This window comes from Rattus rattus, chromosome 9 (assembly GCF_011064425.1).
Source record: "Rattus rattus isolate New Zealand chromosome 9, Rrattus_CSIRO_v1, whole genome shotgun sequence".
NCBI classification, from domain to species: Eukaryota; Metazoa; Chordata; class Mammalia; order Rodentia; family Muridae; genus Rattus; species Rattus rattus.
In genome coordinates, this window is record NC_046162.1 from 72,921,366 (window position 1) to 73,060,283 (window position 138,918).

The window sequence follows — 138,918 nt, forward strand, 5'->3', positions numbered from 1 at the left end:
TGCTGGGATTAAAGGTGTGCACCACTAGAACTCACTTTCTAGGCCAGGCTGGCCTGAACTCCTGAGTGCTGGGGTCACATACGTCTCGTCCATCACACCCAGCTCACTTTACCTACACCGTCATTAATGAGCTCCTTCCTGTGTTAGTCAGGTCTCCATCACTGTGACAAACAGCTGGGATAAGCTTTAGATAGAAAAAGATGGTTCAGGGTGGCAGTTTCAGTTCTTGGACTGCCCTTTGGCTTAGGGGAGGTAGCCTATGGTAGAGCAAAGTTGCTTACCTCACAGTGGCCAAGGAGCTGACAGATAGGAGAGGCAGGGGTACTAATATCTCAAAGCCCCACCATCAAAGACCTCATTCCTTCTTTGGTTTCCATCATCTACCCATAGTGCCACTGGCTATATGTGTTTATCATGGGACTTTGGTGACATTTCAGATCCAAACCATTATAGTCCTCCTGGGGTAAGACATCTTCCTATGTATGAATCAGAGGACCAGGAGAGTAGAACGTTGCTTACTGTCACGTTGGAAAGACCATGCTTTCTAAATCTTCTTGCCTGAATCACTGGCAATGCCAAAACTAGCCCTGAAGTATAAACAAAGACAGTGTCAACAAAACCAATTGCTAGCACCGGAGGGATGGCTCAGTGGTAAAGGTTCTCGTTAAGCTTGATGACCTGAGTTTGAGCCTCAGAACACATGCGACTCCTACAAGCATGCACACATGTACACAGTAGGTGGATAAATAAATGTATTGAAAAAACATTGCTAAGCTTTTTCCTTTGGGTAAGTCACTGATCTCTTGAGTCTATTGTGTTTATTTCTTTATAATGTGAGAGTAAATATTTTTCCTATCTACCTCACAGTTTATTTAAAATTTTTCTTTATGTGTATGTGTGTTTTGCTTGCATGTATGTCTATGTACCATGCGTGTACAGTGCCCAAGGAAGCTAGAAGAGTGCTGGAATCTCTGGGGCTGGTGGTCGTAAGCTGTCCTGAGGGTACTTAGGACCTGAACCCAAGACCTCTGAAGAGCAGTCAGTGCTCTTAACTGCTGAGCCATCTCTCCAGCTCGTCTCACAGATAGTTTAAAACCAAAAGATAATCTTACACTTTACGAAGGCAAGGCTACTATCCAAGTCTATTCTCTTGTTCTCTGTCCAGTGGAATGAGGTGAATGAATTATTTTAACCTCTGACTTTATATATAAGAACTGATAAGGTGAGGGGGAGTTGTTTTGTTTTTTCTTGGAGTTGGGGGGTATGTGGTGAAAATAGAATTGTAATTGTGTTTCCTTTACACAAGGAAACCTCGCTGTATCAAGCGTAAGATGTAGAACTCCTTTATGTGGGACTTGGAGAAGGGAAGATACTTGGTGACATATCAGTCATTCAGTAGGAAGTGGAGAGTGTGAAAATTGTATCAGGTCTGTTGGATTTGGTGAGAAGTCAAATTCTGTACTTTCTCTTCTGCCTCACTTACTCTAAATGATGTTAAAGGATGTCAGAGGGAAGAGTTCGACCTGGAGGTCTGGCTTCTACTGCAAACGACTGAAACAAAAGGAAAAAGAAGCCTGGCTGGGCGTGTAGCTCGTGTCTTTAATCCCAGTTCTTAAGTTTCCAGTGTTTGATGATTGACTTTTATCGCAAAAGGAAGGTATCAGGGCTGGAGAAAGGCCAGAGGTTAAAAGCACTTAACTGCCCTTGCAAAGGACCCACTTTGAAATCTCAACCCTAGGGGGATCTGTTGCCCTCTTCTGGTCTCTGCAGGCAACTGCAGTCACATAAGCATCTTCTAAACATAAATTTAATAAAAATCTTAAGGGCTGGCAAGATGGCTCAGAGGTTAAGAGCACTGACTGCTCTTCCAGAGGTCCTGAGTTCAATTCCCAGCAACCACGTGGTGGCTCACAACCATCTGTAATGAGATCTGGTACCCTCTTCTGGTGTGTCTGAAGACAGCTACAGTGAATAAATCTTTGGAACAAAAAAAAACTTAAAGCAAGACAGTGTTATGGTTGTATAAGTTCACAGCTTTCTTAACCCTCTGAATTAAGAAGGAATAAAAGAAGGCGTGGTGGGCCCTACTGCTTGCTTTGAAGTGAGGTCTCATCTGTAACCCAGGCTGGCTGTAATTCAGGGCAGTGCCCATGCCCCAGCCTTGAGTGATGGGGTGATAGGTGGGTATCAGCACACCTATTTGTTCTCTGAGAGGGCTACTTGTTAGTCATCACATAGGCTGGTTTCTAGGGCACAGATAGGCTTGGCCTTCCAGGCAGCTGGAGTGTACTACTGTGTTCACTCACTGTCCTTCCTACTCTTGACACAGAGCCTCTTGTATTCTAGGCTGGCCTCTAGCTTCTGGTCCTCGCTCTGGCCTTTTTTTTAATTTAAGTCTTTATTTCTGTATCTCACTGTAGTGCTGTGACAACAAAACAACATCTGTGCACCAGAGCACACATACATCTCAGTAGGCTGTAACTCATTACACCACTGCTAGGAGTTAGCACTCTGTATAAGATGAAAATTTTTTTTGTTTATTTTATTTATTTTATGTATGAGTGCTCTGCTGTATGTGCACCTGAATGCCAGAGGAGGACATCAGATCCTTTTATAGATGGTCATGAACCAGAACATGTATGCTGGGAATTGAACTCAGGACTTCTAGAAGAGCAGCCAGTGCTCTTAACTGCTGAACCATCTCTACAGCCTTCGCTCTGGCCTTCTTATTCTTTTCCTTGGGCATTACTGAGGAGCAAGGTGGTACTGCCTCACCTGGTGAAATGCTTTTCAAACGAGCGATGGCTCAGTGGTTAAGAGCACTGACTGCTCTTCCAGAGACCCTGTGTTCAATTCCCAGCAACCACAAGGTGGCTCACAACCATCTGTAATGGAATCCAATGCCCTCTTCTAGTGTGTCTGAAGACAGCTACAGTGTGCTCATATTACATAAATAATCTTTAAGAAACATATTTCTAGTTAGCACACAGAATAATGGGTCTCATTAGTACACATTCATACCCATAACCTTGTACTTTGCTCCTGTTTGTTCTCACAGTACTCTCTCCCTCCTTCCATTCATATTTTACATTTATATAGCTTCCTTCTGTACATTTTTCTGTAGCTTGGCCTATCACTTTGCAGAGCTAGAACTAAAGTCTGTTTCCTGTGCTAAGAAAGCTTTGGATTTGTGTGTCACGTATAATCACACACACTTGAACCCAAGGCCTCCTGCCTGTTGGGTGTCTGCTGATACACCTCCAGCCCTCCAATTCCAGGGCTTTTATCAAGGCTCTTTCCTTTTGTCTTCCTACTCCTTCCTAAAATGGCTATTTGAAAGCTCACATCAGGTAGTAGAATAAAAAGTGCTTAAGGACATGAAGTTGAAACTACCTTGCAGATTAGATAATTCTCATTGACTTGTTCTTCACTGCAGGAAAACAAGCAGCCAATTTTTCAAGGCGTTTTCAGAAAGCTCTGGAAATCTTTAAACACCCTAACATTGTAAAAAGTTCAAAAGCATCAGGAGCTTGTGCCTTCCAGGGCTCACGCTCGGACTCTGAATGTTGACCTTTCAATATACAGTTCATTCTGACTTAGCAGGGTTGGTGCATGAGAAGCTGTGCATTTGCCTACCAAAATAGTCACGGCAGATTCTGGGAGGAGGGGGTTCTCAGAGCACTTACTGTGGGTAGTCATCCAGTTGGTAAAATCTTTTAGCCATGCTGACTCTCAAACTGCAACATCCTGTTAGAAAATGTGGTATTAGACGAAATACCTAGTGTTTACACATCCCATCGTAATGACTAAGAGGTTTTAGGGCCCAGGCACTTGTCTAGCATGCTATGAGGCCCTAGGTTCAATGTCTAGTACAGTCCAAAGAAGGGGAAGGGAAAGAAAAGAAAACTTCAATTTGAGGTTGCCTTGGCAATTACAGTCTGGTGCAGTGGTTTCACACTGTCATCCCAGAAGAGATGGGGTTTACAGAGTTTAAAGTCAGCCTGGTTAGCTTGGATTAGGTGTGAGACCCTGCCTCAAAACTATGTTTGGGGCTGGAGAGATGGGTCAGCAGTAAGAAGCACTTGCTGCTCTTGGAAAGGATCTAGCACCCACAAGTTTCTGTCACTCCAGTTCCAGAGGGTATGACACCTTCTGACCTCTGCCTGCTTCTGCACACACATGGTTTGTGCACATACATTCAAGTCCACATACACATACACATACAAATACATTCAAATAGAAGTACACACACACAACATACAACAAATAAAAGCAAAGCTTGACACCTTTTCAGGTACTGCTTTTTTTTTTATGTTCTGGATTCCAAGGACTGTGTGAACTGGCAGAAACTGAGTTTTCCTCCACTCCCTTGCTTTTTGTGGATTCATGAGGTTCGATGCTGAAATATTTTGAGACTGAGATTGCAATTCGGGATGTTAAAACATTGGACAAGGCTACAGCTGTGTATAAAACAGCAAGAACCCCGGATAAGGGTGGTGTGTGTTTTCATCAAGTGGATAAACTTAAAATTCTTGGAAGTTAATAGACCGGTATAAATCTGTGAGGAGACAGCACTAGGAAAAAAAATGTATTCATTACTTGACAGGACATATACGGATGTATTGGGTCCTTACCCCACAATAACTGAAGTACTAAAAATTACTTCATGATAAAATGGAGTGCTCATTTTATCAGTCCTATATGCTTTGGCCCCTGCAGCTGTCTTATTTGACAAGGTAAATCATCATAGATTTCTACAAGTAGAGGACACGCAACCAAACCTTTAATCCCAGCAGAGGCAGAGGGAAGCTGATCTCTTGAGTTCAAGGCCAATGCAGGCAACATGCGACGCTATCAAAATTACCTCATTACCAAAAAAAGTTATGAACAGAAACAAAATCTCTCGTTTTATGGAGAAAGAAGGAACTTTTGGGCACAGAGGGCAAAGTTTCCTCTTCTAATGCCTGGCCTGAGAGAGACCCAAGTAAGACGTGTGTTTTTCCATTTAAGTCCTACCAGGTGAAATGATTTGGGAGCGGCAGAATGCGTTGAGGGGTGGGAATACCCCTGGTAGCCAAGTCAATAGCTATAGTTAGCCCTTGCCCTTTTTCTTTCTGCTGGAAGGGGCCCTTTTGGACTGCAACAAAGACAAGCTAGTAGGTCTTTCGCTTCCACATCCTTGGGGAAACCTGCCTTCGTACTAGATAAGGAACGACCTCAGCAAAGGGGAAAAGACTAGTTAATAACTCTCCCCGACACAGAGACTGTGGGTCTATCATTTCCGATAAGATAAGGATAAGGTGGGAAGCAGAGAGACCCTCTCTGGGGAAAGGCGGAGCTTCCTCTACTGGAGGGTATGGGTGGGGCAAGGCGGAGCCGAGTCCTTCGTGGGCAGTGGTAAGGCGGAGAGCCCGGCAAGGCAGGACTTCCTCTGCAGGAGGCAAGAGGCGGAGCTTCCTATTTGGATGGGGCAAAGCAGAGCTTCCTAGTAAGGGAGGGGCGGGACTTCCTCCGTGAAGCGGGGTAAGGAGGAGCATCTTCCGTGAAGGGGCGGGGCTTCCTTACGGGAGGGGCGAGGCTCGGCCAGTTTCCCTGGTTCCCTCCACTGCGCATGGCACGTTGCGTACCTCCCTCCCAGCAACCGGCCTGGCGGCAGCGCGGCCACAAAACTGAGGAGGCGGAGCCGAGACGGAGTCGGTACTGCGCTCTGACTCCTAGACCAGGTACCGGGTGGCGGGCCCGCCTGGTGCGCTCCCAGGGCCGGTTCCTCTCTCCCGACTCCGAGTCCATCTCCTCGGGGTTGGGCCCCAAGCGGCCATCCCGGCTCACCCTCGCCCTCCTCTAGCCCTCATTTAACCTGGGTTCTGGGTTCCCGCATTGAGGTTACAGCCTGAGAGCAAAATTAGGCTTGGGCCTTGCTGGGGAGATGCTGAGCAGAGTTGCCGGACCGGAGAGGCTAGCTCCCGCATGGCCTCCCCACCTTTCCCGAGGCTTCCAGTTGGGGTTGAGCTCTCATATGGAAGCAAGATCAGGGCTATCCTCTGCTTTGGTCAAAACGAAGAGCTTCTAATTGTCTTTTTGTCTTAGTTTCCCCAGCAATTTTGGGGACCGAGTATGGTGGCTGAGAATGAGCACGACCGAAGGGGAGTGGCTAAATAAAATTGTTCATAGTTTTAGGAAATAGGATAACTTCTCAACTCGGACCTCTGCTAAAATCCTAAGGTACTTCAACTTGACCCCCTTCTCCCAGACTGTTGGAATCGGTCTTACTGAAATACCCGTTGAGGTAGTACCATGTTCCAATATTTGGATGGGTCTTCTATGAACTAGTTGATAGCTTATCCAGAGATACCCAACACCTGAGACTCAGATCTTGAGAGGTGGTAGACCAAATTTGAGTCTGTGGGCGTGGCTTGATTATCTCTAGTGAGGACTTGCTTTCCATTCCTAACACTACCAAGAAGAAAATTGCTATCTTGCCTCTGTCTTAGTTCAAGAACTTAATAGTTTAGCCATTAGTTAGAGCACTGAACTCTCTTTACCCTTTAATTAGGTTTCTTAGACGTTTGGCTGTGTTTATAGTTGTGACCCCAGACATGAAGTTTGGAGGACCAACGATAAAAATAGAAAAAAAAAAAAAGTCACTGGCCGCCAGCCTGTGTCCAGGCAGAGTAGTGTCCCTTAGCCTCACCAAGCATACAAACAGGTATACATATACATACGAACATATATACGCACGAACATATTATATATATGTATACACACACACCCACACACACACACACACACACACACATTGGTAAGTGTAAGAGTTAATGTGGGAGCCTGTCACGATAGCACACGCCTTTAAAACAAGCACCCAGGAGGCAGAGGCAGGCAGGTCTCTGAGTTCAAGGCCAGCCTGGTCTACAGAGTGAGTTCCAGGCAGCCAGGGCCACACAGGTGAGTTAGTGGGAGCTGCTGTAACAGAGGGTACCTGAGGTGATTACTGAGTGTCAACATTAGACCAGGGACAAAAAGGGAAGCAGAGTCTTTAGACTACACTCTTTTCTTTTTTCAAAAGAGACTGTAGCCAGATGTGATGTTGAATTCCTGATCCTCCTGAGTGCTGAGATTCCACGAGTGAGCCATCTCTAGCCTCTTTTTAAACATCAATACTACTATTCTGGCAAATTACCACCCCACTCCTCCCCCACTTCTTGGAAGATAGAATCCTTCTCAACATTAGCTGAACTCTCAATATTAGTTAAACTTGAACTTGACAGAGATCAATAGCGAAGACACCTGCTGCGCACCCCTCCTGCACACCTTCAACATACACTCATACACTAAGTGGATCAATATTTTATTCTTCCACTAAAGCCACTAATACCTCAGAGCTTTCCCACCTCTGCCATTGGCTCCGTGGCACATCAATCATTTTCTGAGTACTCAGGAACACAAACACACATCAGCTATAGAACGGGTTCCCGGATGAGGTATTAAGTTTTCAGTCAGTCACATGTCTAGGAGAGTTTGTAAAAGATAGTCCCCCAACTATGCTTGGTGGCACAGGCCTGTAATCCTAGTGGTTAGGAGTGGAAGCAGAAGGATCGAGATCAAGGTCACCATCGGCTACATAGTGACTTCATGGTATACTTTGTGGTAGGGGACCCTGTCTTAAAGCAAATTGTCCAACGGGCAGAGGATGAAGTAGATGGCTTGGGATGGTGCTGTGTGCTTCATACTTCATTCTTAGCCGTCCATCCGTTTCCTGGTGTTTCCAGTGCTACAGACTCCAGGGATGTTGTTTTCTAACCAGCATACTTTTCTCTGGGTTATTTTTACCCCTCCCTTTCTTCATTCCTTCATAGACTGACATTTCTTGGAATGTTCTTCCAAACAAGATGTCTCAAATGTTAGTTAATAACCATGGTCCACATGGCAACCACATTGTCGTCTCCAGGGAGTGAGTTAGGATTTCCCAGCCCACTCCAGACCGTCTGAGCTGCAGCCTGCAATTTCAGAAGATCTCTAAGTGATTTGTGGGCACAAGATGTAAGACACACTGCTTAGACCGCCATTGTGTGTCAAAGCCTCGGGTGCTTTTCTACTCCCTGCTGGTACAGCCATGTGCTGTCCACACACACACTTAGAGAATGTTCAAAGAGCTGATGCTTCAGTCAGGCAGTGTTACGTTTAGTGCTACTGGGTGGTTCCTATGTGGCAAGCACTGTTGTAGAAGTTGGTACACCTTTGTACAAGACAGAGCAGATACTGGGGAATAGTTATGCTCTTTTGCTTGGAATTTCCGTTTTAAGTCACCTTTGATGTTCTAGGCCCACTGACACTCAGCCGTGCTTTTGATGAATTCTATAAATTACTCATTCCTTGTCTGTTTCCCCACCCTTTTTGGTGTGCTTACTACTTCCATAGCCAGCTAAGGGCGCACTTTCTGCTTCTGTATGTGTCGGGTACCAGGGCCCTGTTGAAGGGATAGTCATACTTGAGGACAATGTATTCTCACGTATGACTGACACCAACACATACTCTGGGGTTTTAACACATGTTAGCATAAGTGCCACACCTCTTCCAGGTTTAATGTATAAACCTCAACATCATAGCTATTCTTTCAGGTAAAGAAAAATAAAACTAAAAATAATTTTTTCTATACTGGGGATTAAACTTAGGGCCTTGGGCATGCTAGGCAGATGCTACACAGCTCAGCTATTCCTAATCTGTACTTGTAAATTTGGTTGCCCTAAAGTGGATTTTCAGTTTATGCAGAGTGTATAGGATTTAGTCACACAGCTAAAACTGAAGCCTTGTTATTACTTCTGAGGACTTCAGTTGTCTCAAGTCCTAGTAGAGTCTTAAAAATAAGTAATCGTTGATTGTAAATAATGCAACTGTATGTGGTATGCACCCCAGTGTAGAGTGCTTGTCTAGTATGTGTGTATGTAGTATGTGATATGCACCCCAGTGTAGAGTGCTGGTCTAGTATGTGTGTATGTTGTATGTAGTATGCACCCCAGTGTAGAGTGCTGGTCTAGTATGTGTGTATGTTGTATGTAGTATGCAACACCTCAGTGTAGAGTGCTTGTCCAGTATGTGTGAGGTCCTGTGCTGGATCTTTAGCACCACAAGTCAGTAAATTATAAGGCTATTTTGGTACCTGTCAACTATGAATATTGCTTTGCCAATGTATTGTGGTATTAAATGTTGATAAAAGTGGATTTATGTTTTGAATGACATATTCATCTGCTTTATCCTTCCACTGTAGTTTTCTATTTTAAGGACATTCGAAGCAGCCTAGTGATCTGAATGTCACACAAAATAGAGATTGTTCAATTATCTTTTCTTCACCTAATGTAATTGTTGTCTCCAAGGTTTACTGCCTCCCTCTGCTAACCTAGGCCTAATCCTGGAAGCTTTTAACCTCCATGTAATTTAATCTAGGCCTAGAATGTTTTCAGCCTCTTGAGACTTACTGCTGAATAAGCTCACCCTTTCTAGCTCTTTCTGAACTCTGGCTGGCTGGTCAACCCAGATGTTCTGGCACAAAACACCTGTCCATGCTGACTGACTCAAACTGGCTTCTTTCAGCTTCTGACTGAATTACTCTGCTTGGCCTCCTACTGACCGTGTCAATCTGTTCCAATCCTCTGGCTCCTTCTCGTTCTCTGGCTCACTCGGTCTTCCCCTGTGTCTAGCATGTTCTCTCTCTGCAACCTGTCTCTGTACAACTGTCCCAGGAAGGCTACCTCTTCCCTTTTCCACTCTCCCTGCTGCTCTTTTAAGTCACATCTCTTTCCTCTCTGTTCTCCTGAGAGCTGGGCATATCCTATTCTGTCAGCTCTTTCTCTAATTTGTCACTTTCACTGCCACTCAATTAGATATCACTTTCAAACATGAGTGCTTCCTTCTACAAGCTAACTTTACCTTCATTGTTTGGGTTTAGAAGTGTGTACTAAGGGCCTGTCTCTATTCCACATCGCCACGGTAGCCATGTTGCTGGATTAAAATCCTTCTACAAGAAATAGAAAAGGGAAGTCCCTCAACATTCAGGTGAATGTCTATCTGTTTTTAGACTGTTTTTGGTTTTGGTTTTTTTCCCTTGACTCAGCATCTCTTCTGTAGCCAAACTGGCTCTGAACTCTTGATCCTCCTGCCCCAGTCTCCCTAGTTCTAAGACTACAAGTCTTTGCTATGATACCCAGTCTGCTATACAGTAGGTAGGTCTAAATTCTTGTTTTGTTTTGTCCTATTTGTTTATTTTTTGGCACAGTTCATGTAGCAAAGGCTAGCTTCAGAGTCACAAATAAGCAAATATGACCTTGAATGCCTGATCCTCCTGCCTCCGTTTGCCTAGTGCTGGGATGACAGGTATGCAGCTCCATACCCATCTTAAAAATGATTTTTCTTTTGTAGACTCCTTAGAGTCTTTTCAGCACACAGTTATGTCATCAGGAAGTCACTGTATATTTTCAGAGAGGTGCAGCTGGTGTGTCTATAATCCTAGCCGTTAGAGTCTGAGTAAAGGACTTTGTCTCAAACATAGCAGTGCTGGTGGCTCACAGGTAGAGTGCCTGCCTACCCTGCCCGAAGACTCTCAGGGATGAACAGAGTCACTTCAGTTTACTGAGCATTTTAATTCAAACTAAAGATCGCACCTGTATTTACAATATTCAGCAGACAGAGATTTTTAGGCATGTGTGGTGTCATAACCCCAACATTTAGATAGGCACATCAGAGGGTCAGAAGTTCAAGGCCATTCTCTGCTGAGGTGACAGATCATCCTGGGTACCCGAAACCTGGTCTCAAGGAAGTGGGGAAAAGCCAGAGAGGTTTATGCTTCAGACACCATGTGCCTGTAGCTTCTGCTGCTGTCTTGTACTGGGTCGGCAGATATCCCTGCTGTGTTTTTAAAAGAAGCTCACTTTAAGTCTGTTACCACGGCTTTCCCACTCACCTCCCTCCAAGTGGAAGAAGTTTCCTGCCACACCTCCACTGCACCCCACTTCTCCCCACCTTGTTGTGCATTCCTCTCAGTAGTCCTGCTGTGTGCAGAGCCCACACTGGCCTGCAGTTCTCCAGCCTTCTGCCTGAGCCTCCTGAGTTCTCAGAATACAGGAATGTACTAACACCCCTGACTCCATACTTCTTTCTTACAGAAATGGCAGCATCACAATGTACTTGCACAAATATATCTAAGTGTATTGTCTTTCAACATTCTTCTAAAAAAAAAATAGTCAGAAGTTAGCAAGTTATATGTCTGCTATTGTGCCTTGAATGGTAGACCAGTAGTATGTTTTGTTCAACAAATGCTTTGTCTGGGCTGGGGATGTTGCCTAGCAGAGAACCTACCTAGCATCCAGGGAAACACCCAGCTCCATCCCGAACAGCACTTAACCCAGGTGTTGTGCTCTCCTGTGATCCCAGCATTCAGGGTGTAGAGGCTTTCAGGAGTACAAGGTCCTTCTCTACTTTGTAGTGAGTTTGGGGCAGCCTCTACTACAGGAGACTAATTCAGGAAGAAAAGTATTTCCATAAATAGTGATTTAACCAACTTTCCCTGTTTCTGTCTTCCTTTTAGGTTTAAGTTTTTGAAGTTGAAGTAGGTCTACACAGTAGGAACCCATGTCTTTTCTTGTAAGTAAACCAGAGCGAATTAGGGTGAGTGTTCCCAGTCTTCTGGCTTTCTATTTGTCTTTTCTGAAGAGTACTTGGGTTAATATTATAGTGGGTTGTGTTATGTGATACTCAGAATTGTCTGGTGGAAAAGGAAGGAACAGGAAGGCAACTTATTTTATGAATTGATTGGTCACAAGTTAAATGGGTTGAGCTTTTTCTGTGTAGTTACAGTTGGTAAAACTCTGTTTGCTTCTGTTTCTCAGGGATTTATGTTTTTAAAATTAGTGTCAGACTATAGTTACCAGAACACATTTCTAAATATAATCATGAATAATCTTTAACATTAACTTGAAGGATGTATTATTATATCTTAATTTTTATCAGTGACTAGTGTGCTGGCCCAGCAGGTCCAAGTGCTTGGTGCTAAGCCTGATATCTGAGTTTAGTTCCTAGGACCTACCCAGTGGAAGAAGAGAGCTGACTCCCATGTCCTCTGATCCCCACATACACACCATGCATGTACACACACACACACACACACACACACACACACACACACACACACACGCACATTATAGTCACCCGACAGGGTAGATGCCATAAAGGTGGTTTCCCAGGCGAAGACTTAGCACTCAGATGTGCTGACCCCTGCAATTTCCCCAAATTTAGAAAATTCAACTGTATACTTTATGGTAGTGGGAACTTGTTCCCCACTGTCCCCTGTAAAAATTTTAGGAAAAAAAAATTATTCGATTGACCTTAAAGACAAATACTGGGTTTAGCTTCTTTATAAGTGCCAATGACTTCAGTATCTTAAGGGCCATGAGCTGACTCAGCAGCTACAGAGGCTGGCTATCAAGCCTGGAGACTTGAGTTCTATCTCACCCCCATGGTGAGGGGAGAGAAATGAATCCCACATGTCCTCTGGCCTCCCATCTGTGCAGCCCTTCCCCGATAAAATAAATAATTAAAATTTTCTTAAAGTATGTTATCTCTTTCATCAAGTACTTAATTTTAAAATGCAATAATGATTAAAGATTTTAGTGATATTTAATAAAGATTTATTATTTTAATTAATATTTAAGGATTCTTAAAATTATACTTAAAGATTTCTCATTTATGAGAGATGAATTTACCACTCTCAAATATTAAAGCACAAATTATCATTTGTAGTATAGTGCATAGAAATTTTTACATTAAATTTGATTTTTTTAATTCAGAAAAAATTGTTACAGGAAACAACAAAGGAACTTTATAGTGTATATTATATATAGCTTATTTTATATTTTATTTTATATTACATAGCTTATTATATAGCTTGTTTTAGAATGTTCTTTAGTCTTCCCTTTCTTGTGTATACACTTATAAAAACAGTTACACTGTGAGGAATAAACTTCAGTGTTAATTTAGAGGAGGAGGTAACTCACTCCTTAGCCTGAGCTCTGCTCAGTGGAAAGAACGCCTCCGTGCCAAACTTTAACCCCAGTCATAGTGAAACAGAACCTGGATTCCACTGCTTTTAAGTAGGAGCCACATTCCTATTTTAACCTGTCCTGATTAAGGTGAAACTGGACCCCTGGGTGGTAGAATGGAAACCTAGCACTCATCTGAAGCGGGCTGGCGAGGTGCACAATGATCGTGCTCATTTAGTCCTGTGAACTTGATAGAAACCCTTGTAAATGTGCAGCTCCAGCAGCCTCTGTGCCCTCAGAGTGACAGAGAGGCTGAGGATGACCTGCAGACAGGAAATCAGCAGGAGTTCTGTTTGAGAAAACCGGGGACCCAGAGTAGGGGAAGGGCAAGGAGAGGGTGCTGGGCTGCACGGTCTGCATGTGTGAAAATGTCAGGAGGAGACTCGTCCTCCCGTACAGTGAATAAATGCTATTAAAACAACAACAGAACTTGGGAAACTGAGGAAGGAGGATCGAGGGGGTTAAGGCAGGCTAGGCTACAGAGCGAGACCCTATCTCAAAAAGGTAAAACCAAACAGAAGAAGAAAACTTCGTCAATTTAAAAAAAAGTATGGGATGTGCTAGGTCTCGTTTTATAAACTAGCAGAGGCTTGTGAAGATTTCTTTTATTCATGCTTTCTGTGTATTGAATTCTAGTAATACTTTTTCAAATACTTTTTCAAATGGACATTGATGATGCAGACCTTGTAAGGATTATCTATGGAATAAAGAAAGATATTTTCTGTCTGGGAGAAAAAATAATATTCATTATTAGGGCGGTTCCACATATTTCCCCTCAATCACATTTATGAACCAATTGTCACTTTGTTTAAGGTTAGACTAGAGAAAGGAATGAATCTATTGTTTGTAGCCAATTTCTAGATCCTTACTTTTCCATGAAAATAGTCCTATTGTACTGCTTGGTTTTATGTTTTTGTGGGGTAGTTGTCTTGTCTCTAAAGGCTGATAGCTACTTTGCTGTGGCTTAGAAGACATACTAATTCTCTTTGGGGTTTTCCTCTTTAGCGGTGGGTCTCGGAAAAGTTCATTGTTGAGGGCTTAAGAGATTTGGAACTGTTTGGAGGTAAGTAATGTATGTCACTTAGCCGTCATTTCAGGATAATCGCCACTGTTTTCCTGCTGACTACATGAGTTTATAGACAGTAGCAGCTTGAAGAGCCATTGTAAACTATGTTCTTAGATTCATGAGGCTTCCTCTTTAATCCTATGCTTCCTAGAAATCTGCAAATGAATCAAACCGCTGTCCTTGGCCTGTCTTGATTGTTAGAAAGCAAACGCAATGGTTAAAGGCCTGTAAATTTTTTATAAGTATTTGTCAAGCTGAAACACATACTATTAAATTAAAATAGCCTGGTGGTAAAAACCTGTAATTCTGTATACTTGGGAGGCTGAAAGAGCAGCATTACAAGTTCAGGGCCAGCTTGGGCAACTTAGTGAGACCCTATGTCAAACTGAAAATTAAAAGGCCAGGAACACAGGTATGCGAAGCTTTAGCAGGGTTCAGTCTCCAGTCTCTCTTTCTTTCTCTCTTCTCTCTCTCTCTCTCTCTCTCTCTCTCTCTCTCTCTCTCTCTCTCTCTCTCTCTTTCACACACACAATCATGCATTCATATGCACACGCATGCATACACACACTCGTGTATACATACACACACACTTTAAAAGTAAAACAACAGGTCAAGACACATGTAAAAGTGATATAAAAGTTCTGGTTGTGTTGATTCATAGAGTTGACTCAGGTTTTCAGAGAAGAAATCATGAGAGTTAATAGAACTAAGAAAAACATTAGGGCAGAAATACTATCGCCCTATGTAAACCTCCGTAGGTTTGTGCTGTGAGGTTTAACAGGCTCAGACCTTCCTGTTTGGCTCTTTACAAAGTAAGGCCTCTTAGAAATGATGATCAGGGCAAAGAAAACGTTCTCTCTGTAGAAAGAGTAGTCGTGTCTGGGCATGTTGGCACCCACGTGTTTGCAATCCTAGCACTCGGGAGGTGGAGACAGAAGCAGAAGAGTTTGAGGCCATCTTAGACTACAAGGGAATTCAAGGGCAGATGGTCTGTGTAACAAGACCGTCGCCAAAAACCGAAAGACAGTGATAATAACAGAACAGTGTAGTCCGGTCTTAGTTCCAACTCTCATGGTGTTCCAGGTATCCTATAGGTGAAGAAACAGAAGAATCCACAGGAAGAATCCACAGCATCCACGAAGAGCAAAGGGACTGAAAACTCAGATGTACTTGTACTAGTAACTTATTTTCCTTAAATAATCTCAAAGAAATTTTAGAGTAGTGGTTTTATGGACTTTGTCAGTGTTATACTTTAGGTAAGAACTCACCAAAAAATGATAGGATCTTTTTTGTTTTATTTATAACCAACAAAAATTATTATAGTATAAACTAATGGAACAAAAAATAGGTTTGTTAGTAGTCTCGTCTTCCCATCACTAATGGGAATAAAGTGCTGTCACACCATGGCTGATGAGATGGCTCAGTGCATGAAACTCTTGCTTTGTCTGAGCTCAGTGTCTGGGACCCATGTAAAGGTGGGAAGAGAACCAGTTCCTTCCACAGAGTTGTCCTCTGACCTCTGTACATGGACCATGGACCATGGCACGTGTGCTCACACACAATAATATTTTTAATAGAAATTGTTTTAGAAATTCAACTTATAATAATTAGTCACAAATATTGCAGAAAATGTGACTGGAATAAATGGATTTTTTAATTCAGTTTCTGACTGTGGGGTCTCTGGATACCTGGGTTTTTGTTGTGGTTTGGTCTTCTCGTTTGTATATTTGTTTGAAATAGGGTCTCACTATATAGTCTCAATGCCTTCAAACTCCTGGAGATCCCTCCGCCTCTTCCCTCCCGAGGGATGGCAGTAAAGGAACGTGCCACCATGCCTGGCCACCGGCTTCTTTGACAGCATCCTAGCCTCTGACCTGAGGTGGTACAGAGCTTGTCTCCGCACTGTCACAGCTTCGTATAGCCAGCATTACCCAGTCTCCCACAACTTGGAAATTGCTTTCTGTCAAGAAAATTGAGGTGTATTTCGTGTAACCCCTCACTTGGCTTCTTCCCTTTGACTAACTGCCATAAGCAATTGCTTCTGTTTTTATACAAGAAAGCTGCTGTCTACCACTCACTCCTTTGAAAAGCCAAGGCCGAATCACTCCTGATCTTCTGTCGCTAGGGAGTGGGCTGCTCTAATGTATTGAATGGGAGGCAATTTCCATGGTAGTTTACGGTACTTAGAATTGTATGACTTAAGATCTTTGAAAATGTCTAACTAGCCCTTACCTTTAGTAACTGTCCCGGTGCAGGGTAGATGAAGCCCAGGGCCTGGCGTGTACCAGGCAGGCCCGCTCCCTCTGTACTACATCTCTATAGCCCCATGTTAATGAAGTTCTGTTACTCTTGAAGATGGAGAAAAGTCAAGGGGCAGAGAGATTTGTGAGCAGGAGGTGACTTAGTTAACTGTCCCGTGGTGTGTCTGTTTTTGTCCCCAGCTGCCGATGCCCAAAGCCACTGCTTCCTTGAACTTAGACTCCAGTACCTCTGACTGAGAATGGAGCTGGGAAACAGCCCCTTAGACATTACTGCTTTGCTAAAATGTGTGTGCACCTTAAACCAGCCCCGCCTCCCACCCACACACTCCTCAGCAGGCAGCCTAGTCTCTGCATTGCTCAGAAGTGGCCCACAGGGCTGCCAGTGGTTAAGAGCACTGACTGCTCTTCCAGAGGTCCTGAGTTCAATTCCCAGCACCCACAAGACAGCTTACAACCATCTGTAATGGAATCTTATGGTGTGCACTCATACACACGAAATAAATAAATCTAAAAAAAAAAAAAAAAAAAGTGGCCCAGCATCCCTCTGCCTTTGAAATGAATTTTGGAGCCTGATGCAGTGAGTCATAACTGTAGTCTCAGTACTCTTGAGAGGCTGCAGCAGGAGGATTGCCACAGGTTCCAGGCCAGATATGAGCTATATGCCAAGATACTGTCTCAAAAAAGAGCAAAGACCAATGAGAGGCTCAGTGGGTGAGGGCACTGGCTGCCAAGCCTGGAACCCACTTGGAAGGGAAGCAGCCTTCCCACAAGTTGTCTCTTATCTCCACACACACACACAAGTGCTAAAATTTTAAAAGAAAATTTCAGAATAACAAATCTGAGAACATCATAGAATAGTTAGTTGCCCGGCCTGAGCAAGGCCCTAAAGAACAAGGGGAAGGGAAAAGGTAGGTTTTGGTTCACAAAGTATAAGGCCCAGAAACCAGCACGTTCAAAATAATGTACTGTGCGATGGTAAGTAAGTGTGCCCAGGGCTGTACTGTGGGATAGGCTGCTTGTTCACGTGCAGGTCTGAGAGGCCACAGCCATCTCACTGCGAGTCTGTGTGTGTGCACAGTAATGACATACGTGGTTTCTATTATTAACTGTAGTCCTAAGTGTGGGTGTGTCTTCCGCTAACAACAAATGCCAACAATCGATTTCTCTACCCCAGAGCAGCCTCCGGGTGACACTCGGAGAAAAGTAAGTGGCTTTCTGGGCTCTGGCACGGTGGCTGCTGCATGGCAATGCCTGTGTCCTGCTGGCTGTGTGTTCTGCGTCTGCTCTTCTGTGTTCTCGGCTTGAATTGAAGTACAATGCTATTTTTTTTTCTTATTTTACTTGTGATGCTTCAGGTTTCACCCTGGAAAGAGTTTATTGTGTATTTTAAAGAGCAGAAAAGTCTCATCTAGGGACAAAAGTCTCCTTCCCCTCATCCCTCCTCTTCACCTGCCCCTCCCTTGCACTTTAAGTTATCAGTTTGACATGTCAGTCTCAGTGTCACTTCCTCATCGTTAGACTACCAGCAGCAAGTTTCAGTCCATGCCGAAAATACAGATCTCTCTGACTCATTAGGCAGAACCTCACGTGTCCTACTGTAAAAACCAAGCCAAAATTCAAAAGTACAGAAGAGGCTAGGCCCACCACGCCTGTCTCCCTACCTCTCAGAAGGGAGGGCGAGGAGTCTGTGCGTGTCAGACATCCATAAGGTTCTGAGAGCCACCCTCCATACAGGACAGAAGACAACAGACAGCCACCGCCAGGCATGACGGTACATGGCTACAGTCCCATCACTTGTGAGGTTGAGGCAAGAGAATGGCAAGTTCAAAACCAGCATGAGCTACATGGCATGACTGCCTTAAAACAAGAAGCCCGAGGCCATGAGCTGGCTCAGCTGGGAAGGCATAGGTTGTAGAAGCCTGGGCACCAGAGTGAGGGGCCAGCCTGAGTAATCCCTGGGACCCATTTCAAGGTGGAAGGAGAGGACTGGCCACACGGGGTTACCCTCTGACCTCCACACATGCCTTCCTGCTCAAGCACACACACAGTTGGAATGTTAAACTCAGCCTTTCTCCTTCCCCCAAAACCCATACAAAACAGGGATGTTTTTAAAAACTGGCACAAGCTGCAAGATTCTTGCTGCTTTCCCTCCGCTTGTGCTTTATTTTCCCCAAGTAAATAACACCATATGTGCACAGCTATTTTGGAAAACATGAATCACTGGAGAGAAAGGGAGGGGAGTGGGCAAGCAAGCCCATGAGTGCACAGTGGCTGTGGTCCCTCAGCACAGGAAGCTGAGGCAGGAGGATTACCAGTTTGACCCTGAGAGGTAGGGAGGAGGATGGGAACTGAGAGGGACAGGCCTCTCTGTGGGTTCTTCTGCAGACAGCTCAAGGCTGAGTCGAGGGCAGTGATGCTCAGATTAGCGCTGGCAGCTGACACTGTCTGTTGGGAGCACCTGCCTGTCAGACCCATGGGTTTCATTCAGGAACCAAAAAAGAAAGAAAGAAAGGAAATGCTAAGTGCATAATTTTCATATGCTCTTAGCTGCTGATGCTCTGGCAAAACTATCCTTGGTGAAATCTGTGGCTAGTTGAATGCGTTCATTTGATAGTGTTTCATAAATATATTGTCTTTGAATGCTTTTTTTGGATTTTATTTTAAGCAATGCTACTGTTTTATGGTCATTTCTAGGTATTGATGGCTTTTTTCTATGTTTTTAAAATGTTTCAAGAAGTAAAATGCTTTTAATGTTACAGAAACCTGAAGAAGAAATGAACAGAATTAGTCTTTTCTTGAGCAATTTGAAATTCCAGATTACACTGGTCTTACTATGCTGTGCTGTGTGTAAGGAGCTAAAAAGTCATCTCTTTGTTCTGAACATTGGCTTTAAAGATGTGCACCTGTGTAATGCGCTAACCCTGTTCTGGTAAAGCACAGGGCTTAATTCAGTGACTCTGGGCTTACCGTAATCACAGCTGATTCTTCAGCCTTAGCTGACAAAACCAAAAGTTCTTAGTTTAAAATATCACATGAACAGCCCCAGAGTTCCTGCTTCTTCCTGAGACTCCCCAGTGACCTCCACATCTGTCCCGCTCTCAGCATTGTCTTCCAGGCTCCCACAACACTCGACAGCATTTCCAGCCCAGATTCCAAAGTCCTTCACAGTCTCCCAGCAAAACATGGTTATTATGTCTGTCACCGCAGTCCCTATGACCCTGACACCACTCTTAGTTTGCTCTCTATTGCTGTGGTAAGCACCATGACTGAAAGCAGCTTGGGGAGGGAGGAAAGGGCTTATGTAGCATACATATCCTGAGCCCCAACCTCCACTGGGAGAGTCACGGCAGGAACCTCGCTGCAGGAGGCTGGAGGCCAGAGCTGAAGCCAGTGCTGCGGATAAACGCTGCTCATTGGCTTCCCAGGCCTCTCGTTACAGCACTGATGGGTGGCATTGCCTAAAGTGGGCTGGGCTCCCCCACATCGCTCACTAATCAAGAAAATGCTCTACACACTTGTCTACAGGCAATCTAATGGAAGCGTTTTCTCAGTTAGGTTCCTCCAGATAACTCTAGCGGGGTCATCAGTAGCAGGCCAGACATTTCAGAAGTCCTTCTGCATTTTAAACTCATCTATGGAAACCAGTTCAGATGCACAGTTTATTTCAAGTCTGTTTAGAAATGAAGCTGTGCAGTAATCTAAAGAGAGAGCATCGTCGCTAACTACAGATAGGACCAACCTTAAGTTACCCAAAGAGCATTAAATGATTTCCGTGCTGTTTACAAAACCTTTCCCTGTCTTTTGCTGTGTGCTGGCCTCTGACTGCAGACCTGCCGGAGGGGACAGCTTGCTTTGGCAATGTTTGTGGTGAGGCAGGCAGGCAGCCCGGCAGAACCTACAGCAGCCTCTGGGCTAGCTCATCTCCTTCAGTCCCACATTTTCCAGTTCCAGAAAAACTGGTTGCTAAAGGTTACACTTTCCAGCTGTTTTCTGTACTAGATTGGAAGGATCTCGCAAAGTCCTAAGAAATTCATTGAGCCTTTCCTTGCCCGTGCTCAGCAAGAGATGCCATAGTAGGAGCCCCATGGGTAGTGTGTCTTGTACGCATCCCTGCCAAGAAGTAGGACACAGGTAATGAAGGACCTTTCCAAGGAGTTGTTTAAATTACATACATTTTTTAAAACCAGTTTATTTTATTTTATGTGAATGCACTGTAGCTGTCTTCAGACACAGCAGAAGAGGGCATCAGATCCCATTACAGATGGTTGTGAGCCACCATGTGGTTGCTGGGAATTGAACTCAGGACCTCCGGAAGAGCAGTCAGTGCTCTTAACCACTGAGCCATCTCTCCAGCTAATATATAAAATTTTTGAAAGCACATATAGTAAATATTTAACTCTGAGGACGTAATAATTCTTCCTTATCTGTTTGTTTGTTTTTTCACACTAGAGGAAGTTTGAGAAGTTTGGAAATGCAGAGAAAGCTTTAAACACAAAACACAGAGCAGTCACTTGTGTAGTGTTACTAGATTTAAAAAAAAAAAACCAAAAAACCCAAAGTAATGCTTTGTTGCTGGAAGGTATCAGACTCCGGAAAAGTGCCTCAGGACCGAAGTCACCGTCACTTTGAGCTGTCTTCCCAGAGGAACCGGCATTCACCATACTCTCTGGTTCTCCAGGGAGGACTGTAGGCAGACAACTGCCCGAGTTCCTACTTTGCTTTGTGATTCCGCGTCTCTAGGTTTGTCCAGTGTTGCTCTATTACTACAGGTAATGCAGCAGTGACCTCAGAAGACGAGGACCCTCTCGTGTGGTAGTGGACTTGACAGGAAATAGATTGCTCAACTTTAGCACCGACTTCTGTGAAGAGCGTAAACCAGCGTAACATACTGAAGTGTTAGGAGCTGACTCTGCCTTGCTGGGTGGGGTCATCTTGGGAGAAGTTATACTGAGACCTAAATGATAAGACCATGATAAGAAAATGATGGAAGCATGCGTGCTTGTGCATGTTATAACCAGAGGGGGCAGCCTCAGCTACATAGTGAGTTTGAGGCTAGCCTGGGTTCTGTGACACTGTCTCAAAACAAAGCAATAAAACCAACAGCAACAAAAGTCAATGGGGACAAAAGTTGTAGCCAAGTAGGTGCACTCCAGTTAAGAAGCCAGAGAGAGCGCTCAAAGGTTGAAAGCACTGGCTGCTTCTGGAGGGCCCAGGTTCCATTGCTAGCACCTATGTGGTGACTCCAAACTTCAGTTCCCAGGAATATGGCTTCCTCTTCTGTCCCCTCCAGACGTTGCACACACTTGGTTCACTTACACATGTGCGGACAAAACAGGGAGAAAACAAATGTGGCCCTTATTTCTCCTTACTGCTTACATTACAGTCTGTCGCTGAGGGCAGTCAGGGCAGAATCCCAGACGCAGAAACAGAGAACAGTGGCTACTGGTGGCTACTGGCTTGCTCAGCCCACTCAGTGCCTGGGCGTGGCACCCCCATGGTAGGCACTGATCAAGAAAGTGTCCTAGACTTGCCTGCAGTCAACCTGACAGAGCATTTGTCTCCCCTGGGAGTCACTCTTCCAGACCACTCCAGCTCGTGTCAGGATGGACAGAAAACTATCCAGAACACAAAATAAAAATAAATCAGTCCTAAGGGGGAAAACGTTTTTCAGATTGAGATGATTGACAGGTTCACTAAGACTATTCAAGTGGACTGGCCACAGGACTTGTTAGGTAAAGGCACTGCTGTGTAAACCCTGCGACCTGACTTTAACTCCCAGATAGAAGGAGAGAACTGACTCCACAGAGATGCTCTCTGACCTCCAAAGCAATATGCCTGCACAGCTACACATGCACATTACACGTGACGCGCGCGCGCACACACACAAAGCTGTGAGAATGGTGTTCTGGAAAGCAGTGTCATTGGCTGGTCATGTGATCCAGTGATACTTTCTACTTGCTGCCAGCTTTAGTCAGGAGACTTAGTCAGACATGTTTATAGTAGTACAGTTTGTCATAGCAGTTGGAGAAGAACCCAGTCCCATCAGTTGGGCTGGATAATTCGAGATAGGTTCCTCAAAGGAGTAATAGACAACAGTGAAAGTCAGTGAACTGTAACTAAATAGACTATTATGGCTGAGTCTTGGAATACACAGTCTATTAGAAATAGACTTTATTAATTGATATCTATTTTGCTCAACTAGAGTCTTCCTAGTGTCTCTCTTTCTCTTTGTTGTTGAGACAGGGTGTGGCTGTGTGGCTCTGGCTATCCTGGAACTCTGTAAATCAGGCTGGCCTGGAGCTAGGTCCTTCTGCCTCCTCAGTGCTGGGATCAGGGTGTGTGCCACTAAGCTTTTTGTTCACGCTGAGCGAGGCCGATCCATTTTTGCCTTTTTATGGAGATAGGCATTATTAATTGTAAACCAGATGGACTCAAAACTTCAATCAGCAGGACATGTTCCCTGGCGGGGCCTGGTTCTTACCTATGCCACACAGCAATGTTCTGATTTCTTAGTCAATTGATTACCTCCTGGGTCCTCGCTATTATTGACTAACGGAGCTAGTATGATGGAGAACTCCAGAAGGCAGAAGCAGGACGATTGCCACGTATTTCAGGCTAGCCTGGCCTACATAGTGAGTTCCAGGGAGCCAGGGGTACTCAGGGGTGCATGCCCTACCCCAGCACTCAGAAGTTCAAAGACAGGCAGATCTGTAAGCTCAAGACCAGCCTGGTCTACGAAGACCTCCTCAGGAAGGGAAAAAACGGGGTTGGGGATTTAGCTCAGTGGTAGAGCGCTTGCCTAGCAAGTGCAAGGCCCTGGGTTCGGTCCTCAGTCTGGGGGGGGAGGGGGGATGTGTCTGCTCTGTTTCTTATCTAGCGTGGGGAAGGAGGATCAGATCCAGTGCACATAGACTCTGAAGAGTATGTGGTATTTAGGTGGGGCTTCTCTGTGTATCATGGCCTGATGATTACCCAGCTGCCCACCTTGTCAGTGGCGTCAACTGTTGTAGGCAGTGCCGACTTCTGTACACTTTCTGAATCAAGGCCGGGTTTGCTTTATTTTGTTTGGCTCTTTGGGACACGGTCTCCTGGAGCTAAAGCTGAAGCTCCACCTCTTAAGTACTAGGATTACAGGTGGGTACCAGCACCTCTTAAGTACTAGGATTACAGGTGGGTACCAGCACCTCTGGCTTAAAGCCAGGCACATAACTGTGGTGTCCCACACAGGGAGCTGGCCTCAGATTTCTCCATTGCAGTTAGACACACCTGAAGGAAGAAAGTCTGACCATAGAATCCTCTCCCCAAGTCATAGGAATGCATTTGGCCTTAAAGGGAAATCAAGCCTGTAAAAGGAGAGCTGCTGTCAGTCCCAAATGGCTGGTGTCCAGTTTCATCCCCAACCTGAACGGGGAGGGACCCAGGTGGCTGAGCATGCCGGCTCTCTGGGCCTGTAGCTCGGAGTCAGTTACTCTCCTGTTACTTTGGGAACTTCAGGAATGACTAGCCTGGGATCTTGGTTTACTAAAGGAATGGGGTTCCACCAGCAAAGTTCTAGATCGGTGGTTCTTCACCTTCCTAAGGCTGAGACTCTGTAATACAGTTCCTCACGTGGTGACGCCCAACCATAGATAGAATCACGTCGTTGCTACTTCATAACTGTAGTTTTGCTACTGTTATGAATCATAGTGTGAACACCTGATATGTGACTCCTGTAAAAGGGTCGCTTGACTCATAGATTGAGAACTGCTCTACAGCAAGATTGCAGGTCTGACCTTTTAGAATCTTGCAGTTGGGCCCTTAAAAATTGAACCCTAGTGAAGCAGAAGGCACAGAACCCTGTATTTCTCTACCTGTTGGCTTTTTTTGTGTGTTTCTCCATACGTCCTTCCCCAACCTAGAACTTGGTAGACTCGAGCAGTCAGTCACTGGGGAGGACTAGCAGAGTAGCAGCCGACTGGGTAGCATCCTTGCTTGTTCTGCCAGGAGTGCCGACTGAACACCGTATGCTGTGTTTGGCACCATCAGATTGCTGTGTGTGGCAGAGGCGAGGCTCCTCGTGCATCTGTGACTGCCTCTGCTCCACTCCCCGCCTCCATTTCCTCAGTTAACCTCTTCTTCTTTTTCCTTAGGCCAATGAGGCGAGCTCAGAGTCCATAGCATCCCTCTCCAAACCAGAGATCATGAGTAGCTTTCTGCCAGAGGGCGGGTGTTACGAGCTGCTCTCCGTCATAGGTAACTCCCAGGGACATCGTTACATTCCCACTACAGCTCCCTCAGCTGTCTGGGAGGGGTCACGTGACAACGGGCTTCTGTGGGTTTCTTGTACCAAGTATGGGAAGAAGTTGTTTCCAGGAGGCCATAGTCTGCTACAGAAGGACTGATGGACAAACCTAGAAGTGTCAACCATGAAAGTACCAGTAGTGAAACTTTGTAACTAGGATTTTCTGCTGAAATAGAGTTCCTTCTTCTTTAGAGTAGATGATCCTTGTGGCTGGTTTTGTCTAAGTCATTCCTCTTTTCTCTCAGGCAAAGGGTTTGAGGACTTGATGACAGTGAATTTAGCCAGGTACAAACCAACAGGAGAATATGTGACAGTACGAAGGATCAACCTAGAAGCTTGTTCCAATGAGATGGTGACGTTCTTGCAGGTAATGAACCGTAGTGTGACCCTTGGAGGGAGGCTCCTGGTTACATGGCCATTCCACTAGGGGTTTCTGCAGGAAACTAACGTGGACCATGTGTTGAGAAGTCATGAGGCATCAATGAGGGGTCTTAGTATTTGACCCTCAAGCAGGCTGTGGCACTGCTGCTCTGCCCAGCCATCCCCTCTTCTTTAAATATTTCTCTCTGGTTTGTTCTGCATTATCCAGAGAGGCTAAGTAGCACACAGAGAGGCCCACAAGCAGAGAGCAGCAGAGATAGCTGAGCGGTTAAGAGCACTGACTGCGCTTCCCGAGGTCCTGAGTTCAGTTCTTAGCAAACACATGGTGGCTCACAGATCCCATCTGTAATGGGATCTGATGCCCTCTTCTGGTGTGTCTGAAGACAGCTACAGTGCACTCTTATACATAAAATTGGTGTGTGTGTGTGCATGTAGAGTGCTGGGAATTGAACTCAGGACCTCTGGAAGCGCAGTCAGTGCTCTTAACCACTGAGCCATCTCTCCAGCCCCTGATTTTTTTTTTTAAATGGTTCATATGCCTGCTTCCAGGAAAGGGGTTTCCAGTCAAGGTGCTGGAAATGTCTCCCTGTATTCCATAGTTGTCATTTGTCCATTAGTTTTGTCAACTCTTCTACTTTGATCTATAGTGGGAAAATATTTTTTGTTCATTTTTAGATAGCATCTCGCTCTGTTACCTGTTGAGCCTGGCCTCAAGCTGGCAGTCCTCCTGCCTCAGTGCCCAAGCTGGGATCATACTCTTGACTTAAAGAGGACTATATCTTGGCCTTTGGGATTTAATTAAGTGACTCACGCTCACATCTTCAGCCACCGTTTTATTTTTGTTGTCTCTGAGGTGGTTAACTCTCACTGTGTTGACAGCAGTGTCCCTGCATGGTTGTTTTTCAGGGCTCTCGGGCGTTGGTGGCTGGCAGGACTTTCCTCAAACATGGTCGGCCTTCCTGCCCTCAGCTCTGCTATTTCTTTCAGGGGGAGCTTCATGTCTCTAAACTCTTCAGCCATCCCAATATCGTGCCGTATCGAGCCACCTTCATCGCAGACAACGAGCTGTGGGCCGTCACATCATTCATGGCGTACGGTGAGCGCGAAGGCTCCTAGGGTTGCTGGGTTCTGCGCTGCTGCTTCCTCCTGTCATTATTGGTGTCCCTTTCAGGTTCTGCAAAGGATCTCATCTGCACACACTTCATGGACGGCATGAATGAACTGGCGATTGCGTACATCCTGCAGGGGGTGCTAAAGGCTTTAGACTACATCCATCACATGGGCTATGTGCACAGGTGTGTTCCAAGCCACCTAACCCTTACTAGTCACGCTGGAGTTCATAATCAAGGATCTGGACTCCGAGCTCACCTCGGTGGGACAGTCATTAGCTTGTCAGTGCTGAAGTCATATGATCTTTATTGTGTGAGAGGCTCTTCTGCTGTAGACTCCCCTGCCTTACTTCTTTGTGCTTCAGAGCAGGCCTATGGCCAGGGCAAAACCAGTTTGCTTAGTAGTTTGTGTCAGGAAAACTAGCTCCTGGTGGGGAAGATAATGGAACCGGAGCCTTTTTCCCCCTTGTTGGTTCCAGGGATCAAACTGAGGTGGTCAGGCTTGGCAGCAAGTGCCTTTACCCACTGAGCCATATTGCAAGCCCCAAACTGCAGACTTAGGTACAAGTCAGTATGAGGGATTCGCTTTCAGACCTGAGACACACAGAACTTCTAGACATTTAAGAAGCATAGAGCAAGAAAATGATGAATTTGATTATATCAGGTTTAAAGATTCCCATTTCATAAATGACATTATAAATAATGTGTACCAGAGTGACAGATGTTAGCATTGTGTGAACACACACGAGCAACAAGAAGATTGTCAAACCAAGGAAAGGATAGCAAAAAGTCAGGCTGGAATGTTACCGCAGAGCAGGCCCCAGCAGGCCGACACACCCAGCCCTAGCCATCAGGGATCTCAGATGAAGATGCCATCACACTGCACGCATAACTGGAGCTGCTTAGGAGGCTGAAGGGACCCAGGTTCATCATCAGGCCTGGCCGTGGGCCCATCAGTGTGCCTGCACGCTGACCGCTGTGACTTTTGTGCTAAGTGGAAGTATCTTGAATGTCCCTCCATGGAGGATGGGTAAATGTTAGATCCCTGGATTAGAGATGCCAATCAGAAGCAAGGTTCGGATGTATACAGGTAGCAGCAAAGACAAGCCTGGCTCAGCATTGAGAGGGGAGTTGCTTAACAGAAAGTGATTAGGTAATCTTGCACTTTCCAGGAACACTCAAGAACAAAAGTGCAGATTAAAAGTATTAGTAGGGGGCTGAGTTCAAATCCCAGCAACCACATAGTGGCTCACGACCATCTGAAATGGGATCTGATGCCCTCTTCTGGTGTGTCTGAAGGCAGTGTCGGTGTACTCATATAAATAAATAAATAAATAAATAAATAAATAAATAAATAAATCTTAAAAGAGAGAGAGAGAGAAAGTACATTGAGCTTTAAAAAAAAGTGTTGGACTAGCCAGACATAGTATAACACAGGCCTTTTGACCCAGCACTTAGGAGGCAGAGGCAGGTGGACCGGTCTCTTTGAAGTGGGGCCCAGTCTTGTCTACATAGCAAGTTTCAGGGCAACTGGGATTACATAGTGAGACCATCTCAAAAAAGAAAAAAAATTAAAGTAAAAAGTTTCAGTAGGGGTTGGGGATTTGGCTCAGTGGTAGGCGCTTGCCTAGGAAGTGCAAGGCCCTGGGTTCGGTCCCAGCTCAAAAAAAAAAAAAAAAAAAAAAGTTTCAGTAGGAGCCAGGCTGGAGCTCACAGCCAATCTCTGTCAAGAGAGCAAGGCCAGCCTCGTCGACCTAGTGAGTTCCAGGCTAGCTGGGACGTACCACTGGATATGGTCAACACACCTGGGGCCATGCTATTAAATGAAACTGATTCTCCCCCAGCAGCTGTCGACCTGCCAGTTATGGGTAGAGACCCTTGAGCCCTTCTCTCCTTCATGCTACGATGCTGACTGGCTTTCTTCAGGACTTGTGCAGGCACTCACAGTTTGTGTGAGTTCATGGGTACAGTGGTCCTGCTGTGTCTAGAAAATTCTGTTTTGGTCAGGCCCTCCTACCTCTGATTGTTACAGTCTTTCTATCCCTTCTTTTGTGATGGTCCTTGAGCCTTGATGGGAGGAGAGTGATTCAAATATGCCATTTATGGCTGGCCATTGGCAGACACAACTGCATTTCAACCAGTTGTGAGTTTCCACACTGATCATCCACGGGGCAGACCTGAAGAAGGCTGAGGTGCGCTCATCTGTGGGTGTGAAGACACAGACTTAGAGGGCACTTTATAGAATATAATGATAATTAAATGCTAGTCAGTCCCAACACTCCAGAGGCACAAGCAGGTGGAGCTCTATAAGTTCAAGACCAGGGGCTGGAGAGATGGCTCAGTCAGTGGTTAAGAGCACTGACTGCAGAGGTACCGAGTTCAAATCCCAGCAACCACATGGTGGCTCACAACCATCTGTAATGGGATCTGATGCCCTCTTCTGGTGTGTCTGAAGACAGTGACAGTGTACTCACATATATGAAATAAATAAATCTTTAAATAAATAAATAACTGGGTATATATTAAAAAACAAAGAAAAGTTCAAGACCAGCCTGGTCTACAGAGGACTTTCAGGATAGTTGGGGCTACAGAAAAAGTCCCTGTCTCAAAATCCTGCACAAAATAAATACATAAAAATAAAAATCTAACTACATAAATGGGGCCATGTTATTTTCTCATTTTTAGACATACTTGAAAATGTTCGTAAGTACATTTACATATGTGTGAGAAGCAGTTACATACATGTGATATACCCGTAGGAAAGAGCCTGTCCACTACACAAAGCTTGCGTTTCTGTAGCATTAGGGCATGCCCATGACCTGTCTTTACCTCCCATAGGAGTGTCAAGGCCAGCCACATTCTGATCTCCACGGATGGGAAGGTCTACCTGTCTGGCTTACGCAGCAACCTTAGCATGATCAGTCACGGACAGCGGCAGCGTGCGGTCCATGATTTCCCCAAATACAGCATCAAGGTCCTGCCTTGGCTCAGCCCAGAAGTCCTCCAGCAGGTCTGTGTCCTTGAACGCAAGGAGCCCCTTGATTTCCCAGGGAAGCACAGGAATGTGCAGGGTTGGTAAGAGGATTCTAGAAGGAAGAGTCCTTGTTGGCCAGGGGTGCATTTCCTGCCTGCTGTATGTGTGTGTGTATGGCCCCCAGCTGGACCTGGCACTGTTGTGTTTGCCTCAGAGATGCTGCCCATCCTAGGATAGAGAACATTCTGGAGACACTTGGTGCTTTAGATTCCTGTGCTGCACAGGCACATCCACCTCAGTGTGCCTGCTGACTTCACAGCAGCACCAAACACTTGCTCTCCTCACATAGCAGTTGGGGGGCAAGCACCAGCCGCATGTGGCCCTGACTGGGATGGCAGCCTCTGCTTTATTCTTTCCTGTTTAAGAAAGACCAGGGCTGCAAATGGAGTCATCTGTGGCTTTTTCTCCTGACTTAGAATCTTCAGGGTTATGACGCCAAGTCTGATATCTACAGTGTGGGAATCACAGCGTGCGAACTAGCCAATGGCCATGTCCCCTTCAAAGATATGCCTGCTACTCAGGTGAGCCTGCAAGCCCGTGTCCCCTTCCTCCTTGCCTGCCTGCCTTCCACGCGTGTCTGCTGCTTCCTGCCACACTTGGACACTGACATAAAAGAAAGTCACCCTTTTTTCTTCAAGTTTTCTACCCTTGGTGGAGGGTGCTTGTGCAATTCTTTGTTCCCTTCTCTGGTGATAAATGTTGTGGTCAGGAGCCCAACCCAGGGGTGGGGCAAGTAGGGCAGCAGGGCAGAGAGAGGCCACATAACACCGTACCACGTGGCTATGCAAACCGTAAACCACATGAACCAACTTTGTTGTGCTTTGTTTGTGAAAGAGACTCTTTCTGCAGTTCAGGCTAGTAGCAAGCAAACCTTAGCCTCGGCTCCCCAGCTTTGTGAGTGTAGGCCTGTACCGCCATGCCTAGCTGAGCAGCCCTAACCCTCCCTTCCTCCCCTGATAAGTGGATTCAGATTTTCAGGCATCTCTGAGTTCCGTGCCACCATGCTGTAGCACACACTTTTAGAGCCTGCATTCTGTACATCCAGTAGAAGCTCACGCTCCTGCGTGTGCTGCCTTTTGACCACAGTTTAGGTGTAGTCTGCTCGCGTTGGACACACAGACCCAGAGAAACTTATTCAGGCCCCGTTATACCCAGGGAATGAAGTTGGGATTGTTCAGATAAGTGTTTCCTGGGTCTCAGGTACCTGGAACAAAATCTAGAATCAGAAAGGAAACAAGAAACTGAGCAGGGCCTCCCCTCAGGTTCACAGACCACCCCCTCGGCTCACACCTTGGGTCACAGGTTGGAGCTAGAGAATTGCCGAGTACTACCTGGAGCAAGGCTGGTCTAAGACTTTTTAAAGAAAAAATCTTACATGTGTGTATATTCTTGCATGTGTGTATGCGACCACATGTATGCAGTTGCCTAAGGAGGTCAAAGAAGGTATCAGAACTCCTGGAAATGGAGTCATGGGAAGTTGGGAGGCACTTGACATGGGTGCTAGGAACCAAACTCAGCTCCTCTGTAAGCTTCCTTAACCATTGAGCCACCTCTCCAGCCCCTGGTCTAGCTTTAAAAAGCTATGGCAGTGACCACATGAAGAGTGGGAAGGAAGCTTATTCTTGGACTGCAAGTGTAGACAGGGCTGGAGAAGGAAGCAAGGGCGTCCCATGTGGTTCCTGTCCCAAAGAATAGAGAAGTGTTGACGGCGTAAGTATAGGGTGGTATCAGATCATCTGTCCATCCGTCCATCTGAAAGGTGATTCAAATCTATCAATTCTGGTTCTTATCTTAATTTAACTGATAGAATAATTAGGTTGTAGAGCCTGGGTATAAGAAATGTGTAAGAAAAAAATTGACAAACAGGACATGCTCAGGAAGGAGTTAGATGTTTGTCAGTATGGGCCTCGTTAGCGTGGGCCTCGTTAGTGTAAACCTAGTTAGTGTGAACATTAGGTTCATTTCCAGAAGCAACATTGTCCAATAAAACTTTGCTCCTGCACGGTCCACAAGAAGGGAGCCACTAGCCACTTACGTTGATCGCGTAAACTGTAGCCACGGAGCTGGAGGGATTGAGTTTTAAGGCTAACGTAAGTATAGCCATGTGTGGTTAGAGGCTTCCACATTAGCACAGTCCTAGAGACACCTCTAAGTTCTGTTCAGATTGTTCAGCGGGTTCATGAGGTCACCTGCAAAGATCTACCTATCTTCAAGGGACGGCTTGTTTTGCATGTGTCACGTGAAGGCTCTGATCCAGGCTCCCGAGCTGGGGCCACTCCTGTGCAGCGTGCCCCCCACCCAGGGCGCTGGGCTGCAGATGCCCCATTGTTGGCTCCACTGAACCCATCTGCGCCTGGCAGAGTGGAGGTGGACTACAGAGACGGGCGTCACTCTGCTTCTACTCTAGAGAGAGGGCTGTAATCACAGCAGCTCGATGCCTTGCAAAGGGAGTGGGTAAGCTGGGTCCAGCCTTGGTGAAGGGGCCATTGCTGCCCATTCTCTCCCAGCAAGTGGCCCGTGTTCCTCTGCAAAAGCCAGATTTACATGATGTCTTGGGGCTTTCTACTGTGGTGAAACACCATGACCACAAGTAAGTTGGGGAGGAGAAAATTTATTTGACTTATACTTCCAGGAAACAGCATATTGAGAGAAGACAGGGCAGGAACCTAGAAGGAGTAACTCAGGCAGAAGCCATGGAGGGGGCTGCTTACTGGCCCGGCTTGTTCCTCATGACTTCCTCAGCCTGTTTTATTATAGAACCCAGGACCACCAGCCCAAGGGGGTACCATCCACAATGGGCTGGGCCCTCCCGGATCAGTCACTGACTCAGGAAATGCGCTATAGGCCTGCTCCAGCCCGTTCATGTGGAGACCTTCTCTCACGAGGCTCCCTTGTCTTAGATAACTCTACTCTGTGTCAAATACACACAAACCCAGCCAGCACCTCCAACATCTGTCTTCTCTGCCAGAGATCCCATTCGTTCAAGGGAGGAGGGTATTTCTGAGGAGACTCTTGGCCTTCCTGGGTCTCTCAGGCCAGACCCATCTCTGTTCCCTAGATGCTGCTAGAGAAACTTAATGGCACCGTGCCCTGCCTGCTGGACACCAGCACCATCCCTGCTGAGGAGCTGACCATGAGTCCCTCCCGCTCGATTGCCAACCCTGGCCTGAATGACAGCCTGGCCGCTGGTAGCCTCCGGCCTGCCAATGGTGACTCCCCTTCCCACCCCTACCACCGAACCTTCTCACCCCATTTCCACAACTTTGTGGAGCAGTGCCTTCAGCGCAACCCTGACGCAAGGTAAGTACCCTGCTGGCCTTCAGTTGGGCCTCAGGGAGCAGAGCGAGCTTAGGAGCTGCAGACAGTATTCCAGAGGCTATGACTGGTTTTTTATATGAGTACATGGTAGCTGTCTTCAGACACAGCCGAAGAGGACATCAGATCCCATTACAGATCTCATTAAAGAAACTAGCGGGGTGGCTTTGGCTCTTAGTTATTGGGAAAGCCGAGTAAAATAGGACAGGGTCTCTGAGGAGAGGGTCTCTGAGGAGAGGTTCAGTGTCTGGGTTTGGACAGCTGAGCCCAGGGGTCATATGGGTCTCTTCCCCTGTCTCTTCAGGCCAAACGCCAGCACCCTCCTGAACCACTCCTTCTTCAAGCAGGTAAGGCTCCCTGGCTCCCTGCCACTGCTGCTGTGACTCCAGCCCCTAAGGTGCAGCGAGGTGTTCTTCCTCTGCCTGTTTGAACTAGTGGCATGGCCGTGCTTCTGAAGCTCTGAGAGGCTCTCCCTTCCTTTCCCTTTTGGAGCAGGAGCTATGGCCTGGTAACCGAAGGTCCGGTGATGTCCTGGGACCTGAACTACAGGATCCGTACTTGTCTCTCTCCCTCAGATCAAGCGACGTGCTTCCGAGGCTTTACCTGAGTTGCTCCGCCCAGTCACTCCCATCACCAGCTTCGAGGGCAGCCAGTCTCAGGATCATAGTGGAATCTTCGGCCTGGTGACAAACCTGGAAGACCTGGAGGTGGATGACTGGGAGTTCTGAATCTCTGCCGCCTGCACCCTCCAGCTGGGGTGGGGTGTGAGCCCAGGGCCTCCTTGAGGACCAGCATCTGCCTCTGGCTGCAGGCTGGGTTCAAAGGACATTCTACCAGCAGGGCTGGCTGCTGGCTACTTGAAAGGACACTCTAGAAGGGACTTCACTGCTTTTGTGGCTTTTGAGACCCAGGGAATCCCAGTCACCAAGGACTTGGAGAGGCTGGAATGCTGACATCCTGTTTTGAGCTCAGGGGACCTCCTTAGAAGGAAGAAGTGCTGTATTGGCCCCAAGGCTCAAGTCCAAGCCCAGAGTTAACATTTGACCCAGGGAACCTTCACATCCTCCTCCCAACACTCGCTCTCGGCTATGCTGTTCCCTCATTCCTCTGACCACAGATCCTGTAGGGCTGAAAGGGGACAAGTCCTAAGCAGCCTGCCCCTGCCTAACCCTCCCTGGCGTCTGCCCGGTTACCGAGCACCAGGTGGGTTAAGGCTGGGACTGGCCGTCCCCATCTCCACATCTCTTGGGCCTGACACCTGAAGCCATCTTAGCTCATTTATTTGTTACACTCCTTTCCCAAGAATCCATCTTAATGCCTCCTGCCAGCTGCTGCCTTGGTGCCTCCTCCAAGGGCCATAAATGTCTTGCCTCATCTGAGGGCTTAAGAGTCCTTAGTTGTATTAGTTTCATTGTCAGAACAAATTAAAATTTTCAGAGTATGTTGGGAATGGCGCCAGTGTTTCACGTGTGCAGAGGCTGTACGCTGGCTCTAGGATTGCTAGGCTGGCTCCGCTGTTGGTTCCTGCTTCTCCCGGAGTGGGCTAAGTGGGTGTGTGGCCAGCCTGGCAGTGATTTCTTTCATAATCATTCCCTAGAGTTTCAGTATTAAATTTGCCTTGGCAAAATTATCAAGAAAGGGCACCAGTGCTGGCAACTAGCCAAGCCCATTGCTGGGCAGCAAAGGGTGGAAGACTTTTGTCTTATAACCTGATGTGTGTCTCCTTAATACCCAGCAAGCGTAACCCCAGGACCTGTCGTCATGGCTGGCAGCCAGAGACTAGGAGCATGGGGACCTGTCCTAGCCTTGTTTCTGTGCATGCCCACATGTACAACCCCAGCTCAGCAGTTTCCGCCCCCAGTCCCCTGGGCGAGGCTCTCACCTCCTCTGGCTGAGGTCCTACACCCCTTTTTCTGAGGCTTCTCAGACCATCAAAGACCTAAGAAGAGTTTTACAGTTGAGTCTGGGAGTCCAGCTTGGCTGGCATAGCATACATAAAGTGCCATGTTTTGATCACTTGTCCCTCTGCACGTTATACACTGCATGGTGCGTAAACCCAGCACTTGGGGGCAGAGACAAGAGGAGAGGCACTGAACATCACCCTCAGCTACACTGTTGGTTTGGGGAAAATTGTCCACACCTGTCATCAGATTCTCCAAGAGAGGTGAAGCCCTTTGAGACACCAGAAGGCTACTCCTGGCACTGACTGGCAGCCCGCCCTGCTGGGACCATCTGTGGGCAGAGCTGCAGGGAGCTACCAGTCAACAGTTGACGAGGATGAGGAAGGCATTGCAGAAGGATGGAAGGCAGCTAGCTGTGGGCCCATGCCAGCGTTCTGAGTTTGAGGCCACCCTGAGCTACAAGTCAATATCCTAGTACATACATCAAAAAATTTTAGGGGCTGGGGATTTAGCTCAGCGGTAGAGCGCTTACCTAGGAAGCGCAAGGCCCTGGGTTCGGTCCCCAGCTCCGAAGAAAAAGAACCAAAAAAAAAAAAAAAATTTTTAATTTAAATATCTGAGAACAAGTTGGGCAGGACTAAAAGAAGCACTAGAGAGTCACATGGTCCTTTCTCACTCGCCATTTCAGGTCCCCTAGCCCACCTCCAGTAGAAGTTTGTTTTGTTTTGTTTTGTTTTGTTTTGTTTTTTTCGGAGCTGGGGACCGAACCCAGGGCCTTGCGCTTGCTAGGCAAGCGCTCTACCACTGAGCTAAATCCCCAACCCCCCAGTAGAAGTTTTAAAAAAGTTTCTCTAAATGTTCCGTGTCCCAAAGGGCTTCACCTCTCTTGGAGAATCTGATGACAGGTGTGGACAATTTTCCCCAGGAAGAGTTACCCTAGATGTGGAGTAACAACCATCTGGAAGTCCACGGCTAAACCTCGCGCAGGCAAAACACGGACCTGAGGCTGAGGGAGAAAAGCGAAGCACAGCGTGGGCACAATAGCACCACAGTGGGGGAGGGGGGTGATGAGTGATACAGCCTGCTGCCTCCCTTTTCCCCTGCCAGGCAGGAGGCGGTAAGTTGTTCTGTTCCCTGACACGCGTGGGTCCGTGCTAGAGCCACCGGTTCTATTCCTGTTCCAGGGGTGTGGAAATATGTCGCTGAGGGCTGTGTGCTTTGTGAAAGTCTCCAGCTGGGCTTTAGGCAAAGCCTGCAGCAGAGGTCCGTGCCCTAGATGCTATTGCCTAGAGGTCCAGTGCTGTCCTCGAGCCTGCTGAGCAGTGGGCTAGGGCGAAGTGGCAAGAGCAGCTCTTGCTGCACTTTGTTCTCTAAACAACTCCAGTCTAAATGGCTCTCTGCTCCCTTCGGTGGAACAAAGGTGTGCTTGATGCAAGGAAGCGGGTCCTTTCAGATAAAGGCTTGACCTGGGTCATGGCAAGGCCAGAGGTTACTAATTCCCCAAAATCTGTCACAGAAACCATTTCGGATGCCAGGCTTAAGGGGGTTGGTGATTTCGGAAACCACACAGCTGTAGGAGTTCTCGGGTAGCGGACCTGTCACATCCCTTCATGTAGTGGCTTTGGCCCACAGCCGGCTCCCTTGGCCTAACGTGGAGGGACTGCGAGCCGCCTCCATCTTCCTCTGTAGGACTCCGTGGCTGCCAGTGGTCGAGTCCCCACAGTGGGGTAACTCAAGCTACTGGGTCTTCCGAGCGCGCAAGGGGGGCGGGAGCGGGGCGGAGCTAGTGGGACTCGGCGTTCACAATGGCTAACGGGTAAACCGAGGCAGTGAAAGGGCCAGACCATTTCAGAAGGTCCGCGCCGGGAGAGCCTTGGGTGGCGACCGTAGACCGAACTCATCTCCTCCCGAGATATGCGATTCGGTCCCCGCCGTTGTCCCTTCTCCACGAGCCGTAGAGGAGGTTGGTTCCGGGAGGCAGGCGAGCGCGGGCTGTGAAAGCGGTGTGGGGGCAGACAAAGGCGGGAGGGTTGATCGGGGGGACGGCGAGCAAGGGAAAGACAAAGCACAGAGGGGGGTCGGCGGCGGCTTCTCCCGGAGGCGGCCCCCGGGCGCTGGAGCCAATGGGCGGGCAGGCGCGGGGAAGGGGCGGGGGGCGCGCCGCGGTGAGGCGGCGGCTGCCGCTCGGGGACCACTGGCAGCGGCGGCAGCTCGCGCCCGCGCCTCTTGCACCCGAGGCGGTCCCCCAGCGACCGACCCCCGCCCCGCGGCGCAGGCCGGCCCGGTGAGACCCACGGCGGCCGGGGGGAGGGGTGCGGAGCGTTGCGGGGCCGACGCCGCCTGGCGGTTCACGCGTTGCGCTCGCCAGGACCCCGAGGCTCGCGTCGGTCCCGCAGGGCCGGCCCGTGGTGGGGTGGAGATTCGGGGTCTGGGGTCCAGAAGAGCGGGCGCGGGAGGCAGCGCAGTCGGGCCAGGCAGGAGGCCAGGCCCAGCGCTGTCCAGGGGCTGGACGTCTAAGCCTGGTGCGGGGGACCGTGGGTCAGGCGGTAACCGGCCCAGACCTCTGCTGACCTCCCTTCACCCCAGGCGGGGTCTCTGCCCGTAGGAAGGCACACGCAGAGACCGGAGCCCCTGTCCCCGGCCGCTCTCGCCAACTTTGTTCTGTCCCCACATATGTTTCCACTCAGGGACCCCCTAACCCTTGGGGGCTGAATGAGGGGCAGACAGACTGTTGGGGGTGGGTGAGGGGCGGAAGTGGCAAGACCCAGAGCAACAGGAAATGACTTAGGGAAAGTCCCAACCGCAGCCCCCCAACCCCCTGCCTAAAAACACCCCAGCCTGCAGGGTGGAGGGAGGGCTCATGGGGCCCCACTGACTGACTTCCCCTTGCAGAACCTTCTTGGCTCGGCGTCTCCTCCAGGGCCGCCAAGCACCTCTGAAGAGCCATGTTCCAGGCTGCCGGAGCCGCCCAGGCCACCCCCTCTCATGTAGGTGACCAGTCAGGTGGGAGGGGTAAAGGGGATAGGAGCAGCTTGTTTGCTTAGCACCTTCGGCCACCTGGAGTGTCCCTGGGATCTGGGTTTGGCCACCGGAGAGCTGACCCCTCTGACTACTCCTCTTCCCCAGGAAACCAAAGGCAGCAGTGGCAACAGCACGGTGCAGCGGTCTAAGGTAGGGCCCCGAGGGTGGGTGCGGGTGGAGGAAAGGGTCGGTGCTGGTCCAGCTTCTTGCTGAGTGTACTCTGCTCCACTCCAGTCCTTTAGCTTGCGGGCTCAGGTGAAGGAGACCTGTGCAGCCTGCCAGAAGACTGTGTACCCTATGGAGCGGCTGGTGGCAGACAAGCTCATTTTCCACAACTCTTGTTTCTGTTGCAAACACTGCCACACCAAACTCAGGTGCGCTCCCGCCCTGTTCTGGCTTGCCCACCCTACCCTGCCTTCCTGCCCTGACCCAGACTGACCCAGCTGTTCTCTGCTTCCACAGCCTGGGCAGTTATGCTGCAATGCACGGTGAATTTTACTGCAAACCTCACTTTCAGCAGCTGTTTAAGAGCAAAGGCAACTACGATGAGGGGTTTGGTCGTAAACAGCACAAGGAGCTCTGGGCCCACAAGGAGGTGGACTCAGGCACCAAGACAGCCTGAGACCCCTTTAACATCCATTCCCTCCCAGCACGTGGCCTACAGCTGGGCAGTGGGAAGGAGGTTAACCTGGGCTTGGGGGAGCGGGGTGGGAGTGGATGAGGCTCCCTCAGACAGGTTTCAGGCATAAGGCTCTGCTCCAGGATTCCTTACCTTTCCCCATAGGACGGGCCTTGGGAACCAGAATTGGAGTTTTCACCATACTGCTTCCTTTAGCCCATCTCACCTCACCCCATGGCTCCCTGGGAGGCCCACAAGCCCAGCTTCCCTATTTAGGTGCCTTTTCTCCAGCAAGGAGTCAGCATGCCCTCCTCAGGGTTCCAAGCTCCCTCACTGCCACCTGGGCCTTGTGTACCCCCTTGTCTCCCCATCTACCTCTGCCCCTTAGCCTGGTTGTGAGCCACAAAGACTGGAAGAGGGAGAGTGCCATCTGCTGGGCCTCATAGATGCCACCTCGCTGGTGGGGGGAGGGCTGGGGGAGAGGCAAGACAGCCTGCAGCCTTGGGGTCCCTTGCATCACAGAGCTAAAGCTCTTGCTAGAGCCTCAGCTGACAGGGTTGGCAATAGCTATGCTCCCCCTCTGTTGTGCTGTTGACTGTTGTGATCAACCCTGTTTTAAAAATGTTTAAACAGATCTTGACTCTCTATTATGTGGCCTGATGGGGGGCTTTGTGGCAGATATGCTGCAGACTCATCACAGGGATGGGAACAGCCCATAATACTCCTGGCGTTGAAGGGGCTGGATGATGTATTACCTAGAAAAACTGGTCTCTGCCACCTTGGGGTGTTAAGCTGTCAAACCTGAAATCTCACTGTGTACCCTTGTCCCAGAGAAGCCAGGCACACTGACTCGCATCCACACAAACTGTTTTTGGTTTTTGAGACAGGGTTTTGCTGAATACATAGCTGTGATTGGCTTAGAACTCTTGAGATCTGCCTGCCTCTGCTTCCAAAGTGCTGGGATTCAAGGCGTGTGCCTCAGTTCTTCAGAGGTTAACTTTCTACACTTGAGTAGAGTGGAGTACAAAACAGAACCTTTCTGATTTGGCCAAGACCTTGTCTGTCTGCCTTTCTGCTAGCCAATCCTAGCTGTCCAGTTTTCTCCTAGCCCTTTGCCCAGAAATTTGCAAGGAATGATGGGAGTCCATAGACTAGCAAGTGCTGCTGAAGTCCAGTGGCTTCTACCCTTTCTCCTCATTCCTTCATCTTCCTAGAGCCTCTTCTATGAAGTGGGATGGCACAGCTACTGTGCCAGGATCTCCAGGGGCAAACTGCCCCTCAGAGTTCATGCACACTGAGGGATGACAGCTCACAGCAGAGGAACAAGGCATGTGTGAAGATGCTCCCTCAGTGGAAGTCTGAATTGGCCTGCCCCGGGCCCTACTGTCCTGACTTCTGCAAACCGCCTATGGGACAGATGAATTGGTGAGCAAGAAGTCAAAGACTGCTAGGCAGTCCAGCCTCTGGTTCTGTTGATGAGCGAATCACTGTGGATTGTTCCTTCAGGTGGGCATTTGGGAAGCAGGCAGTGACAAAGCCTTGGATTTATAGGGACAAGGATGGTCTCTTGCCACAGTTCAGATACAGTGGCTGGGCTATGCATGGTACCACGTGCTTTTAATCCCAGCACTTAGGAGGCAGAGGCAGGTGGATCTCTGAGTTCAAGTCCAGCCTGGTCTACAGAGTGAGCTCCAGGGCAGCAGAGCTACACAGGGAGACCTTGCTTCTGACTGACGTTCTGTAGGAACGGGACCAAGGGAGCCCCTCTGGGCCAGGAAGACTAAAAGATGTCATGAATGTCCTAGGAACTCAGCTATTGATACACAGTTCAGATGGACTAGCAGTGCTGTCCCAGTAAAGCACTGGGATAAGAGGGAAGGAGAGGAGAGAGGAACCACCTGGGTTAGCAATGATGCTTGGCCAAGTCATTCCAGGACCCCACTTTTGGCAGCCATTTTAAGTTCTACTTAGGAGGCCTAAACTTGGTGTTAGGCATTGTATCCAACCCATCCCTGTAAAAATTCCCACCACCACCTTCAACCAAAAGCATGGTCACAGGACCTTCTGATATAAATGATCCCTTTTATTGTTAAGTAATGCACTGGCCTGGCTTTGCACTGCAAGCCCTCAGTCAAGATATAGTCAATAACTATGCCTGCAGGTTCTTCTGCACAATCCACAATTCAGACGCACACAGAGCTGGGTGAGTGGGAGGGGCAGGAGGGTGGCGGGCGGCATGCACTTGACCCAGGCCTGGCCCTTCCATATGGGGTTGGCAACGGCAGATAAACCCCATGGAATGAAGAACAAATGGTGGCACAGAATCTTTGCACAGCAAGCCAAGGGCTGCTAGGAAACTGTCCTTCATAACCTTTGGGTCCAGGCCATCCTGGAGGCCCACAATTCTCTTTTAGATTTGTTAATAAGAGAAAATAAATTAATAGCTTTGGTCCTGAGGATGCTGAACCAGCATGTCCACAGTTTTTGGCACAAAAAAAAGGGTCATTTTTTTTCCTTTGGAGTGCAGGATTTGTTGACTTACTTTTAAGTTCACTTTAGAAACATTCCCTATGAGGTAATAAGCTCCCCCAAGGGGGGAAGTGGGGGAGGAGCTCTGTGAGAGCCTGAACCTGTGACAAGCAGAGTTGTCTCATCTAACATCTTGTCAGCCCACCAAGCTCTATTTCCTCTAGGTTTGGGGGTGTGGATAGGGATAGGCTAAGGGGTGCTACATAGCCAGCAGGATGGGGTCATGGAGAGGCCGAGCTGCCTTTTGGCAGCTTTGGTCTAGAAGAGGGGCCAGTCCCTATTTTGGGCAAAGGCTGAGGTGGAAGCAGGACTTTGCTCACTGGCTTCAGAGCAGTTAGAGAGTGGCCTAACAGACCCCCAAGGGAAAGGAAATAAAACAGAGGGGCCCAGGCCCAATTGGCACCGTGCAACACACATATCTGCAAAACCAGCTGCTTTCAATTTCTGTTCTCTCTTCAGGAGTCCATCACCGGTAACAGTCTAGAATTGATATATATAAAAACCATCAAATATGGATCTGAGATATAAATTAACAAGTACAAGGCCTCACATTACATGATGGGAAAAGGCTAAAAACAGCGATAGGAACTACATTCATAAAAGTGCATCGTCAACAGACAACGAAGGCTTTGGCTTGTTCTATGCCCATGGGGACGTGGGCATGGCTGGCAAAGAGATGCCTGGCACTGATCCCCAGCTCCCTGGAGATGCCCACCTGGGCACTGGCTTTTTTTTTTTTCTTTAATGATAATTCCCAAGAAACTTGGGAATCGGGAGGGAGGAGCTCTAGCAATAGGCACATTTGGAGGGGAAGAAAGGGGCTGGAAGAAAGAACCAGCACCCAGGCTGAGGTAAATATGGCCAACTCTAAGCTGCTTGGAGATAACTCTTTCCCTAACCCCTGCTGGCATCCTCCCTGTGGGAGGAACAAGGAAATGAGGCTGATGACAAGTGGACAAGGAGGGCTAAGGAACACAGCTGGTGGTTTTGGACATGGTTGTGGCAGCACAAGGACTTTCTGCCCCATGGAGTGGGCTCAGGCCTGACAGGTTTGAGATGTAGATAGCCTGAGAGACCCCCTGCACTTTGCTGAGTTGCCCAGAGCCAGGTGCCCTAACTTGTGTTGTCTACTTTCTCTGCTCCAGTGAGGGAACAGATGCCAGGCCAGGGGCGGAGCCATCAGCTCTTTCCCATCCAGTCCAAGGCCTAAGCCCACATGGGTCTCCAGAGCTCAGAGGGCAAAGTCTCCAGTTTCAAAACTGGGAACAGCAAAAGAGTGACTCCAACCTGTAAAACAGAGACAATTGCATTGACAAGACTGGGTCTCCCCAGTTACTGGAGGCAGCCCCGCTTCTCAGGCCCTGCTTATCGGGGTAGCTCCTCCTTCCCAGGATAAGGCAGCATAGCGTTTGCTTCATTCATCTTTGGTAAGACAGAACTGACACAGCATACCTGGAAGCTTAGTGGGGCAGCCCAAACCTCTACCTTCTGTTGGCTGGGGGACGCTGGGCTTTACCTCAGGCTTGTGTGGGCTCATGCAGCCCAGAGATACGCTGGTGGTCTCCAAACATTGGGAGAGAAACAAAGTAACACTCTGGATGAAGTAACACTATTCATACCCTTGAGTACGTCCTGTGCCCAGTCCCTCTTGACTTCAGTGCTGTCTGCAGTGTTAGGACACATCTGAGGGCAGGCAGGACCCATGGCAGTCTTACATACTGGTCCCAGCCCTTCCCGCCACACTGAGCTTAGGATGCCAAAGCTCTTGGGTCTTACAGGCTGGAGCTCCCAGTCTTGATGCCAGAGCTATCCCATCCTGGCTTTGAGTCCCAGCGGCAGATGGGGCACAGACAGACAATGGCTGGGACGCTCCACTGGTCCATAGCCTTGCCTGGGAGAAGCAGCAACTTCACTGCGCCTGACAGCAGCCCCTCGCCTGCTCAGCAGGTGGCAGCTGGCAGCAGCATAGCCTTGAGAGCTCAGTACACTAGCTGTGCAAAGTGGTGTGTGAGCAGCTCCTCAGCCGAGGGTCTCTGACGAGCTTCCACAAATATGCGCCTCAGGAAGTCCCTGCCGTGTTCTGAGATGTGAGAGGGCAGCTGAGGATTGGTAGGCTGGGTGGCAATCTTGAAAATGGCAGCCATAGCTTCATACTCTGCCCAAGGTGGTTTCTCTGTCAGCATCTCCACCACAGTACAGCCCAGGCTCCTGGAAGAGAGACCCTTATGTCACCTGTCAGCCAGCTTCAGGCTCTCAGCCACTCTATGCACTGTGATGGAAGGAGGCATCTTTCTCTCATCACACTGAAGACAAAAGGGCCAGCTAAAGGCTGACAGGGTTACAGACATATGCTGCCATGCAAAGATGTCACTCGGGTACTCACTGTGACTGTGAAAGGGGACTGACAGCCTCCAACATAACTATATTAGTTTCCTGTTGGTGAAAATAGTTCCTATTTCCTTGACTTTTGAGTTTCGGGGAGGGGGCTGTCTGCATTTCTTCCTGTCTCTGTTGTGTGAGAGACTGAACCCAAGGCCTTGTGTAAGTAATAGCTACCTCAAGCTATTTCTGTTTCTTGGCTTCTGATCCCCTAACTCCTTCTTCACTAACTCACTCTAACCTGTGTACCCTCTGCCACATCTCCCACTACCCACTCTGACCTGCCCTTCTTTTACAGGACCTCATCATTACCCCATGCCCACCCAGATACTCGAGGATAGCGCCTCACAGTTCCATAAGCCCTGCTGCCATCCATGTAGGTTAAGTAAGTCAAATGCAAGCCATTTGGGAACAAGAAGGGGCTAGGTTTACTCGTTTAAGAGCTTTCAGAATATATTCTGTGCTGTGGCTGTGTGAGTGTGAGAGAGAGTGTGTGTGTGTGGCTGTGTGTGAGTGTGTGTGTGTATGTGAGAGAGGGGGGAGGTGCAGAAGCGGGCAGGACAAGTGTCTCTCACTAAAATGGAAGGTTACTCTTTTGGTTAGACTGACCAGTCAGAGAGCTCTCTGGATCCACATGCCTGCCTCCCAATGCTGGAGTTAGAGGCATGCCTGGCCTTTATGTGGGAGCTAGGGATTTTAACCGAGGTCCTCATACTTTGTACAGCAAGTATTATTACCCATCAAGCCATCCTCCCTAGCCCCAGAACCTACCTGCCTTTCCTTCCTTCCTTCCTTCCTTCCTTCCTTCCTTCCTTCCTTCCTCCCTTCCTTCCTTCCTTCTGACATGTTCTCATTACATTATTCCTGGTTTGCTTGGAACTCACTATGAAGACCAGGCTGGCCTTGAACTCACAGAGATCTGACTGCTTCTGCCTTCCCAGTGCTGGGATTAACGGGGTTAACCACTAGGCCCAACCCCAAACCTGCTTCTTAAAAAGACCATCAAACATGAGAGATTTTGACTCCCATGGTTAAGTCTTTAGCAATAACCCTTAGTTGCTTGGGGTAAAATTTCGTTCCATTTGTCAGTGAGCTCTGCATTTATCCCCTCACCCTGCTATAGAATCGATCCCTGGGTGCACCAGCCAACAAGAGTCGGTCCTCAGCCTCTCTTTCTCATATGGTCAAGTCCCCAATCATGTCTGATCTAGAGGTCCTTCAGCTCAGTCAGGGAGATAGACAGCATAACCCACTACTCACCACACATCTGCCTTTCTTCCATAGCCCTCGCCACTGATGACTTCAGGACTCATCCAGTAGGGTGTGCCAGTGACAGAGCGCATGCCTGTCCCTGACATGCAGATGGTTTGCAGGCGTTTGCTGGCCCCAAAATCCCCAAGCTTCACATTCCCAGCCGAGTCTCGGAGGATATTGGCTCCTAAGGCACAAAGGGCAGAGGCTGCTACTTTGCACCTTTCTTTTACTTCCCTATTACCTCCCCTTCCAGGTGCGGAAAGGCCAGAGCCACCACTGACTTAGACATGAGCTGCAGGAAGCCTCCAGAGTCAAGATTTACTTACATTTTGGGCTATTTGTACCAATTTAACCAATTTGTACACTCATCTTCAATTAAGGAAATACTTGGGATCCTATTTTTCAGAAAGCTCAGAGTGGTTAGTGATTGGTCTACTGGTAACTAATGGTAGTCTTGAACTTAGGTCTCACACTATGTAGGCTTGACTGACCTAGAACTCACGATGCTGACAGGCTGGCCTTAAAGAACACAGGGCTCTGCCTGGGATTAAAGGTTTGCACCACCATGTCTGGCTGGACCTAGGACTTGATGCTTCTGCCACAGCTTTCTCTCTACTCACCCTTGATGTCCCGATGCACAATCATGTTGCTGTGCAGGTAGGACATGCCCTCCAAGATCTGCCGTGTATACTTGCGGGTCACACTCTCCGTCAGAGCTCCGTAAGCCTTCAACTGGTCTTTTACAGAGCCCTAATAGAACACAAGGAGTCAAGAGAGTGCCCCTGAGGGCTGGCTTGTGAGAGGAGACAAGGTTATTTCCAGTCCCCAGTACTGTAGTAGAGCAGGGACTCATTTGCATGAGTCTCATTTGCATGTATGAGCCACTTCTGTCAGGAGCTGTAAGACAGCTTGGGGAAAAGTATCAAACAGTCCTTATCTCATGCAAGTGGTAGCAAGTCCAGGGTGAGGGGATCCCCTGTTCTGGGTAAAGGTTTACCTGACATGGACCAGCCCTTCAGGACTCTCAAGTCAGATGGAATCTGGGCCATTTCTCACCTCACACCCTCTCTGTAGCCATAGGAAGGGCCCTTCTGACATCAAGTCCTGCTGTAACTACACATAGTTTCCTAGCTCATGGGATCAGACCCAGGTCAGGAGTGACTCATGCCCACAGCTATTAGCCCTAGGTCAAGCCCTCTTATGTGAATTTCACACGCATCCAAGGGCACATACCCCTGGCATATACTCCATAAAGATGGTGAGGATCTTCTCAGCACGGTCCCGCAGGCAGCCATAGTACTGCACGATGCGCTCATGCTGCAAATTCTTCAGCAACTGGATCTCGCACTCCAGAGCACTCACCTCCTAGAGAGGAACCAGTGGTCACCTGGGCACTCAGGGCACAGTTCTGACCACCTAGGGTCAGCTTATCTTGCTGTGTCACAGGGATCTGCTTTGGGAGCTTCAGCTGGGAAACAGCAAACTCAACTGTCTAGCCCTCGGCCACAATGCTCAGCAGCCCTTGGGATGCAGTACTCCTTACCCGGAGGAGGGAGGGAGGGAGGGAGGGCTATGGAAGCCTAGTTACAGTAACTACTGTATTTGCCTATTCAAACTGAGGTACAGACTATGAGACTCCTACTTCTAAAAGAATAAACGAGTGAGTTCCACAGCTCCCTCCTGGTCATCACATCTCAGTTTGGGTTCCTTGGGACTTTAGCATGGAGGCCGTCCTCCCAGGGGCCCCAGACACTTTGGAACACTGACCCTTCATCCCTTGGCTAGAGCTAAGAGGAACAGCAAGGGAAGCCTAAGAAGAAGTTATGGGGAGGTAACTTGTATCACTTCAGGCAAGTACTCAATAGGTGTTTTGGCTGGAGGTCAGTGCATGGGGAAGGCCATACCTTGCTAGTCTCAGGACTATCTGGGTCAAACTGAACCTGCTTAGAAGCAAGTTCACGTCCTGTGTCCACATCATAGCATAAGTAGACCCTGCCGAAGGCACCTTGACCCAGGAGCTTCCCCCGACGCCAATTGATGGGAGCACTAGGAGCTATGGAGAACAGCAGGAGAGAGCATCAGAGCATGAACTTTCTGTATTTGGACCCGGCACCATCCATCCCTTCCTTCTCTTGCAGTCCCAAGCCCTTGGTCAACAGGACCTTAAGGACAGAGTCCTGAAAAATAGAAGACTAGTAAAATAGCATTCTGTGCTGATCAACTAACCTTATTTTCAAAGCTCCTATGCATATTTTCTGTCTGTCCATTATGATTTTAAGATAAAGCTTTGGTGTATAACACACACTGGCCTGAGCTCACTATATAACTCAAGCTGGTTTCAAACTTTAGATCTGTCTGCCTCATGGTCCTGAGATTACAGGTAGGCACCACCATGCGTAGCTTGCTCCTAAATATCTGAATATGGCAAGGATGAAGAATATACTTTTGCCAGTTGTGGTGGTGCACTCCAGTAGGATTTGCTGAAGGAAGCAGACGCAGGAGGATCACATGTTTGAGGTCAGCCTGGGATATACATTTAGGGCTGGAGAGATGGCTCTGGTTAAAAGCTCTGACTGCTCTTCCAGAGGTCCTGAGTTCAATTCCCAGCAACCACATGGTGGCTCACAACCATCTGTAATGGGATCCGATGCCCTCTTCTGGTGTGTCTGAAGACAGCTACAGTGTACTCATATACATAATAAATAAATAAATCTTTAAAAAATATATATACTCTCGGGGTTGGGGATTTAGCTCAGTGGTAGAGCGTTTGCCTAGCAAGTGCAAGGAAAGAAAAAATATATATATATACTCTCTAGCTTAAACATGGGAAAACTAAAGACGAAGAAGAAATGGTTCACCATCCATCCACCCATGGGATCGGGCCTATATTCTAGGGTGTGTTATCTCTTACAAAATTCTCTCAAGAGTGGGAAGGGTGCGCCAGAAGAATGTACCGCAGCTGAGCTCTTGCCTCTGCAGCTAGTCAGCACCCATAGCCCCCTCCTAGTTAGGGACACTGCTCACACTTGGTTGGCACACTTCTTTCCTGCACAGTGAGGGCATTTTCACTGTCTGCACTCCGTAGGCGCCCGCGGGGGTCCAAGTACTGCACAGCGGCACCCATGTTCTCGCCATTTGTGCTCAAGGAGCGACTTGAGGGCACCAGAGTGAATAGGTTGCCTTGGTGCCGTCGTATTCGGGGAAATGTTCTTCTGCCTGAAAGGGTACAAGAGTGAGGACAGAGCAAGTCAGAGCCTGGCCAACACCCCAGATGTGAAAAGCAGAGGACAGGGACAACCAGCTCAGGTGCATCCCACTTGCACCCCCATCCCACCACCTGATTCATGCCAGAAAGGCTGTCCCAGCCCCCTAAGATCAAGACAAAAGTAGAACTTCGGAAGTTGCTTGGTTCAAGAAGTCTCCAACATAGGGAAGGCATAAGACTGATCCTCAGGCCCAACAAAGAGCCAAACCACAGCTCAAGTGTGTGACCTGTTCAGCATTCCACTCCTGATCCCTCTGCCTCAGCTTTAGTCTATTTGTCGTTGCCACAGAAGATGACATTAAAGAGATGTACCCTGGACCATACGTGTTCTCAAAGGACAACATTTCCAGTGACAGCATTTTCTTGTACTAACACTCCCAACCCTCATATCTGGTTAGTTCCTTGTATTTTTTGCCTAAAGCCTAGAGCACAATGCCTCAGGAGTAAGAGAAAATGTAGAGGCTAGAGCACTTGGTTTCCTTTCCATCCACCCCTAAACCCTCATTTTGTGGTGTTTTTTTCCAGGCAAAATTTGGCCTTGGATCAGCCATCCAGCAGGGGCCAGTATAGATGGCCGCTTACCATCATTGTAGTCTTTGTGATGCACAGACACATGGTAACGCCTGGGATAGGTTCCGCCTTTAACTCCTTTATCATAGAGCTGGGTCTCCCGATCTGAGGAAGACAGAACAGTCAGTTTCTAGACCCAGGGTGAGTCAAAGTGAATGAGTCACTTAAGCTCCTAAAGCCTCCTAAGACATTACAGTAGAATTTCCAGGAAAATTACTATACAGTTTTGGCTTTCCAATTTAGAGCCATCTATGATCCCAACTAGACACTTCCGCAACCCTGCAGTGCCCACCTAGATTCTGTAAAACTCACCCGAGCATTCCTTTCTGTTGTCTGGGAAGCTCCGGGCTCGGGACATTTGTGATTTCCTGAAAGATGGGCTAGAAAAAATAAAAGACTATAAAATAAACTTCAGTGCCTGTCTAGAGTAGCCAAGAGGGCAGAAGGAAGGGCATCTGAGTGGTTTCCCCTTCCAAATGTTCAGAGAAAGAGGTGGAAAAAAACAGCTCTACCTGGAGCCTGGTGTCTAGTGCTCACCACCCTACCTTAGTAGCCTAAGGCCAAAATCAGGAGGGCTACACGCGTAGCTTGCTCCTAAATATCTGAATATGGCAATATCAGGAGGGCTACATCTACCTACTCTACTGAACTCCACCTCAGCTGCTCAGCCCTTCTCATTCTTGGGCTTTTCTCTAATCTCTATAGTAGGAGAGGACCGGCAATAACCTAACCAAACCAAACCACCGCAACAAATCAACTTGGCCTAGGCAGTAATAATGAAAACATTGTAGTTTAAACAATGTTTTGTTTAAGGCAGGGTTTTAGCCCTGGCTATTCTGGAACTCAGAGAGATCTGCTTGCTTCTGCCCTGAGTGCTGAGATTAAAGGTGTATGCTTTTATATTTTACAGACTGAGCTTTTCCTCATTTAATCCTCATACCTCTGTAAGTTAGGACAAATAATAAAAGTAATACAGGTACCAGTTATTGAGTAACTGCTGCGTTATTACTAATCAATAACATAGGTTAAATATAACACTTCTCTCTATATGCTCAAAGACAGCCAGGAAGCAAGAGTCAATCTTAAGGCCTAGTATGTTACTCCAATTTGTTTGTTTCTGTATCAGACATTCTCTTTTTAGACTACCATCTCATTTTAGAGATGGAGAAACCAAAAACCAGGAGGAAAGTGGGTAAATTAAGCTATCTTTTCTAACATCCAGTTAAATCTGGATGGACCTTGTGGATGTGGATGTGCATGTAAAGAGATTGGCATTTGGTATCTCTCCCTATTGTTCTCCCTCTTATTTTTAGAGGCAGGGTCTCTCACTGAGCCCTGAACTTTCGGACCCGGCTGGACTGGCTGGCTAGTGAGCCTCAGCTATCCCTCCCGTCCCCGCCTCCCTAGCACTGCTTACAGATGTGCAGTGCTGAGCCCAGCTGGTTCACTTGACATCTGGGAGACTGGATTCAGGTTCACAGGCTTGTACATCAAGCACTTTAGGAACCAAGCCATCTTCCTAGTCCTCCAAGTATCTTTTAAGGGTCACAGGTCAGAAACTCTCCAGAAGTTCAGAGGGCTGCCCTGTACTTTCAAACAACTAGACTACCATTCTCCTTTGATTCCCAAAGTTTAGGATCAGTTCCTGTCCTGGCTGAGTCAACCTTGCCTGTGGTAGTGCCTCTTGCCATGGTTATTTGTGCCTTTTGTTCCCTAACTGGAGAGCAAGCTCCAAAGACATCAACATACCAGTGACTATGGGGGTGTATTCTGTGACATCTAGAGGACAGTGATTTGTCTACAAAACCAGCGCCTTCATGGACAACTAATCACACGATTAAAAAGGAAGGTATTCCTGTTTCCCACTCCTCAATCCCCAATCAACGAGTTCTTAGCATAAAGAGGCGACGGCCTGCTCCAAAGACCCTTTCAAGCCAGGTTATGGCACATAGGACACTGACGTAGGAAAAGAGAGTTCCAGACCAACCATTTAGTGAGAACTTGTCCCAACAAAGCAAAATAACAAAATAAACCCTTGATACCACTGGGTGAACCATAGAGCCATTTGGCTATATAAAACATTGACTATGCATGTTAGAACAAATATTTTACACCAAGAGATAAAAGTTAGGCAGTCTGGATATTCTGTTTTCTAATTTCTAGCTTCTGATTCAATCAGAAACATTTGAAAAAAGAAAGACAATGGAAAGACCAGTGAGAATCCTGTTTTTCTTTCAAATTTCAACAAACCATTGCTTCTCCATCCAAATCACAGTAACGAGGTAAAAAAGTAGGCCGAATGTAGTATGTCTAAAGTCAAACACATAAAGCAATGGGAACAATACAGCCAGCAATAAGTAAGCTGTCCTTCCAAACTATTACCAAGCTTATTTTACTGTTTCTAAACACTCCTAGAGTGCTGGGAAATTGAGGGATTCTCTAGAAGCAGTTTTCATCCTTGATCTATGGCTGTATCAGAGACAGACTAGCCAATTCTACTCTTAAAACCACCCCCAAAATGCCTACTTATTAAGCCAAACCACCACAGCTCCATACCTGTCTGCTGACCTGTCCAAGGATTGGCAGCTTCCTGACAAGGAATTTTCGGCACTGCTCAGGGGATCTAGCATCTGTAAGGCAAGCCACACAATGAGACCAAAGTTTGACTCAAACCCTAGCCAGCTGACTCAGGTAGAGCCAGCATGTGGTCCTTTTTGTCAAAATATGGAGGTGTCTTTGTTTCCCCATGTAGTGGAAGAAGGGTTATAGCGTACCATTCTCCCTTGGTTTGAAAGGCAAGCTTCTAGGATGAAGAACAATACCTGGCTAGCTTCCTTAGGGCTCTGCCAACAGAGCAAAGCAGAGGTACTGTTTCTCTTGTTGGCACTCTCTTGACCCATCAATATTGGTGCCTGGCACTTGATGTGGAATTGCCAGGCATAGGTTTCCAGTGGAGTTTGGGTGGGACCTTAATGCTTCTGTTTATACTCTATAATTCACAGTTTGTACAGACAAGCATTACCTCAGTTCACAATGAACACTGCAGACCAAGAAAGGTGAAGAGACATATCCAAACTAAAACACGGTTAGTGCGCAGCTGGTCCAGAAAAACAAACCCCTAGCTCCTGGCTCTAAAGCAGAAGTAAGAGGTATCTACATAAATTAAAATATTTTTCCAGTCAAATGCAATAACAAAGAACCTATAGAATAGATTTTTTTCTAACCAATCTCCTAAAGGCTTCATTTTTTCCCCTCTCCTGGACATAGAAATGGTAAGGATGAAACTGTAGCCTTCAAACTCAGAAAACGGTCATTACTTTATATCCATGGGGGCTGGTTCCAGGATTCCTGCCATATCAGAGTCCCTTATATTAAGATTTATGACATATGCTCTAGTCCCTTATATAACAGAATATAGTATTTGTAAGTAAAACACACACATCTTCCTGTATACTGTACATCATCATGATTACTTCTATATAATAATATAACATAAATGCTGTGGAAAGTTGTTCAATTATAGTGTTTAGGGAATGACAAAGAAAAGTCTGTACATGTTCAATACAGACAGTAAAAAACCCAGGAAAGAAATCTGCAGCTAAAGGCAGTCCAGCTTACTGCTCTAAACATAAAATTACCTGGAAAGTGTACATACAGAAGAGAGAACATTTAAAAGTCTTCTCACATCCCTTATAGCTTGAATAATTAAAGGTACAGTAATCTGCTTTCTGTAAAAAGCCCACATATGCTGGTATTAAATTTTGTGTGTGGCGCTCACACATGAGTACCGGAGCCCACTGAGCCTAGAAGAGATGGCAGAGACCCTGGGGATGAAATACAGGCAACTGTAATCCAGCCAGTATAGCTCACAGGAACCAAATCTGGGTTTCTACAAGAGCATCAAGAACTCTTATCTGCTATACCATCTTTTCAGCCCACCTCCCTTTTAAGTGTTTACTTTTTATTTTTGTTTATGTGTATGTATATATTTGTGTGGGGGGAGGGTATGCAATAACCACAAAGGTTAGAAGACAGTGTCAGATCCCCTGCAGCTGGAATTACAGGTAGGAAGAAGGAAAAAAAAAAAAAGGCAGAGTTCTTGCCCTTACTCAGTTCATTAATCCAAAGGGTAATTTTTATTAAGGAAGCTACTGGTTAAAAAACTAGCCACCAGAATGGGTTAAGCCACTGTGCAGGACACTTCATAAGTGACCAATGAGTTACTCTTCCCTTGAGTGCAAGTAGAACTGGGACTTAGTTCTAGCCAATAACCTAAGGCAAAGAGAATAGGAATACTCATTCCTGTGATTACATTATGTTGTAGAAGACTCCATCTTTGTAGATTGCAACCTTAGAGCAGCCTTGAAGGCCATGCTATGAGAGGGGTCAATAATAAGGACCTGTAGGCAGCCTCTACAAAGAGTCTGAGAAACTCTGAACAACCTCTAGCAAAGACAAAGGACTACAGTGCTACCAAACACAAGGACTAAATTGTGCTAAGAATCGTAAGCTTAGGAAAGCTCAAGTAGTATCTTGAGTATAGCCCAGTGAGACCATGAGAGAATAAACCACTTTAGTCATGTTTGGACTTCCTGCCCCACCTTCATATAGCCAATGAGAAACAATCTGTCAGAGGTCAGGGCTGCTCATAAGTAAAACTGCTGATAAACTAAGTATACAATCAGCACAGCACAGTGCTGTTCACAAGGGGCCTAGTGAGAGACCCCAAAGTTGGATTATTACTGAGTGCTCACCTAACACTAGTGAGGTTAAGATGTTTAGATCTCATCTTCAAAGTAATAACCCATCTTGGGGCAGAAATGGTTTTCAAAGCACTATGGGATGGGCATCAAATTCCTCAGATCTGTAATGGGATCACTCAGAGTCCCATCAGAATCTTGGACTGACATAAGTCATGGTACACCCTCACACCCCACCCCCACACCCCCATACTCACGCACTGCTCGCTGGTCTCTGGGATGAATTCACCTTCACTATTGATGCTCGTATATGACCCCTGCCGGGCAATGTGCTGTTGTCGCTCAGGTACATAACCAGGGGGAGGAGAGCTTCGGCCAGGGTTCTGGGAGCCTAGAGCACAGAAAGAAGTCCCTTTAACAACAGAGCCAAGATGTAGCACAGAGGAGCAGGGCCAGGAAGAATACTGATCCCAAGAGGTCAGGGATGTAATTTCGATGGTCCTGCAAGTCAACATGTTCAGCTTGAAGAAGCAAACATCATCCCCTCCTTAACTTTCAGAGATGGAGTGGCATTAGAATATACATAATTAAGAACCATGACTCCAACATGAATCAAAACTAACTCTGTGACACAAGCTAGATGTCAGTCAGCTTTAAAAAATGCTCTTAGGACCTTGAGATGGCTCAACAGGTGAGCGCACCTGTCACTAAGCATGACACCTAGAGTTCAATCTCCAGGATCTACATGATAGAAGAACTGACTCCTAAAAGTTGTCTTCTAACCACACATGCTGTGGCATGCAGGTGTACATGTGTGTATACACACACAATAAATATAATAAAAATTTAATGTTCCTATATATTATTCATAATGTCAATTCCCCTGATAATGTCACTGCAGGCACAATTATTTTCTTATTCACTTTACTGGGTTCTTAAATCTACCACCCTTCCAAACCCTGCCTCCACCCTAGTTCCTTCCAACTCCCACACACGAGGTAGGAGAGAAGGTTAAAGGGAAAGGGCGCACATCTCTTTAAACTACTTCCTGCTGATTAAGGGAGCTGGGTTCCCTGGGGCAAGTCCAGTCTCCGTGGTCATCAGGCTCTCTAACAAGCAATCAGCAACTCGGGAGCAGCAGCAGCCCAGGCTTTCTTAGAGCTTCCCCACTAATACCCTCTGAAGAGTATCCAGACTTCCAAACATAAACTGTCTGCACCTGTCAGAAACTGTGACCTTCCTACAGCAGGAGACAACCATGGTCAATGGCTGTGGAGAAAGAGCAGCCCTTATCCCAAACCTGGGATTAGAACAGAAACATATCAACTAACCAGAATTCTCACTGCATGTTACATCTTTCTCTTTCTCCCTTTTTGGCACCAATGCCTCACCCTCCTATCCAAGGAAGAACCTAGGAAAATGATCAGTTCAATTCTCTATAATTGGGAGATACATTGCAAGCCTTGAAACTCTAAATAATACCAAACCCTGTGTGTATGGAGGGGGAGCAAAAGTTTAATGTATAAGAGATTACTAACTAGCTGGCATATGGGTGTATTCCTATAATTCCAGGACTCGGAAATAGGAGCACAGAAACTGAGCTCAGGACTACCATAAGATATGTACCAAAAAAGACCAAAACCAAACAAACATAAAAAACCCACTAAGGCTAGGAATGTAGCTCAGAGAAAGAAGTCCATAGGTTTGATCCCCAACACTACACACTGCAAAACAACAAAAATTCAAACTAATAAAATACAACAATAACAAAATATTTCAATAAAATTAACAGCAGGACACAAAACACAAATCACTACTCTTTAAAGCCATTAGATAAAAAATGGGTTACTTGAATGCAAGCACTAATAATACAATACCACCTAGTAACTGGGGTGGCTACTGAGTGACAAATGGGCCAGTAGCAAATGCATCATGGATACATTGGACAAAGGCATGACTCACATTCCAGGTAGAATGGTGTAAGATTTTATCATGAAACTCAGAGTAAAGCACAATTTAAAACTTATTGTTGGGCCTAGAGACATGGCTCAGCAGTTAAGAATTCACACTGCCCTTGCAGAGGATCAGAGATGGATTCCCAGCATCCTGTTGGGTAGCTCGCAATTGCCTGTAATTACATCAGGGGAATCGGATGCTTCTAGCCTCAGCTGGCACTGGCACACTCATACACATATCCATATAATTAAATGCAACCTATCTTAAAAACAAAAGACAGGCAATGGTGTCTGAGGTCTTTAATCCCCGGACTCTAGAGGCAGAGACACGTGGATCTCTGAGTTCAAGACTAGTCTGGTCTGCAGAGCGAGTTCCAAGACAGCCAAGGAGCCCTCTCTTGAAAAATAAACCAAACCAAACAAGAAAAACCTCAGCCTGAGTGTGGCATTGCAGCCCTTTAACATCAGGCAGATCTCTTGTGAGTTCTAAGTTGGCCTTGTCTGCATATCAAGTTCCAGGCCAGTCATAGTAAGATTCTATCTCAAAAATAGCTCTCTAGGTGTGGTGATTTGAATAAGAATAGATTCCATAGGCTCAGAAGTTTGAATGCTTGGTCCCTAGTTAATGGAACTGTTTGGAAGATCTAAGGGGCGTGTCTGTTGATGGGGGGTGAGCTTTGAGGCTTCAAACCTTTTAAAGGTTTCAAAGCTCACCCAGGTCTAGTCTCTCACTGCCTCGTGTTTATGGATCAAATGCAGGCTCCCAGCTATTGCTCCAGTGCCATACCTGTCTGTCACCTTGATGGCTATGGACTCACCCTCTGAAATTTTAAGCAAGTCCTCAATTAAATGCTTCTTTTTATAAATTGCCTTGGTCACGATGTCTCTTCACAGCAATAGAAAAGTAATCAAGAAACTGTGTACTTCTGATTTCTTTTCTTTTTCCTTTGGTATTTTTGAAAGAGGGTCACTATGTAGCCCCTAGCTATCCTGGAACTCACTATGTAGACCAGGCTGCTTCTGCCTCCCGAGTTCTGGGATTAAAGGTGTGAGCCACCACACTCCATCCTAATTTCTTCATTTAATATTTTCTGACTGAGCCAGAACTGAGGTAGGAAGATCATTTGAGTCTGAAGCCAACCAAGGCACAAGTATAAATTAAAAAAAATTTTTTTAAAAAATAGAGCCAGATCTGATGGCATGTGCCCATAATCCTTGCACCTAGGAAGTAGAGGCAGGAAGATCAAGATCATTTCTGCTACATAATGAGTTCAAGGCCAGCTTGGGATATAAGAGACCATGAATAAAACAAACATAAATTCTAAATAGTTGACTGGTAATGACTGAAACTATGAAAAGAAGTAAAAGGTCCTGCACATTAGTTTACCAGCTGAGTTCTTTTGAGCTTTGGCCCCAACAACATTTTGAAGCTGGGGTCCAGGAAAAATTACCTGGATACCTAGGCTTATGTCCTGGGGCTCAGCGCCTCCAAGCACCTGCTCTAATCCATTTTCTACCTGTATCAGATAAGATAACTCTGAGCTAGGCTGGTGGCACATGCTATAATCCCAGCACTCCAGAAGCTAAGGCAGTACCAGCCTCAGTGAGGGCATTCTGGCCAGTGACCAGAGGCTGCCTCTCATTACCATTTACTCTCACTCACACTTCCTGATTACTACAAGTGATATTATGTTGTCCTTAATTACAAGTTTCCTTTTTGTTGGACATTCATAGTAATTACTTCATTTGATTTTCAACAATTTGCAAAAGACCTTTGGCAAAGATTTTCTGCTTAACTGATAAATGGCAGGCACCCTGCAAGGTATTTTTGTTACTTGAGGAAAAAAAAGCAATCTTTAAACAGTTGAAGAAAAATACTAACAAGGCCAGTGAGCTGGCTCAGCACCAAGTCTCACAAAAATGAGTTCAATCCTCAGGACCTACACAGTCTAAAGAGAGAGCTCAGTCTACCATGCTGTCTTCTGGCCTTCAGATGTACTCCCCTAGCCTGCTTCCTGTTTGGGGGAACATATTTATTCCATCATGAAGAAAGCCAAAAGCATAAGAATCCCTTCTCTTTTATACCTTCTAGCAAAGTGTCATCCCTTAACAAATTATTTCCCAACTATTAAATTGGGTTTTCTGAGATAGAACTCTGCAGGGAAGATGTTCTGTGGAAATGCCTAAGGGAACAAACAAGTTTAGTAGCTGCAGGTGTGGGGAAGAACTTGACTCATTCTACCCTGGAAGGTGTAACCAGACATCCCAACTTCACTCTTTCCTGACAGACGCCAGTTTTAGAAGGAAAATTTAGTATACGTACTGTATTAATTTTGTACACAGCTTACTCAGCCTGCACTCCAGGACAGAGAGATATTAGGCCCATGTATACTGTAAGGACTGCTGAAGAGTCTGGCTGAGATGCTTTTAATACCCAGAGAAAATATATTGAACATAAATTGGCCTCAACAAAACTTTCTGAGGTAGGGAGGCTCCTTCTAAACCAAGAAGGACCAACAAAAGGAAGAAAAATACTTGAAGAAAAAAAAAAGTGCAGCAAACTACTGCTTGAAAAGGGGTGGGGTTTTTGTTGTTGTTTTGTTTTGAGACAGGGTTTCACTATATAATTCTGGCTGGCCTGAAAGACCAGGGTAGCCTTGAACTCAAATACATCTGCTTCTGCCTCTCGAGCTCTAGGATCAAAGGCATACACTGCCGCCATGCCTAGAGAAAAGCAGGTTTGTTTTTGTTTGCTTTTGACAGAGCCATATACCCTAGGCTAGATTTGAACACATCCTCTTGTTTCTATCTCCTGTGCGCTGGAATGACAGAAGTCTCACATTTTGTGCTTAAAGGACAGCTTCTAGAGAGATTAGATGATTCTCACCAAGACATTCTTCCACATGAAGTCAGTTGCTCCAACATATGGCTCATTTGGTAGTACTGAAGACATTCGATGAATTACCACCGAGAACACTTCAATTGATTCTTGGAGGTATCTGTTGGGGCTCAGGAGCCACCCCACAAACCACATGAAGACCAATCTCAGTCAGACAGGAATAGTTTATTAAACATATACACCAAGAAATTCTACAACCATAAGCTTCGGTTAGGGCCCATCATCTTGAAGTTTATATCAACTTTTATGTCTAAAATAGCTTGGGTCAGGGCTAACCACCAGGCAGCACTTCTTGCACCTGTGGAGGAGCTGACTGTGGGTTTGGCAGTTTCAGCCTTTATAAGCTCGCCCTAAGAAATGCTCCAGGCAGTAGCTCTCAGTTCCTGAAGTCCAAGCTATGTCCCTGATCGACCAGCCTTAGAACATGTATTCAATAAACTATCCCTGTCTGATTGAGACTGGTGTCCGTGTAGTTTGTGGGGCAACTCCAGAAGCCCAACAGCATCAACCCAAGGACATAGTCTCAGATGAGAAGACCGACATAAAGCTATATTATATTGAAAATAGGCAAAGAATTTTGCATATTTACTGTCTCAACCTCTCCATCGCAGAGTGAAGTAAGTCAGTACCTGAGCCATGGTATTGAAATGATCTCAGAAGCCTGTAGGAGACAGTTTGTCTAGGTATTTAAAGCTCTATAGAAACTGAAGCTGCTTTGAGTACAAATTTAGGGATATTTTGCTGTGAACTCACTGGGCAATAAAATCGGCTAAGATGCCAAACAGCGGTGGTGCACACCTTTAATCCCAGCACTCAGGAGGCAGAGGCACTTGGATCTCTGAGTTCAAGGCCAGCCTGGTCTACAAGTGAGTTCCAGCATGGCCAGGGCTGCATAGAAAAATGCTTACATTATCCTTGCCTCTTGTGTGTTTGAGCATAAGAATCTGCTTCTCTCACTCTCTCACTGGTTCCATAATCTAGAATTTTACTCTTCCTGAAACAAGTTACAATTGTTCTTTTCTAGCATGTGAACCCAAGGTGCTCTAGAATAAAAAGGTACTATAATTTTACTTAGAACAATTTTTTTTTTTTCGGAGCTGGGGACCGAACCCAGGGCCCTTCTACCACTGAGCTTAATAAATCCCCAACTCCTAGGACAAATTTTTAAAAAGGTCTCTTATAAGCGATTAGTTAGAAGGGAAAAAGCCTTTCTTGTTGGTAATATCTGACATTGTCCACAGCGTTCCCTCCTCTACTAGCACACTGCTTCCCCTTGCTTTGGCAGTTGGGATGAATCTAGCACACAGGGCCACAGCTGCAGACACAGGAGGGCCTGGTTGGGGGTGGTAAGAGCATAGGTTTTCTGGGCTTTTATTTCCAGCCAGAGACTTTCACTTTTTCCAATCCACACTGTGGCCTACAGAAAGCCAGCCTTGCTATCTGATGGGCCATGAGCCAGGGGCTATTGTGCACAGCCCACTGGCTGGAGCAGGAAAGGGAAGCCAGACCAGTGGCTATCAGAGGAAGCAAATGGAAACAGCAGGAGGCAGCAGGACTGTTCCAGGGCATTTTCAGTTTTGTTTTTAATCTTCATTTCAAAACCTGAGAGCTAATGAGAGGCACATCAACAGCTGAGAGCAAGTGAGAGAAATAGCTGGACACTGAGCTACAAGACTCGACAGTCACATATTTACCAGCAATGACCAGGAGCAAGCCAGGAGGTGCAAAGCTCTGTTATCAAAGCACCACTGATTCCACAGTCTTTGAGGGCACTCACTGGTGGGAGGAGAAGGGGGGAGGAGGCGGTTCCCATGGGATAGCCTTTCCTGATACTCCAGGCTGACTGTGCTGCTCTAACCACATCGAGAGGCCCAGGCCAGCATCACAGAAGAGCCTATCTGCAGCTTCCTCTGAAGGCATTCTAAATGGAAAAGTCCAGGGTTTAAGCGTGAGCTGTTAAAATTCTTCCCAGATTATGTTACTGTTTGTTAGTTTCTTTAACCAGAGAAGCTGAGCAGAAACAAACTGTCTCCCTAGACTGTGGATGATTCTTTCACTTGTGTTCTGACTTAGGGCTGAAATGCAGCCTCTCACTCTTCTCAGAGAACCCTCATCAGGAAGCTGATACAGTCAGGAAGTTGCCTCCACAGGGACTTCTAGGCCTTTGGGTCAGTGTTAATGTGCAGGTCACTGCAAGTGCAAAGAGATATTTCCAAATCCTTTTCTCTTTTAGGGGACAGATGAGATAGGAGAGTAATCAAATCTTTTTCTTCTTCAGTAGAAAGCAACATTTCCTGAACTGCTCACATGGGATAAGGCTGTGCAAAAATACTTCTCGATCTTTTTATTCCATAGAAAACTAGCAACAACCTATGTTTCCATTTTAAAGCAGCTACTATCACCATACACTTTATATTCTTACCTAGTATACAGAATTTACTGCAAAAAGAACCTCTGGAGTGAAGAAAGGTGACAATTTTATTTTCTCAGTATGTATTAGCAGAAACCACCTCATGGATTCTTGTCCCAGGACTAGAAGTTTATACTACACAGTGTTTGGACTTTCTACTACCAGCTATTGCTATAATAAAATTCCAGCTTTTCCCTTTTCCCTTCATCTGAATTCATCCTCTACCTGCAAGAGATTCCAGGTTTCTGTCCCTTTCACAGCATCACAGTCCGAGACTCCACAAAGCATCCCCTGCTGAAGCCCACATATCTAGCTATGGTCTATTTGCCTTCCCTCTCTTTTTCAGCTTATCCTTCTCCTTATTACTTGCTGAGATCTCTACTGTCATGTATGTATGTATGTATGTATGTATGTATGTATGTATGTATGTATGTATGTATGTATATGTATATATGGTATGATGTGTGTGTGATTTATATATATACCGAATTAAAATGTGCCATCTAAATATATTAGTTGTGACTTGGCTATATAGTTTCGGGGCACCACCCAGCAAACATCACCCAGGAACAGTGCTTGAATTTCCATAGGCAAAGATAAACTCATGGAAAATTCCATCTGTCTCTCTGATGATCTCTTCACAAGGCTATTAACTCTCCGAGGTAAATTCATTATCACAGAATTTTGTGGTTTTTAAGACTGTCTCCTCGAACTGTAGCTTTTGGGACTAGAACTGATGACAATCCTACTGCAATGTCCTGAACACTGGGACACACAGGTATGACTCACTACACATACCCAGGTTTTCCTTGTTATTGTTAACATGAACTAATTTAACAGATTACCTGGTTTGAAATGGTATGTTCATTATGATAGAAATAAACAAAGGTTAACATAGCAGCTATTTCAAATATTTCAAGAACTGTCATATAAAATACTTAATCTGTTATCTGAGTTGCTTCAGGCAACCTTCTAAGGATAAATTGAGAAAAGGCAGTCTTTCAACCCAGTAGGAGGAAAATTTTCAGTAAAGACTTCTATAATTGCACTGGGGCACTTGTGCTTCTCCAGCTATACAAATGCTGTGATGGCAGTGAATGTCTTTCAGGCTGTAGTTTTTAACTACTCACAGGTCTGACTAAGGAAGAACCAGGAGGGAGCCTGAATTGCTAAAGCCTATTAACTTCAGCTTCTCTGTTGATTCTGTTTCTATGACGAGGATTTTTCTTAGTCCTTACCACTTTTGACTCTCTGTTTCTTCCCATCTCCCTTTACCTCTAGAAAGCTTTACACTGGATGTTTGTGTATGAAAACGACAATTGTAACCCTTACCCTTGCCCCCACCCTTTATACTACTCCTATACTACCCCTAGCTTGACTTTCTTCTCTCTGAGCTACAGACCTGAATGAAATATTTGCAGTGCTACAAATCAGTGTTTCTTTCAGGTTTATGAGGTATGCACTTACCAAGTGAGCTGTATCTTCAGCCTCAAGACCCATGCGTCCAACTGTCTCAAAGGCATTTGAAATTCATCATGACAGTGGCTAGAGAGATGCTCTACGGCTAAGATGCTCCACTGGCTGCTCTTCTAGTGGACCCGGGTTCTATTTCTAGCACCCACATGGCTGCTCACAACTGTTTGTAGCACCGATTTTAGGGGGTCTGACACCCTCAAACAGGCATAGATATAGCAAAAATAAAGTTTAAGTAAATAAATAAATCTTTAAAACATAAAATTCAACATGACAAAATGTTAGTTCTCTCTCCCACCAGTACCCAAAACCGGATTCTCTTCTAGTAACTTCCTTAATAAAAATGTAAGACATTTTCTTAGCTCCATAATTCAATAATTTAGCTCTTATCCTCAACACCTGAAAATTCAACCCAATGCCATAGCAGCTACAGCCTTAAGTTTTATGTATTCATTTACTGTTTTATATAACACAAGAGCCTTCAGCATAAAAATCAAAAAGGTCCAGGGAAAATTCCATTTTTATACTTCAATGTAACAGGCAAATGTGCTTACACAAAAAGGGTATACCTAACAGAACAGACTTGAGGGAACTCAGTAAGGCCTACTGAAATCCTTCTTGGCCTCATTAAATGGGGTCTTCCCTCAAAGGTATATTGTAGCACCAATTCTCGGATGAGGGTCTTCGGACCTACTCTCAAACAAAGTAGGTCAGAGAATTTCTTTAGAGCCAGCTCTTACACAAAAGCTGGGATTAGGTTAGAGTAATATTTCTAGGTTTTACAACTAGTTTTCCAAGAGAGGGTTCTCAACTTCCCATGACCCACAGAGGAAAAGAGATTTCATTTATGGCCTGCATTGGCATAAAGCTTGGGCATTTTTTTTTTAAATTTAAAATGTATGCGTTTTTTTTCTACACTGATATTTATGTACCACGGGCATACCTGGTGTCTGTGGATACCAGAAAAGGGGCTGGGGGCTCAGATCCCCAGGAACTGGAGTTTATGGATGGTTGTGAGTCATCATGTGGGTCCTCTGCTAGAGCAACAAGTTCTCTCAACTACTGACTTATCTTTCCATACTCCTTATTTCTTTTCTAAAAATTCTTTTTTTCTATGATATGGATCTTTGCTTGAATGTACATGTTTTCCATGTGCATGTAGTGTCCGTGGAGACCAGAAAAGGGCACTGCATTCCCTGTGTCTAGAGCTTTAAGTAACTGTGTGCTTCCACGTGGGTACTGAAAACTGAACCCAGGTCTTCTGGAAGAGCAGCCAGAGCTCTTAACTGTGAACTGCTTCTATAGCCAAGCTCAGGTATCTTCAGACATAAAGCTGAAGACGTAGTTCAGTTGGGAGAATAATTGCCAAGATGCATAAAGTTCTGGGTTCTATTTCCAGCTCCAAATAAACCAGGTATGGTGGCACATGCCTGTAATCATAATCCTGGAACTAGGGAAATAAAGGCAGAAGGATCAGAAGGCTAAGTAAGATGCATCCTCTGCTACATAATGAGTTTGAGGTTAGCCTGGGATACATGAGATACTGTCCCTGCCTTTCTGTCTGCTCGCTCTCTCTCTCTCTCTCTCTCTCTCTCTCTCTCTCTCTCTCTCAAAGACAACCTCTGGAAAAATCTACTGCTTGTGATAAGAGGAACATCAAGTTTTAGAATGATTATAAAAAGTCTTGCCCTTACAGAAGCCCTAAATGGATCTTAAGAACTCCCTTGGATCCCCGTACCACACTGTGAAAACCACTGAAATGCCATGTCAGTGTTATTTCTAGATCTCAGATCCACCTGTTCCTTGTTTTTACCTCTGCCACCAGACTAATCCAAGCATTGGTCTTCTTTCACCTAGACTGCTCATATTGGAGTCTATGGTTCCTGGAACCCCAGTCTTGCCCTTCCAGTCTGTCCTTCACACTTTAGCCAGAGCAGTCTTTGCCAATGCAAATCTGAATATATCATCCTATCATTACTTAAAAACCTAGTGACTTTTCACTGCTTTCAACAAAGATTAAAATGAATCTTCGTCACGGTCCGTTAGGCCGGGCCCCTCTCTTGGAGGAGGCATGCTGTCTTTGCTCCTGGTTCTTAGTACTCCAGACACCAGCACGTTTCTTCAACAGTCCACATTCTTTCCAGCCTTAGTCCTCAACAAACGTCTGTCCAAATCTTTGCACAGCTTCCGTATGTGCTTTAGGTGGTAGCCTGATGGTCTCCTGATCCCAAGATCAGGTCCTACTCCTCTTTACATATCACACAGCACCACACAACTTCCTAGTCCCTTTGGAACTATACACTGATCAGATTATGACAAGCAAATTATTTTTTACAGGTCTACACAGTCCACAGAACAAAACTCATGTCCTGTTTGGTATCCAAGTTTCTGGCCCATGATACCCTTTTTTGGGTAATGAATGAACAAAGACACAGTTTGGCAGAAAAGATAACATGATTAGCATTCTAATGGAGAAGTGTATATGGTGAAACATTTTACTGTGACTTCTAACCAATTACAAAAAAAAAAAACAAAAACAAAAAACAAAAAACAAAACCCTAGGTGCAGTCAGCAGTTCTTAGAAAGTAGCCTTGAGATACTTTGACCTTCTCTATGACTATTTTAAATGTATCAGCCTACCCAGACCTGAATGATAGAACATTTTCCATAGCTCACCCTAAAAGTCTTCTCTCTTCAACACCTATGAGAATCCTCCAGAAGCCTGTTAGGTCCAGCTCCTCCACAGAACGTACTTTCCATGTTACTCAATTCCCGTTAGGCCAGGCATGGAAGAAGCTGGGTAGGTAAGGTAGTGCATGCCTACAATCCCAGCACTCGGGAGGTACAGGCAGGAGGATTAGATGTGTAGGAGCACTTGGGCTGTACGAGACTTTAGGGTTTTGTTGTTGTTGTTTTCCAGACAGGGTTTCTCTGTGTAGTCTTGGCTACCCTGGAACTCAAACTCTAGACCCAGTTGGTCTCAGACTCGGGGAGATCCACCCACCTCTGTCTCCAAAGCATGTGCCACCACCACCCAGATTTGGTTTTGTCTTTTAAAAATCCAAGTTCATAGCACCTCAAACACACATTTTTGGAGCCCTCCCTGTTCTTCTGTAATGATGCCTAGGAGATGGATGCTCTTTCCCATGCCTGGAATGCTAGCCTTAACTCTGCCTCTGTCCATCAGTTCTGATATTATCACTGCTGTAAGTTTCTATTCTAGGGAGAATCTGTGTTCCTACCACCCTTGACTTCCCACGGGCTTTACTGTCCTGTTCATTCCAGCCCAACATAGTGCTCACTGAATAAAAGAAGCCAGGCTGTAGGTATGCTGAGATATGGGTACCCATTTTCCAGATAAACTGAAACAATATGAAAATCTTATCTAACATGTCTACTCAAGGAAATGATTCCCACATATGGCTTCCTACAACATGGTAAAGGACTTCAGTGGCCCAGCAGTTAGCCCTAACCTCCACACGGGAACCACAGGGTCATTTTTAGGGGCAGAACACCCAATTACTGCTCTGTGTCAGTCTTCAGCAATTACAAAGAAGGATGATGCTCATCCTTCCTCTTCTATTTCTACAAAGACTTTAGGAAAGCTTTTCTCTGCTTCTCCACTCTCCCCTCTTATGATATGCCTGAAACCCACCCATGACTCACTAACTCTATGGTTCTTGTGAAAGAACAGGAGAAATAGATGTCCCTATGTTGCCAACTTTGCCCAAATTGGCTTCAAACTCACAATTCTCCTGTTTCAACCTCGTGAGTGGCTGGCACATGCTTGATAGCATGCCTCAAGGGCTCACCTTGAGCACAGCATAGAAGCCCCATTCCAGTTCCTGACAATGTAAAAACTCTCCAATCCTCCAAGATCTGTTCACACTGATTCAGATTTGCAATGTTGTTAATTTTGTGAGAATTTATTCATCCAGTCTAAAATTTCTTTTTTTTTTTTTTTATTTATTTACTTATTTATATGTAAGTACACTGTAGCTGTCAGACACACCAGAAGAGGGCATCAGATCTCATTACAGATGGTTGTGAGCCACCATGTGGTTGCTGGGATTTGAACTCAGGACCTCTGGAAGACCAGTCAGTGCTCTTAACCACTGAGCCATCTCTCCAGCCAGTCTAAAATTTCTTAAATCGTAAGTCTGTTGTTGCTATGTATTTCTTTTCTAATATCCATCATCTGTGTGATTAGTTCACAGCCGCCAGCAACTCTATCTCCAGGAAATTCAGTGCCTTTTCCTGGCTTCTAAAGACATTTGGCATCCACATGATGTACATACATTCAGAAAAACAGATATATACATTTTTTAAAAAAAATCAAGTTGCTATTATTTCTCAGGTTCCAGCCAATTGGATTTTTAGGATATTCTGCACAGCAACTGCTGAGATCCTGCCTCTTTCTCTTCAACCAGCTTATGAAAACCCACCCATCAATTACTTTAAAATCTGCACTTCATTTATATTCAAGCATGCAGCTAAAAACATTTAATATGAGCGCCTGAGTTCAGAAATTACTCAGTGAGGCAATGCCAGTGTCTCAGCAACTCATTTTTCCTTGCTACTCTCTTGGGAAGAACATCACTCACAGACAGGCTCAGAAGCAGAACAGAGCTGAATCCCCCAGACTCAGCTCAGGATCTGCAGAGAGCAGTGAAGTTTGACAGAATTCTGTCTTATGTGAAAAGGAAAACTTGGCTTCCTAGTGGCAGCAGCAGGTATCTCAGATCATCAAGGCAGTAGACACATGCAAATGTCTGAGAAAGTCAGATTTCCTTTGGATTTTTTTTTTCTTTTCTTTTTTTCGGAGCTGGGGACCGAACCCAGGGCCTTGCGCTTGCTAGGCAAGCGCTCTACCACTGAGCTAAATCCCCAACCCCTCCTTTGGATTTTTTTAAAATATCTTTTTTTTTTTAAAAGATTTATTTATTTACTATATATATAAGTACACTGTAGCTGTCTTCAGACACACCAGAAGAGGGCATCGGATCTCTTCACAGATGGTTGTGAGCCACCATGTGGTTGCCGGGAATTGAACTCATGACCTCTGGAAGAGCAGTCGGGTGCTCCTAACCGCTGAGCCATCTCTCCAGCCCCTTCCTTTGGATTTTTAAAAAGATTTATTTATATATATTTACACGTAGACATGTGTGCATGTGAGAGCAGATGACCACCAAGGTCTGCAAAAGGAACTGGACCCCTTGGAGCTGGAGTGACAGGCAATTTAGAGCCACTTGACATGGGTGCCAGGAACTGAACTTTGGTCCTCTGAAAGAGTAGTGCCTCCTCTAAACCACTGAGCCACCTCTCCAGTTTCAAGATTTCTATCTTGATAAAAATTCCACAGTTCAAGATATGGGCTTTCTCCCCAAATACTTTGCTGGCTAGTTTTATGTTAACTTGACACAAGCTAAGAGTCATCTAGGAGGAAACCTCACCTGAGAAAATGCCTCCATTAAGACAGGTCTGAAGACAAGCCTATAGATCATTTACTTACTGCTGTGGGAGGGCCCAGCCCATTGTGGCTGATCTGGTGGTCCAGGCCCCTGGTCTGATGGTTCAGAATGCCATAAGAAAGCAGCACTTTTGGGGCTGGAGAGATGGCTCAGAGGTTAAGAGCACTGACTGCTCTTCCAGAGGTCCTGAGTTCAATTCCCAGCAACCACATGGTGGCTCACAACCATCTGTAATGGGATCTGATGCCCTCTCCTGATACTTCTAAAGATAGCTACAGTGTACTCATATAAATAAAGTAAATAAATCTTTAAAAAAAAAAAAAAAAAGAAAGAAAGCAGCACTTTTCTACAGCTTCTGCATCAGCCCCCGCTTCCAGGTTCTTGCCCTGTTTTAGTTCCTTCCATGACTGCCTTCAATGACCAACTATTATATAAAAAGAAAAACCCTTCCCTCCTCAACTTTTGCTCACTGTGTTTCATCACAGCAGTAGTAACCCTAACTAAGAGAGACCTTGAGAAGTATCCAGAGGAACACTACATTATGTTATATAGTGCACAAGCCTGATTCAGAATTCTTTCCTCAGGAGGAACTACACAACTTCTTTGCTACTCAGTTGTATATACTGTTAATGCTCTGAGCTTCCAGGATAACTCAGCTGATTGGCTGGCATCTTCCCATGAAGCACAAGGACCTGACCCCTAATTTAACAGGTCCCCTGGAAGTCTTCAAACAAATGTCTGAGATCGCTTTCTCAGGGATGTTTAAAATAAATTTGATCATGGCATCCTATTATTATATTCTAAGATCCTTGAGAGTCCGAGTAATTTCATGTCCCCTGTACCCCAAATAAAAACAGAGCACTACTTTGCACAGTGATAGTCAATGAGCATTTGGTGATTGTTGAATAGTTAAATATTTTAAATGTGAACACATCAAATTTACAAGGAGAGTGAAGAAAAGAGTAAAATACTTACTGACAGAGAGGTGCCTGCTTCTGGGCTCAGGAGCTTGGTAGATGGTATTTATATCCCCTGCAGACTGGGAAGGCTTGACCCGAACCTGCCTGGACACTCCAGAGTGGGGAGAGGAACTAGTCTGTGAAAGAGGCAAAGGTGTAATCAGGTGTATGGGGATCTTTGTCTTTCCTCACACTCCTCACACTCCTCAGGCACCTTTTAATATATGAGCTACCAGGTTTTTCACAAAATCTCAATCCTCATCTATCTTGGCAAATCACTATCCTTGATGTATTTTCACAGTTTCAGTGATACATAAGCACTAAAATCTGGTGCCCCAGGCTGGAGAGATGGCTCAGTGGTTAAGAGCACTGACTGCTCTTCCAGAGGTCCTGAGTTCAATTCCCAGCAACCACATGGTGGCTCACAACCATCTGTAATGAGATCCGATGCCCTCTTTTGGTGTGTCTGAAGACAGTGACAGTGTACTCATATATAAATAAATTTTATATAAATAAATCTTAAAAAAAAAAAAAACCTGGTGTCCCAATTCAAGGGGTGACGACCCAGATTCAGAAGAGTGGCAGGCATCCATGTAACAATCTACTGAACAGGAAAGAGCTGTAAATGCCCTATTCTCATTAAGTCATCTATCAAGATGATGAGGAGGTGGGTTAGCTGTTAAGAGCACTTGCTGCTCTTACAGAGGACCCAGGCTCAGCTCCCTGTACCTACATGCCAGCTCAAAACTATCTAACTCCAGTTCCAGGGGAACTCAACACCCACACTGGCTCCTGCATTCATCCTTAACTTCTGCTAGTCCAGTTAAGCCACCAGGCAAGACTTTAAAACAATGGATGGGGCTTTACACTGAAAAAGCCTGAAACTGAATATTGAGGATGAGCAAGTGACACTGGGACATAATTAAAAAAAAAAAAAAAAAAAAAAAAAGGATTACCGAAAGTAAAAATAAGAGCTACAATTTGGGCTGAAGTTTTTTGCTTGCTTCTCTGTATCTCTTCTACCTCCCAACAGGGGGCGGGGGGAAGTACCACATAAACAATCTCTATATCCTGTCCTTCAGGAAAAGGGCTTCCCGCTTCCAGGGGCAAGTTCAGTTGCCAAGCAGCCTTCTCCAGCCTTCCCATGCCAGACTTTATCGCATGTAGGGTTGTCTTGACAAACTGTCTTGCTTTAACAGGAAGTCAGAACCAAGGGGAAGTGAATGTTCTTGCTGAAGCCTCCGATGTGCAATAGCTCTCTGCTGAGAGTCAGAAAGGAAAAAACAGCTCCAACCACATACTGGGGGGAAAAGGGCAAGGAGGGGCCCCACAGCCCTGAAGTTAGGGGAAGAGCTCTATGATGCGTATCCAAAGTCCTCTGCTTAGACGTGAAGCCTTTCACAAAGTGGGGATTGACTCAATCTTGGCAGCATGGATTTAAAATGTATCAAAGAACATATACTCTAACCTTCGGTTTTAAAAATCTGTAAACTGGGAGTAGTAGGTGCTAGAGAGAGAGTTCAGAAGAGCACTAGATGCTCTTCCAGAGGGCCCAGGTTTGATTCCCAGCTCACAACTGTATATAACTCCAATTCTAGGGATCCAACACCCTTTACTGGTCTCTATGAACATCAGGCACACATGTAGTGCAGGTAAAACACCAACACACAATTGGGTTTCATCTCCAGCACTGAGTAAAACTAGCTGTGGTGATGCACACCTGTAACTCCAGTACTCTGGGGTGGAGGTAGGAGGATCAAGAAGTACAAGCTACATGGTAAGGTCAACATAAGCTTGGGCTAGAGACTGTCCCAAACAAACAAACAAACAAACAAACATTTAAATGCACAGGAACAAAGATTCACAGAAGAGAAATAAAAGGGTCAACATTTATCAGTGATAGGAACTGAAGACCACGGATACAGCATGCTGGAGCAGGCACCTCAGTGTAACCTCTGGTTCCAGTCTATGAACTAGCAGTACACTGGCAACCAGTAATGAATGCACAGCAATCCTGGAAACACTTCACAGCAATTTCACAGAGTAACTTTACACTGACTGAACATAACAACTAAAAACTATGGGCTTATAGGTTATGAGTATCTGTTTTTTCTTTGTTTCTGTGAATGAGGGTTAAATCCAGGACCAGAGCTTTGCACTTTCTAGGCAAGCATTCTACAAACCCCAGCCTATCTACTTTACATTTTGTATTTCACTTTTCTTCTTTCTTTTTTGAGACAGGGTCTCTCTACTATACAGCTCTGGCTGTTCTGGAGCTCACTGTGTAGACCAGTCTAACTTTGAACTACCAGAGAGATATTCTGGCTTTTTCTGTCTCCTGAGTGCTGTGATTAAAGGTGTATACCACCAACCCCAGCCCTATTTCACTTTTCAAATTAAAAAATAAATATATGGTTAATGAAAAAATAGAAATTAAAAGCACAAAAATGGATATTTCATGTGCATGTATACATACATGTAGATGATATGGATTAATGATGGGTATTTTCCTTGATCACCACCTTTTAAAATAATTATTTACTTAAAAATAACTATTTATGTATTTATACTTACTTCTGTGTGTGCATATGTAGAAGCCAGAGGATAGCTTATGTGAGTCAGTTCTTTCCTCCACCATGTAGGCTCCAGAGACCAAACTCAGGTCATCAAGGTTGGCAGTAAGTGCCTTTATTTTCTGAGTCATCCCACTGTCATCTATTTTTATTTCTTTTAACAATATTTTTAATTAATTAATTTATTTATTTATTTATTGGAGGTAGAGTCTCATCATGTTGCCCTAGCTGACCATTTTTACTTTTTTTTTTAAAGATTTATTTATTTATTATATATAAGTACACTGTCACTGTCCTCACAAACACCAGAATAGGCCATCTCTCCAGCCCCCATTTTTACTTTTAAATTTTACTCTGTGTGTACATGTATGTGTGAAGATGCATATATGCCATAGCATGTATATGAAGACAACTTCTGAGAGTTGGTTTTCTTTCCACCATGTGGGTCATCAGACTAGAACTCAGGTGGTTAGGCTTAGAGACAAGATCCTTCACCCACTGAGAGACTTGTCACCCCATCTTTCTATTATTATTATTATTATTATTATTATTATTATTATTATTATTAATTATTATTTTGCTGCTTTTGAGATAGGGTCTCACTGCTGGTGGTCCCAAATCACAAAATCTGCCTGCCTCTTCCTCCCAAGTGCCATGGTTAAAGGCATTCCCCACCCCATTTAACCTCTACTGTTATTGTTAAATATAGGTATTTATTAATGCTAAAAATAGAAGCAGCTTAAATTTGCCCACCAAATTTAGTAACCCACCAAAAAATTTATATAATTATGGTATATCTTGTCAAGGAAATTATGTGTTATTGTTAAGTTATAATTATTAAGGAGAAATACTGGCACAATGTTCATGATAATATTGAGTAAAAGCATAACTTAAGAGACTTGCAGAGGGGTTGGGGATTTAGCTCAGTGGTAGAGCGCTTGCCTAGCAAGCACAAGGCCCTGGGTTCGGTCCCCAGCTCTGAAAAAAGAAAAGGAAAAAAAAAAAGAGAGACTTGCAGAAATAGCACTGAAAACATTTACATAAAGTCTGTACACCTAAGTTAGAAATTCAAGTTATGTGCAAAAATAAACCAATAAATGTATTATGGCGAGAGGTACAACAGCTTTGCTTTTTTAAGTGTAAACTTTAAATCAGTGGTTTTCAATTTTCCTAATGCTTTAATCCTTTAATACAGTTCATGTTGTGGGGACCCCTCCAACCACAAAATTGTTTTCATTGCTACTGTTATGAACCATAATGTAAACATGTGTTTTCCAGTAGTCTTAGGTGACCCTTGTTAAAAAGTTGTTTGACTCCCAAAGGGGTTGTGACCCACAGGTTGAGAACCACTGCTTTAAATTATAGGACCTGAGACATCTATGTAGTGTTTGTCCTATGTAAGACCATGAGGGTCAGAGCTCAGATGGTCAATCATCTTTTCAGTAATTCTGTACCACAGCTATATCTGTGTCACCTTATGTGCCTCTTGGTAACTGGGAAATGGATGTAAATAATTAGCTGTCTTTAACTTCTCATCGGGATCAGAGGAGTACAGGCATCACAGTCAGTCAGAAGTGACAGTTCTACTAAAGTGCCAATGCAGCCTCTTTTATAGGGAAGGAAAGTTTGTTAAAATGATCAACTTTTGCTAAGAGTTTGTGCTGGCTGGTCTTATGTCAACACAAGAATGGAGGTAACCTCAATTAAGAAAATGCCTCTATAAGATCCAGCTGTAGGCATTTCTCTCTCTTTTTTTCCCTTTCCCCTCTTACTCCTCTAAGTTTTTCAAGGCAGGGTTTCTCTGTATAACAGAGCCCTGGCTGTCCTGGACTCCCTTTGTAGACCAGGGGTTAGCCTTGAATTCTCAGAGATCCATCAGTCTTTACCTCCCAAGAGCTGGGACCACAGTCGTGAGCCACTACAGCTGGCCCCATAAGGCATTTTCTTAATTAGTGATTGATGGGGGAGGGCTTCATCTATTGTGGGTGGGGCTGTCACTGGGCTAGAGGTCCTGAGCTCTATATGAAAGCAGGCTGAGCAAGCCGTGGGGAGCAAGCCAGTGAGCAGCATTCTTCCATGGACTCTGCATCAGCTCCTGCCTCCAGGTTCTTGCTCTGAGTTTCTAACTTGACTTTCTTCGATGATGAACAGTGAAATAGAAGTGTAAGCCAAGCCTTTCCTCCCTACCTTGTGTTTTGGATATGGGGTTTTATTGCAGAATTGAAAATTCTAACTAAGACAGAGTTTCCAAAGCATTCTGTGTATTATTTAGAGAAAGGATGGAAAAGTGTCTTAAAACAATGACATGGTTCCTGTTCTTATAGAGTTTATAGTCTTTGGTGATATAATCTACAAATATGCAATGAGAAGACAATGAACTGGTATGAAAACCACATCCAAACTGAAGAAATAAAATAATAAAATAACCAACAATACTGATACACTGTAATAGATAAAAATCAAACTGGCTGCTTAACAAACAAGCAAGCAACACCCCAGAAGAATGTATGGACTGCTGCAGATAAGGGGGGAATAGATGAAGAAGGTGAAAAAGATGAGAGTGGGAAGCTAAAGCAGGGCAGATGGCAATCATCGTGGTTTGAATGAAAATGGCCTCCACAGGCTCATAGCTTTGAAAGCATAGTCACCAAGAAGTGGGACTGGCTGAAAATTAAAAGGATTAAGAGGTATGGCCTTAGAGGTATTAGGAGGTGTGTTATAGAAAATGTGTCACTAGGTATGGGTACTGGAAGGGACAAAGGGGGAAGAGGGTAAGAGCAAGAAAGAATAAAAGGGAGCAAGAGCAAAAGCCCCTCTCTCCTTCTATCTCAAAACAAACAAACAAAACAAAGTAAACTAAAATGGCAGCATACGGGTTAGTCCACCTAAACTATTGTGGTACTCTTATGTCCACAGATCTCATCTCATAGAACCATACTCAGTTTGTTGTCTTCAAGTCTAAGAAAAGGGAAGAGTGCCAAGAAACCTTCAGGAACATGCATCTACAGTGATGACAGACAGGTCAAGATTGCAAGCATACTGAACTCACAGAATGTACATCCAGAGGATCCATTCAGTACGGGAAATTATGTAACAGATATTTCCCAGACATTTGGTAAAGCAGCCACTTTAAACTGGTAAACTCTACAGCCATTTTTCCCCCAGTAAATAGAAGTAAAAGTATATTTTTTATAATGTGTTTCCAAGGCAAGGCATGGCAAGGCAAGGCAAGGCAAGACCTTGGAGTTGAGGAAGTCAGGTGCAAAACGTTTGAGTCTCAAATCCCTTATAGCTTTTGGTAACTCCTATGCTGCATAAACATCTCTCATAAAGTTCAAAATCTAATAGAAGGACCGTGTGTGTGTGTGTGTGTGTGTGTGTGTGTGTGTACACGCACACTTTCTCCTTTATCATGAAATACCCCCCACCCCGATACTGTCAGTCAAATAATCTTTGTTGTAACTGACTCTAACAATCTGGCTCCCAATGAAATCAAATGTAGAAAACTTGCTGGTTCCTGATGGGGCTGAATCCCATACTCTTACTTGCACTAAGAAACACAATATTCCTATCAATTAAGCAAGATGAAGAAATGTAAACTCTCTTCAGTTGCTGGGCCATGAGAGGCTACTTACATGGTTTCTGTCTTGGGATAACAGTAGTATCCTAAGGCTTTTCATACTCGCGCTTCTATCCAAAATGTCAATTGCTTTATCGAGATCATCTTGGTTTTTCAACAGGATGGAGAGCTACAATAGGACACAAAAAAAATCATACAAAATGCAAATCTATGTCAATGCTTTCCTTTGCAAAAACAAAAGCTAAATTATGTTTAGAGAGGAAACAATCTCATTGGCTACATTGGATCCTAAGGTTTTGTTTCATCTCAGTGTGAAGTAATTCCTAAAGAGATTTAAAGTTGTGCATCTGCCAGTTCTTCTCAGTCTTGAGATAGTGCCATCACTGCGAAGGGATCTCTTGTGCCCATTTATAGGCTGTTCCCCATTCCTACCACCACTGCTAGGCAGCCAGCCGCAGAGTTTCTAGCTCTACAAATTTGTATTTTCTAAACTGTTAATGTAAGTGGAATCATACAGTGTATACGTGTGTGTGTTACATGCATGTATATCTTGTTTTTTGTTTGTTTTTTGAAACAAGGTCTATGTAGCCCTGGCTATCTTGAAATTCACTTTGCAGACCAGGTTGGCCTTGAACTCACAGAGAGCTTTCTGTCTGTCTCCTGAGTGCTGGTATTAAAGCCATGCACTGCACTGCTGAACCTCTTTGTTTTAAAAGTTTATTTTATATGTGGGTCTGAGTGTATGTATATGTGTACCACATGCATGCAGGTGTCTGTAGAGACCAGAGAGTACATCGTATCCTTTAGAAATTGAATTATAGGTCATTATGAGCTGCTTGATATGGGTGCTGGGAATCAAAACTGAGTCCTCTGCAAAAGCAAGTACTCTTTTATCTGCTGAGCCACCTCTATAGCCCTTTGGTTCAATTCTTTGTTGTTTTAAAGAGTATACTTATTTTTTTAATGTAGATGCATGTTTTGCCCGCATAAATGAAGGTGTATCATGTGTGTGCCTTGTGTTTGTAAGAAACAGGTGTTACATCTCCTGAAAGTAGAATCGTGAACAGCTGTGAGTTTCCATGTGGTGCTAGAAACCAAATCTGCATCCCCTGAGTGCTCTTAACACTAACCGCATGTCCAGACCCTCAGATCAGTTTTTAAAGCTTTCATCTTAGGCCAGAGACAGTGGCACGCACCTATTACAGTCACTAAAAAGGTTGAAGTATGAGAATTTCACAAGTGTGAGACCAGTTTGCCTTGCCAACAGGGTGTGCTTCAGACTAGCCTGGGCTACAGATAGAGATCTTGTCCCAGTACAACAGCAACGACAAAAACAAAAAGACTTGTCACTTTGACTGACTTAGCTTGGCCACTGCCACCCAGATGCATCTATATTTTTGTATATTATAGTTAGTGATTTTCTTACCAATTTTGACATATTTTAAAAATTTATTTAAAAAAAACCCTAAAGATCATTGGATGGTATAATGGCACATGCCACTTTTAATGCCAGGACTTGAGAGGGAAAAGCAAAATGACCACAATTTTAAGGCCAGCATGGGCTACTTAACAAGACTTTGTATAAAAAAAACAAAACAAAACAAAAAAACAACAACAAGACCTTCAGCAACTAAGCCCAGATGTATACACAGCACAGAGGCGTCTGAAACAGGAAGATCGTAAGATCAAAGGAAGCCTTGGCTTCATACTGAGACTGTCTTTAAAAAAGTAAATAAATCTGTGACACATATATGCACACACATCTCAGCAACCACCAATTTAGGGACTAAACTACAGAGATACTTTCTAACTTGCTATGAAATACAAAACTGCACAGTAAGAGGTTAATGATGTGGTTCAGTGGTGAAGCACTTGGATGGCAGACTCACGCCAACTGTCCCCAACACATTCCCCTTAACATACATGTTTTCTATTACATAAGCATAAATACATTGCCTTTCAAAGTGATAGAAACCACTAGACTAAACCAACCGTACCCTTTCTTAGGAGCAGGAAAAATAATTTTCAAAAAAATTTCTTCCTAGGTAAAATATGGGACAGAAATAAATAAGGACTGTTGGGGAAAGGAATGAAATAGTTAATCAATGTATTGGATGTTAACTTGTTTGTTTTTTCCTGGCAGGGTGTCTCTGTGTATCCTTAGCTGTTGTGGAACTCACTATAAACCAGGTTGGCCTCGAACTCAGAGATCCTCCTGTCTGTTTCCCAAGTGCTGGGATTAAGGGCGTGTACCACCACCACTACCCAGCTTAGACGCTAACTTTTGAAACAAGCTACAATCAGAATTAAACTCTGAAAGAAGAATCTACCGTTTGTGACCATAATAGATGATCTATCCCTTAGTTCTTGACACCATCCCAGCCCTGCTAAGGTCTTCACTTTTGTCAAGGCTGTGCTGAGGGAAAACAACATCAGCAAAGACATATTACAGAAATATAAAGAAACAAAGGAAAAAGCCTTGGCTCTGGCACTGTACCTTATCCCACCATGGAATATTTGACCTACGTGTTACTGAGCAGGAAGGATGAAGGTAGTCAAGCCGTCCCTTACTCAGTAAATAAAACCCCAGTTGTTGCAATTAACAAGAGGCTCCAGAAACAGAAAACCCTCAGATGATATCAAAGAAACAAACTAACACATTTTCAGGTAAAAAGTAAGAAAATGCACATGGCTGTCCTTCTTGGCCCTTCCTCATCCATCTTTCTTACCTCATTATTCATATAATGCAAATCAAGAGGCTGCCCAAAGACCGTTGTCACCTTGTGTTCCACATCTTCATATCTCACAGGCCGGCTGAATGCTATAATTCTAAAAGGGAACAAGAATGTTGGTTAACCATATATTTAAAATTTAGAAACTATCTTAGTTACTGTTCTATTGCTGGGAAGAGATACTATAACCAAGCAACTTACAAAAGAAAACATTTAACTGGGGGCTTGCTTAAGGTTTCAGAGGATGAGTCTATGACCATCATGGAAGCAGACGGGCATGAGGCTGGAACATTCACAAGCAGTGGACAGACACTGAGCCTGGCATGGGCTTTTGAAACCTCAAGTCCACTCCCAGTGGCACACCTCCTCCAACCTGTACCTCCTAATCCTTCCTAAACAGCCCAATCAGAAGTCAAATATTCAAATATATAAGTCTATGTATGGGGAGCATACATATTCGCAGAAATAACCACAGGAAATAATTTTGCTGTCAAATTTGTCTTCTTGGACTGAGAATAAAGCTAAGTGATTAGGCACTTGCCTTGACAACAAAAATTTAAACTCTTGCCCAACTCTCCCCAGCCAGCCCTTGGAAATCAGTAGCAGGCAGATCTCTGTACATCTGAGAGCACTCTGGTCTACAGAGGCCAGGCAGAACCGAATGGTAAATGTAAAAGTTCAGTTTGACCCTGTCTCAAAACCACGAATCTTTTAATGAAAAAAAAAAATCATCAATGAAATTAACCATAAAAAGTCAAGAAAAACCAATAAAGCCTGGGGTTGGTAAAAATAAAGAAAATTAAATTAAAAAAAAAAAAATAGAAGGTGCAGGGCTAGAGAGAGGGCTCTGTAGTTAAGGGCACTACCTACATTTCCAGAGGAGCCAAGTTTGATTTCTAATGCACCAGGTACTAAATGGTATAAAGGCATATATGCAGACAAAACACTCATACAACTAAAATAAAACAAAATACAATTTAATTTTTAAAAAATTTAAACTTGGCGGGGTTGGGGATTTAGCTCAGTGGTAGAGCGCTTGCCTAGAAAGCGCAAGGCCCTAGGTTCGGTCCTCAGCTCCGAAAAATAGAAAGAAAAAAAAAATTTAAACTTGGGATCAATGGCACATGCATTGGCTAAGTGGTTAAGAGCACAAGGAACCTCACAACTGTCTTTAAGTTCAGTTCCAGGAATTCTGACATCCTCTCACAGACACACATGTAGGCAGAACAGCAATACACATCAAATTAAAAAAATAGGCGCTCACCTTCAATCCCAGTACTGGAAGGCAGAGACTGGCACATTTTGTGAGTTAAAGCTAGCCTGGCTTACAGAGTAAGTTCCAGGACAGTCAAGGCTACACAGAGAAATGCAGTCTTGGGGAGTTTGTGGAGCTGGAAGAGGCTGAGGCAGGAGGATCCCAAGTCCTAGGTTGGCCTGGGATACAAAGTTTGTTCAATGCCTGCCTGAATTTTATAGTGAAAAATTATGTCAACTCCCATTCCCTTGGAAGAAAGAAAGAATGGAAGGGAAAAATCAGTAAGAAAAAGACTATCTCTTGAGCCTCAGTATGAGGGAATGTCCCTCCCACAGTTTTAGAAAGCAACCAAGCTCAGAGATAATAAGTTTCTATGCATCCAGTCTGGCTGTGAGACAGTCAGCCACCCTAAACTGCTCGAAGTCTGGTTAAGATCAGAAACTGTGGCTTCCTAGAACTAGTTAAGAGCCAGGCTGCTGCCATCCCACTTACTAACACATCTTAGGGAATGCTGAATTGTGTCTTCCTACTAAGTTTTTTGGAGGGAACCAGTTGTCCTCTCTGCCCTCTTACAGGATAGTCAAGGTCCTCCACTCCTAAAATGGAATTCTATGAAAGTGAGTGCCTGGACAAACGGACAAGTCACTACTTCTTTGTCTTTTTCTGTAAATTCCAAATTAGCAGGGGCCTTTGTTTCTGAAGAAACTGGGGCTGGAGAGGCGGATGGCTCAGAGAGCACCAGCTGTTCTTCCAGAAGACCTAGCATTTGTCTCCCAGCACCCGCATGGCAGCTAACACCCTAGCTCCAGTTCCAGGGGACCCTCAGGCACCTGGTACACAGTGATGCGAGCACACACACAGGCAAAACATGGACACATGTAAGATTTCTAAAGGAGAAAAGATATTACTTCCCTGTAAACACTAAAGAAAGTCCACATGGCCCTCTTTACAAAATCATAAGAAATGAAACACATGAAACTCGAGATGTCTGGCACAGAACAGCTTAAGTTGGCTCTTCAGTACTAAATACTCTCTCCAGCTCTCAGTTCTACACATACAACACAAACAGCAAATGCTATGGTTCCTGAAAACAACTCCATTAAAAAAAAAAAAAAAAAAAAAAGACTTTCAAAACCTTGATAGCAACATTCTGCAGCTCCAGCTTCAGAAAGCCATTCCTGCCTGACTACCTTAAATACCTGTGGTTTCCCTCTGGCAGCTTCTCTGAAATCAAACACATATACTTTCACAGTTTAAGTCTACTCACTGAAACTGCATACCACTTTGGGAACAGGGCACTCAGGAGACCATAACTGCATAATTAAGCTCCAACACAATTGAGCTTTTGATTCCATATCTATTTCTGAAAAGCCTCTGGTGCTCTAAGTTTGTTCATTCCTCAAAAACTGTCGGGCCAGAAACTAAAAAGTACCAATGATGAAGTGGCACTTAACTTCCTTGCTACTGTCAGGACACAGGAGGACAGGATGGAACTGCAGACAGAGCTCTGTTCTTCCCTCCTCTGGGTTTAGAATAGCCCTAGACCTCAAAGCAACAGCAGGACCCTGGCTCTGCAGAATTACCATTCCCACAGTCCTTTCACTAGGAAGCTCTTCCAACCTTGTACATTTCTCTAAGAATGGGCCATTTTGAGGGAGAACAGCAACTCTCCATCATCTCCTTTGGAGTAGACTTCAGTAACCTTGTGGGACTGCAGTTCACCCCTCTGTGGTGGTTCAAATGAGAATGCCCTCTACAGGCTCCTGTTTGAATACTGGGTCCCCACTGGTAGAATTATATGGGGAAAATTAGCAAGTGTGGCCTTCTTGGAGGAACTGTGTCACTGAGGGTGGGCTTTGAGGTTTTAGAAGACTCCCACCACTTCGCTCCTACTTCTGAGTCTTGCTGTGAGCTATTAGTGACTGCTATAGCCATGCCTTTGCTTCCCTATCAAGGACTGTAATCTTCTGAAACTTTTGTAAGCTGTCTCCATCATGGTGTTTGATTACAGCAGTTGACAAGTAAGTAAGGAAACACACAAAGGAAAGGAGAAAAAGTATGGGAGGGAGCTACAGAAGGGCATGTGTGACAACTCTGAAAGCATATGTGGGTGAACAGAGACCACACCCACAATACAGGGCCCTAAATGCTCCTTGAATTAAGTAGAATTACATTTTTGTCTACTGAGAATTACTTGGCTTTTTATAAAATAATTATGACTAAAACATTAAAAAGAAACATGAATTAAAAAGAGAAAGGAAGTCTTATAATATAACTAGAGGTAGTTTTCTGAGCTCAGTGCTTTCCCAGGACTTCAGCATACATTAACACAGAAGGCAACTCACCGTCTCTCCCCATTGTGTTCAAACTTGATTCTGACGTCACTCTGCCAAAGGAGTAACAAATAGGTTAGAGAGTTCTCTGAAGTTTCTGGTAAGTCATGGATAGCCATTTAGGCATTGGGCAAACATTACCATTAATAAAACACCTAATGGCTCCTGTTCCAGGCTCTCCACTCAGAAAGAACACTCTTTCCTTCAGACTTAAAAATTCTGCTTTCTCTTCCCCTCTTTTTTTCCTTCAAAAAAATTTCATACAATACATTTTGATCATGTTTTTCCCTTCCCTAATTCCTCCCAAAACCTCTCCCACCACCCAACTTTTTGTTTTTTCTCACTCTTTCAAAAACAAACAAAACCACTGTGGTGGTTTAAATCAGACTCATGTTTAAATGCTACTTAGTGGAACTATTTCGGGATGATTAGGAGGTATGGCCTTGTTGAAGGAGGTGTATCACTGGAGGATGGTTTTTGGGGTTTCAAATGGCTATGTCAGGCTTGCTCCCTCCCTCCCTCCCTCCCCCCCTCTCCCCGCACAGCTGTCTGCTTCCCACCATTGATGATCAAGGACTAACCTTCCGAAACTGTACCCAATTAAATGCTTTCTTCATTTAAATTTTTTTGCTTTGTTTTGTTTTTATTTCTCAAGACAGGATTCCTCTATGTAGCCCTTGCTATCCTAAAACTCGATCTGTAGATCAGGATAACCTTGAACTCAGAGGTCTGCCTTCCTCTACCTCCCAAATGCTGGACTTAAAGGCATGTGCTACCACCAGCTAGCAATTGCTTCTCTGTAAGAGTTGCCTTGGTGATGTATGATATCTCTTCACAGGAATAGAATACTAAGACACCAACAAAAACACAAAACTAAAACAAAACAAACAAAACAACTCATAAAACAAAAAAAAAATGCCAGAACAAAATAAAACCAAATCAAACAAGGAAAGAGTTCATTTTGCAGGAAAACAACTACTCCTGGGCATGGGGCCTACCCTGGAGTGAGGTTGATATACCCAGTGGCACTCCATTAGAAAAATAATGATTTCATTTTGCCAACAGGTATCAGTTGCAAACAATTTCTTGGTTAGGGGTGGGACCCCTGTCCATATCCCCCTCTCAGGGCAAAAGACCATTATTTTCTAATGTGTTACATTCTTTCAATTCTGATGTGCTACAACAATGCAGTTCAGAGACAACAAAACCCACTCTCTAAGTTTTGTTTTTAATTATGACTTTGTGTGCATATCTGTATGTGGTATGTGCACTTAAGCATGAGTATATTTGGAGGCCAGGGACACTGGATCCTCCTGCAGCTAGAGTTACGGGTGATTGTGAACTGCCTGATATGGGTGCTGAGAATCAAAGTCAGGTCCTCTGAAATAACAGCAAGTGCTCTCAACTACTGAACTATCTTTCCAGCTTCCAAACACGTTAACAAAATTCCTAGGTGGCCACTACTGGTTGCTTGCTCTGCTCTGATACAATAGCTTTCTAGTTTTACACAGTCACTGTTTCTACGCCTGACTCTGAATTTCTCTACTTATTGCCACCTGGTCATGATACCTTTACTTCTTGGGGTTGCAGAAACAGCTCAGTGATTAAGAACATGTACTGTTCCTGAAGATTACCAGCACTGACATGAAGTAGCTTACAACTGCTTGTAACTCTAGCTCCAGGAGATGCCTCTAACCTCAGGCATATGCACATAGACATACATACATACATACATACATACATACATACATACATACATACGTACATACGTACATACGTGCAAACAAACAAGTAATAAGATACTATTCCTTTTTGGCTGACTCAGCTAAACAGAACAAAAAATCTTGCTGCATATCCTTCTAGTTACAGATAATGTAACATCACTTATCATTTCTATACCTCAGTGTTTACAACTGCAGAATGGGGCTAACTCTACCTTGCAGAGTTGCTATGAGAACTAAATGAGATAATATTAGGAAAATATCTGACAAGAAGTAGACATGTAATACATGGTTTTTGCTTCTATATCTGCTGCTGTTCTATCATTGATTTCCCATAATCAGTGGGTTAACCAAGTAAAGTAGGAAACTAGACAAATAACCTTAGATTTTGTTCCTACTTAATTTAATCCAAAATGACTATCCAGGCAGCCTATATATTTTGGAAAGGCAAGGATTGCTTATCTAGTGTCTGTACCACCTGCCAAACAAAGAAATGGCATATTATATGTGTGGTTAGTAACATTTGTTAAATGGATGAATGGATATAAGAACAAAACCAAGTGTAAATGTTAGAAATAAAAGGTAAACAAAATGAGTTGGGGATTTAGCTCAGTGGTAGAGCGCTTCCCTAGCAAGCAAAAGGCCCTGGGTTCGGTCCCCAGCTCCGGAAAAAAAAAAAAAAAAAAGGAAAAAAAAAAAGGTAAACTGGGTGTGGTGGTTTAGGTTATATAGTCCTAGTTAGTTGCAAATACCTTGAGGGAATCTGAAAATGACAGGAAAAGGAAAGAGATTATCAGAGAAGAAAAAGTCGGGCATAGTGTTTTGAAAGTAATATTGTCAGGAAATCAGTAAATAACAGATGAAAGAGAAAAACAGTTCACAATCAATTAATGAAAATTATTCTGAAAAAGACGAATTAATAGACTATAGCTGGGAAGAGGGGGTTTAGGCATCTAAACATAAGGAACACACAGAAATGAAACAATGCAGAAAAGGAAGGGAGTTTGTAAGAAAGGAAGTATGCAAAAAGGGCTTCCTTGGGGTTGGGGATTTAGCTCAGCAGTAGAGCACTTGCCTAGCGAGCACAAGGCCCTGGGTTCGATCCCCAGCTCTGGGGGGGGGGGGAGAAAGAAAGAAAGAAAGAAAAGGGCTTCCTTTTCCCAGGGGATTATACATCTAGGATTCCTTTCCAATCCTTGAAATGGAATACTGGCTCTAATACATATTCTAAAAATTTCTGCCACTCTCAAAAACATTTCATATATGTAAAAATGTATACTTCATTTAATAATAGTAATTAAGTTCATTATGTGTTTACTTTTAATGTAAAATATTATTATTTCAAAAAATAGTGACTGAATGCAAATCTCTTTAATGCATGGCCTAAGAGAGCAGGATTTTCATGCCTGTTTCTGCTTTCAATCTATTGTAATAACCTACATCATGAAGCCTCTGGAAAATCCCACTATATATCCTCATGAGGAAGAGGTAAACAGGGCATAACATCACAGTATTATTATGAAAAGTCTTAACTTCATATACTCCCAATGTCTTTCAAAGGACCAAAGGAGGGTCCTACAGGGTCTCAAGGCCATACCTTAAGAATCACTAAACTAGAATAAAAGAATATCAGAGCTAGATAGGTGATTCAGGGGCCAGTGAGATGGTTCAGCTGATAAAAGTGCCTGCAGCCAAACTTGAGGCCAATCCCAAGACTCAAAATGGTGAAGAAAAAGAACCAACTCAAAGTTGCCCTCTGATCTCAGTACACATAACCTGGCATACACATACACATAGAATAAACTAAAATATAATTAAAATTTCTTAAAATTATGGCTTAAAGCATCATAAAAGTACTCACTCTTCAACTAAACCAACACTGTATCCAGATACACCTATAAGAACCTTACTCAGTCCCTTTACTGGCCCCTATTCCACGGTGGACCCTAACTCAAGCATTGCCCTATGTTAAATTAGTGCAAAAGGGAACTGAAATTTTACTTCAAACCCCAAATCACTACTACCAAAGTCTAAGCAAGCCAAATGACTAGTAAAACAGCATATAAAAGATGCCGTCCCTGATGCTATGACAGAATGCAGACTTCAATGGCTATATCATCCTATGCCCAGAGAGACTAATCTGAGCCAATTCCCAAATCTCAAGTTTGTCCTGTCAGCCACAAATAAGGAAAGTTCAGATAAAGACAACTATGCTCAACTCCTTCACTATTCCCCTTGATTTAGTTAAAACCTAGTCTTCTCTGACTTCTATGATTTGGTTACAGCCTAAAAAACAAAATTAACAGCAATCTAACCACTTCTGCTCCTTTGCCGGTTCCTCCTTCATGCCCTCTCTAACTCCTCCCCCAACATGTGATCACCCATGGACTTCTGGCTTTTTGCTCCTCTCAATACCTTCTCTTCAGTCAACCTCTAAACAGAGGATTCCCATATCCCTAGGCCCACCCCAATCTAAGACGAAGCAAAGCTTCATCTGTCTGACATGTATCTGAAGCAGATATGAATTTGCTAAGAAGGCAGCAATGGAGACTAGAGAGAGACCGGAGACAATAGAAGCACTTATTGCCAAGTCCAAGGACCATTGGATTCACATGGTAGGAGAGAACCAACTCCCTCTGACCTCCACAGGTATACAGACAGACACAGGCACATAAACAGACACAGATGCATACACACAGAGGCACATTCTCTCTCTCTCCCCCTCCCTTTCCTCCCATCCTCTCTCCATTAGAAGTAGCTACAGCAGCCACTTTTAGTCCTAGAACCCAGGAAGCAGAGGCAGAGGCAGAGGCAGAGAGGCAGAGAGGCAGAGAGGCAGAGAGGCAGAGAGGCAGAGAGGCAGAGAGGCAGAGAGGCAGAGGCAGGTGGATCTCTATGATTTTAAAGATAGACTCATCTACATAGTGAGTTCCAGGACAACCAGGGTTACATAATGAGACTCTGTTTTTAAAAAAATAAAAATTAATAATTAGGATAGTGTTGGGGACTGAAGAAACAGCTTGGAGGCTAAAAGCATGTGTTGCTCTAGCAGAATTTGGTTCCTAGCACCCACAAAGTGGCTCACAACGATCTATAACTCCAACTCCAGGGGATCTGAGGCCGTCTTCTGACCTCCTTGGTCACCAGATATGTGCATATTACACATACATACTTTAGGCAAAATACTCAAACACAGTTTTTAAAGGTCAGCACAGGAGTCAAACTTTCTTTAAGTTCTGATTCTACAGTTTCCTGGTTGTGCAACGTTGCTCTTGTCATTTAAACCTCTTTGTGACTCAATTTTCGCATCTGTAAAGTGAGACTGGTGATCGTACTTTACTGAATAGACTTTTCAAAAATTTAAATTATATAATCACATAATGAGATTCAAATGATATTTGACATGCAAATTCTCAATAAATGATTACAAAAACTCCACTATCTTTTAGCCAAAATACTTGAAAGCAAAATTATCTGGACTGCACATTTATGACTTAGAAAGGCAGCATGGTATACACTCTGTATATCATATGATGCTTCTTTCTCTCTGAGGGCACCAGCTATGGAAGCAACCTATAGCCGAGGCAAAGCGCTCTCAAGTCATTTCCTGAAGTTAGCTGTATGTGGTTCTCATCGACAGCTGGGACAGAACTGAGTTCTATACTCTGGCAGCTGGATGTTTCAAGGCAGTGCTTGCCCCGCTCAACATGAGTGCAGTGATTATGGAGAAAGCTACCCTCTCCCTCATACTGGACACACCAGGTTAAGCCACAAAATTCATGGTTTATTTGTTAATACAGTATATGGTTTGTTCTGTTGTCAAATGAGGTGCTGCAAATAAAAAACAAAAAACTGGGACTAAAGAGATAGCTCAGTGGGTAAGAGCACTGGCTGCTCGTCTCAGAGGACCTGGGTGTGAGTCCCAGCACCCACATGGTGATTCACAACCATCAGTAACCTCATTATATCAGGTATCAGTCACATACATTGCACACAGACAGGTGGGCAAAATACCCCTACATATAAAAATAAATAAAATTTAAGTAACAGCAATAAAAACACCCTAAAATTTTTAGTTTTACAGAATTTTTAGGTTTTTCAAAACTGTAGATGGGGAAGTGAAAACCTGCAAAAATCAAATCACACACAGTACAAATGTGCATATTCTCACTTTCCCTCCCTTGTAATCTGTTAACTTACCTATGCGTCTGTATCAACTACTCTCTTAAACTAGTCTCCCTTCTCAGTGTCATTATTTCTTTTTGTTTCTCTTCTAAGGGTAAAACCCCAGGTTTCACACATGCTACCTCTAGCCACATTGCTCTTCTGTGTCATTATATCAAGATGTGAGGGGCAAATGGCTTAATGGTAAGAGCATGTGTTGCTCTTCAAGTAGCCTAGAGATCAGTCCCCAGCACCCATGGACTCCCGACTACATTTAATTCCAGCTCCAGGGAATCTGACATCCTCTTCTGCTCATAAATAAAACTGTTTTAGAAAGTCTGAAGAGATGGTTCAGTGGATAAGAGCGCTGGCTGCTCTACTAGAAGACTCAGGTTCAGGTCCCAATACCCATATGGTACCTTACAACCTTCTGTAACGAACTCCAATCCCAGAAGACCTGATGGCCTTTCCTGATATCTTCTGGTACCAGGCATGCATCTGGCTCATATACATAGTTAAAACAAACAAACACATAAAATAATAAATCAATCCAAGAGATAAAAGAATACTCACCTACATACACCTCGATCTCTAAGATCGTGAACCTTTCCTTCCTTCCCCCTTATTCTCCTCTTAAATGCCTTTAGCATGAAACTCTGCTCCCCATTCTTCCTGGTATCCCATTGTTGAGACCCTTTCCCCTTAGCCCTGCATTCTTTAATTGTTCATTTTGTTTTGGGGGATTTTTGGTTTTTGTCTCTATCTCACTCTGTAGACCAGACTGGCCCTGAACTCACAGAGATCTACCTGTGCTGCCCTTGAGTGTTGCATTAACATAAGTGCCATCATGCCCTGATAACTCTAGATTTTTTTTTAATTTTTTTATTTATTTTATGCATATGAGTACACTGTAGCTGTCTTCAGACACCCCAGAAGAAGGCATCAGATCTCATTAGAGATGGTTGTGAGCTACCATGTGGGTGCTGGGAATTGAACTCAGGACCTCTGGAAGAGCAGTCAGTGCTCTTAACTGCTGAGCCATCTCTCCAGTCCTAACTCTGGATTCTTTTTTTTTTCTTTTTTCTTTTTTTCGGGGCTGGGGACCGAACCCAGCTAACTCTGGATTCTTAAAAGCCATTTCTACACTTCTCAGGTCCTCTCTATTCTTTTATGTCCTACTATTTATCATACTCATTCTACATTTTCCCAACCATCTAATTACCTCTCTTACCATGTTCCTTCCTGTTACAAAAATATTATTAGTGATGCCCCTGACCTGTAGAAGAAATTCTAAATTTTCTGCTATCATTTGAAGCTTCTTCAGTTTACCTAACTATACTATGTAACCCATTCCCCCAGGAACCCTGTTCTACAGCCAGCCCAAAGTGTACCTTGTTTCCTCAAATAAGCCATAGTCTTTCCCCTAGGTCTTTAATTACCCTTCTCCTAATTGTCACCTTATTTTCAGTTAACTAAACTTTTACATCCTTTACATCTGGTTCAAATGCCACTTCTACTTGAAATCCTAAAGGCTAAGCCCCAAGCTCATGCTTTTCACTTTCCTAGCATCTGACAGTACTCACTCTCACTCTCTGTACTATATCATGACACACGGCCAAGTCCAGCTACCATTTCTCTCTCAAATCCTCCCTCTCAGCTTTCTCACCCCCAACCCTCATTTTTTTTCCCAAGACAAGGTCTCACTATATAGATCAGACTAACATAAAGCAGTGATCCTCCCATCTCTCCTGAACGAATGCTGGGGTTATAAGCATGTGACCCATGCCCATCTTCCTTTTCTTCCTTCCCACTCTCTTTCCCGGGTATTTCTCATTTCCCAGTAAGACTACGTGAGTTCTGGGGTACACAAAACATGGCACATTTTGAGGGGGGTGTCTTTAGGAAGCTTGACTACAGACATATATTAAACTGGCTGGAAAGGTGCCAGCTACTAGGGGAAAAAAAAATCCAACACAAATACTCAGGCTTGGGGTCCAGCTCAGTAGGTAGAACGCTGACTAGCATACACAGGCTTTGGGCTGGATCTCCAGTACATGAAGCTGAGTGTTGTGGCACCTGCCTATACAGGCAGGAGGATTAAAGTTCAAGGTTGTCCTCTGCTATGAAGTAATTCAAAGCAAGCCTGGGTTATATGAGGCTCTGTTTCAAAAAAATAAAAACAAGCTGTGATGGTCTGAATGAAAACTCTCCCTTACAAACTCGTAAGAAGTGGTACTATTGGAGATGAGGCCTTGTTGGAGGAAGTGTATAACTGGCATGGGGGTTAGGGGCTGGGCTTTGAGGTTTCAAAAGCTCAAGCCAGGCCCAGTGGTCCACTGTCTCTTCCTGCTGCCTTTGGATCCAGATGTAGAACTCTCAGCTATCTCTCCAGCACCATGTCTGCCTTCATAACACCATGCTTCTCACTATTACAGTAATGAACTAAACCTCTGAACTATAAGCCAGCCCCAGTTAAATGTTTTCCTTTATAAGAGTTGCCATGATTTTTCTTCACAGCAATAAAACTCTAACTAAGACATAAGCAAACAAAAAACCACAAAAGCAACAAACAACAAAATATAATTCAGGTTCAAGCAAATCAAGTCCTTGGTCCAAAGGTAGAGTTGACAGGGCAAGCCTCAAGGTTGATTCAAACCCAACAAGGACAATATAAAAAGCTGACAATAATACCAAACTTATGCAGAAACTCCAAAAAGGCTCTAAGAATGAAGAAACTCAGAGTTTATTAAGTAAACATCGTCAACTGTCCCTCAGTTATCTTCTCTTGTACCCATTCTTCTAATTCTACACTGTCCCTTCTTCCTATAGTTGCTCTTTAAAACAAACACAAAACCAGGGTAAAGAGGAAATTTCTGGTTTCTTTGGAGAGTTAGGTAGGTTAGAGATAGGGTAGACAGGTGAAAGAATGTTTGCTAAAGCAGACATGTGAGGTTTAGAGAGAATATAAGTAAGATCCCACAGACAATCGAAGTTTGAGCATTGGTTCGCTTTGCTCTGCCTCGCTAGTCTTGGCTGACTACTCGCATACATTGTGTTGCTGACCTTCGATGATGGTGACTTCATAGAGAGAAACTCACCAAAGAACTTCTCATGAGATCCCTGTGGCTTCTTGGTGCTCCCGCATACTAGGGCCCACTGGTAGTCTCATGCTTTCTTCTGAATTGAACTGGCCTTACTGATTTGTGTGTGGCTTCTGCCAAGTGGACCAGACTGCAGCTGTTGATTTGTGTTTGGTGTTTGCTAGTGGACTGAACTGAGAACAATGAAGATTGGATCGCCCCAAAGAACTATTTAAACAGGTCCACTTCTCCCATATCCTAATAACCTTTCTTTTCCACTACCTCTGGTAGGTGGTGGGCTAGAGGGGAGGTTAAACCTTATTAAGGTAAGTTGTGAAAATATATGTCTACACCAGGGTCTTACTACTTAGCCCTGGTTGACCCGAAACTCACAGATATCTGACTGCCTCTGCCTCTCTAGTTCTGGAATTAAAGCCATATGCCATCACAGCAAACTTCTCGCTGTGTGTATTGGGTGGTTCCTTACACATTTGGAACCAGGGTCCTTTTGCCAGAGATAGTAAATAAATTAAATGAAAAGGGAAAGAAAAGTAATTTTTTATTTATAAATGTGGTGAGTCATAAGAAATTAATGGAAGCACTTCTAGGCTCACATGTATCTTATCTTCAAGCTGGCCAGCCCTCATCAGCAATCTGAAAACAAAAAAAAAGGAGTTCTGAAGAGTCATGAGTGTGTCTACCACAGGAACAGCTACTCAGTGTAAATGATGCTTTTATTTACTCAAACGATGGGATGAAATGAGAGCCATACCCAAGCTGTGCGAATATGTGGCTTTGGCTGAGCCAAGAATGTTTCTTTCTCTGTTCTAACTATCTGCAGGCCTATGTCTGGAAGCTTCTAGCCACTGTACAGTCTAATCTTCCAAGCTGACTGATTCAATCCATGCTCTCCCAGCTTCTGAGTGAATTGCTCTGCTTGGCCTCATACTAACTTTGGCAATATGTTCTAATCTTCTGGCTCCTTCTCATTCTCTGGTTCTGTCTTCACCTGTGTCTAGCTTGTTCTCTCTGAAACCCATCTCTGTAAAACTGTATGGGCTCAATTGCCATACATCCACATCACACCAAACCACACCTTTCTTTCTTTCTCCCTCTTCCTTTCTTTCTCTCTCTGTTCTTAAGTAGCCTCCCTTTCCTATGCTATTCTCATGTGTGTTGGGCATATCCTATCTCTGACTCATTTCATCAAATCTTTCTCTGATTCGTCATTTTATCTGCCCCCTCAATTAGACATCAATTCCAAACATGGTGGCTTCCTTCTACAAACTAAGCTTACCTTCATTGTTAGGGATCATAGGTATGTAATTAGGGAATGTCTACATTCTAGCCAGATCACATAGACCTAGAAGGTCTTTGGATGTGAACCTTTGCCAGAGCAGCCATGGTGCTGGATTAAAATTCTCCTATAGGTTGGGGATTTAGCTCAGTGGTAGAGCACTTGCTAGCAAGCGCAAGGCCCTGGGTTTGGTCCCCAGCCCCCTAAAAAAAAAAAAAAAAAAAAAAAAAAAAAATTCTCCTATAGCTCTGCATGTGGCCTGGTAAGGATAATCTCTCCTAGAATTCTCTAGTCTGGAACTGGAAACTAAGGCCCTGCCCTGCTTGTGCCAGCCATGAAGAAAACAGCTTTCCCATCCAGAAATAACCACTGTGAGTACCTAAATGTACTGGCTGATTTTGTGTGTCAACCTGACACAAGCTAGAGTTATCACAGAGAAAGGAGCCTCAGTTGAGGAAATGCCTCCATGAGACCCAGCTGTAAGGCATTTTCTCAACTGTTGATCAAGGGGGAAGGACTCAGCCCATTGTGGGTGGCGCCATCCCTGGCCTGGTAGTCTGGGTTCTTTAAGAGAGCAAGCTGAGCAAGCCAGGGGGAGCAAGCCAGTAAGTAACATCCCTCCATGGCCTCTGCATCAGCTCCTGCTTCCTGACCTGCTTGAGTTCCAGTCCTGACTTCCTTTGGTGATGAACAGCAATGTGGAAGTATAAGCTGAACAAACCCTTTCCTTCCCAGCTTGCTTCTTGGTCATGATGTTTGTGCAGAATAGAAGCCCTGACTAAGACACTGAAGAATCAGATCCTGACCTTGGAATCTATGCAAGCACGGAGAAGATTAGTAAGATTTAAGAAACAGAATTCTTAGAAATAAGGATTATGTTTTTCCCTCCAAATTGATCTTCCGAAATTCGGCTAGATTCAGAAATTTGCAAAAGACCATCAATTAGATAGTAACAACAAGCCAATAAAGGGAGCAAAAGCTTAAGACTTTTAGTTCCACAACAACATGCACTGTTCTGCTTAGAAATTGACTTCTCCAAAGCTCAAATCCATAGTGCTAAAAAATAGAAGAAATTATATAATTATTACAACTTTACATTTATGTATTTTATGATGTGAAAAATACATTCTCTGATCTTGCAAAATTCTTTTTTTTTTTTTTGGTTCTTTTTTTTCGGAGCTGGGGACCGAACCCAGGGCCTTGCGCTTCCTAGGCAAGCGCTCTACCAGTGAGCTAAATCCCCAACCCCGCAAAATTCTTAAGTAGAAACAATGCACATTAAATAGGTCTCTAATTCAAATGGAAAAACTGAGGTTCACAAAAGCTATCTGAATTACATTCAGTACAATTTTTGTGACTAGAAATCAACAGGTCTGTTTATTTCCTGGCTGTACTCCAAATCTTTGTGTGAAAGCTACACAAACCGTCAAGTGTTGCTTATATATGTGTTTATAGTCGCTGACATTGTTAACTGCTGTCATAAAACTCTGTGTCAACAGGTGGTTAACAAACAGCCTGTGACTGCTGGGTGGTGTACTTTTCACTACAGTAAGCTGCTGGCTCCATAAAGAACTAGCAACCAACCATTAATAGTGAACTGTGGGTTGATGCGTGCTGAAGAGAGGCTCTGTAGCAAAGACTGTAAAGCCATGCACAGGATGTGTCATGCATCCAAGATGTCCGCCACCTCTGCCTATGCTCTTGGCTTCCAGAGACCTAACATATAGAAGGAAAATTACAAAATAAAACAAACTTATCTCCTAACAAATGTTTATGGCTGAGACCACTGCCCATGAATTCCCATAACTACTTAGAATGCATATTTACTTCTCTTTCAGTTGGTTAGGAAGCTTGTTTATTTAGGGAAGCCGATGTCTAAAGTCCTGCCAAGCAGATATTTGAATTAGGTTTTCTAGTTCTTCCAGGCCTCACACATAAAAAATTCTGTCAAAATCCCAACTTGGTACTACTGCCATTCTCACACTGAAGGGCTCTCCCAACACTGTTCTATCCTTCAATAAACAATTTCTCCCACCAGCCAAAATATTTGATTACCTTTAGCTTCAACTCTTTATCCTAATTTAACATTTCTTAGTCCAATTTAGTATTTCAGCTATTTAAATTAGGTTTTTAATTTTCAGCCCCTCTTTTCTTAAACACAGACCTCTGGAAGAAAACAAAATGGTAATGAACAAACTATTTTATGGGCTGGAGAGATGGCTCAGCAGTTAAGAGCACTGGTTACTCTTTCAGAGGACCCAGGGTTCAATTCCCAGCAACCATCTAGTGGTTCACAAGCATCTGTACCTCTGCTTCCAGAGGACCCACCTTCTGTTCCAACAGCAATGTATACTAGGTAAACGTGGTACACAGACATACATGCAAGTAACACACTAGTAAACATAATAAAAACGCACAAACAAAACACCCAAACACCATTTTATACTATCTCAAACCTAAGTTATTATAACAAAAAGAATCATAATAAATGATGATTCACTCCATAAATTGTAAAGATCTGTATTAAGAAGTGAAATGACTCACATTGTCAGGCTCTTTTCATCACTTAACCTATAAACACATCTTCCCGTGCATCCCCTGTACCCCCATCTCACTCGGTTTTTTAGAAATACACTTGTTGTCTTCAAGATTTTGCTAAATACTTTCCAGAAATGTCTACATTTCCTAAAAGAAACCATTCTACAATCTTGAGTTTGTTAAAAAAAAAAAAAGTATCTTGATATTTTTATTGCCATTTTACCAAATATTAGCATAAAACCTTGAATTTCTATCAAACACTGACAACACCCCTTTGTGCTAGGAACTGACCCTCACTACCAACTGAGCTATCTCTGATCCTTGAGCTTACATTTTTATTTTATTTTAAAGTATCTATGTATCTATCTATCTACCTACCTACCTATGTACCTATCTATCTCATGTATGTGAGTACACTGTAGCTGTCTTCAGACACACCAGAAGAGGGCATTAGATCCCATTACAGATGGTTGTGAGCCACCATGTGGTTGCTGGAAATTGAACTCAAGACCTCTGGAAGAGTGGTCAGCGCTCTTAACTAGTGAGCCATCTCCCTCCAGGCCAAGCTTAAATTTTTAAACAGCCATGTCAGTTCTTCTGCTTCTCACACACACCCATGAATACAATATTAAAGATGATTCATTAATAAGCTTATCACAATGCAGAAACTAATAACGTATGGGGAAGGCATGAATTGCCAAAGACTCTATACATTTCTAAGCATGTAGTATCTTTCCCTCATCCTAACCCCAGCCCCAGAAAAAGGGCCTTATGCTGTCGTAAAGTTGTTTTGTCCAATACAATAGCTACAAGTCACATATGGCTATTTAATTTAATTTAATTAACATTAAAGAAAAGAGAAAATCCAGTTGCTCAACAGCTCCATGTGGTCAGTGGCTACCATACGGGATAACACAGAAATGAAACATTCCTGACTGCACAGAACCTTTGGACAGCACTAACGGAGGCTGCTGATGAGTAATAAATACTACTGTGAGAAATGGTCCCTACAAGATAAAATTTGAGTCACACTAACTAATGACCTCTTTCAGCACTAGGGGCAAGTTTAAATGCACATATCAGCTTTCACAGGTAATCTGGGTCCTTACCAAAACTTTCTTTTACTCACTGGCCCCTGCACATGAGCTTGTGGTTACTGTGGGGCTGTTCAGAAGGGCTGAGCTGCTGTCGTTATGCTTTTTCTTTAAAAATAAAAAAAAAAAATCTGAGGTTAATAACTTGTATCCTCCACACAACAGAAAACTGTTTGGTGTTATTCAGAACACTGTGGAGCCAAAGAGCCATTAGCTTTTGTTATGACTGCTTTCTAACAGATACTTAATCCATTCTACAATCTCCAGAGCCACTGACTTCTCTCTATAGCAGCAGGCAGTTTTTGTTCTGTAAAGCAAGACTTTTAGGTAATAGCTTTTAAGCTCTAAGCAGAATTCCTATGAAATTCTCTGGGCCTTTTCCTGGAGTGGTCCCTTAGGGCCTTCTCTTCACCCATTAACTGCTATCCATGCCAACAGTCCGTTAGGAAAAGATCAGCTAACTGTAGCTGTGTTAGCAAGCACACTCCACATAGGAAGACAGGAAGGAAAGTGAGGTCATTAGACTCAAGTCATGGGGGAGGGGACTCACTTCTGGTAAAATGTTCCTTCCCAAAATGGCTTTGAATACAAGTAAGTTACAGCACAGGGGAAACCACACAATTAGACAGATTAATGTATGAAAAGTATGAGTTCTAATTTGTTATTTCACCCAGTTCTGTAAGATAATCACAAAAGAGGCAGTTTTCTAAACTAATCTTTTTAACATGGAACAAAAACACTCCCCTAACCCCCAGGGAACTAGAATTCCTAAAGGCAGGAAATACTCTGGGAGGGTATATCTAGCAGACCACAGATAAAACAAAAGTTCTAAAGTCTTATAATTTCTTTGTAACTCTGAACAACTGATAGACAACGCTAAATGAGACGAGGTTAGCTAACAGGAATACTCACAGGGAGAATGTCCTGGACAAATTTTCATCAAGCATATATACTTAGGTACTACAGCCATTACACAGAGCACTAGACATCCACTGGACTTTGTGGAGCCCTATCCATCCACTCTTCTCTGAAGGTCAACTTACCCAGGAAACAGGATGAAAAGTGATACTAGACATGAGATGATTTCAACATCACATAAATTTAAATGTTAACAAAAATAGGAAATGTTGTCCCATAGCAGCACGTGGCTCTCAATAAAAAGACAATCTCAAATACCCAAGCCAATGATGGGAAACAACAATAAAAACATTCAGCACTGCTCTTAAAATGTTATGTGATACTTAATAAATACATTTCCTTTCCTAATTATACTTTACATAAACTAATGTGAAATTAATTCTTTTTTCCTGTGTATACAGAAGACCTCACAAGTTACAGATCATGAATCTGATCTGCCAAATAATCATAAAAGCAAAAGAATTACATGAATATAGGCTCTATAATAAAGGAAAAATTATCCTTATTCTTTATAGATGAAATGCTATGCCAAGAACTCCAGCTACTGAACCCATCCATACCTGGCTGCTACTATTTAATGGAAGTGTGAAAGGGACCAACAGCATTCGAGCCTAGCATTAGAGTAGCCTTAGCTTCTCATATAGTCCTCATTTAAAAACCCTCCCCAATAAATTAAGTCAAGCTCTACCAGAGCCATACATACCTGCCTGTTTGGGTGACCTGTGTCCTTGTTCTTCATGGTTTCATATCCAGACACCCGGGGACGTCGGCTCATCTGGAGGGCCACCAGGTCCTTCATGATTGAGTCTAATGCCTCTTGTTCATCTGCATTTAGAGAGAGCATGTGGGCTAAGATACTTCAAAACAGACCAATAAAACACTATTTCCACAAATTATACGACTAATAAATATTCTAGGGAGTAGAATGACAGTCCCTGAGGCAGGTGTAGCTAAATGCCCAAACTTAAGAGGTGGAGGCAGAGGCAGAGGAGCACTGCAAGCAGTGCAGCCAGGGAGTACAGCAAGATCATGTCAAATGTCAAGACAGACACTGTAACCACAGTCGCATTGTGTTAAAAAGATAATTAAGGTCAAGCTGTAGCAATCTGAATTTTAATATTTTCATAATAGTACTCTAGACTTCTGGAAATGCACTGATTAGGTCTGAGGAAATAGTTTATTCAATACTAGAAGAATTCAACCATGAGAAACCTGAAAAGCTGGAGTAAAGAACAGCACCATGGCACAATATAGTTGGCTACTGAATGAAAATATAAATTCAGCAAGCTAATCGGGCAGGATTGGCCCCAGACCTAGCCTGCCTGCCTGCCTGCCTTCCTGCCTTCCTTCCTTCTTTTTTTTGTTTTTTTTTTTGTTTTTTTCGGAGCTGGGGACCGAACCCAGGTCCTTGCACTTGCTAGGCAAACGCTCTACCACTGAGCTAAATCCCCAACCCCGACCTTCCTTCCTTCTTTCCTTTTGTTAAGGAAGGAGCTCACTATGAATGTAGCTTAGGCTAGCCCAGAACACGACATCCTCCTGTCTTAGCAATGTAAGTGGGATTTTTACTGGATTGGCAACCATATACTCAGCCAGACTTACTCTTAAAACACTATGTGTAAAAGAGGACATCTTAAAGGACCTCAGAGAGCTGTTTGGAACACTGTTGTCTTTACATGCCTAACCTTTAAACACTGCCTTTAATTACAAATTTTACGGGCAGATTGACTTCTGATAGGGAAGTCAAAGAGTAGCTCTCTCTTGACCAGAACAATTCGTCACCTTCAACTCACTGGCTTTATTTTAATTCCTTTTCCTTGAAACACTGTGGAATACTAGAGGTCTCACCCTCTGAAGATAAACTGTTCAAAACTCAGAACACAAACCAGTCCAACCTCAAGCTTTAAAATTCTCCCAGAGATCTTTGCCCATTCAAATTAACATTTAAAGGTTGAAAATAAGTGTATCGGTTGATCTGGAAGAGAATATGAGGGTAAACTGTCACACTCCCCAAATGACTCACTTAGGAACTTAGGGCACACCTTGTAAAAAAGCAAGTCAAAAACCCACAAAAACTTCTACCCAAAGAGAGTGCCCATCTTCTGCCCTTCATTCTTGTCCTTATAATATTAATGCTCCACAGGAAGGAAAACAGCATGAACCTGGTCTCTTCTCTGACTCCACTTGCCTCTTACCTCTTCCTAGAACATCTCTGAAGAGACGTAGGAAAGACATAGAAAAGTCACAGAGAGAGATACCTATAAAGATATTTTTGACTGTTCAGAAAAGTAAAATTAAATTTAAAACCTGCAAGGAAAAAAGGAGTAGTTTCCCATAATTCCACTGGCTCAGGCTCTTTAACCCAAGTACTAAAGCGGCTTCAAGCAGGAGGTTCTTAACTTGGAGACCATCCTGGACAACACAGCAAGACTCCATCTTTAAAAAGGGGGGAGTGTGGAGGGGAAGATGTATCTCACATAATCCTAAAACTCAAAAGATTAGAAACCTTCAATAAAATAACAAGTGAGAAAGTAGTAGGCTCTTCATCAACTATTTTAGATTTTTTTTCTAGCAATTTCCTCTACTGGCTCTTTAAAGAAAGAGAATATGTTATAGGAAAATTAGCTCAGTTGGGGCCTATAGACAATTTGCTTGTTTTATTGATTTTAATCCAATAACCAAAAAAAAAAAAAAAAAAAGCCAGGCACGGTGGCATACACCTTTAATCCCAGCACTCAGCAGGAGAGACAGGTGGATCTTTATGACTTCAAGACCAGCCTGGTCTACATAGTTCTAGGCTATCCACCACAACATAGTAAGACCCTGTCGCAAAAAAAAAAAAAAATGTTTTTAAGGGCTGGAGAGATGGCTCAGTGTTAAGAACAATGGCTGTTCTCATAAGGGCTTGGGTTTGATTCCCAGCACCTACATATAGCCTACAACCCTCCAGGAAAGTCAGTACCCTCTACTGGTCTCCTTCAGGAGCAAGTCAAGCAAGAGATGCACAGGCATACACGAAAGCAAACCACTGAAATGAAAACTTCTAGTCTCTTTGGAAAGTCAGTTAGTTATATTAAATAATGTTTTGCTGGAGCACACAGGTGAAAGGATGGGTGGTGGACTAGAGGAGAGGTAGAATCCTTAATAAAGTAGGTTGAAAAATTTATGCCTATAAACACAATACACATAAAATAAAAATTAAAAACAAAACAAAAACAAAGAGGCTGGTGCATACATGTGCGGGGCTTTAGATTCAATCCCTAGCAACAACAACAACAACAACACACACACACACACACACACACACACACACACACCCACACACACACACCCCTACCTCTAAAGCATAGTAACTAAATTGGTTTAAATGTGAGACATAAATTGCCCTATATTATTAAATATGATATATAATTATATTAACTATAACAATTATTCAGGATCAATATAAGATAATAAGGTTAGTATTAGATAAATGTTGTCTGAGAGGCATCCAGTAAAAATATTAAAAGCTTAACACTTATATGGGTTTTTGGGGGGCTAGGGGGGATGATTTTGTTTCACTTTGGAGACCGTGTAGCCCTGAGTGGACTAGAACTTGCTATGTAGACCAGGCTGGCTTCACACAGGTTCATTTGTCTCCATATATCATGTCCAACATGCATTAAGTTTTTAGTATCACATTACCATTGGAAGTATTAGGAATATCAGTATTAAGTATTCAGTGGTAGGAAGTACTTCAGTACTTATCCAGCATGTATAAGGCCCTACTTTCAATCTCTAGGAGAGAGAGGAATGGATTATTAGAATTTACTAATTCTCATTTAGTAAACTAGGGCTGGTTTATCAAGTTGACAATGTTTTCTTCCAGGAAGCTAACTAACTCTCAGTGTTATTTGGTGCTCCTAGTACTAACAAAATACTAGGAGACTAGTTTGACATTCTTGCCTGAAATCTAGGACAGCTGATATAAGTGCAGTAGGGTTATGAGTTGAATTTTATGAGGACAAGCATAAAACTAGAAGCAGTCATGTTTTTCAATGATGCTTCCAACTACAGACATAGATGAAGACAAGAATTGAACTGAGTGGCTCTTTTGGCACTGCTTCCTGGACTGAGATTTTTTTTTTTTTTTTTTTTTTTTTTGGAGCTGGGGACCGAACCCAGAGCTGGACTGAGATTTTAACTCAATAGCATTCCTTAGCATGGAATCTCATAAAATCAACTCTTAAAAACAATAACTTTCTTAGAAAACAGCAGTCAAAAATATGAACTTTTAGTCAGAAACATCTGAGTTTAAGGAATCCCTAAATCACATATTTTCCTTAAATTTCAATTTCCTCATTTGCAAAATGGAGGTAATAAAGCATCATTTTAGAGAATTACTGAGATAGACAGAGAGACATGAAGATAGAAGAAAACTTACAAATTACTTTTCCTTTTTTTCTTTTTTCTTTTTTTTTTCTTTTTCTTTTTTTCGGAGCTGGGGACCGAACCCAGGGCCTTGAGCTTGCTAGGCAAGCACTCTACCACTGAGTAAATCCCCATCCCCTACAAATTACTTTTCATGGTACTTAGTAATGCTTTAAAAATGCTGGCTGTTACCAGAGCTTCCAGGGACTAAGACACTACCCAAAGACCATACATGGACTGACCCTGGGCTCCAACTGCATAGGTAGCAATGAATAGCATAGTAAGGGCACCAGTGGAAGGGGAAGCCCTTGGTCCTGCCAAGGCTGGACCCCAGTGAACGGGGTTCTTGTGGGGAGGGCGGTAATGGGGGAGGATTGGGAGGGGAACACCCATATAGAATGGGAGGGGGAGGGGTTAGAGGGATGTTGGCATGGAAACCGGGAAAGGGAATAACATTTGGAATGTAAATAAGAAATACCCAATTTAATAAAGATGGAAAAAAAATGCTGGCTGTTATTGTCATCAATATGAAAAGGTCAGTGGAAAAAGACAGGAAGGGCTATTTAATCTACCCTAGGGTTTAATTTATTTCTGAATTTTTATTAATGATTAACAGTAACCATTTGCTCAATATTTATCATGCATTATACATTAAAAAGCGTTTTTAAAGGGTTTCTAAGAATTCTTATCACAAGAATGAGGCCAGCCTGGGCTATATAGTGAGATTCTGTCAATACATACATACATACATACATACATACATACATACATACATACATTCTCTCTCTCTATCTCTCTCTCTCTCTCACACACACACACATACACACACAAGGCTAAACCAGGTATGATGGCACATGCCTCCAAATTCAGCTGTAGGGAGTGTGAAGCAGGAAGATCACATCAAGTTCAAGGCCTGGTCTCACAAAAAAAACCAAAGTAAGCTGATTTGGACAATATACAAACCATCATACATAAATACAAATGTATGAAAATATTTTTAAGATGTGAATAGCAAGATCTGTATATAGATGGCTTTAAATAATCATTAACAGAATAAATAGTAATTAACATAATAAAGATTCTTTCAGAACAGCAAGCTATTTCAGTTATGCTGGAAAGCTCACAAAGTGAGCAGAAGAAAAAAGTAAAGAAGGAATTATCAAATAAGGGATAAAAGATTAAAGAGAATCAGAGTTTGATCAATATGCTACCAGAAAAAAAACATAAAAAGGAAGAAAATACTGAAAATTTAAAAATTAGGGTCATTTGTTGTGGCATCCTAGTTTGAGAGGTAGAAACAGGAGTGTAAGGATGTTCTTAGCTATATGGAGAGATCCAGGCCAGCAATGAATAAATGAGAATGTGTTTCAGACAAACAAACAAACATGGGATTGGAGATGCTAATTTGCTGCCAAGACTGACCACTTGAGTTAGAGCTCTAAGAACCACAAGAGGAAGGTGAGCCAAGTGCCAGAGCTCTAAACCTCTACATACATGCCACCATTGTCATATGTGTCCTGCCCCCCACAAAAGCACACACACAAAATAAATACATGTTATTTATTTATAAAGAAATTTGGTAATCTAGGAAGGGTATGATGCATATTCACAGAAAACAAGAGACCTATGAAACAAGGATCAGAGGTCAGGCTTTAAAATGGAAGCACAGGTTGGCTCAACAGGAAAAGGTGTTTTGCCATCAAACCTGATAAACTGAGTTTGATTCCTGAAACCCACATGGTAGTAGGCAAGAAGTGACCCCCATACAAATAATCCTCTGACTTCCACAGATACACTGTGGCACTCCTGAGCATATACATGGTGCACACACAAAAAGAGAGGGGGAGGGGAGAGGAGGGAAACAGGCTCCTAGGAAACCATAAACAAGCAGGTACCTTACACTTGTACTTTTTCTTCTCTTATTTCTGACTTACGGTGTGGGGCAATATACCCTCCTTTCTAGCTCCAGTAGGAAGTTACTCGTCCACACTGAACTTTATCTGAAGGGTTAGGTACTTCCCTTTTACGAGTTTTCTTGGTTAACCCAGAAGTTACAGGAAGCACCATGTCTTGTAGTAAACACTGTCATCCTACAAGATATCTACTTACTATGCCACACGATTTCTTTTCCACATTTCAAATCCACCAAAGTAATATTTTGTTGGTCACAGATTTTTAAGACAAGGTGTCTTGGGCTGGAGAGATGGCTCAGTGGTTAAGAGCACTGACTGCTCTTCCAGAGGTCCTGAGTTCAATTCCCAGCAACCACATGGTGGCTCACAACCATCTGTAATGAGATCTGATGCCCTCTTCTGGTATATCTGAAGACAGCTACAGTGTACTCACATAAAATAAATAAATCTTAAAAAAAAAAAAAAAAAAAAAAAAAAAAAAAGACAAGGTTGCTCTATGTAGCCCTGGCTGTCCTAGAACTTGCTATTTAGACCAGGTTTACCTCAAACTCTGTTTTCCACCTGCCTTTCTCCCAAGTGCTGGAATTAAAGGAGTGCTCTACCACACCCAGTCTAAAGTAATGTTCTACTCTTTGTCTTCACTTAACTAATGATGTTATTTCTTCATCTTGCCAAGACTCTCTTAGCTCTGCCAGGTCATCTGATCATACTGCTCAACTCGAGTCTGTGCTTCAGAGTTCCTGAGTCAGACTTTACTTTCTCTTCATGACATTTCATGTATTTCTTTTTTCTTTTTTTTTTTTTTTTCGGTGCTGGGGGCCGAACCCAGGGTCTTGCGCTTGCCTAAGCGCTCTACCAAATCCCCAACCCCATTTCATGTATTTCTACTGCCTCTATGCTGACCAGAAAAAAAAATTCCATTTTTATTGATTGTTTGGGAAGTTCACATCATGTGACCCATCACACTTACTTCCCAGTCCTTCCATGTCTGGCCTCCTCATGGCGAAAATAATTTACAGTAAGTACACACAACCAAAACCCATCTTCAATCCAAGAAATATTTGCTCCTTCAAGAACAAGGGTGAAGGGCTAGGGCAATGGCTCAGCCTGTAAAAGCTCTTGCCATGCAAGCCTGATGCTTAGATCCAGTGAAAGAAAAGAATTGACTCACAAAAGCTGTCCTTTGACCTCCACACACACACCTATTGATCTCAGCACTGAGGAAAGGAGGCAGAATCAAGAATTCATGGGCAAGTTTAGTTTGAGCCCAGTGTGGGCCACATGAGACCCAGTTTAAAAAAAAAAAAAAAACAAAACCAAAAACATAGACAATGATTGAAGCCAAGAGTGGTGACTCATGTATGTAATCCTACCAACTAGGAAGCAGAAGCAGGCAGATCTCGAGAATTCCAGGCTAGGCTGGTCTACACAGTGAGTTGTAGGCCAGCCAGAGCTATAGGTTGAGACCCTGTCTCAACTTCTCAAAAATTTAAAGATAATAAAAATTTTAAAGAACAATGTTTGATTCTTTTATTTGAAAGCTAAATACTAGTATATATTGCTATATTACTAGATGTATCAATCTACCAAAATTAACTAATGGCTCAAAAATTTTAAATGCATATTACAAAGTAAAGTACTGCTTCCTAGTAAAAAAAAAATCAACAGAATCACCATTTTACACCGGGTGTGTATGCATTTGCAAATCTTGTGCATGTGCCTGTGGAAGTCAAAGGTTGATATCAGATATCTTCCTGAACATCTCTCCAAATTTTGGGGAATATGATCTTCCACTGAACCTGAAACTCATCTAGGTTGACTAGCCAGCAGGCACCAGGAATCCTCTTCTAGGCCTGCCCAGGCACAAGTCACCACACCTGGCTTTTCACATAGGGAATAGGGATTTAAACTCCAGTTTTCACATTTGCATAGCAAGCATCTTACTAAGCTAACTGCCAGCCCCTCATCATTATATTTTAATACTTCGTGAAATTAACTTAAAGACTAGAGACTATTACATTACGTGTGTTTTGTGTTTGTGTGTCCCAACTCTTAAAATACAGAATGGTCTCTTCTTGTGAATAACTGCACACTATCATTTTTTACTTTTCTTCATTTATTTATCTTTTATTTTGTGTGTATATCTGTGGGTGTGAGCATGAGTGTGTCTGTGGAGGAGCACACCTGTTCATATATACAATGTGGAGAACAGAGCAAGACTTCAGATGTCTTTTGTGCTCTTTACCTTTCTGCCTTAAAATGAGGGTCTCTCACTGAACTCAAAGTAAACCATTTCAGCTAAGCTGGTTAGCCAAGTAGAGAGTTCTCAAGATCTACCTGCCTTCTCCCCCAATGCTGGGATTATTACAGGTTAAAGCCATTCCTAGCTTTTAATGTAGATGCTAGAGATTCAAACTCAGGTCCTCATGCTTGCAGGGCAAGCACTCTTACTCACTAAACTATCTTTCCCACCCCCAACTGTCATTTTAAAAAAATATGAAAACTCAGGGTTAGAGAGATGGCTCAGCAGTTAAGAGCTTTGGCTGTTCTTCCAGAGGACAGAGGCTCAATTCCCAGCACCTACATGGCACTCACAACCGTATGTTACTCTAGTTCCATGGGATCTGACATCCCCTTCCAGATTGTGGGCACCAGACACATATGTGGTTTGTACACACACACACACACACACACACACACACACACACACACACACACACACACACACACACAGTTACTTGCAGATAAACACATTGCACATTAAAAGACATAATTTAAAACTACATCAAAATTCTATACATGAGACTTGTATGGATGCCTTGAGACTTTGTCTCAAAAAACAAGTATCAGGAGCAGGTGAGGTCATTTAGTGGTAAGAAAGAGCTTGTCCTGCTTTTCTAAAGGACCTGAGCTCAGCTCCTAGCACCCTCATGCTCATCAGGCTCCTCACAACTTCCTGAAACTCCAGCTTCAGGAGATCTCTCTCTAGACATTCACACAAACACATACACACAAATAAAAATAAATATTTAAAAAAAAGAAAATCAAAATCTACTCATGATATAAGAATGTTAATTTATTAAACTGTGATTCAAGAGTCCCTCAAAACAGTTGTATCATGCTGAGCTTACTACAGGAGTGGTCTAGACAAATTGAGAGTGTTCTTAGGTTCCAAAAGCCTTGGAATCACAGACCTAGTTCTGTTAAGTTCTAATAATTACAACTCAAACCAAGTTGTCAACCCAGAACAACCATCTTTAATTCTGTATTCAGTTCCCTAGGTTCCTGTAATATTTCCAAGTCCTTACCCATTTTTAATATATTCCCCTAAGCTTCAAGTTATATTTAGAAAAAGAACAAATAAACACTAGCAAATAAGTCCCAGGAATCATTAACAGCATTACAATAATTATTGGAAGAAATTCTACTATGTCCAAGAAAAAAATTTCAATAGTCACACAGTTTGGAAGCCAAAAAACTAAACAAAGATTTCCCACTCTTTACAAGGATAAGTTACAGTTTCCACTAGACTTTTGCTGAGGCTAACATACAATATAAAATCTGACCTGTTTTTACTAACAAGTCAAGTTGTCAAACAGGCTTGAGTTTAGAGCATAGAACTGCTCAGAAAAATATGACTATGAACCAAAGAACCTGCAGAGCAGAGATACAAATTAGTTTTAGTCCTTTAGTCACTGAGCTGGAGTTTAAATGCAATGAAAATATAAGAAATCAGATTCTTTTTTACTAAATGTTTGTTTATTAGGTTCTGGGGAAGCAGAAATTACTATAAATTTAAGGACTGCCTGGTCTACATAGCAAGTTCCAGGGTAGCTAGGACTACAAAGGGAGACTCTATCTCAGAACAATAATAACAATAACAATAACAACAATAACAATAACAAAAGGAAAGAAAGAGCTAGAGAGATGGCTCAGCAGTTAAGAGTACATACAGGGTGCTCTTCCAGAAGACCTGGGTTCAATTCCCAGCACATACATGGCAGCTCAAAACTGTCTGTAGTTCACATCCTCACACAGACATACATGCAGGAAAAACACCTTTAAATATGAAAGACAGAGAGAGAAAAGAAAAGGTATTCAAGAGAATGCCAGGGATGTAGCTCAATGGCAAAGTGCTTGCCTAACATTCATAAGGCTTAGGTTTGATGTCCAGCACTGGAAACAAAAATACATTTAAAAAGTGACATGGGGTCAAATAAGAAGATACCATGTTCCCTGTTTTTCCCCCCACTTTGGAACTTTACCAACATGGTTTCTTTCCTCCCAACATGGCCTTTCCACATATATACAGTGGCTGAAAACCTCTTCGAATTTGAAAACAGGCTCTTATCTCTTTTCATATTAGATAATGAGATGTTGCCTTCATCATTGGATACTCACACACTGGTTTTACAATCAAAGTGTTACATGTGAATTCTGTACATTCTGAAGGATCTCATACTCCCCTTTGGAACTTAAGGCTCACACACCGGGGAAGAAGGAAAGCTTACTAAACTTTTATAACATAGGTCCATAATTCAAAGATTTAGCTTAAATTCTGTAGCAGTAGATAAATGTGGGAAAACTGGGGGAGGATAAAAAGAATTCTGTTCCCCATTAATATATAAAGAAATATGTGCCCCATATAATAAGCATTCCATAAACATTTATTGGAATATATTGTATTATAAATATAAATAAATAAATATTGAAATGCGAGTCCTTACTAGGTTCCGTTTGTGTGTCTCAGATGAGAGCTCTGTAGAAAAAAACTCTGAAATACAGCATGGAAAGGGAACAGAAAACCCAACAAATGAACAAATTCTCTCCATACTGTATGAGGGGCAGAGTGAAAAAGAACAAAGCAAGAATAAAGCAATTAATTTAAAGCCAGAGTAAGGAGCTCCAATCGAGTATCTGGCTAATGTGCGACTGCATCCACTAAACCCTTATAAAAATGACTTGAGCTTACTATAGGGCAAAACCAGCATTAACATTCCATCTTCATATGGCGCACTCAAACAAGCAATGAGTGCTTCTGCGAAGGAGAATTTTATCCCTTTCTGATTTAAGATAATACTAAATATTTTTGCAAAACTTGATTGAGACCAGGAACAAGAGCATCACAATACCTTCCCCAAGTGGAGAAGCAAAATATATTTAAAGTGTCACACATTCCTTAGCTAAGTCCAAGTCTTTTGGTAAAATACCAAAATTATGCGAAATATATATTTTATTCAGCTCAAATATTGTGTAGAAGACATTAAAAAAACTTTTCTTAGATTATATCTTCACAGCAGAATTACAAATACTGACAAAAAGGAAATGATTTCATAGTGATTCTTTTATGTAGCGAATGCCTCCTTCAAAAGTTACATAGTTTCAGGGATAGCACTGGATAAGAGCCGGATTTTTTTCCAAAAGTAGGGTCTGAGTTATAACCCACAGTGTTTAACGATTCTTAACTTCAGTAATCTGTGAGGAGCGCAGCTCGCATTTCTCAAGCCTGCTATTGCTAACAGGGATCCGCGTCGAACAGCGTCGCAGTGGATCCCCCGCATACCCTCCCCCCTGCGCAGGGGAGCGCACGGAGTTCCAGAGCAAAGCCCCGGGAACTCACAGTGTGAGCAAAGGGAAGGAAATGACACAGGCAGGAAAAAAAAAAAAAAAAAAAAAAGCAAATCAAGGAAAAGACACAACAGCAGCTGGGCCTGCACCAGGCTCCAGCCCCGGCCCCACACTGAGCTCCGGCTCCCCCACCCTCAAGCTCGCGCGCCAGCTCGCTGGGGACCGGAGTGGGCGGCCCGACCGAGCACGGGCCTCGGTCCCACAGACCCCTCCCCGGGATGCGCCGGCCGCATGCCGGGAAAGAGAGCTGCCGAGTGGGTTTGGCCCGTAGGGCACCCCCGGAAGGTCCTGGTAGCCAGAATCACAGCCCTGGTCGCGGCGCCGCGAAGAGGCGAGCGGTTCGCGGTCCTCAGTCCCGGGCCCGGCGAACTGTCCATGCCTGTCAGGCAGCGGCCCAGGGTCCTCCTCCCCTCAGCCCGGGGCGGGGCGTCGCGAAGCAGCGCGGGCACAGGCCGGGGCGGTGGCGGTACTCACCCATGGTGGCGATGGCGGCGGCAGCGGTATCAGCCCAGAAGTGTCACCTCCGCAGCCGGGGCTGCATGCCGGGGGAGCAGGCGGCGGGGACGGCGGCAGGCCTGGCTCCGCGCGGGGGCCGTGGGCTGCGCTCGGGGCCCCCGCCGCCTCCCCAGGCTCCGGCTCCGGCCCCGGCCGGGCGCTGTGGCATGAGCAGGGTGGCCCGCTACATCCCCGGCGCTCCCAGGCTCGGCCCAACCCGGCCTCGGCGGCGCCACTCGGCCGGCCCGCCTGCCAGTCTTGAAGTCCAGAAGTAGCTCCGACCAGCCACTGTTCTCCACCTCAGGAACGCTCCGAAAAACAAACCGCTGGGCGCGCAGCAAGCCTTGCAATCTGTCACTCATGCCAGCATCTGCCAATCGCAGACAGCCGCTGGGCCTTGGCGCTACCCCCATGCCCATTGCCAGCCAATAACCAGGAGGAAGTCAGATACTCCCGCCCCTCCTCCCGTTCTCTCCCAACGCCCTCACTCTCATCCGCCAGCTAATCACGACGGACCAATCCCGCCTACTCTCACAGGATGCCAATGGGCGAAGTCAAGGCGATTTCCGAGGGCTGTCTAGAGCCTGCCAATCACCCAGACAGCGCCCGTCCTCTCGCGCCTAGCCAATCACGGAGAGAGCGCTGAGCACCCGCCGCGGAGCATCACTAGCTGGCGCTCTCGGCTTCTCTGGCCAAGGTGTGGGCTGCTCCAATCACAGCTCCGGCTTGAAGCCCCGCCCACAACCCTCTACTCAGTTGCGGAACCCTCGGCTGGCGCGCGGGCTGGCGCTGTTCCCCTCAGCGGCTACCCTGCCTGGCGCCTTGAAAAAGCGTAGAGGCCCTCAGAATACCACAACCTTCGGCCCTATGGTTGTCGGTTGTTGGTTGTCGGCGACCTCGAGGTGCTGAGGTGTTCGGCCCCTGCTGGTGCGAAGTGTCTGGCTTGGAATGGGCGGAGAAGATTTGACTCGGAGCTTCCAGGCCACTTGTGCAGCGCGATCCCCTAAGCAGCCCACGGCTCTACGTGCGGATTTTACTAGAAGGAGGACGGTCTCGATCTCGTTACTTCTCATTCCCCTGGGTCTCAGACCTCCGAGGGCACATCTAATTCCTCCGTCTCCAAAGGCTAGGGTAGTGCTGGAATGTGGGTCCCCACATTCGGGGTTCTGCTAAAGTTGTTCTTGGACAAATTTTGCTCTCAGAGTTATAAAATCGAGACACGTTTTTAAAAGAAAAGTTAAAAGTGCAGGAAAATCCCAACCCTGGAGATAGTTTTATCTATTTCCTACCTAGATATGCAACGTTTGAAAAAAAAAAAAAAAAAAAAAAAAAAACCCACTTCATATTGTTTTGTTTTGTAGTGTGCTTACACATTTGTATTTCCTGTGCCACGAAATATTGTCTCAAAACAATTGTACTGGCTGTGCGATCTTTCAAAAGGGCATTGTGATTAACTTCTTCAACCTCCATTGTTTCAACAATTTATACACCCAGTCTTTAGATTCCAACTCTACCAGAATTAGTGTGGGTTCTCTTTCTCTGGAACTGTTCTAGTGACATATTTCGGATTCCAGAAAAATCTTCGGATGCCATTTTCAGTTGTCATTTAGAAACACCTTAGGGGGTCGACTTTAGGGTATCAGATCTCTTAAAGAGTATCTTACACAATCCATTTTCTTCATCCTCTCTCTCAACCCCATACTATTTAATTATCTCTCTCTTGTCCTGTATTTTTTTTCTTTTATTTATGTGTGTGTGGGGGTGGTGGGGTGGTGGTGGTGGTGGTGGTGGTGGTGGGGTGGTGGTGGTGGTTATGGAGGTTATGGAGTTGTTTTTTTGTTGTTTGAGACAGAGTCTCTAACCTAGGCTGTCCTGGAACTTCTTTGTAATCTGGCTGGTCTGAAATTCACAGATCTGTCTGCCTCTGCCCCGAGTGCTGGGAATAAAAGACCTGTGTCACTGTACCAAACTCCTTTTTCTTCAAATTCTCAAGTCTCACATTCTCACTTGATTGCATCCCTAATTTACTGAAATAGAATAATCCCTTTGTCTGGTGAGGGAAAATGGAGAAGAACACCAGCCATTTACTAGATGCCAGGCATGTAATCTCACTTAACCTCTCCAGTGAATGAGCTAAGCAAGCTGCTTCCTTCTACCTTTCCTTCAGATGCTTCTTTGTGAATTCCATTTCCACTGCTTGTCCCTCCGCCACTAGTCAAGCATTTCCATGCTGCCGTTACCCTGTGTGCTGAGGATCCCAGCTCAGGCAGATCTTTGTTCTAAGCTTCAGAGGCACCACTCCTGAGCACTCCACGGGGCACCTCAAATTCTACAGGTCCAAACTGAACCCATCACCTCCCTCCACTGTTCACGTTTCCTCTGTTCATTGTCGTCAGTTCCCCGAGGAAGACACCGAGCTATCGGTGAACTCTTCCTCTCTGTTCACCTCTAACCACCAATCTTACCCAATCCTTCCGCCTCTCTTTCACCCTAGCTCCACTAGCTCAATTCAAACCATCAGAATCTCTTAGTTCGTTTACTTAAAGTGTATGCACACCATAGACTTTCTATCGGACACAGGATCTGAGAAAACCCTATTTACGAATATTATAACCCATCAGTTTTAAGGTGAATCAGATAGGGGCTGGAGAGAGCTCAGCAGTAAACAGTGCTTGCTGCTCTTGAAGAGAGCCCAGGTTCAGTTCCCAGCACCCACATTGGTCAGCTCACAGCTGCCTATAAACCCAGCTCCGGGGGATGGGGCCTCATCTCACCTGCACAGGCACCATGCACGCACACTGTCATACACATCGATAAGCCAGGCACACACATGTACCAATAAAATATTAAAAAAAAAAAGAAAGAAACGTGAATGTAGTAAGGCAGTCCCTCCAGGACCCTAGCATCTCTTTCGCTCAATCTGTCTTCCACTTCCCACTCCCACTATTCCCACCCCAAGTCCATGCTGCAGTCACACTGGAAATTCCTCAAACTGATCTCAAGTTTTCCAATTTTTCCCTGTCTCCCTCCCCACACAGTCCTATGTGGACCATGCTCTCTGTGGTGAATATTCTCCATTTCTGGCCCCAGTTGTCTTCTGGGGAGAATTAAGTCCTCTTAGTTCCCCATCACTCCCTGAGAAGTCTTCCCTCCCTCTCAAGCTGGGTTAAGGAAAGCTCTTCGCTATGCTCCAAGAGCACCTGGGGCCTTCTTCATCCAAACACTTATTCTGCTCTAATATAAGAGCATTTTGCAAAGTAAGCAGAGAAACAGAAGCTGTCGGGTAGGGGATGTAGCTCAGTGGTAAAGGACTCACCCAGAACGTGCGAGAACCTGGCTTTGCTCCCTTAGCACGGGGTCTGGGGGTGACAAGTGAGAAAAAGAGAAGCTGCCCTTCAAATCGGCATGCCAACCATCTTTAACAGCACATCTGAAATACCTGCTGGGTGTGGTGGTCCACACACGCCTGTAATCCTAGTCCTCAGGAAGCAAAGGACAGCCCCTGGACTGTCTTACAAAGCCCACTCCTTAGGAGTGTGTTACATAGCATGATACTCGGACTCAAAATAACAAAGCTCGTGTGTGTGTGTGTGTGTGTGTGTGTGTGTGTGTGTGTGTGATGTAAAATCCATAAATATATACTTGTGGGTTGCTTTCTCTCCTCTCTTAACACTGTGAAGCTTCCTTGCTGGGCCATGCCTTCTAAAGGCTGTCTCAGTTTTACACTGCAGCATGCCTATGGGTATCTGAGCCACACCCATCCCGGTGCCAGGGCCTAAGAAAGTTCTGGCCCCATCTGGCAGCCCCATTACATACTAGCTGCACACTTTCATTCTTTTCTCTCAAGAACATAGTGCCAATGGGACACAGAAGGAACAATAAAAACAATGGACAAATTCTCTTAGGGGAGAGATCAATAGGTTTGGTTTACAAAAGAAAATACCAGTAAACCTATCACCTTTTTCATGAAAATTCTTTTAATTCACAGATAAAACAGAGCACATTTTAGATTACCTACTTAACTAATTAATTTACTGTGTTATCAAGGAATAATATGCATATCTCACAGAAGAGTCTTTCAAACTTGATTTCTTAAAAATTATTGGTATTTTCTTCTAAAAAAAAAAAGAGTATCATTTTAAAGTCACAATGGTATAAATTTATCCCAAAGAGTACTTTCTAAGTAAGCAAAGGTAAAGAAATTCATTGTAGCCTCTTTTCTAAGTAGACATCCAAACAGCCACTGACAGAACAGTTAGACAAATTATGATATAGTAATGTAATAGAATATTATGTACCCACAAAAATAAAGACCCTTCATCTACAAATACCAAAAGGATCCAAGATATCCTGTGATGTGTGTACGTACACACACACACACATGCACGCACATGCACACTTGTTTGTAGTGAAGCCAGATGATAAAGGATGATTTATAATTTGATTTATTTTTATTATTTTTAATTATTTGTATGTATGTAGGGGTGAGGGGAATATATGTATGAATTCAGGAGTCTGAGGAAGTCAGGGGTGTTTTACCTGCATGTATAGGGGGGCAGTTTGTGTGTACAAATGCATTTGTGTAGAGATATAAGATTACCTTGGGTTCCACCTTGGCTAAGACAGGATCTTTCTGTTGTGTATTGCTGTATGTATACTCCAGACTAGCTGGCCACAGCTTCTAGGGATTCTCCTGTCTCTCTCCATCTCTCCATAGGAGCACTGGGATTACAGAGTGGGTGCTGCCACTTAGGGTTTCATCTGCCTCTGGAGATTCAAACTCAGGTCCTTGCAATGGCACTGCACCCAGTTCTCCTGTCCTGAACACTTCCTATTCATCTCTCCTGCCCTGAACACTTCCTATTGCCGAACAGCAGTTTAAGTGCCCTACAAGTTGGATACTATTAACACCTCCACTTTACAGAGCAAGAGTTGAGTATTGAAGAGGTTAAATTCCTGTTCAAGACTGGCAGAGCCAGAATTTGTTCCCTAACCCAGACAGAGATGCTCCTGCCCCAGTCTTCCCAGTGATCAGACTGTGGGCATAGACCACAATTCCCAGTTACTAACTTAAAAAAATAAGTAGGTGGAAAGAGAGATGTTTCCAGGTGAGAGTATTTGCAGTCCTTGTAGAGGACCAGAGTTTGGTTCCCTGAATCCACACTGGGCATGGTTCACAACTACCTGTACCTCTTTCTCCAAGGGAGTCTCATACGTTCTTCTGCCCCCTCCCCCCCACATAAAGTAAAATAAGATTTTAAAATAAAGGTAATGTTTTTGTCACAAGCAGAAAATACAAGAAAGAATACAGTTAAAAGTGATAGCTAATCATTCGGTGGCTACACAGAATGAAGTCAAAACTAGTCAGGTATCTATCACACCACTCACCTCTGCCAGACCCACGGATTCTTTCTTTTCCTAGAACATTTACAGAGGAGCCCATAAAAATTCAAAAGAATACCTAGGAGTCAGAGCCTCTTGGAGTTTGAAGCTTTATTTTATGCTTTGCTATAAAATTCAAAGAAGAATAACTTGGGCTGGGGAGGAAGGTCAGTCAGTCAGGGCTTGCCTTGCAAGCACAGGACCCTGAGTTTAATCGCCAGAACCCATGCAGAAATGCCAGGCAGGGTAGCGTGCTCTTGTAGCCTTAGCCCTGGGAGGCTGAAACAAGAGGACCCTGGAGTTCACTTATCAGTCGGTCTAAACTAACTGTTCAACTCCAGAAAAATGAGAGATTCTGTTTCAAAGGTGGATGGTGTTCCTTAAAAAAACTGTCCACTGGCTGGTTGGTGACACACCACACACACACACACACACACACACACACACACACACACACACACACACACACACTTTTTTTTTTAAGTAACCCAACAGCACTGTAGTATTTCTGTAGTTGACTGGGAGCAGAGACTTCACTGTTCTTCTGAGTGCACCGGGGCCTCTTGCACGTAAGAACGCTGCTTTGCACTTTCCCCCTCCCAAGTGCTAAGATCATAGGTATGCTTTACCATGTCCAGTTTACACCATGCTGGGGATCACGAGGCTTTGGGCATCGTCTGGACCCACCCACAGCCCCATAGCAGCACTTCTGTAAGAATCAGTGCAAATCAGGTTTGCTAGTACAGGCAAAAATCCTATCCACTCCGGAGGCTGGGATAGCAGGAGCACAAATTCAAGGCCGGCATTTAGTGATGCCCTGTAGCATTTAGTGATGCCCTGTAGCACTTAGTGATGCCCTGGCTCAAAAGGTAATGGAGCTGGAGATATTACTCAGTGCATTTATGGCCTTTGCTTGGCAAGAGCTTAGGTGAGGCTTGATCCTAACATGTACACCCATGTTAGTCAAAGTTGTGACAGAGCCTGTCACAAACATTTCCATCTTACCAAGGATACTTGAACATAACCCTAGTATGGCTTCGAGGCAGTGACTAACTGTATTACTAAGACAGTGATCAAAGACAAGACGGTTAAGTCGTCCAAGCCCCGTCTTTCTGACTTTCATCAGAGCCAGTCATGGTGGCTCACACCTGCAAGCAGCACTCCAGACACAGAGGCAGGAGGAGATTTAAGCCCAGCACATTCTACATAACTAGGGCTATACAATGAGACCCTGGTTTGTTTGTTTGTTTGTTTGCGCGCACACACACACACACACACACACACACACACACACATACACACTATACCCAGACTTCCAAATGTTGTTGGTCTTCTGTTGGGCAATGAGTAAAATTTTTTAGTTTTTGACTTTAGCTTTGGTTTATGGATTTGTTTTTTAACCTCAAAGTCAAAACAGGAGTGTCTTAGCCTCCCTAGTGTTGGAGTAACTGGCCAACGGGGCCACACCCAGCATGTATTTGTTACTTTGTTTCTTATATTTCTGCTAGGGCCAAGGATGTAGTTTATTAGCAGAGCCTAGTGAGTGTGAGTCGGATCTCTACCACTGAAAAAAAAGTAAACAAAAACTTCCCCTGATAGAAATAGCATGGTTCTAGAAAGAAAAACTCAGTAATACTAGCAGATATGGTGAGCCACGGCTACAGCATTCTCAGTACTGGAGAGGGTAAAGCAGGAGAATGGCTATGAGTTCAAGGCCTACGGCAAGCTTAAGACCAGCCTGGGCTATGGAATAAGATGATCTCACTAAATAAAATAAAATAAATACCAGCCTGGGCTACGGAATAAGATGATCTCACTAAATAAAATAAAATAAAACTCCAAAACAAAACAGAAAATCAGTGAAATCACCACTCTACAATTGCTATTTCTGAAATTCTGACAAATTTCCTCCTAGCCATAAAAACAAACAAACAAACAAAACCAAATGCAATGTAAGCTCTTGGAAGGTAAAGGGAAGAGGACCAGAAGTTCAAAGCCAGGTTGGCCACATAACATATTTGAAGCTAACCTAGATTACATGAGACCTTGTTTCAAAGGGGGCAAAAAAAAGAAAAGAGCTAATGAAGATAGTATTGTTGGATAAATATTTCAAAAACTTGAGCTGTAGTATATCTAGAACGTATACCAGAGCCTGCACTCAGGGGACCTCACACGTGCTCAGCCTGCACTCAGGGGACCTCACACATGCTCAGCCTGTACTCAGGGGACCTCACTCATGCTCAGCCTGCACTCAGGGGACCTCACACGTGCTAACCACAAGCTCTGCTCCTGAGCTTCCACAGAGCTACACCCTAGCCCAACATATATGTAATTTTGAATCTTTACATAATACTATATTGTAAACATTTTATGACATAAAATATTTCTGTCTGATTTTGTTTTGTTGAGGCAAGGTCTTACTGTGTAGCCTTGGCTGACCTGGAACTCTGTAGACCAGACTAGCCTCAAACTCTCAATAGGCCTGCTACCCCTGCCGCCAAGGCCAGGGTTACAAGTGCGTGTCAGCAGGAGCATGCTGGGCGCCGCCAGGGGTCAGTGCAGAGTCATCCTCACGGCGCCTTAGCAGGCAGGTGGGGTATGGAAACTGACTCCACACAACTCATAGTAAGGAACTCTTCTGGACTGGAAGGGGCCTGTCCACATGAGCAGCCAAGGTCCTTTAAGGTTCTCAGGTTAGAAACGATCATATTCCTTCCACTTAGTTTATGCTCAACATTTCTAAAGTGGGCTATATTATAAACAAGGTCCCCCAGCATAAGATGCCTATTAGACCCATTCTCCTTTGTTTGGAAGGAGATGATTTGAGGTTTGTTTGTTTATTTTCATTTTCTTATTATTTATGTGTGTGCGAGTATTTGTGTGTATATGTGAGTGCTCTAGGAGATCTGAAGAAAAACAAGGGAGATCCATCTCTGCAGCCCTAGGTATAAGATAACTAATATGTAAATAACTATTTTATTTTAATCTTTTTGTGCATGTGTGTGTGTACACAGGTGTTGATGATATGACAGTATGTTTGAATGTGTGAGTGTGGACACATATGTGCCATGGCGTATGTGTGGAGGGCAGAGGACTCGGGTGTGAGTATCCACCTTCCACCTTGTTAGAGACAGGGTCTCTTTTGTTTTGCTGCTAAGGTCAAGCTGCCTTCCAAGCTTCAGGGGACTCTCCTGTCCCACCTTCCCACCTTCCCACAGGAACACTGGGGTTACAGATACAAACTACCGTATCTAGCCTTTATGTGACTTCTGTGGATTTGAACTCAGGTCCTCACATTTGTGTGAGGCATGCTACTTGGCAAGCCATTTCCCAACCCCTTGTTCGGTTTTACAGGTTTGTTGGTAAAATCAAATAACACAAGAGTTATTTTATATATAAATTATCTATTATAAAGCAGCTAATCAAAATGAAGTTGCCCCATTCAGACGATGTGCTAGTCCACATTTACATGGACTTAGTCCAACAAATCTAAAAAGCCCTGGCTAGTATATGGCTTTGATATGAGGCATAAGGGCAACTGGCTTGAATAACTCATGCAATGGTCGGTGACCTGAATGCAAGCGCCATTCCACCCCACTGTGTCTGACATACTACAGCACAGGCTACCCCACTGTGTCTGACATACTACAGCACAGGCTACCCCACTGTGTCTGACATACTACAGCACAGGCAGCCAACACCGCTAGACTTTCTTTGGTTAGGAGCTGAGGTACAAAAAGCCAGGCTCAGGCCCAGCCCGTCAGTCTTCCTTTTGCCTGCTTCTGCTCTAGTTACCGTTGTTCCTGCTAAACCTGGCCTTCTGAGGCCCTCAAGCTTTCAAACTGAGGTTAGTATAAGCCTTTGAGGAAAGCAACCACATCTGCTGTTATCAGTATCAGAACACAGGGGTTAATCAAAGTAGGTCCTGAGAAGGCCTTTTTCCTCGACACCTGAGTCTCAGTAAAGCTAAGCTCTCAGAAAAGGGAACAGAAACCATATGAAGAGAATAAAGAAAATGAACACAATCCACGATACCCTGGGACAGCGCCATGGGTACCCTGTGTCTTCCCTTTGAGGTCTTACTCCTTAGAGCAGGACATAAGCATCAGCTGAGCTGCCTGCTCTCTAGAAAAGCACAATTCCTGTAAAGTTAGGTGTTCAAGAAATATTAGCTGCATGAATGAATGAAAGGCTAGACCAACATCCAACCACAAGAACAGCTATGTCTCTATTCCAAAAAAAAAAAAAAAAAAAAAAAAGGAAAGACAATCTCAGTATGAAAGTAGAGAAGTAAGCATGTGGGCTTGAATAGCAGTCCAGAGGTTAAAAAACTAGACACAAATCAGGACAACTCAAGAGTCATACAGCATCCAAAAACCACTACAATTATTACTGAAGTCATTTTCCACTCCACGGTACCACGGGACGCTTAAGACTCTTCACAAGAGCCAGTCACCTGGGATCACAGTCAGACCAGCCTGCCACTCTCACCTTGTATTCCAGATGACCCTGTGATACCAAGAGCTAAGAGTCCCTTTTTCCCAAGGCCATAAGCCATTGCACAGGTCTCTGACAGGCTCCCACCTGTTCAGTCTCTGAGATGGCAGTAGACACTCGTGCTGGCCTAGGAAAAGAGCCTGGAGACACATGTAGTCAGGTCTGGTTATTCGATATTGTCATAAACGTGAATCACATCCTCATGGTTGCTAAGAGCCTGGATGAGGTGGACAGCCTGGTCCAGCTCAGGTTCAGACAGCTGCACCTTTGAGTGGGGAATAAACTCCAGCGAACAGGATACAGAACACAGACCCAGGGAGTCCAGTTTTTTCCTCACTTGATGTAGTGAAGAAGCATCACAAATAAACTAGAGATAAAAGAAGCGAGCAGGTGAGAAGCCAGGAGTAATGCCACAAACCCAGACAGAACTTCGCAAAATCCGGAGTGGAGCATCCTGTACTATGTTATCATTGGCTTTAAGCTCGCAGTCCCCAGTGCTCAGACTCTTCTTAGCAACTCACAGGGATAGGCCCTATCCTCCAGGACTCCCTCAACGGCACTGTGGAATCTGTCAATTCTTTGCTTTATCTGTATCCTGACTCACAGAGAAGCATAACTTTAGGTTTCTATTAGGGACTCCTTGGAATCCCATCAAACACAAATGCTTCAGGTTGCCATCTTGGAAGCCAGTCCCTTTCCTCGCTGAGCCATCTCACCAGCCCCATACTCACTTTGAAAAGGTTCTTTTCTTCCTCTTCATCTTCGGCTTCCCTCACATCCTCAGCTCCTGCTTCGATGGCCAGTTCTAGGGCGCGCTCTAGGTTCACAGCTTTCTTCTCTCTATCCTCTACTCCAACCACAACCACTCCTTTTTTGTCAAAGAAGTGACGTGCTCCTTCAGCCATCATTCCCCTGCCAGGAGAGGGAGCAGGCAAGGATGCGCTGGTGATTCTAGAAGCCCGGTCTTTACACCGTGCTGCATCCTAACACTATCCCCTAACCCCTCCGGCCCCTGCAGTACCCGGAGACACCCTCAGGCCCCTGGATTACCCGGAGACACCCTCAGACCCCTGCAGTACCCGGAGACACCCTCAGGCCCCTGGAGTACCCAGAGACACCCTCAGGCCCCTGGAGTACACGGAGACACCCTCAGGCCCCTGGAGTACACGGAGACACCCTCAGGCCCCTGGAGTACACGGAGACACCCAGCGGCCCTCTTCATGAAGACGATGCAGCCAGTGCTGGGTAAGATGACCTCCTATTTCCTGCCTCATCGGTGTCTGTAGGATACAACTTTCTCATTGTTTCCTGTCCCATTAAGATTCCTGTCCTGGTGGAACGGTTTAAGACCAGGCCATTATAAAGTGACAGGTGGGATAATGGGGAAAGATCTCCCTTATACCCAATGACTATATCTTTGGGATCCTATCTCATTCAAAAGACATGAAGGAAAAATCAGTTATTATACTGGATTCCACTAAGGAAGAAGTGTGCTTAGGACCTCAAATACTGCTGAGAGCCAATGGCATTTGCAATCTATCGAATTGGAGCCTAACGGTGCTATCCCCTTCCTTCTTCCCCTTTCTCCATACACACATGCTTACCCATTCTTGTTCAGGATATATTTAATTTCCAGATGGCACTTGGGACCACTGTTTGATAACGCCTCAATGAGCAGAGAAGAGCCACCAGGGCCACGACCCTCATACAGCAAATAAATGCCCTTGTTTTTCTGCAAAAATAAATAAATAAGTGGTCATCCTGTTTCCTAATGTCCCAGTGCCCTTCCTGCCAGCTCCAAATCACAGGTACTAAAAGGTGGCTTCGTGTATGACTTCTCAAGACTTAAGCTTGGGCCCTTTAGTCTATTTTTTTTTCTCTGTCTCTTCTGAGGGGAGCCCAATGGCATCAACTTCTGAGGTCACTGGAAATACCATCCCTTCTGAAAGGGAGTCTGTTTCCCTGGGTCCTGAATAGCCTTTCCCAGCTCTGCTTCCATGACTCTCTAAGCAGATCTCACATCCAATCCATCCACCCCACAGTAGTCACTCTTTCCTTCCTTCCTTCCTTCCTTCCTTCCTTCCTTCCTTCCTTCCTTTCTTTCTTTCTTTTTTTTTGAGACAGGGTATCTCTGAGTAGCCCTGGCTGTCCTGGAACTCGCTCTATAGACTAGGTTGGCCTTGAACTCAAAGATCCACCTGCCTCTGCCTCCCAAATGCTGGAATTAAAGACTTTTTAAAAATTGTTTATTTTTAACTATGTTTATATGTGTATGTACATTTGAATGGTAGTGCCTATGGAGACCAGAAGAGTCAGCCCTTGAAGCTAAAGTTACAGGTGTTTGTGAGTCACCTGATGTGGGCTCTGGGAATTGAACTTTGGTCCTCTGGAAGAACAACAAGCACTCAACCACTGAGCCATCTCTGTAGTCCCTGGTCACTCCTATCTTTGTTCATCTTTCTATAGTCCATTCCATGTGAAACCTACTTAGGAAATCTCAATGGCCCTAGCCCTGGGCTTCTGAATGCTGCTATAGAAACATCACATATGTAGAACTTGTCATGGGAGCCACTGAATTCAGCTCTGTACTTAAGTTCAAACACTCCCCAACTAGTTACCAATTCCTCTGGACTCCCTAGACCTCCATTCCCCGTCCACGCCACTACTCTTTCTAAGTGCCTTGGCCTGAATCTCCCAAGGGCCTTTCTTTTTTTTTTTTTTTTTTTTTTGGTTTTTTTTTGGAGCTGGGGACCGAACCCAGGGCTCCTTGCGCTTCCTAGGTGGCGCTCTACCACTGAGCTAAATCCCCAGCCCCTCCCAAAGGGCCTTTCAACTAATGACCTTCCCTTCCACTTTCACAAATGAAATTCAAGTTCTCTGCTGAGCTCTGGGGTCTGGATGCTTGGATTTGGGTGTGTCATTTTCTACATGGCCTAAAGAAAGTCACCAAACCTTTCTGTGCCTTGGTTTCCACTTTAGGTCACTTGCAGGAGTCACTGAGATCTGGCATGCAGAGTTTTTATTAAAGGACTTGGTCTGAAACAAGAACCCAATAATTGCCAGCTCTCATGACAATTACTCTGGAGAATGATGACTATCTCTATAGGCTCAGCACTTTGTGAAGGTTGAGGTAGGAGGATCATGAGTTCCATGCTAGCCTGCGCGCTACACACACACATACCCTGTTTCAAATTAAAACAACAAAAAGATACTTATTAACTCTTCAAATTCTTACCTATTCCGGAGAAGTGTTGGAGGCCAACACCTCCCCACTCCCACTGTTATCATTGCCCTTAACCTCTCTTCTCACTGGCTTTTCTTCTTTAGACATAAATATTTAAAAAGAAAAACAATCCCTTCTCCAACCTGATGTAAGGGCTTTCCCCGTCTTCCTGTTCTTTCTATTCTATCTTCTCCAAGCTCGACAAATCAGCTCTTCACTTTACAGGTCTCCATACTGTCTCCCTAGCCTATTCCCAGTCATGTTCCCCTAGCCCACCAGTTCTCAACCTGTGGGTCTCAACTCCCTTGTGTGTGTTGGGGTGGGGAGGGGGTTGCAAAGAACATCAGAAAATACAGATATGTACATTACAATTCATAATGTAGCAAAATTACAGTTTATAAAGTAGTAATGAGATTAAGTTTATGGTTGGGGTAGGGGGGTTCCCCACAATATGAGGAACTGTATGATAGGGTCACAGAATTAGCAAGGTTGAGAACCACTACGCTAACCGAAGGCCAAGAATAGAGCATCCCCAATGGTCTCTGGGTTGAATTTGTCAACCATGTTCCTACCCTTCTCCCCTGACGATTTAAGGAGTTTGTGGTGGCTTTCCAAACATACACCCTGCAGGGGCTGTGGTGAAGAGTAACACACCTCTGACTTCAGTGCTGACTCAATGGTTGACTTGGGCATATTCTTGCTGCGACACACCTCTAAGATGTTGGCCAGGCTGCTGTTGTTCTCGGGGTTAGGGCCTCCCTCTGAATAAGGAGAAAAGAAAGATCAAAGACATCTCATCACAGCATGGGAGAAATAAGTGGTTTCCAGCTTCTCCGACACCGAAACAATGAGAAATTATTCTTTGTCAGAATGTTAGCATTATTTAATGAAGACAGCTCGGTGTGTGAAGTGCTAGCCTTGCAAGCAAAAGTATCTGAATTTGACCCCTGGACCCCACATATAAAATACCAGCACCAGTTTATATTCAGAACCAGGCAGGCGAAAGAGATCCTGAGACCACTGGCCAGTGAGGCGGTCTATTTGGTAAACTCTAGGCTAGTAGAAGAACTGAATAAAAAATAAATCAATAAATAAATAAAGCCAGAGAGATGGTGGCAAAAATGCCTAATGTACAAGCCTAGAGACCTAAGGTCTATCCCTGCAATTAACTCATAGGAGAAAGGAGAGAATCAGTTCCAGAAAGTTGCCCTCTGGGCTGGAGAGATGGCTCAGCGGTTAAGAGCACTGACTGCTCTTCCAGAAGTCTTGAGTTCAATCCCCAAAAACCACATGGTGGCTCACAACCATCTGTAATGGGACCCAAGGTCCTCTTATGGTATGCCTGAAGACAGCTACAGTGTACTCATCATATATACAAAATTAATAAATAAGCCTAAGATTTTATTTAAAAAAAAAAAGTTGTCCTCTGACTTCCCTGTATGTGTGTATGTGCGCGCACACACACACACACACACACACACACACACACACACAGTATTTCATCTAGATAAGCATATTGGTGCACACCTGCAATCCCACCACCCCAGAAGCTTAAGCAGGAGCCAGAACTACATAGTGAATTCTGGGTCAGTGTCAGTGAAGAGTGAGATTCTGGAGGGACATAGTGGGGAACACCTTCAATCCCAGCACTTGGGAGGCAGGGGCAGGTTCCAGGTCAGCCAGGGTTACACTGGGAAGCCATGATTCAAAAAAAAAAAAAAAAAAAAGTGGGGGTTGGGGATTTAGCTCAGTGGTAGAGCGCTTGCCTAGTAAGCACAAGGCCCTGGGTTCAGTCCCCAGTTCAAAAAAAAAGAAAGAGAGAGAGAGAGAGAGAGAGAGAGAGAGAGAGAGAGAGAGAGAGAGAGAGAGACTCTGTCACAAACAAACAAAAAATAATTTAGTGATGCTATGGGAACAAGGAGAATTATTTTGGGAAAGAAGTTTCTTTATTGGGGGGTACAGTAAACCCAGTCTAGGTAAGAAGTTCCTAATTCACCCTGTCTTTAGGGATAGTTATGTTGTTAGGTCTCAGCAAACTGCACTTAGACCAAACGGTTGAATCTTAACATCTTTGCTCTTACTGTCTTAGTTAATGCATAATCACTGAAAAGGCTCACACAGCATTGGCCTCATGCTCAGCCTCTGGGGGTGTGGGGGCTATACTGGATGTTCTTTGTAGTATCCCCTTCCTGGGTCAAAATAATACGTTGGTTAAATCAAAACTTCGTTAGAAAAGGAAGCAGAGAGAAACATCAGGCTCAGGCACAAGATTAGGGATGAGTTACATTAGCTTAATGCCTTTTGCTTGCTGCAAGCCCCCTCAAGGCAGGTATTGTCCTTGTTTTACAGAAAATTAAAATTCAGTAGTTAAGTGACTTGCTGAAGGTCATTGAACCAACCTAGCCAATGACATCTTCCTAACTCCAGATCAACACTTTTCATAGGATTTTTTTTTCTCTATTTCTACCAGCCTGACACTAAAATGAGAATCACTGAAGAGACACGAGGTTCCAAACTGACCTTCCAAGGAAATGTCTTGGGAGCTCTGATGAGGATAAAGGAAGCAAGAAATGACTTGACCCAGCATGCCCAACAGCCTTCAACGGTTAGAAGCAGCTGCAGAGGGCATGGTTTGTTCCAAGAAAGGCACTTTCTTTCTCTTTCTTCTTTCTTACAAGATTTGTTTGTGTTTGCCTGCATACGTGATGCGTGCTATGCCTGTGGAGGCCAGAAGGGGACGTTGAGTACCTTGGAACTGAAGTTTAAGGCGGTTGTTGGTTGTCACATGGGTGTTGGGAACCAAACACAGGCCCTCTGCAAGAGCAGCAGGTGCTTTTAACCACTGAGCTCTCTCTCTCTCCAAGCCCTGACTTGATTCTTACAGTTTATTCTTTCTTTTTTCCCTTTCAGTCATTTTATTTGGTAAATATATTTAACTTTTTAAATAGATTCTCTGTGAATTTCACATCATGCACCCCAGTCCCACTGATCTTGCCATCCCTCCAAAAACCACCCTTACAATCTCCCTCCCCTAAACGAAACAAAACCCATTTCTGATGTCGAAGCAGAAGTTGTGGTGTGTTGTGTTGTCACACTGGATGTCCTCTTGTCCAAACAGCTTCACTTGCAAATGGACATTGCAATGAGTCATTGGTCTGGTTCGAGGTCTCTGGCTTCTGCCACACTTTCTTAAGGTTTATTTCTGTGAAGTACTTTTTAACCATAGACTTAGATGGAGTCATTTCTATCTTTCTAAGGGCAGGTCTCTGAATGGTCTTTGGAAAGGAAAATAGGAATAGCCAGTATAAGTAAGTGCTTTGAGGGTTTTATGGGTAAGACAACGATGACAACTGGGGAGAAAAAACGGCCCTAAGTTAAGCCTTCGGCACCGAAAAGGCTTCAGTGACCAGCAGTGAGGACTTTCAGGCTCTCACCTTTAACCGCCAGGCGGATACTGAGAGTGAGTTTAGAGAAGATTCGACTCCTTTCCATGTCCTTGGGGCCTTTGATGTGCCGGACTTTAGACCATTTATTGTGTCCCGCGAAGGCCACAGCGCTGACACGCAGCGTCCTGTGTGGAGCTGCACCATAGCTGGAGTTTTCATGCTGGGAGACGCACCAAGGACCCACGCGGAACCCGAGGCATCGCGCACGAAAGCATCGGGCAGCAGTCTCTGTCAGGCGGGCGGCAGCCCAAGACATCATCTGCTTCGACAAGGGGCTGCAAGGTGCAAAGAGGAGCAGCCAAAATCAACCTGTCTAGTCTGGCACCGCAACAAACCGGTCTGGATGTTCAGACAGCTTCTACAAGTGTCCAGAAACCTGAAGCTGCACAGCCTTGAGTGACCCGGCAGGAGCCGGGAGCGGAGACCCTAAATGGTGCAGTACACTTCCTTTCCCTGGTCCGTCACAAAAACACGTCCCCGGATCCTGCAAAGTCGGTTCCGGGGCCTCGCCGTACTAGCTCCAACCCCGCCCCTGCCAGGAGTGACGCAAACCTTAATTGCTCCCGGTTGCTTGGAAACGACAGATTTTGTTCCAGTAGAGATTCATGTGACAGATTTTCCTTCCTAACTGAGCAAGTTCAGAATAATAATTGTTTTGTTGAAAAAGAAATATGTAGTTCAATCGGTTCATTTTACAGGTAAAGAAACCGCCACCAAGGTTGCCTGTTTAAAAAAAAAAAAAAAAAAGAAAACAACAAACAAAAAACTCCTAAATGTAGGGCGTGGCAGGCCATGTCATAACTCCAGCACTTGGGAGGGAATGGGTCTTGACATCAAGACCTTGTCTCAAAACAAAAAAGCAAAACTTTAATTAAAACAAACAACGACAAAAAGCAAGCAAGCAAACGAAATAAACCACTATCCCACCAGCCAGATAAGTGATTTGTCCAGCCATTTAAGATTTCCGGATTTAGATTTATTTTCTGTAAACAAGGATGGCTTTGCCTGTTTTTCCAACCCATACGGGAGAGTTGAAAATACAGCATAAACCCCTAGAATTTGAGTAAAATCAGAATGTAAGTAGCAGCTGTAATCAAAATTGTCTTCTAAACCCAAGAAGATAGCTTGGGGACAGTCTGATGGATCACAGGATTTGGGGGAGAGGACGAAAGATGAGGCCAGTCTTTGAGTCAAACTGCTGTCTTAGTTTTCCACCTGCTGTTTAAAAATTAGTTTAGGTATTTTTAGTGTATGTGTATGATTGTTTTGACTGCATGCATGTCTGTGCACTACTTGTGTGCCTGGCGTCTGCAGAGACAAGAAGAGGACATCAAGATAGCCTGGAACTGAAGTTCTAGATGGTCATGTTGGAAATGGGAATTGAACCTGGGTCCTCTGGAAGGGGGACCAATACCCTTAACTGCTGAGCTATTCTTCCAGCCCCTTCCATCTGTTCTCTTGACAGAGAAAATAAGAGAAAAAGGAAGAATGAAGGAGATGGAGAAGGAGAAGAAAATGAAGGAGAAGAAGAGGAGGAGGAGGAGGGAGGGGAAGGGAGGAGGGGGAGGAGGAGGAGAAGAGGGAGAAGGAGGAGGAGAAGAAGGAGAAGAAGAAGGAAGAAGAAAGAAGAAAAGAAGAAGAAGAAAGAAAGAAAAGAAGAGAATAAAGAAGAAGAAGAAGAAGAAGAAGAAAGAAAGAAAAAAAGAAAGAAAGAAAGAAAGAAAAGAAAAGAAAAGAAAAGAAAAGAAGAAGAAGGTCACAGCTGAAAGTCTCTCTAAGAGGTCTCCAGGGCGAAGTAAGTCTCAAGAGCTTAACACATTAAAAAGGCAGGACAACGTGAGGACAGTTTGAAGTCTTGTTCTCTAAAGTTAAACTGGATGGATTTAAAGTGTGTTTCTGCCATTTAGAACCTTGGCCAAGGGCTTTACTTTCTGTTTCCTTCAACATACAATGGCCTTGAACAAGCAGGATGAGGAGAAGGGCACAGGCACAGATTTTATATTCTTACATAAGTATGTCCAAAATTAATCATTCTCGAGTTCTGCCTCTATGTCTCTATGGGAGGGCATTATGTTGGCTGTTAGCTCATCCTTCTTTTGTCTTCTTCCTAGTTCCAGAATAGCTGAAAGCCACCAAGCACAACCTGAGTACATATTCTTTTTCGTTTTGTTTTTTCAAGACAGAATCTCTTTTGGAGCCCTGACTGTCCTGGAACTCACTGTGTAGACCATACTGGATTTTGATTCAGAGATTCCCATACCTCTGTCTGCCAAGTGCTAGGACTAAAGGCCTGCACTAGCGCCACCCTGTCTGGGTACAAATTCTTTACCACTTTTGTTTCTCTTGAGTGTCCTTCATTGGGAAGGACAGGCTTCAGTTCTTCTGACGGAATCATTTTTCAAAACTCAGCTCAATGGAGCTGGAGAGATGGCTCAGTATTTAAGAGCACTTGCTGTTCTTGCAGAAGCACCAGGTATGATTCCCAGCACCAATACCATGGCTCACAGCCTCTAACTCCACTCCTAGAGGATCCAATATCCTCCTCTCACTTCTGTAGGCACTGCACACACATGCTCCAGACAAACACTCATAAAAACTTCAATGATTATTTTTTATGTGTGTGGGCGTCTCATGAGTGCTCTTAACCGCTGAGCCATTTCTCCATCCTTCCGCTCCTTCCAATTCTATTTTTGCTTTTTTTGGAGCTGGGGACCGAACCCAGGGCCTTGCGCTTGCTAGGCAAGCGCTCTACCGCTGAGCTAAATCCCCAACCCCTTGTTTTGTTTTTAAGACGGTGTTTCTCTGTGTTGTCCTGACTATCCTGGGACTCGTTCTATAGACCAGGCTGACCTGAACTCACAGAGATTCATCTGCCTTTGTCTCCCAAGTATTGGAGGCATGTTTAAAGACATGCAGAACCACTGCCCAGCTAGGTTTTCTTAAATTGATCATGTGTGTGCAACTTGTGGCAGTCAGTTCTCTCCTTCTATCAATGTAGATCCTGTTTAGTGGGTTCAAACTCAGGCTGTCAGGCTTGGTGGCAGGAGCCTTTATATGCTAGGACATCTTGCTGGCCTAGCACTTACCTTCTTCATCTCAAAATATTTGTTACCACAATACTGCAATTCCCATACTCGGTAATTGTTTTGATCTTAAGCTTTATTGATACTCTACAAATAATACAGGGTACCCATGTAAAGTGTACAATGATTTTTGGTATATAGTTATCACCACGACTTAGCCTCTTTGTCACTCTAAAGGAAACTGCACTCAGTAGCAGTCTCTTTTCTCAATCTGCACAGTCTCTGGACAGCTGACTTCTGCCTCCATGGGTGTGCTTCTGTTGAACATTTCATATTAATGGAAGCATGTAATGTGTGTTTTTGTGAGTGATTTCTTTCATTTAGCAAACATCCTAGTGTGGTGGTTTGAATGGGAACGGCCCCCTTAAGTCCCTATGTTTGAATGCTGGTCCTCTGTTAGTGCGACTATTTGGAAAGGATTAGTTGGTGTGGCCTTGTTGGGAGAGCTGTATCACTAAGGGTGGACTTTGGAGCTCCAAAAGCCCACACCATTCCGGTTGGGTCTTGGCCTCCGACTTGCAGATCAAGATGTAAGCTCTTCACTAACGTTCCAGTGCCTACCTGCATGCTGCCATGATTCCCTCCATGATGAGCACGGACCATTACCCTCTGGGTCCACAAGTATCAGTAAACATTTAAGTTACCTTGGTCACAGTCTTCACAGGAAAAGTAACTAAAACACCTACTTCTCTTTCTTAACCTGATACAGCCTAGAGTCCTATGACAGGAAAATCTCAACAACTGACAGTGGTATATGGGCATGTCTCCATACTCGGATCTTCTTACAGGACAGTTCAGACCACTGTGAGCAGCACTGTCCCTAGGCAGGTGGCCCTGCACTAGGTAGGAAAGTTAGTAGCTAAGGTGCTGGTGAGATAGCTCATTGCCCAGCTGGAGTTTTCATGCTGGGAGACGCACCAAGGACCTACGCGGAACCCTAGGCTTAAAAGCACTATCTGGTACCCAGGCTTGATTTTCAGCACCCAAGTAAGTGGCTCACTAACTTTGTGACTCCGATCTCAGGAGATCTGATACCCTCTTCTGGCCTTCACAGAGCATGTGAGTAGTGCAGACACACATGCAGGCAAAAATACTCACATTTTTTTTTAAATGAAAGAAAAAACAAAGATAGCTAAGCACAAGTCTGACACACCTAAGTGTCTGTTTGTCTGTCTGTCACACACACACACACACACACACACACACACACACACACACACAAAGGGGGTAAAGGAGACAGAGACAGAAGGCACATGCATGGTATACCATCCATCTGTGGATTGTCTCAAGCTCCTATTTGGTTCTTTCCCTTAATGATGAACCATGACCCAGAAGTATAAACCATGTCTCTCATGGTGTTTGTGATAGCAGCAGAAAGGAGACTAGAACAGCATGTTTTCAGGGTTCAGTCGACTGCATCGTGTATCAGTATTTCCTTCTACTGCCAAACAATACTCCACTCATTTTACTTAAGCATTCCTCAGGTAAGAAGCATGTGTTTTACACCATGAATAATAATGCCATAAACCCTGCTTGCCACCCCCTCTCCCCTGACAAGGTTTTCTGTAATAGCCTTGGCTCTCCTGGAACTTACTCTGTAGATCAGTCTGCCTCTGCCTCCTGAGTGCTGGTATTAAAGACTCGTGATACCTAAGAACCCTGTTTTTTAATTTCTCTTGCTTCTATGCTGTGGGGTAGAATTTCTGTCATATCATAACCATGCTTAACCTTTTAAGGGGCAGGCAGATGAAGAGTTGTATCAATTTACATTCTCATTCTCATTATTAAAAGGGTTCCATTTCTCTACATAATCACTGAATGTCTTTTTCTCTATAGCTATAGTCATTCTAGGAATGTCAAGTGTTGTCTCATGGTGGAGTTTCATTTTGTCTGTTTTGGTTGTTACTTCAGTGTTTTTGGTTGTAAGCCTAACCTTTAACAGCCGAACCATTTCTCCATCCCTTGTTATTTTGAAACAGGCTCTACCTATGTAGTTCTGGCTAGTCCGGAACTCACAATGTAGACCAGGCTGACTTCAAACTCACAGAAATCTGCCTGTGTTTGCCTTCGAAGTGCTGGGATTAAAGGTACGTGTCACCATGATATCCAGCATCCCATAGAGGTTTTAATTGTACTTCATGACTACTGAAGTTGAACATCTTCTTGTCCTGAGTCAACCTTCTTCCCACTTTAGATGTGTGTGGGTGTGTGTGTGTGTATCCATACATGCATGCTTATCTTTCTAATATGCAAGTCAAGCATAGTGGTACAAAACATAACCACAGAGGCTGAGACAGATCAAGGTCAGCCTGGGCTACATACTGAGTACCAGACCCAGACAGGTGTACATAGCAAGAAAAAAAAAAAAAAAAAAAAAAAAAAAAAAAAAAAAAAAAAAAAAGGAGGGGACACTGGGGAAATAGTTCAGTTGGTAGAGTGCTTGCCTACTGTGATGGTTATACATTTGATTTAGTCTAGAATCATCTAACAGACGTGTTCCTGTGAGGGCATTTCTAAGAAAGGATAACTGCGGAAGGAAAGACCTTCTCTCAAGCAGCCCTGATACAGAGGCCTGGGGGCTGTGGGTAGCAGTGTTGCTTTGCCTGCTGTCCTTCCCTCCTGGCTGGCAAGTAAATCTACCCTACTGTTGCTGCTGCTATCCTGCCCCAACTAAAGACAGGAGCTGTCCAGGAATCCTCAGGCTTTCAAGGCCAGAATGCAAGACTGCTCAAGCTAGCAGCCTGTGAACTGAGGTGGTCCTGGGTTTTTGACGTCTCTAGTGTGCAGATGGCTATTATTGGACTACTCGGCCCCTATCGTGTGAGCAGGGTAACACATATTCATTCTTTCAGTTCTTTCAGCCCTAATGTACCTACCACATACAAGTCCCCTGCTGGGGTTCATCTCCAGCATGCCATAAACTGGATGTGGTGGTGCACATCCGTTATCCCAGCACCTTGTCAGTAGAGAGGCAAGAGGATATAAAAAATGCTAGGTCATCCTTAGCTACACAGTAAGTTCAAGGCTAGACCCAGTTACAGAGACCCTGTCTCGAGAACATAAAGAGCAAGTTAGGGGGTTGGGGATTTAGCTCAGTGGTAAAGCGCTGCTAGGAAGCGCAAGGCCCTGGGTTCGGGTCCCCAGCTCCAAAAAAAAAAAAAAAAAAAAAAAAAAAAAAAAAAAAGAGCAAGTTAGATCCTGGTGAACCTCTGTGTTTTCTAAAGTTTCACTCAAGCTAACATCTAAAAGTTTTCGAAGAATAAGACTCTCCCTGACCTGGTTGCAGTTTTCCTCTCGTCGCACTTCCTGCCATTCTTCACGTGCACAAGCTGACTTACAAGTCTCTGAATGCCCACACTCTCTTGTTTCCATAAATCTGTGTAGGACTGTTCTCCTTGCCTTAGGTGGCATTCCCAATCCCAGAGAACTCCAAGTCTTCAAAACCCAAAGCAGACATCTTTCATCTTGTGACATTTTCCTGACTCACTCTGGTTCTCACTCAGACAGAAATGGCCTCAGGGTTCCTGGACACAGCCCCATGCCTGCAGAACACTACAGGTCTGTGGATGTCCCTCCGGCAAAGCATAGGCAGCCTGAGGGTTATGCATGGCCTTTGGCATGGAGTGGGTGTCCACATTTTCTGAACTGACTAAGAGAGTGAGCAAACAGGAGATACAAGGTAACAAGTTGGACTAGCAGATCCTGTGCTGAACTGGAGTGCGAGTCTAACGGAAGAACTGAATTCATCACAAGAAGAAATTCAATCTATACATGTTCAAGTTTTATTACAAAGTATGATGGGCAGAAAATATGGTACTTCTTATACAGGAGGCTGAAACAGAACAAGACTGTGAGATTAGACTTCACGTACTAGGAAGTAAGGTCACAGAAAGAACGCTCCACCCTCAGGTGCTTTTGAAGTCACCTCCAGCGGAGAAACCGCAGCTCATTCACAACACAGTGTTAAAATTTTATTACAAGCCCTGTATACAATCAGCCCTGTGAAAATAATATTTATAAAGGAGAAATGGTTACAGTACAGTTCTGCAAAGAGACAGCTTCCTTTCCACCTGAACAGGGGTGCTACGAAAGCTTTAGAACAGAAGGAAAGTTTAAATAGATAAGAAAGTGAGGTCATACACATGAGGCTATAGAGAACACAGAAATGGATCAGTTAGAGCTTAACATTTTGTAGAACATGAAATCTCCATTTTCTACATAGAGGTTTATACAATCATGCTACAATTCACACTCAGGGTAAGGCGAGGGAAAGTCACTGACAGAGGAATCATAAAATACACGGGATCAAAGCAAGTGACTCGTATTTGACTAAAGCTTCAGCTCGACAATTTTCATAACACATGTACATCACAGTCAGCCCAAGGTGAGAATATTTCTTTCAAATGGCGGATAGCACAGTTCGGCTTCACTGAGTTGTCTCAAGGGTGGGTGCTTGCACATTTTCCAGCTGTCACACAGACCATCAACAGCTTTCTTCTGGAGTTCAAGCTTCTCTTAGCCTACTGTTTCTGGCTGACACATTAGCCTAAGCCTCTTAGAGAAGTCATCTGCATGTTTCCACATTTAAAAAGTGACGTCGGGATAGCAGCCCAAGACCACCTGCTCATTCTGTAATGCCACATGCTTGACTCTGACCATTAGCAGCAATGACAGTATGGCAGAAAGAGAGAATGTAGATGGCTTGAGGTGAACAAGACTGGAGACATGAGACCCTCAGTTGCTGCCTCACCGGAGCAGAGAGGACAACTCTGGGAACCCTGCTTCAGGATTCATAGTAACTGCTCAGATCAGCTCTCCTCTCAGAAACCCAATGCTGAATATACCCCACCTTCCTCATCCCGAGTGCAGGCCCTGAGGCCTCTCCTGCAATGGTACTCTAGCCTAAGCCAGGTAATCAAAGGAACTGCCATATTTTCACAATGGGGAAATAGGGCACAGCTTTGGACTGCCCACCATGTTTAGTAAACCCCAGAGTCCTACATTTCCTTATGGCCCAGGATGTATCAGGGAGATCATTCTATAGTAGAAATGCAATAAGAAAGGGGAAGAGGAAAGAAAAGGAAGGGGCTGGAGGGTGTGGTTCAGTGGTAGAACACTCGCCCAGCATGTGAGGGCCGACATCTGATCCCCATCACCACACACACACACAAAGTAGAAAAACGAAAAGGTTAGGGAAGATAAAGAGAGAAATGGATCTTCAAGAAGATTCATGGATGCTGGGGCAGTGGCACATGTCTGTGATCCCAGCACTCAGGGAGACTAGAGAAAGAGGGTCCTCAGTTCAAAGACAGCCTGGTCTCAAACAAATTAAAACAATGTCATCATGTACTGTCACAGGATACCCAATACCTAGAATTTAACCTCCAGTCATCACCTATAGCAAGAAGGGCTCTCTGCCCCCAGCTGTCACCCTCCTGGTACCCAGTGACACAGAAGCTCCCTTAATGGTGCAGAAAGGCCAACCCAGGCTGAGACCCAAGTTCACTCCACAGCTATGAGAGACAATCTCAATGTTTCTCCCCTCAGACTCTTTGTGTTCTCTAGTATTTCCTTCTCCTTTACCTTAAAATACCAAATTTTAGTTGTAACAATCATCAAAACACTGTAGGACTCTGTCTTTTCTCATATTCTTCCTGAGCTGTTGCCAGTTATCTGAGACCTAATTCTGATTTGGAGAGAAAGTCACCACCTACTTGTCATGTGTCTCCTCCTCAAGCCCTAGCCTTGCAGGTCCAGGAAAGATATCAATCTCCAGTGAGAAAAGCTCAAGCCCACAAAAGCCTCAGACCCATTTACCAGTTCAGCTCTCTGCTAGTCTGATTGATCATGCAGCCTCGCATACAGCAGACAAAGAAAGCACAGGCCAGAGCCTCTAGCTTAGCCTGCCAAATGTCAAAACAGCACTGCAGCCACACCAGGGCCTGGAGTCCAGAGAACAGATCTGGAGATCCTGACCCACCTCACTGTCAGTCTAAGACCTGGCAAATATTAACAGAGGCTGGCTTTGAAACTTTAACATAGCTGTGTTTCAGGGAAGGGAAAAGACTTACGAACTTTCTGCCTCTCATGGCTACAAAAATCTCTTCCTCAGCCACAGGGGCCACCTGTGCATTCTATAGAGAGAGGGTGAGAGAGCTGGCACTTAAAATGCCAGCGACCCTGCAACCGTAGGTACATGTGTACTTGGAGACAGAGATAGCAAGAGTCTTACCTAAACCAGATGGCAGGCGAGAGGAAGACTGAACAAAGTTGGTAAGTGTCCACAGATCAAGGGACACATCATCACAAGTGGTTGGTTTCCAAAGCACATAGCTACCTCATATAAATGTATTCTAGTAACTGTTGCTAGCCTTTTAAAGCTTTGTTCACTCAGCCCAAGTTAAAGTCCATCTAGAACAGAGGTGTTGCCCAGCATAGGTCTTCTCCACAAGCCCTGCAAGCACCCTGACTTCTACTGAGACTCAGCCCAAGAAGAAACTGAGGGCTCCTATAGCAGCAAGCCTGCTACCCTTGAGGAGTCTACGCCTAGCTAGGAAAGGTCACTAAGAGACGAGGCAACCACACCGATACAGGGCAAGCCACAGGTTAGTGCAGGAACATTAACCTCAAGCATTTGACCAGCCAGAGACCAGAAATCAGAACGACAGATTAGGAAGGTCAAGCAGAAATACCCTGACTGAAAAGGCCTTTCCTTTGAGACAAGCCCCTATGTAGTGAAGCAATCTACGGCTTTTGGCTACAACTACATCAGTCACAGAAGCAAGCAAAGACTCAGTCAGAGAGCCCATGTTCTCAGATGATTGGATCAGCATTTACTTCTCCAACAATGGCAGTGTGAGTAGCCAAAACCATCTATCAGCTTTCAGGCCTGCTACTCTCCTCATACCAGCACATCTAAGAAATCTGCAAGCAGCTTAGCAGAATACAAGCCCGGCACATTCTCCCAGGCCATGCTCCAGACTCTGCCAGGGACTCATCTAAAGTCAGAACTACATACAAGTCCCCTCTGTGGAACCCATTCATGTAACGGAAACAAGACACCCAAGGCCTGTAAGTCAGCATGGCCAACTGCAGCCTACAAAGTTGAATACTGCTCAGAACCTTAACTGAGGAGAGGGCAAGTGCACAGGTGTGGACAATTAGACGGCTACCCTGGGATCACCACAGCTAATGAGCTCCTCACTTACGAGAACTGCCTGTCTATCTCAGTCTAAAAATCTTGTTTAGGGTCAAGCACAGACAGTACCTCTCAGGAAGTCTCTTATTTAGAGCACTTAATCCAAAGATGGGCCAGTATCCAACCAGGGAGAGGAAACTCAACAGAAACACAGCTTAGCTTAGAGATCTCTTTTGCCTATCATTCAAGTTCTAAACTGGAAAAATAGATTCTGAAACCATACTGGAAACACAATGTAAGTTCAGCTTTCCTGAAAACGATTCTCCCTCAGCATGGCCCTTAGTCAACTACTTATGTCAACCCCACTGGGTACTCAATTAGTGAAGCCAGAGAAAGGAACCTGAGGGTGGAACAGGCTGAGGAAAGGTTGGTGAGTCAACAGACGTCAGAGCACCAGCGCAGCTGCCAACTGCTGGTCAGGGGTGTGCCCCGCAGGCAGGAAAGCAAGCTGCTCGTGGGGTCTAGGGTCCAGTACCCACTGCAGGCACTGAGGGAAGAGAGGACGGTACAAAGAGGGAAACCTGTGAAATCAAGAAACCAGGAAGGTTAAATTCTGTTCATAAAAACCTAGCCTGACAGATAAAAACATACAAAGTTGAGGTTTGTTAAAGAACTGGTGCCAGGAGGAAAGACAGTCTGAAGTTGGTCTTTGTTCCCACTTAAGTGCTAGCACAACACATAGGGACAGGGGACAGACGACTGCCTCAGCAGCAGACAGACAGACAGAGCCAGTGCTTGTACTGTTCATGAACCAACAGCTGACAAACAAATACACAGAGACGTTTAATTGAAGAAGCAAAGAGGAGGAAAGGAGTGAAAACTTAAAACCCAGCCCTGGGCCGCGGTGGTGCCACACAGCACAGTCCAACACAGACAGCGGGGTAACTGGCCTGGACTTCTACAGCAGCTTCTGGACACAGTGGGTTAAAGCAACAGTAGACATACTGGCCACTGGGAACTCTTCTTACGTGGGAAGGAAGGGGGCAGAGGCTGAAGCACACAGCCCCTGCCTACTCGGTGAGGCGCCAGCACTACACGCGGAGGATCTCCAGGCAGTTGTTGTAGCAGATGGCGATCCAGTCAGGCTGGGTCGAGGCCCACTGCACATTGTTGATCTCCCCTTCAGCTGTGTAGGCCAAGATAGGGTCCTCGATGGCCCGAGGCATCTGCTGGATGTCCCAGATGAGGGCCTGATGGTCATCCGCTGGGGAAAAAGCAAGTAAGAAGGCCAGAGCTCAGGTGATGAGGTGACAGTCTTGTATTTGGAGAGGCAGTCACAATTTGCAAAACATTTTTTCACCAAACTTTGTGAAAGGAGCTTTATTTTAGAGAAGAGGAGCCCAAGATTTAGTGTCCTCAGACTTGCTCCCTAATGCCATGTAGCCAGTGAGGACCAAATCTAGGTCCTGACTCCACATCCCCGGTGTCCTTAAGCTCCATTTACTGCACCAGGCTAGAGAATTAGGACACTGGGCTCAGGAATCAAGAAAGGACACAAGATACAATGATCCCAAAATATGATGTCACTTCAGCTACTAAAAATACTTGAGTGGATAAAGATGCTTCTCTGACGACTGTTTCCCATTTATGTACATTTATATTTCAATGAATTGTACAGATGACTGACATAAAGTGCTATACAGACATAAACATTAAAAAATTCCATCCAATTTAGCACAGTGGTAGAGCGCTTGCCTAGCAAGCACAAGGCCCTGGGTTCGGTCCCCAGCTCCGAAAAAGAAAAGAAAAGAAAAAAAAAAAATTCCATCCATGCCTGTAATCCCAGTAACAGGAGCAGGAAACACAGCTGAGTGACAGAGTGCCTCTTATCGTGTTCAAAGTCCTAGGTCCAATTCCTGGTACCATCAGAAAATAAACAAAAAACCTGAATTGTTGCCAATTGATGTGTTTCGCTAGGTGTGGTGGCACATGACTGTGATGAGAGCATTTTGGATGCAGAGGAGGCGGACTGCTGCCATTTGGAGCTCAGCCTGATAAATACAGCAAGTCACCGCCTGCCAGCATTATGCAGCAAGACCCTGACTCAACAAAATAAATAACAAAATAAAACAAACTTAAGACCCGATGCCTCCCCCACCACGGTCACCTGACCCTGATGCTGCCTCCCACCATGGTTACCTGCAGTGCAGATGTGGCAGGACGAGTGTGGGGCCCAGGCAATGCCATTGACACATGCTCGGTGGTTGTTTAGCCTGGCAACTGGTGTGCAGGGAACTCGGACATCCAGAATCACCACCTGCAGAAATACAAGAGAAAGGCCCATAACTGCAGAGTGCAGCAGGGAACACCCGCAGCAGGGAACACCCGCAGCAGGGAACACCCACACACCCAATTGTAAGAATGGTCTCTAAATTTACGGATCCAAGAACGCTAGAGATAGCATTTCCTGAGGCAGAACAATACAAATGAGCAAACACAGACCCTGTGCTCTCCGTGCTGAGAGACTGGACACTAAAGAGACTGAAGGGGAAGGGGAAGAAGGAACAGGCAATCTGAGTTTGATGATCCACAAGCATCTTTGCTAAGAGCCTACAAAAAATTTTGTGCATCTCGGTTAGGTGGAATGTGCCTTACCAATGCAGAACCCAGGATGTAAGAAGTCTGAGACATCAGCTGAACCCAAACCAAGGCTAACTACTGTACCCTCTCAACCAACAATCCACCCCTCTCCTGAGAACTAGCAGACCACAGAGCTTCTGCCTATACATCTGCCTGCAACAGCTGGAGAGTCTGCCTAGAACACCAGTGGGAAGGCCTCCTTTCTATCAGTCCCAGTAACTCTGACTTGGTTTAAATATCATCTAGCTATTACTTGTCTAACCCTTTTTTTCTTTACTGTGAATTGTTTATTTGGTGTGCCTGCTACTCGGACTTGTACTCTTATCTCATCCATGAAGTTTCTGTCTAGGACTAGCTTCCTTAATAAACACCACTTTCCCAAACAGAGACTGCTGGACAAGACCGAGCTTGAAGAGCCTCCAGAATCATGGTGACTCTGTGGTATTTGTACTGAGTCCCAAGCTGCAGATCCATCACCACTCTTCTACCTGTCTTAGCATCACTTTACCAGAAATTTATTTACTTGCTTACTTATTATTTTTGAGACAGGGTAGCTCTATGTGGCCTTGTTGTCCCGGAACTCACTCTGTAGACCAGGCTGGACTCAAAGTCACAGAGATCTGCCAGCCTCTGTCTCCCAAGTGCTGGGATTAAAGGTGTGTGTTAGCAAGGGTGCGTGTTAGCATGGGTGTGTATGCATTTTGTTTTTTGTTCGGTGTTGCTTTTTTTTTTGTACTGGGGATGGAACTCAGGGCCTTGAGCATGCTAGACAAGCACTCTGCCACTAAGCCACATCCCACCATATCAGACCCTTGCACAGAAGGCCGTGTGACTGCACTGAGCTTACGGCTCACCTAGGATGCTCGGTAAGTTCCAAGCTCATCTGGCTACAAAGACTGTCTCACCAAACAAGCAGGGAGAAGGTCTGAACACAGTCCTTTTGTTGATGGGACCCTCAGTCTAGTGCCCACTGGCACTGTTGGGGCTGTTTTGTGTACTGCAGGATGAGTAGCAGCCTCCTTAGTCATTACTCATGCGATGCCAGAAAGACTCCATGCTCTAACTTGTGACAATCAAAAACATCTCCATGTACTTCCAGAGCTATCCTGGGTACTAGCTGCCAACATCTGAGAGCTACTCTTGTAAGTACACTGGAGTCAAGGGACAAGGCTTCAGGCCTTACCTCCATTCCATCCATGGCCATGGTGGCCAGGTAGTTGGGGTCCTGCTTATTCCAGCAGAGGCGAAGCAGGGGGTGGTGCTGTGGGTCTTCATAAATGATGGTGCTGTGTTCCAGATGGCGGAGGTCGAACATTCTCACAGAGCCATCAGCACCCACAGAGGCAAACATGTCCCTGCCACCTCCAGCTCGGCTGAACGCAATGTCATAGACCTGTTGGTAAGAAGCGTCAGACTCAGCTCAGTCTTCTCCTTTCCCCAGCATGGACACCTGTCACTTCCAGGTCATCTGATCCCCAGCTCATGACACAAAGGCAGGTTAAGTTTGTGGGTCTCAGAGAATAAAGATCATTCTACCATAGATCCTGGCTGACTTCTTCCCATTCCTGCCTTCTACTTTTCCTCTTACAACCCTGAGATAAGACAGAATGACATTTTCTTGCCGCCAGTGGTTTCACTTACGTGCAGTCAGATGCAGAGTCATGATAAAAGCACATGTGTTCTACCAAGCTGTTCAGCTATAAAACCTAGACGTGACATCCATTTGTATGAAAAAGGTAACATGCTTTTGGTTTTGTGTTTGTTAAGAGGACAACTAGAAGCTGGGGGTATGGCTTGGTGGCAAAAAGTACTTGTTGCTGTTACAGAAAACCCAGGTTCTG

At 44.5% G+C, this 138,918-nt stretch overlaps 5 protein-coding genes and 1 pseudogene across 16 annotated transcripts in view; 3 read left to right on the top strand and 3 right to left on the bottom strand.

Annotated features, from left to right (window-relative positions):
* Positions 1–5,608: 5,608 nt before the first annotated feature.
* Positions 5,609–33,982, top strand: Strada (STE20 related adaptor alpha). Of its 11 annotated transcripts, none has more exons than XM_032912278.1 (13): positions 5,609–5,723; positions 11,576–11,655; positions 14,091–14,148; positions 17,587–17,615; positions 24,542–24,644; positions 24,939–25,060; positions 26,062–26,170; positions 26,246–26,369; positions 29,022–29,193; positions 29,634–29,738; positions 32,276–32,517; positions 32,837–32,879; positions 33,025–33,982. In XM_032912278.1, exons 2-13 carry the CDS (start codon positions 11,620–11,622, stop codon positions 33,217–33,219), a joined length of 1,338 nt encoding a protein of 445 aa, XP_032768169.1. In that variant the 5' UTR covers positions 5,609–5,723; positions 11,576–11,619; the 3' UTR covers positions 33,220–33,982. The 11 variants fall into 11 exon arrangements, with proteins under 11 accessions (XP_032768169.1, XP_032768170.1, XP_032768172.1 ...); XM_032912279.1 differs by having other exon boundaries at positions 33,028–33,982; XM_032912281.1 differs by having other exon boundaries at positions 33,108–33,982.
* On the top strand, positions 12,188–12,325 carry LOC116910740 (annotated as a pseudogene).
* Positions 33,983–36,212: 2,230 nt separating the features above from the next.
* Positions 36,213–38,707, top strand: Limd2 (LIM domain containing 2). Of its 2 annotated transcripts, none has more exons than XM_032914280.1 (5): positions 36,213–36,396; positions 37,326–37,420; positions 37,560–37,604; positions 37,689–37,828; positions 37,917–38,707. In XM_032914280.1, exons 2-5 carry the CDS (start codon positions 37,379–37,381, stop codon positions 38,074–38,076), a joined length of 387 nt encoding a protein of 128 aa, XP_032770171.1. In that variant the 5' UTR covers positions 36,213–36,396; positions 37,326–37,378; the 3' UTR covers positions 38,077–38,707. The 2 variants fall into 2 exon arrangements, with proteins under 2 accessions (XP_032770171.1, XP_032770170.1); XM_032914279.1 differs by lacking the exon at positions 36,213–36,396 and adding an exon at positions 36,621–36,717.
* A 1,428-nt stretch (positions 38,708–40,135) lies between these two features.
* Positions 40,136–107,974, bottom strand: Map3k3 (mitogen-activated protein kinase kinase kinase 3). The gene is made up of 16 exons (XM_032914281.1): positions 107,648–107,974; positions 95,926–96,047; positions 80,423–80,463; positions 76,820–76,919; positions 74,146–74,259; positions 67,954–68,074; positions 53,028–53,161; positions 50,627–50,700; positions 48,383–48,450; positions 48,083–48,175; positions 47,260–47,451; positions 46,140–46,288; positions 45,469–45,600; positions 44,856–44,985; positions 44,242–44,419; positions 40,136–42,810 (listed from the first exon to the last, which is right to left on the bottom strand). Exons 1-16 carry the CDS (start codon positions 107,649–107,651, stop codon positions 42,582–42,584), a joined length of 1,881 nt encoding a protein of 626 aa, XP_032770172.1. The 5' UTR covers positions 107,652–107,974; the 3' UTR covers positions 40,136–42,581.
* Positions 107,975–117,253: 9,279 nt separating this feature from the next.
* Positions 117,254–124,679, bottom strand: LOC116909957 (translational activator of cytochrome c oxidase 1). The gene is made up of 5 exons (XM_032913732.1): positions 124,205–124,679; positions 121,425–121,531; positions 119,152–119,279; positions 118,279–118,459; positions 117,254–117,914 (listed from the first exon to the last, which is right to left on the bottom strand). Exons 1-5 carry the CDS (start codon positions 124,473–124,475, stop codon positions 117,714–117,716), a joined length of 888 nt encoding a protein of 295 aa, XP_032769623.1. The 5' UTR covers positions 124,476–124,679; the 3' UTR covers positions 117,254–117,713.
* Positions 124,680–135,256: 10,577 nt separating this feature from the next.
* Dcaf7 (DDB1 and CUL4 associated factor 7) overlaps positions 135,257–138,918 on the bottom strand; it is an 18,940-nt gene continuing 15,278 nt past the window's right edge. Inside the window, exons 5-7 of the mRNA XM_032911989.1 lie at positions 138,261–138,470; positions 136,637–136,754; positions 135,257–135,701 (exon numbers count right to left, since the gene is read on the bottom strand). Of these exons, the coding sequence (XP_032767880.1) occupies positions 135,529–135,701; positions 136,637–136,754; positions 138,261–138,470 (501 nt within the window). The 3' untranslated portion in view covers positions 135,257–135,528. The remainder of the gene's footprint in view (positions 135,702–136,636; positions 136,755–138,260; positions 138,471–138,918) is intronic.

What these genes read in the sequence shown, in the direction of transcription:
- Strada (XM_032912278.1), top strand. Translation starts at nt 11,620, where the DNA reads ATGTCTTTTCTTGTAAGTAAACCAGAGCGAATTAGG. An exon ending in CGAGCTGCTCTCCGTCATAG is followed by an intron (nt 24,645 to 24,938) that starts GTAACTCCCAGG and finishes CTTTTCTCTCAG; the next exon opens with GCAAAGGGTTTGAGGACTTG. An exon ending in CAGCGCAACCCTGACGCAAG is followed by an intron (nt 32,518 to 32,836) that starts GTAAGTACCCTG and finishes CTGTCTCTTCAG; the next exon opens with GCCAAACGCCAGCACCCTCC.
- Limd2 (XM_032914280.1), top strand. Translation starts at nt 37,379, where the DNA reads ATGTTCCAGGCTGCCGGAGCCGCCCAGGCCACCCCCTCTCAT. An exon ending in CCCAGGCCACCCCCTCTCAT is followed by an intron (nt 37,421 to 37,559) that starts GTAGGTGACCAG and finishes CCTCTTCCCCAG; the next exon opens with GAAACCAAAGGCAGCAGTGG. An exon ending in CACTGCCACACCAAACTCAG is followed by an intron (nt 37,829 to 37,916) that starts GTGCGCTCCCGC and finishes CTGCTTCCACAG; the next exon opens with CCTGGGCAGTTATGCTGCAA.
- Map3k3 (XM_032914281.1), bottom strand. An exon ending in GAACACAATGGGGAGAGACG is followed by an intron (nt 76,920 to 80,422) that starts GTGAGTTGCCTT and finishes GTTCCCTTTTAG; the next exon opens with AATTATAGCATTCAGCCGGC. An exon ending in AAGCAGGCACCTCTCTGTCA is followed by an intron (nt 53,162 to 67,953) that starts GTAAGTATTTTA and finishes TCTGTGCTCTAG; the next exon opens with GCTCCCAGAACCCTGGCCGA.
- LOC116909957 (XM_032913732.1), bottom strand. Translation starts at nt 124,475, where the DNA reads ATGATGTCTTGGGCTGCCGCCCGCCTGACAGAGACTGCTGCCCGATGC. An exon ending in AGTCAGCACTGAAGTCAGAG is followed by an intron (nt 119,280 to 121,424) that starts GTGTGTTACTCT and finishes TTATTTTTGCAG; the next exon opens with AAAAACAAGGGCATTTATTT. An exon ending in AAGAAAAGAACCTTTTCAAA is followed by an intron (nt 117,915 to 118,278) that starts GTGAGTATGGGG and finishes TTTTATCTCTAG; the next exon opens with TTTATTTGTGATGCTTCTTC.